The 144,179-nt window shown below is 41.3% G+C and overlaps 2 protein-coding genes across 5 annotated transcripts in view; one reads left to right on the top strand and one right to left on the bottom strand.

Annotated features, from left to right (window-relative positions):
* Positions 1 to 10,134: 10,134 nt before the first annotated feature.
* On the bottom strand, positions 10,135 to 48,465 carry ANKRD10 (ankyrin repeat domain 10). The gene is made up of 6 exons (XM_050906240.1): positions 48,194 to 48,465; positions 42,139 to 42,291; positions 33,609 to 33,700; positions 18,579 to 18,814; positions 14,733 to 14,828; positions 10,135 to 11,802 (listed from the first exon to the last, which is right to left on the bottom strand). Exons 1-6 carry the CDS (start codon positions 48,392 to 48,394, stop codon positions 11,336 to 11,338), a joined length of 1,245 nt encoding a protein of 414 aa, XP_050762197.1. The 5' UTR covers positions 48,395 to 48,465; the 3' UTR covers positions 10,135 to 11,335.
* Positions 48,466 to 87,861: 39,396 nt separating this feature from the next.
* Positions 87,862 to 144,179, top strand: part of ARHGEF7 (Rho guanine nucleotide exchange factor 7) — a 129,528-nt gene continuing 73,210 nt past the window's right edge. For 2 of the 4 annotated variants that reach the window (XM_050891308.1, XM_050891318.1), the window contains exons 1-3: positions 87,862 to 88,026; positions 103,055 to 103,141; positions 140,231 to 140,315. In XM_050891308.1, the coding sequence (XP_050747265.1) occupies positions 87,862 to 88,026; positions 103,055 to 103,141; positions 140,231 to 140,315 (337 nt within the window). The remainder of the gene's footprint in view (positions 88,027 to 103,054; positions 103,142 to 140,230; positions 140,316 to 144,179) is intronic. The other 2 variants (XM_050891336.1, XM_050891327.1) reach the window with 2 other exon arrangements.

Consider the following 144,179-nt stretch of genomic DNA (forward strand, 5'->3'; position numbering starts at 1 on the left):
TATACTGCAAAAGCTCTGGTGAGTCCTTGAGAATCTCCCTCTCAAAGAGCCACCCATACCAAGGATGCCACCTTTCTGCTCCTTTCACCTTACTGCGTGGCTAGTTCGTTGGCCGTTTTCTGAACTTCTTTCATGATGAGGCAATCATGTTCGTGTTTGCTCTCTTTAGTCTCCCACTACCCAGCTGTCGTGTGCAAGAGGTCACCTGTGCATATCTCAGTTCTTTCACTCTGCAGATTGAGTCCGAGGGATGATCTTATTCTCCTGTCTCTGGGTTCAGCAGCATTATTCCCTCAGCTGTTCTGCCTTTTACTATTGAGGTCACGGCAGGCTTAACCTCAGGCAGAGTACCAAAGACCTAATAAATAGGGCTCATTATTTTGGGCTTGGTGCCACGCTAACCTGGTTACAGAGCTTCCAGCTGGCACACGTCTGGCTGGGGGCTGTGCAGTGCTGATCTGAGCAGCATATCAACACCTTGAGGAATATGGGGCCGTTGCAGCCGATGTGCCCACCGAGACTGCATCATTCCCAGCAAGCGAGGCATGGCACCGGGGACTGGGAGGGGCTGCTGGTCCCAGGGCAGAGAGGGGACTGCTGGGGGCAATGGTGATTCTGCCACTGCCCCTTCCCTTGCATCCGATACTGAACAGTGCAGGATGTGACCTTGTATTGGGTTTGCGTGGCAAGGTTTTGGTAGTGGGGGGGCTACAGGGGTGGCTTCTGTGAGAAGCTGCTAGAAGCTTCCCCTATGTCCGATAAAGTTAATGCCAGCGGGTTCCAAGACGGACCTGCCGCTGGCCAAGGCCGAGCCAACCAGCAACAGTGGTAGCGCCTCTGGGATAACATATTTAAGAAAGGGAAAAGAAGTTACAGGGGAGTTGCAGTTGCAGCCAGAGAGAGAGGAGTGAGAAGATGTGAGAGGAACAACTCTGCAGACACCAAGGTCAGGGAAGAAGGAGGGGGAGGAGGTGCTCCAGGCGCCGGAGCAGAGATTCCCCTGCAGCCTGTGGTGAAGACCATGGTGAGGCAGGCTGTCCCCCTGCAGCCCATGGAGGTCCATGGTGGAGCAGATATCCACCTGCAGCCCGTGGAGGACCCCACGCCAGAGCAGGCGGATGCCTGAAGGAGGCTGTGACCCCGTGGGAAGCCTGTGCTGGAGCAGGCTCCTGGCAGGACCTGTGGAGGGAAAGAGGAGTCCACGCTGGAGCAGGTTTGCTGGCAGGACTTGTGACCCTGCGGGGGACCCACGCTGGAGCAGTCTGTTCCTGAAGGACTGCACCCCGTGGATGGGACCCATGCGGGAGCAGTTCGTGAAGAACTGTAGCCCGTGGGAAGGACTCACGTTGGAGAAGATCGTGAAGGACTGTCTCCCGTGGGAGGGACCCCACGCTGGAGCGGGGAAGAGTGTGAGGAGGAAGGAGTGGCAGAAACAGCATGTGATGAACTGACTGCAACCCCCATTCCCCGTCCCCCTGCACCACTGTGGGGGGAGGTAGAGAAAATCAGGAGTAAAGTTAAGCCTGGGAAGAAGGGAGGGGTGGGGGGAAGGTGTTTTAAGCTTTGGTTTTGTTTCTCATTATCCTGCTCTGATTTGACTAGTAATAAATTAAACTAATTTTTCCCCAAGTCGAGTCTGTTTTGCCCATGATGGTAATTGGTGAGTGATCTCCCTGTCCTTATCTCGACCCCCGAGCCTTTCGTTTTATTTTCTCCCCCTGTCCAGCTGAGGAGGGGGAGTGATAGAGCGGCTTTGGTGGGCACCTGGCATCCAGCCAGGGTCAACCCACCACAGTCCTTTACTCCTTTACAGTCTCCACTGAAGGAGAAGGTGAGTCAAGTCAGTTTGCCGAAGTGAAAGCCATCCAGCTAGCCCTAGAGATTGCTGAACGAGAAAAGTGGCCAGTACTCTATCTCTATACTGACTCCTGGATGGTGGCTAATGCCCTATGGGGGTGGCTGCAGCAGTGGAAGAAGACCAATTGGCAGCGCAGGGGTAAACCCATCTGGGCTGCTGCATTATGGCAGGACATTGCTGCCCGGGTAGAAAACATGGCTCTAAAGGTACGTCATGTAGATGCTCACATGCCCAAAAGCCGTGCCACTGAAGAACATCAAAACAATGAACAGGTAGACAAGGCTGCCAAAATTGAAGTATCTCAGGTGGACCTGGACTGGGAGTGTAAGGGTGAGCTATTTGTAGCTCAATGGGCCCACGAAACATCGGGACATCTAGGGAGAGATGCAACATACAGATGGGCTCGTGATCGAGGGGTGGACCTGACCATGGAGGCCATCACACAGGTCACTCATGAATGTGAAACATGTGCTGCAATCAAGCGAGCCACACCAGTAAAATCTCCCTGGAACAGAGGGCGGTGGCTGGGTTTTCAATATGGCGAGGCCTGGCAAATTGACTATATTGGACCACTGCCACGAACACGCCAAGGCAAGCGCTACATACTCACCATGGTGGAAGCAACTACTGGCTGGCTAGAAACATACCCTGTAAACCATGCCACTGCCCGAAACACCATCTTAGGCCTCGAAAGGCAAATCTTGTGGTGACATGGTACTCCAGAAAGAATTGAATCAGCTAATGGGACTCATTTCCGGAACAACCTCATAAACTCCTGGGCAAAGAAACACGGCATTGAGTGGGTGTATCACATCCCCTATCACCCACAAGCCTCTGGAAAGATTGAAAGATATAATGGACTGTTAAAGACTATGTTGAGAGCATTGGGCAATGGGGCATGGAAGCACTGGGATACAAATTTAGCAGAAGCCACTTGGCTAGTTAACACCAGAGGATCTGCTAACCGTCCTGGTCCTGCCCAAACAAAACCCTTACATACTGTGGGAGGAGATAAGGTCCCCGTAGTGCACATGGGGAAGTGGCTGGGGAAGGCGGTATGGATTGCTCCTCCCATGGGAAAAGGCAAACCCATTCGTGGGATTGTCTTTGCTCAAGGACCTGGGTGTACTTGGTGGGTAATGCAGAAGAATGGGGAGACCCGGTGTGTGCCTCAAGGGGATTTAACCTTGGGGGAAAAATAATCTGTGATGTGAGTTGTATGTTGTAGGAAGTAATGCAGCAGGAATGACCTGAACTGATGAAGAGTGAGTTTCACAAGGAACAAGACGAGTGCAATGATGACTGAAACTAAGCCAGTGTTGGTGCTCAACAATCAAACATACTGCTTCTCCTGTCCTGAACATCCATCTTGACAGACGGGGCCCAAGTCATAGCCTGTTTGTGAACATCTGGAGGAGTGCAAGAAGCCCATGGAATGGGAGAGTAATATCTCTCTGTTAAAGGACAGAAGATAGTAGTTAATGAGAATGTGTAAATCTGTATGTTGGGTATAAAGACGGTTTAAGTATGTAGTTTGTCGTAAGTGTTGGTAAGAAGGGATTTCAGTAATGAGAATTAAATACGATGGGATGGTTAGAAGATATATGTATATGTATGTGTGTATTAAATTATGTGGGACCTGAGCATGATGCAAATGGTATGGAATAAGGGGTGGAGATTGTATTGGGTCTAGCTGAGATGGAGTTAATTTTCCCCACAGCAGCCCTCGTAGTGCTGTGCTCTGTATTGGTAGCTAGAACAGTGTTGATAACACACCAGTGTTTTGGCTACTGCTGAGCAGTGCTCACACAGCATCAAGGCTGTCTCTCCAACATTGCCCCCCCACCAGTAGGCTGGGGGTGGGCAAGATCTTGGGAGGGGACAGATCCAGGACAGCTGACCCAAACTGACCAAAGGGATATTCCATACCATATGATGTCTGCTCAGTATAAAAGCTAGGGGGAGGAGGAGGAAGCGGGGGGCATTCGTTTGTTTACGTTTGTCTTCCGGAGCAACCACTACGCGTACTGAAACCCTGCTTCCCGGGAAGTGGTCGAACATGGCCTGCTGATGGGAAGTAGAGAATAAAATCTTTTGTTTTCCTTTGCTTTTGTGCGCAACATTTGCTTCTGCTTTATTAAACTGCCCTTATCTCCATCTACAAGCCTTTCGTTTTATTTTCTCCCCCTGTCCAGTTGTGGAGGGGGAGTGATAGAGTGGCTTTGGTGGACACCTGGCAGCCGGCCAGGGTCAACCCACTACAGTCCTCTAGTTCAAAATTAGTCTTTCAGAGCAAAACGCATCCTACAGTATGGCTTCCAGGAGCGTTACTTAGCTCCTTGGGCTCGGCACGTACTATGGTAGCGTCCTGACTGCAGATCACAGCGAGCAGCGCCCAGGTGCCCAGCAGTTCCCCTCGGCCCTCGCTGTCCTTGGGAAGGCAGCGCCGGTGTGCAGGCTGGACGAGAGCCACAACATGCTCCAGCAAGGCCCTGGCTAAGAGACCGGGAAACCAGGACTGCCGGTTGAAACAGAGAGCATGTGTTGAGCATGAAGTGAAAAGACCGACTCCTACATAAAGCAATGCTGTAGTAGCCATTTTGTAGATGCAGGTATACAAAATTACGTGCAGTAGTTGAAGCAATGTAAGAAGCTCGAGTAGGGCATGCTGCACACCTAAATGTGCACGGAGGTCACCCATCCTGCCCTGCAGCTGTGGCAATCTCTAGTAGACCTGTTTGACATATTGTTTTGGCAGATCACCATTATTAGGTTCCCTTAGCTCATGTCCCAAAGGCTGCTTTCCAGCCAGGGTAACAAGATCCATTTTGTTCCTAAACTTGTAAGTTCTAAAAATATTTAGCAGATAAAGCCCTTTATCAATGATTACACAAAAACTCCTCTACCCCGTTCCTCTTGCAGACTGCACGGCGGGTCTAGCATACTAACTGTGCCCTGCCGATAAGCAGGTGTTGCCTGCATTAGGGAAAGGCGGCTTTGCAGACCCCTTGAAAATATTAAGGCGGATGCTGCCACTGTAGTTCAGATCCTTGTTTCTTTTCATATCAGCATGGGTTATGGTGATTCTTTAGCTCCAATACAGCGGTTGGAGTGTTCCTGCCTCTTGTAAAACTGCCATCTACCAGAGGCCACAGGACAACTACCCCTATTGATGGATGCAGCACTGCTCATGCACACCACAAAAGAACTGTTACACATTTGTCGTAGTTTAACCCCAGCCAGCAACTAAGCACCACGCAGCCGCTCACTCGCTCCTCCCCCCCCGGTGGGATGGGGAGGAGAATTGAAAACAAGTAAAACTTGTGGGTTAAGAAAAGATTAATAATTGAAATAAAAATAATAATAATAATAATAAGATAATAATAATGATGATGATGATAATAGTAATGAAAAGGAAGATAACAAAAAGAGAGTGAAATATAACCCAAGAAAGACAAGTGATGCACAATGCGATTGCTTGCTGCCTGCTGACCAATGCTCAGCCAGTCCCTGAGCAGCGATCCACCCCTCCTGGCCAATTCCCCCTAGTTTATATACTGGGCATAACATCATATGGTATGGAATATCCCTTTGGCCAGTTTGGGTCAGCTGTCCTGGTGGTGTCCCCTCCCAGCTTCTTGTGCCCCTCCAGCCTTCTTGCTGGCTGGGCACGAGAAGCTGAAAAATCCTTGACTTAGTATAAACACTACGTAGCAACAACTAAAAACATCAGTGTGTTATCAACATTATTCTCATACTAAATCCAAAACACAACATTACACCAGCTACTAGGAAGAAAATTAACTATCTATATATAAAAAAATCCTGAGGGTTTTATACCTCCTAGAATTTACAGAATTTTCTGGTTCGACATCTTACTGTCGAGAGAGTTGCTTGATCCCAGGAACTACCATTTAAGTAAGTGCTTCTCTGCATCACGCATATACTTTTTGCTTGGTTCTTCTTACATTGTGTACCTACCTGATTTTTATAATTTGTCTTTTTGTTACTGATTTTTATAAAATACGCTGTATTATACAACATGTCAAGTATAAAATAGAATAAACTGAGATTCCAACTTATGCGCCTAATGTTAGAGACTTGATCCAACTTGCAACACGTTTTAGAAACAATGAGAATTAACATAAAAGCAAACAAACCCCAACTTCTCCTCCCCCAAACAAAACCTGGCAAAAACCGCAGACACTATTAAGTCTGTGGTCGTCACCGGAAAGCACACGTGTCTTTGGTGAGATCGAGCTGCCAGCTAGCAACAACAAATAATGCTTGACCTTTCGGTAACATCAAGAGAAGAGCTCTATTAATATGTGGTATTTCCTCTGTAGTAGGATTACATCCTGCCTTTACAGGAAGAGAAACTCAGACTAACTTATTTTTCTTCTTTGACTTACAATTCTAGCCTGGCAAGAAGAAATATAATTAATACTATGCAGCTTGGTATTTTGTTCAGCTCTAGGTATTCGGTTCTTTTCCTTGTGGAACACTGCTCAGATTAGTGATCGAGCCAGGGGACTTGACTTCAGTGTCAAACGTGTGTCTCCCCTGCTTGCACTTCAGCCAGTTGAGGCTAATTCCTCCTGATTTGGAAACAGTTACCAAGTCCTGTATGTGCAGCTGAGTCACACAGAAGCAAGAAGTTACTCATTAAAACTTGTTGTGCTTTTTGGAGGGAGAGAGGATGCCTAACTTTCATTCTCACACCACATGTAACATTCATTATGCTTTGGGGGGGACGGGACACAATTTTGAGTGTGGCAAAGCTTTTAATTTGCATATATACTCCAAGCATATGGTACCATTATGAACTATTGTAGCATATTTTTTTAAAAAGTATTACAGCCAGATATGCTTTTAAAATAAACCATCTGCTTTAAACCAGAGTTCTTTTGATCCTTGCCTGTGAACAGCCAGTCACCACTTTGAGACAGGAAACTCCGGGAACGGAAGGAGAGGTGTGAAATATCTGGGAGTCATTAAGCAGTGTAGCAGAAGTGTAGTTACCAGTTGCCAGGAAAAGTAAACCCTGCTTACACAAGACTTTTTTTTTTTTCTTTTCTTGGTTCAGCTGGGTCTCAAAGATTTGCTGCCATGGAATGGCAAGGTGGGCAGTACTGTGCTGGTGAAAGAGTGCTTTTGGGTTTTTTTTTTGTTGTGCCCCCCTCCCCAAGTGTGTAGTTTTTCACTGACTGGAAGAAACTGGTCGGACACAAAATAAGTGGAGAAGTGTGCAAGGCCGCACTTCAGAGAGTGCGCGTTACTGATAAAAGCTTGTACTGTAGGTTGGCTCTAGCATATGGGACAGCAAGGATTCCTTTTTCATCCTAGGTTTGTCTTGTGCTCAGGACTTACTCTGATGTTTTGTGAGGCAGCTCTTCGGGATATATTACATTTGTAACTGGAATGGCAGAAGCTCCTTAGTGATTTATAACTTGGCTATAAATATTAAGCTGGGGTCCAATTTCAGACTGCAGAAGGATGATAGTTTGTTAAAGAAGTTTAGTAAAGTAGACTTACAGAGAGTCTTTTGCTAGCTTATGGAATGTGAGTCTGAACACGGATCAGGATTTGATCACAGTCAGGTGCAAGACCAATGTTCAGAAAAGTTCACAGGGTCTGAAAGCATATGCAACGGGTCTTGAAGCCGAGCAGCATCTCATCTTAATCTAATATATAGCCCAAATGATAGCCTTCTTTCACAACTGTCAGAAGTTTAGACTAATATTTTATCTGGAATCCGGAGATCAACTGTTAAAAATATTAGACTGTAACCATGTATGAAGTTGTGTAACACTTCCCTTTTCCCTCTTCCAACATCGCCAAACTTCAACTACTTGGTCAGAAATATTTTGTATCAAAATACTGCCTGAATCTGTACTTACTTATATCTCTGCCAAAACTTTGCAGATAGTTTTGAAAAACAAAATAGGGAAGAAGCTACATTTGAGGGGAAATAGGGCAAAAACATCTACATAAGCCAGAAAGAAATAAACTGAAATTTCACACAAAATTGACTTTCAACCAAAGAGGTAACCAGGAGGATGATGAGAACAACTGGTTAGTGTATTCCGTATGAAATTCATGGTGGTGCTACTGAGTTAAATCTAGGCAGATGGAAAGTAAACTTTAGTTTTGGAGAACGATTCCCAGAACCAAGATAACGGTAAGACAAAGCATCACCTAAAGTAACGTTCAGTTGATAAAAGCCTTGAAAACCCTAGACTTGGACAAAAGGCCCAAGTACAAACGGTCCTACAATACTACTGCCCTTGCTAAACAAAAAACTTGTGAGAATTTAACTCCAGGTGTTTAAAACCCAGCAATCTTTTCAGGAATTGCAGAGCAGAGCATAATTAAGATGGCTCCGCACTGCTGTCTGTTAGCAGAATCTGAAACTTCGTAACTCAGGCCTGAAGAGGGCCTGTGAGCCCTACCAGGCTTCTTAAACTACGTCAGCTGGTCTAACACAGCAAAACCAGGAAAGTCCTCTGTATTTTAACAGCAAGATATTTAAAAACAGGGCCTCTGTGTCATCAGTAGTTACGTATGGAAAGACACGGCTACACCCCGTAGGACTCGTTCCACGCTTGACAACGTAAGTTCTTCACCTACTAACTCAGCACCTTCCCCACCAGAAGTGCAGTTGGATCTGTTAGGCTCATTACTTTCACAGTTTTATTGCTCACATGTATCTGAAATTACAAGACAAACTGAAAAACAGGAAATTCCAATTAAACATAAGAGAACTTTTTTCCTGTGAGGGTGGTATGGGTTCATAAAAGTACCATACACTTGGGTATGTATCCACCAACCTCAACCATGCTGTGATTCTGTGACTCCCTATTTCATATTCTATTGAAGAATTATGGAATAATTTAAAAAGAAGACTTTAGATGGCCTTTGCTGTAAGTACACAAATTGTCTCAAAAAGCACCGGTAAAAAGGCAGTCTCAGGATTCTTATAATTATTTGAGGCTTTAAATATTATACATCTCAGCTCTTGGCTGAAGCATACTCTGTCACAGACTTCTATCTTTTGCAACATTAGCCGTAAAGGAAGCTACCCAGCAAACCCACACAGCATGTCTACATCATATGGCCTTTGCTGGTCTTCTACATTTAATTAGAATTTAATAATTAGCTTCCACAGGGGCCTGACAAGAGATACAGACCTTGAAATCTGTCTCTCTGTTAGCATGTGGCTGAACACACACGCATAGAAGTGCTTTTTAAAATAAAGCAGGAAGTTCTCTCTTTGAATTTGAAATACAGTGTCTTCCAAGGTATTTTTAGGTGAAAAGATGTGAAAAGCAAGTGAATGAAAACCAAATGTACACAAATTTTAAAAACCTTGCCTTATGAACACAGTATAAATCTTGTCATGCTAAAATTATGTACCTAAAATTTTACCATCGGAACACACACATGCAAACTTAGTTGTTATCCAAAGAAAAGCCTTGAGTAATCAGTTTACAGCCATGTACATAAGATGGCAGTGCTTATTAGAACTACGAGTTGCTTTGATTTATTTGAAGAAGCACAAGAAAGCTTATGCAGCAAGCTCAGCAAACACTAAAAAGATCCCCAAACCAAATGCTACAACAAATTAAGTTAATATCTCATGTTAGTATGATGGCAATAGCACACATGCCTCTGGGGACTACATCAGCAAATTAAATTGTCTAAGAACAGGGCCCGGATGCAGTTGTTCAAGCACAAGCAAGTGGTTACATGCGTGCCAGGAACAGCTTGTCTCAGGTGAGATTCAGCTGTCATGAATGGTCTTGTTTGTCTCCAGAAGGCACTAAGGAGTTTTGCTGGTCTGGCCAACTATTTGCAAAAGGACCGGTCAATTTTCCTATCAGTCCTACTCTCAATTTAAATACACTGTTGAGTATCTTGTATGTAGATAGTGAACCATGTAGAGTGTAAAGTCTATTTAAAACACTGACTTCTCTGTAGGCCATAGCATTTTGCCTAAAAATGTTCGAAGGAGACTGTAATTTTCAGGAAAATCAGACAGTATTTTAACCCATTTTTGGAGTTCAAGGCTGATACAACCTTCATACACAGAATATCCAGTACGTATTTCTGTAATTCAATCAAGGACAATTTATTGGGCTGTTCCCATTTGCTTCCATATACTGAGAAAATCAAGACATTCCACAGTTGCACTGAGAAAGATTATTGAGAAATGTGATTTAAAAACTATTAAAGACTTGCTCGAATTGCCAATAAAATAATGTCTAAACAAAATATTCAGATACAATGTAATAGTTTGTTTATTTTTTTAAATCCAATTTGTAAAGGTCCCTTTTTAAACAAAACAAGAACAAAAAAATCAACACAATTCAGAAGGCTTATCTCATTTACCATATTCTTCCCCACTCTTCACTTATCATAACACAAAGCAGCAACTTATATTATTAGTGCTCATATAGTGCACTTATATGAATTTTGATTTGTGTATTAAGCTTTAAATACAATGTATTTTCCGTGAGCATAGCCCGAAGAGTACACAACATTACATTTTCAAAGCGTATGTTAAAAAAAAGGACAATAAATGTATATCCAAGACAGTCAAACTCAAATATTTTGACTTGGCAAATTCTATAACAAGTAACAGCAATTTTAAACTGTGTACAAAGCAGAACAGTGCCAACATGCCTCCGGTCTGTGAGCTATGGTAAAATATCAAGCGTACACATAAAAGAGAGAAGCCAAAGAAAACCGCCACAAATTCAGAGCTAACCTGAGGCACACCCAACTGCGACCGAACAAAGGCAGCCCACTTTCCCACTCTATAATGCAAAGAGCCCAACAACAACGAAAAGCACTTCTACGCTACAGAAAGTGAAACGGTAACTTCTTCCAATTTTGTCTCTGCATTTTTAGACAACTTGTTCAAAAAATGTAAAGATGAACATCTAGTTATACCAAACAAATGTACAAACTATAAAGTCAGAGAAGCTCCAGAAGATTGCCACTTTCAACCTTGCATAGTGATAGCTGGCATTGATATTGCTACCATAGCTTCAGCAGAAGATATGGAAAAGAAAAATCTTTACTTCCAAGTGATGCACATACGTAACATTTTCTTCACAAAATTCAGTTAAACATTGTTTTAATAAAAGGGAAAACAGCTCTAAAAAGGGAAAGATAGTGTTCACAAGCTTAGAAATAAAAAAATACAAAACCAGAACATTCCATAATAAAAAACTGAAAATAATAAACATTCCATCATAACAGCACCTATTTTATCACTAAATAAGCCCCATACATGCAACAAACTACAACTATTGTATAAGGCTGTCAAATTAAAGGTTTACTTTTCATATAAACAAAGTGTAAAAATAGCAATAAGTTGCAATCTTCAAATTTAATGCTATGTGAGGATTTTGTCCCCCCAGTTTCATTTGGTAGCAATTTCAATATGCGTTTGATATAAAGGTCATTCATCTAGGAACCGTGATACAAATACATTGTGCCTAGGACAGTATTGTCATATCTCTGTTCAACCTTGACAGAATTGGAATGCTCAACAACACTACTAAGTTCGGGGATGCTTTCAGCAGTATCCCCAAAACCATGATAGTGTCCATAGTGCAAAGTATCTCCAGGGTCTTCCACCCACGGGGGCCGGTTAGAAACACAGCTACTCGGGCTTCCGTTCAGATGTAGAGATCCACACATATCGGTGGAATTATTCATGGCTTTTTCTGGTTCCTCGGTGCCGTTACTGGCATGAATTCGATGCCTACTGGGAGAAGTTATTCCAGGAATTATTCCGTTAGGTGTTAATGTTAAACACTCCTCACGCCTGGCATCCATCCCACTGAGCTGTTGTGCGGCGGTGAAATCCAAATGTCCATTGATGGCACATCCATTTGTCAGTGCATTCAATATGGAGCTACTGCTATTCATATCTGCATTAAGAAATACACCTGTCACCAACAATTAAGAATAAATCGAAATACATCAAAATGTCTCCACTATACTCCACTTATTTAAAAAATGTTTCCATACACAGCTTTGAAAATAAATCTACCCTTTATTTATAACAATATAGGTAGTTCAAAGTCATGAGAGCTGACCAGTAAGCCTGTAGCATGGATTCTTATGTTGAAAATGCAACTATCTACCTACTTTCAACGTGTAAATATGCCTATATTAATCTTTGAAAAGACAATGGGAACTTCTCAGAATTTTTTTCACTTCACTGTTTGAAATAGCGTAGCAGACAACATTCTGGGCAGTGTTTTGGAAGGTGGAATAAAAGGCATCTTTCCACCTCAACTGTAGTGCCCTCTTGGGATGAAAGATTATGTACATACAAGAATGGAGTATCTGTGAGAGGGTGAAGGGTTGTTTTTTTTTATTTTTCAGCTGCAATTTATCCATGGCTCTTTTTTTTCTTTTTAGTGGTAACTCTCACAGTACAGTATACGCTGAAATAGGTCAAATAAAGAAATGTTATGTTGGGGTGCTAATATAAAACGTTTCAAAGTTCCTTTATTCAGAACGTACTTCAATTTATCTAGCAGCTTGCTAGATAACATACTAGGCAGTTTTTACGTATTTAATGGTAAGTTTATAATAACATCTGTACAATCCACATGCAAAATGCCACACAACAGCAACAGCAGAGTGCACAGAAGACTAAAAAAGATTAGTAGTAGGAAACAAAATTCTAACCATGTGCATGCAAAACCCACTGACAACTGTTTTAAAGCAATTTCTCCTTTGAATTTAGTAATTAGTACAATAGTTTTTATTTCCGTAAACAGATTTCATCAGTATGTCTGAAACCTATGTTTTTGCAGTGGTACTCAAAGTACTAGCACAAAAAATGGGTGATATATTCTGCCTTAAAAATGCCTACCGGTAAAGGACATCTAAAATTTACATCTATGTTGGTAAAGATGAGCAAGGCAAACGTAGAAACTACAGACCTATATGGTGACAGTTAAAGATTTCACATTCCATTATTACCCTTGGATACATGCACATATGTTTATGCATACATGAACGCATAAACCTATGTGCAAAATAGGATTGCATTTACTGCGTGTTTCCAATTCAAGCCAGTAAGTCTGCTGGTAACTTCCCACATTTGTAAAACACTGGGTTCCTGTTTAAGTGACACATAATGAGTACCACTGTTTGACAAGGAAGAATCTGAAGTTTTGGTTCTCTGTTAGTCCTTTGCATGGATATTATTTGAAATACGGATTATGATACTGATACTTCACATACAGCAATACATAATGCCAACAAATGTGTTCGATTTGTAACTCACTGGATGTACTAACTGGAGTTTCCTGTTTAGTCCCTACATGAGTTAAAATAACCGCATCAGCCGAACTCACTAACCACAAATTCTTATTGAAAGTAGACAAAAAACCCCACCCAAACCCATCAAGACATCAAAGCTAATATTTCAGTGATGAAAACGCACAGAAGGAATTTCATATAGTGTTTATTAACTGAAAAGTGCAAAATTTTAACTGTTTAAAAATAAATCCTTATAGGCTGGCTTTGCCAAATCAAATTTAATAGAAATGGCACTACTGCTAGTTAATATGCAAAAGTAGGTAATGAATAGTTCTAGTGATAATTATAGAATGTTATTATTTGTTAAAAATTAGCACCTATAGTAATAAGAGTGTATTTATGAAAGACAATCATTTTTCCATAAATAAGAACACTTAGTAATTATCACTGGAAAATATCATAGTCTACTTTTTAAGTACTAATTATACATATATGTATATATATTTATTCCTAATATATTAAAATATTTTTTAATTATCATTCCCTTTGGTGAATCAGATCTGTGGTACAAAGCATAAACATATTTATCACAGAACAAATTAAAGTAAGAAATTCATTTCTGAATGTAATAATGCACTATCATAGTAACTCCATGCCTGTACCTATGAAGTGCATGGAAAAAGCTGACCCAGGACAGTTTTAATCGAAACTCTATACACATCCTGGGGTTACCAAAAGCATCTTGATTAAGAAGCCCTTCAAAAAACTTAGAGTATTAATATTCACTAATACTAGTAACATTTTGATTGTTTCATGAAGATTGGCACAAACCACAAAAACTGTTTTCCAAGGTACGTTAGTTCCAAATACTAGTTTAAGACTTGCGATGTCCAGTTTTTTATTTACATAAAAAAAACCCACAGCAGGATCCTGTACTTATATCATTGTGTCTGAACAAGTTCTGAACACATGGTATACATCTAGACTATTCTTTATAGTATTTGTTGAACTATTTGGAATATAGTGTAGTTGTAATATACGTTATTTTCAAAGCTATATAAGCACTAGGATATGTTTCCCTATCAAGTCTTCTTATTAGCAATTAAATCTATTGAATGGAAATGAATTTAATAATTTAAATTATTTCTGAATTTCCTTTAACCTGAAATTATAGCAACCAAAAGCAAGGCACAACGTAATACAAGCCTCAGGTTAGAAGTGAAACAGCCATTGTGGATTTCTCTTTATCTGAAATAATAATATAAACCTTGTCTTTCACCATTACAATATATTGCATGTAACAGCTAATTTTAGATACCTACTGAAGTCCCAATATAATGCGTGTTACAGCAATACAATAGTTTTCAAGACTCTAGACAACAATGTGCAAAAATAAAGGACTAAGTTTTATACTCAAATTAAAAATAAAATGCATATTGATTCTTGCAACGACAAGGAGTTTGCATTGCAGAAACAGTGTATATTTCAATTTCTTTTGGTCCAACAGAAGTACTCTCCTGTTGTTTGGTGTCTTCAACCATTTGAATGTTGTTGTAGTTAACAGGAAACTGTCCACTCCCACCTGATACAACAGCAAACTCTCTATCAACGTGCATATTGTCAGCATCATCCTCAACTCCTCCATTCATCATTGGTATTAAGCCATCAAAGCTGTAAGCTGATAAAAAAAAAAAGTCACGTTTAGTCACTGGTCCACACTTGAAAACTCAGCCAACAAACAGATGAGTACTTTGATTATTAAAGGTTTTTACAAAGAAATGTAAATTTTTCATTTTCATCTGAAAACTTCTGACGTTTGAGATTCCAAATGCAGAATAAGTCAATGCTAAGTACTTGCACATTCATTTTAATCTCTTAAAATGGAGAATTACCAGTGTACCTGTGAGACTTTGCACCTACATATCAAACAATTATTAGTGTGATATACTAATAGATTGAATAAAGAGCAATTTAAGTTACTCATATTTAGGCTTTACAGCTAGTGTGCCCGACAGATAAAAAGCAGTCTGCACCTCACATTTGTCTACTGTCAGCCTGGACTGCTCCCTCTTTCACTCCCTAGGGCCGGTTCCCAGTAATGCATGCCCTATTCACACCAGACTGCTTCAGGGATCCCTTCAAGAGCTGAACAAACAGATCTGTCTTCCGAGAAAAGCCGGCAAGTGGTTAGACTGCTGTGGGAAATGCTTTAATAAGCAAGATGGGCTTGACTTCACTACCTCTTGTACCTGCCACCCAAAGCACTGCTCCAGTACTATCCCAGCAGACCCTGCATGCCTCTCACACTGGCATTAACACACCTTTCTATATGCACTGCACACACTCTTAACATTATGTTGTAAAGGGCTACTTTAGTAGACTGCAAGTCAGCTCTCATTACCTTGGGCACAACAGAAATTTTCGTAAACTATTCATTTAAGAACCTTAAGCAACAGCTTAAGTGTTTCAGGGCCAAAGAGATCATACAATGCTTAAAGGAGAACAGGGCCCTTGGATCAGTAGGCTTCAAATCACCCTAAACCAGGAAAGGCAAGGCATTTTTTCTATTTACCTAGAGGAATACAGAAGCGCAGTTTCAGGCTGGCCAATTCAAAGGTACACCTGCAATGCCTCCATCGCCACCTCTCAAACAACACCTAAAAGCAGCTGTGCCAAGGCTTGTGATACTGATACAGTCAGTCACCGGTTGGGTACAGCAAGTCAGTACTGTGTGTGGCATGTACAGCACAGTGCAAAAGCCAACCTGTCAAGGGCCATGAACCAGAGGGGCTAGGATTAGGACTGCTGTGAACACACCCCTGTGACCACTTGGCCTGGTGTGGATCATCCTTATCTTTGACCCTGTGCACCATCCTCCACCAACCAGCCCAGGAAGCAAGGTGAAATTTCTGGAACCGATTTCAGGAAAATGGACATAAAATCCAACTAATGTTTCTAAGTCAAAATTATCTGGTGTACACTCTGAAAGTGGCCACTGATTTACTTTTGTTAAGTTCAGCTTCAGCTTTTGGAGCTCATTTTTGTGTTACATTTGAAGAGAGTAATTAGTTTCTATCACAGTATATCGTTTATCAGTGTTGCTTAATTTTGAGGTGGAAGGTTTTTTTAATACTATGCACCCGATAGCATATCCATGTGTATGCCTATAAACAAAATTACAGGTAAGTAACCCCCACCCACTGCCCAGTTTAGCTATTCCAGGATCAAGGGTGAAGCACAGCTTAAGTATTTCCTCTTCTTCCAACTCTGCTGCTTACAGGTTCTTGTAAGGGGCATATACTGTGCCTGGTCACAACGAGCGGGTTTTTTCAAAGCACCGATTGTTCTAATTTGGGGTATGGCCATCAAAACCTGACTCTTCCTCACAAATACAAGTTGCCCGCACTCTCTCTGAACACCTGGACTCTCCTGGGCAAATAGTCTTTAAAGGACAACAGACCAGCGTGGTTTTAGTAAGGGCAAAATTACCACAAAATTGGGTTTGTTTTGTAAAAAGGCTAGCTAAGCACAAAGATGTACTCATGACTTCTCATTACTCAGCTCTATGGTTTACAAAGCGCCTCAAGAACCGTGACTCATTCTCACTCCAATAGACTTTTTACATTGATATGATAGGTTTACGGATGCTGATATCTCCGAGGGCAGACACGTCAGATTAGAAACTTCAGCTTCTGCAGTTGGGATGCATCTCTTAATTACTCTAAAAACCTTCAAGCAAACGCAGTAAAGCTTTTGGCTTTGTTTGCAAAGGTCTTAAAAAGTCATACTGGCAAGAAGTTCAAAAATAACCTACTCTGCTTCTCTAACATCTCTGTAATTGCTTAGATCTTGTCACTTAAACATACTATTTGTTTGCTCAATCTAATGTACCCAGTGGCCCAACTGTTTATGCTGAAAGGTAATGCAGATACTGCTATTTCATGGCAACATATAGAATAAAAATAGCTAGCCCAGTGCCACTCCCACAGGTCGCGGGGAAATGCTACCTATTGACTAAATTGGAGCCATTTTCTGAAACTGAGATTGCTGGTTATCAACAGTCAGAAGGAATAGCTCTTCAAAACAAAAGATACGTATCTTTGACTTCATGCAGCACCTCCCAGTAACAGAACATGAATGCACTGAAGACATCTTTCCATAGCTGTTATGGGCATCTGTACACTTAAGTTTTCTCATTCTATATAGCCCCTTAAGGACGTTATGCCTGAAAAGCAGTCTTGCACTTAATTGCATAGGCACTCTTCTCCATCATGAAATTATTTATAGTTTAGTCCAACTACATGAAGTAACATATCCCATTTATGACTGGCTATGGAGTACCCTGTGAAGGCCTCTGATTCTGGTATAGTTGAAATGGTGGCTGGATAGCAAGTACTAAAGCAAATACCAGAGTGTGTCAATATTGATGTAATTTATGTTGTCCATGTCATATTTAGAAACTTTGTTTTGGTCTCAATTCCCCTCTTGTTATCTGGAATTAAGCACTATTTGAGCCAATTTTATTTGGCTCACTGAAAGTCACACCTGTTAGAACAACATAAACTTTAACTGAAGAAAGTGTCTTCAATGAAGACCTACAAAGTCCCTTTCCTGATCCTAGACACAGGAAAAACAAACGAGGTTTGAGTGCAGAATGCCGCATTCTTTTTAATAAGAATTTAATGGGATGACCAACAAAAAGGAAGCAGAGGATATTCTCAATTGTGTTATTCAAGGTGTTCATAAGATGTAAAAAAAAGACTTCTTCATATAGCCACCAAAAAATATCTTCGAGGTTGTACTATCACATCATTGCTGGCGGAGGAAGAAGGACTATCCTCAATGCACAAGGCTGAATAGGAATCCTTAAGGTTCATTCTAGTCTTACATCCTCCTATAAAATATCAGTTCCCCTTGGAACATGATCCTGGAAACTTAAGGTATTTTAACTTAATGTCACAGACATAATCCCTCTCGATTTGAGAAACTTTTTTGCATTAAATTTCTTTCATCCATCTTACCTAGCAAACAATTTTTGAATTAATCCTGAAGTGGAAAATTACCATCAGAACATCTGGGCATCTTTGTGAATTAACGCAACATTATTTGGCTCTCCTGAAGAAGAAATTGAGGAAGGAGTAGCAGCTACTTTCAGCTCCTACTCCTCCACATACTATTCTTGGCATCATGTAACTTTAGCACTCTCTGGAAATAGAAATTTCTGAACACACCAAGATGATGACAGGGAGAACTGGGATCTCGTGGCATGGAATAACTGTGTTCATCTGCTTCTTGTATGAATATGTAATTTAGATATGTACGTGAGTTTGTCAATAATACTCAACATCCACTCTGAAAGGCTTTAAAATGTTTATTTTCCTTTCTCAGCAACAGTATCACCCCATCCCTTTTACCTCTGAGGTCTCACCTTCTGTTCTAGCCTTCTTTACTCCAGCAGACTCTGTATCTTCAAAGGATCTCTTTCGACTTGTCCCACCACTGAATGGATTGGGACCTGCATTCTGATGAACCCCATTTAAGGTGCCATTGCTATAGAAACGATTCAGGTGACAGTTCTGGAGGTTCAAGAGAAACTGGGCACATTCTTGGAAGCCCTGGGTATGTGCAAGGTCTGCTGCTGTCAGGCCACTGGCATTTCTCAAGCTGTACAATACAAAGAAACTGAATTACACTCATTCATCAAGCTAGCTTGCTGCTGCTGCTGCCCTTACTGACTATCTATCTGTTGGTGATGAGAGAAAACATACACTTAGCAAATTTCCATTAAGAAATTAGTTATCAATCTTAGTTTTATAACTAACTTAACTTTTCGCACATATATCTGGCTTCTAAGCAAAATTTGGGAGACAATACACTTTTAAATAAAATCAATATACTATGTGCCTTAAAAAAACATCTTCCTATTTAAACTTCTCAAAATGCTTTAGTCTAAAATAGTCTGAAGTATCTGATCTTTACATAAACTTCAGACTAATTTAAGCCTTGAATTTTACCATCTTCTGCAGTTTATTCTGCAATCTATTGCTTTAACTTGAGCAAAAGATCAAATACTCAAAACAAACTTAACATGACTTGGCAATTGTCCATGGCATTTTGGTTTCTAAGGTAACAACAACATCACTATTCTTCCTAACAATAAAATATATACATATATAGAAAAAGATAGATAGATAAAGATGCTATACTTAGTTATGCTTTGCTTATACTTTTTTTTCTGGTTTGTTTCTCATTTCAAAGTGTGTGACATCATAAGTGCCGGGACTTGCTTTGTTATTTGAACCAAGACTTTTCCATGCACAAGAGAATGGCACTGGATTTTGAATATTCTAATGCATCAAGGAGATTATAAATGAAATGAGGTAGGACATGTCGAGATGTAGAGGTTTAATTTGAAACAGTGCCGTATCACATGCATTTACACAAACATACAGTATGTCTGTGCTTAGAAATATAGGCTAACTTCATAAGGAAGTGCACAGAAGTGGAGACAAGAGGGCCAGAAATGACAAAACTAGACTGTGAAATAAAAGATGCCAATAAATCTTTCCTAAGTTTTTTCCGCCTTTCCAGACAGATCTAACTAGTCAGAAAATTGAATTTTTGTTTCTTGGCTTCAGTAGTTTAGACAAGTCCATTACTTAAAAATCCCGAAACAGACTAGCCAACAGAGTAAGAATTCAGAAGATTAATAGACCTGATTCTGTTGAAACTCATGTAAAGTAGAAAACAACTCACTCCAGCTCATGCGAAGAAAACAAAGAACAAAGCCCAGATTTGCTTCCTAGATCATTGCAACTTATTTGCTATAAAAATGAGACTAAAAAATCTTTAGAAACTATTACAGCAAGACTAATTCCATAAATGGATACTGCTGGATTACATAAAATTTGGAAGATTAAGTCAAAATACTAGAGAATCAGAAAAACCATGAGGCTAGATCAGGGTGAATTTCATTCCATGCTACAATATTCTAAGTCACCATTTACTTGGACTACTAGTGAAAATCCAGAGAACAGCAGCCAAGAGTGGTCTAGAAAGTAAGACTTTAGAAGACTGAAAAACCTAGTTAGTCAAAAGAAATGAAACCTCAAGGTAGAGGTATTTGTTTTGAATACCTAAAAGGTAGCTGCAAAGAGACTAATCCATTCTGTGTATCCAGTGCAGGCAGTATATGAATGGGATTAACATGAACAAAGGATATTTGAAGCTAGGCATTAGGAGAAAGTTTCAGAGTACAAAGGTTGCTGAATCTCCAGAGGGTTCTCCTCCCTCCGTTTTAAGAGTAGATTATGATTTCAGAAATTCTGCAAAATACAGTCAATCCTTTCCCATCCTGAACTAGATGGCCTGTTGAGGTCCCTGCTAACCAACATTCGATGCTCCTTCATTAGTTCTAATTTACTTGTGTAGCATACAGACGTAACACGATGCAACTACAACTTAAGAAACAGAAATTTCAACATATCCGTTTTGGTCAAAAAGAACAGCTCATTCTCCAAAATCTGTTTTAAATTTGCGAGCCCCAAAAGGACAGTAAAGGAAATTTAAACAGGAGCAAATTAAAGTTACGCAAAGATAAAAATGACCAAAACAATATGGTGTTGACTGACCACCTAATTTAATAAAACTCCAAGAAGTAATTCTATTACTTAGAAAAGTTATTGAACAATAACTCTACTTTGAAAAATGGACTGTAAGACAGACTACAGTTAAGTCACCTTTTCCCAAAGGAATGTTGATATAAGTTGCCAGAGGCATTTGGAGATGCACAAACTAAGATGCAAGTGTGTAAGGCTACAGGACCAAACTCTGGGAAAGAAAAGTTTCCCAGAAACAGAATAAATGAACTTTAAGTTAGTTTGTCAGATTTTAAAATGTAATGACCTTTGATATTTTTAGATCAGTCCCCTTCCCACCTCACTCTTAACAGGTAGACAAAGATGTACTTGTTCTACAGGAGTATTTTGGAAGCGCTGCATAGGTTTTCAAAGGACTCAAGCACATTGGATACAACATTCTTGCCTCTGAGTGTTTAGAAATGCCTCTCTTGAAAATCTGAGTCTGAATTTAGCCTATCAATTTCAAGAGAACTTCCTGTGTTCAGAAGTTAGTCATGGAAAAAAGAGGAAAAAAAAGTCCAATCAAATAAAAGGAGATTACAGGACCTAGATTACTTTAGAAACTGGTTGGCCAACTGCTACGAAAGAGAACACAACTGTTAAGTTCTCTCTGCTCCCTCTCAGTGGGAACACTAATTTGAGTATCTTTTCTATATCCAGTTGTCAATTTCCATTAATTTAATCAAAGCTTGATTATTCTGGGACGTTGAAATCCTTTCAAATTTCAGTTAAACTGGCTTGCATTCCAATATTAATGGGAAAGAGAAAAGGAGAAGTTGACAGAACTGGCAGAAACTCTTCAGTCTCACTTTCTCAAAAACAGGCTAGAAAGATAAAAAAGACCTACTACTTCAGCTGATTTTTCTAGCCTTCTCTAGGAGGAAAAATCTGTCAGTGGGAACACAAAAGGCAGCAAGAGCTAGCCATGCTATAGAAGCTCATCGTAACAAAATACAAATAATCCAAGAAAAGATGGCTAACTCAATTAGCCACATGCACAAAGTAGGAAAGAAAATACTCTTAACAGGTATCACAGGCTTTTACCAGACTGGAATAGTTTTATATATTTCCAAAATATGTAGAAATACTGCCATCACTGTGAGGATTCTGAGTGCATAAGAGAAAAAATACAGTCTTATACAGTCCTTCTAGAAACCCTGAAGTGAAGTACTTGAATGACTTAAAAAGCTGGGACATCTACTAGACCATTCTTTAAAAGCGCTTATCTGGACTTGGAGAAGAACTACCCTGTTACAGCAGCAGTTACAAGGAACTGGGAACACATCTCTTGCTAAATCTGCAGCGTATGGTCTACCTCAAATGCTGCCAATGTCTGAAAATGAAGCAGCTACCTCAGCTTAGTCCACGAGCTAAGAATATAAAAGCCACTACTGTAAACAGACTCCATTATAGGAATGAAAATAGAAATGGTATATCTAGAAAACAGAGATATCCCTTGAAAGGTACTTCTCTTCATTTCTCATAGCTGCCTACATAAAGGATTTGACTAGGTAAAGGATATTATAACTGAAAGTAACTTCAAGACCCGGGCTGTGAAAGAAAAGCAGTGAAAAAAACCATGTAAACCATTGGACAACACGGACAGAAAAGACCTCAAAATTTCACGTCTCTTGAAAAAAAATCTTCTTTTCCACCCATCCTCCATTTTTTTAATAAGTTAAAAATCCCTTCAGTACTAGTTTTGATCTTTTACCCTAAACACCTTGAAATAGTGGAAGCTCCAAAGAAGCTCAGAACACACTGTTCGAAATTAAATCTTCAGGCAAGCTGTCCTTTTGTTACTGCTAATCATACAGCAAATACGACAGCTCTATTTCTGTAACTGCATTACTTAGAATTTAAAAATGAGTAAGGAAATTACCTGCAGGTTTTGTGGGTTTGTTTGTTTGTTTGTTTTTGGGGGGTTTTGGGTTTTCTTCCCTGACAAAGATGCCCAACTTGAGGACAAGCTTACGTTTCTTTTCAGGGTTTTTCTCTAAGCTAGGCTACCTAGCTGAAACAAGACTAGGCAAATAACAAGCTACATAGACTGTATTTTTCAAAGATGATCTTACGAAGGAAGAAGCTACTAGTAAGGAAGGTGTGGAAGAATGGAAGAAAGTCATATTAAAGAAAAGAAAATCAGACTAAGCCTTGAAAAGTTACACGCATTTTATGATTAGTCAGTCTTTAATTAAATAGTATTCATTGACTTGGTGCAGTATTTTCTAAAGTTTGGCCTAGTTACTGTCAAAACAGACAGCTGTGCTCCAAAAACTTAATTCCCTCTCTCTCTCCAGTTAAAAAAAAAAAAAAAAAAAAAAAAAAAAAAAGTCAAAAACCAAAGACATCTCTGAAGGACGTCAGTCCAGCTACAGGAACAGGTGGAAAAACTGAAGAAAGGACACTGAAAACTAAAGCTCTGAAAATATAATTCCCTTTTTGGCACCTACTCCAGACAGGAACATAGAGGAAGGCTTGAACTGACAAACAGGAGAACAATTCCTTACTTAACCTTACCCAGGCCTAAATGCAGTTTTGGTAAGCGGTCAGAAAGTCAGTTCACTCTACGCTTAGAAAACACATACCTTGCATCGTTTCCAAAGCCATTCAAGTATTTGAAAAACGAATGAGTCCTGTTAAGATTCTTTCACTTGGCAGTATTTTTTTGCTTTATAGTTTATTCATTATTTCCATGTAATTCTTATTACTAGAAACAAATTAGAATCATGAAGCATGATATTTTTTTACCCTCAGCCTTCTTGTAGGCTAAAATCCAGGAGCTGGGAACGATAAAGAAATATTGTTTTCCTCAAAGTACAGAGTATGAGATGCTAACTCCAAAGCAAAAGAAGAAATACAAATGTAATTGGAAAGATACATTTTCGTATTATAAAGTTATTCTAAATAGAAAAAAATCCATGAGAAAAGTTGAGGGAAGTCTGGATATGGATCAGTAGAAGTAGGTGATCTTGAAGTTCCTTGACAGATTACATTTAACACTTGAATTGTTCTGTAGTGACAGGTGTTTTATAAATAAACTCAAAACGTGCACTGTTGTATTAAAAGTTAAAGCTCTGACTTTTGTATATACATTTATTTACACACCTTCTACAGTGCTTAAAACAACACTCTCATAACACATTTTTCTTCTTCCATCAAGTGATGTCCACAGGCAGTCTTCAAAACTGACTAATCTTGGCATGAAGAGGACTTTTTTTTTTTTTAAATCTGGTTTTCTCCCTTCGGTTGACACGATCAGAACTCCCATTTTAAAGGCCCAGTTCATCTGAGAGTCCTGGTATCAAATTAAAGCAGCTATAAAGAGGACACTGATGAAGCACATGTTTATATTTCCTTCTTCTGAAATGCTTTTAAAAATGCTGGCTGTGAGCGGAATTAAATTGTTGTTCAAAAACAAGAGAGATAAATATGTTATCTGACCAAACAGGACTGGTATACAGAAACATGAAGTTAACTTTCAGTTTAGCTTTAGTTTAGGAGGATGTTTTTATTATTTCAGTCTAACCACAATTTGTTGTTTGAGAAGTTCACTAACGGAAGGAAACAATCTGAGGCAAGCTCTCAAAAAATACGCAAGACACTTCCACTATGATTAAGTTACAGAAAGTAAAAAACCCAAAACAAATAAAACAAAACTTAGAGTTGTTTAAATATGACTACCTTGATGTAAGAAAGATTTACTTCAAGATAACTTACAAAATTTACTCTTAGAAGGATCTGTAGAAAGAAAAGATAAAGACTTGTGCTTCTCGCATTGCATTATAAGTTATACTGAATTTACTTAGAAAGAACTTCATTCTAATTTGTTTCAATTGGTCATATTTTTTATACTTACTGGAGGAAAAAAGCAAGTACATTTCTATGTGTCTTTAACACAGAAATACATTTGAAATGCACTATCTTCCACTTATAATGTCACATACCTTGAAAAACAAAACAAATGTCTGCTACAAAAAGTCAACAGTAAATCTTTTTGAAAAAAACATTCATATATGTAAAAAAAAAAATCCCCTAAATGTTTAATTTTAAATAGTGATTACATCACCTACAGCTTACTGTGTTTTTGTTAATGCCATGCGACAATCTAAGAAAATAAACCACAGTTTTCGTATATCAATGTAATATCTGTTAAAAAATACTGATCTCAACTTATCTATTGTTAGTTTACAAATAAAAATAGATAATTGTAAATTAGGGTAAGCAAAGCATGCAAATCTATAGATTCTATATCTGAATTCCTAGATTAGCATTAAAACCAATCACCGCAACAAATACCTCAACAGTATGCCTTGTGTGCAGAAAGGAAGCGATACTGAACATTCAATGCCACAACTGTAAGGTTTTCGGAGAAGCACCTGTGGCAGTTTCAGCAGTTTCTATATGGAATGCTCCCCCTTTCTAGGATTACTTGAAAAAATCAAGTCAATTCGAATTACGTAGCTGTAAAACATTGACATGTGTAGTTTTTACAGTTTCAGAATCTTCTGTTTGATTTAAACGGGCAATGGTGCATAAACAGGAAACTTATATCATAAGGGATCACATATTTGCAGGCAACATTAAGATTAAAAGTTACATTAACATACATAAAGTGCTGTAGCACATTATTCAATATGTAAGCCATTATCATGTGACCACCTTAACAACAAGATACTAAGCCTTTTATGCCTTTAAAGCATTATTACTTTCATCCTGAAACCAATTTGTCAGTTCTTCACTGAAATTTATATAGAATGGATTAAAATTACCGGTCAACTCATGGCTTCAATTACTTTAAATTTAGTAGGCTGTATCTCAAAAGAATTAGTAACTATTCCTATACAAAAATTAGCAGATACAAGGATTAAAACAAAACAAAAGAAGAAAGAGAAAAAAGATCAGAACACTAAAAAGCCCACAGTGAGAAAAAAACGTTTCCTATATAAACATCAGTATACTAGTCTAAAATTTCTAAAGCAAAATGATTTTAAAATACTAAACTTTAAGTGTTTTAACCCTTTGGTGTCCAAATACAAAAGTTGCAAAATAGTTTCAAACATTTTTTTTTTCCAGATACCAAGAGAAAAATATTCTCAACTAAACAGACGTGTGTCACTGCTGGGGACAACTATAAAAATTCATGCTAGAATTACACACTGGGCATCTACAAAAGCACAAGTTGGTGCCAAGTTTTTATTTCACAACAAAACATGTGGCAGCTGAAATTATTTTAGACTTTTAAAAACAATGGTAGAGGTTCTCAGAACATCCTCCAAAATCATAACAAGGTGAATATACTGGAAAGAAGGAAGCTCTTTTTTGTGAAGCCACTTTTTGCACATCAAAATCAAGGTTCACTATGAATTATGCAGCTATAATCAGCTCCTAGATACTTCAACTCACGACTGAGCAAATGCTGGCAGAAGAAAGAATTCATTAACCATAGTAGGCAACATTAGAATTACAAGCATGACCCTCAGGCGGTGATTTATTGCTGTATCTGTATTCCCATTTATATGCTTTAAGAAAGACCTCAAACAGTGGACTTCGATTTTCAGTCTCTCTCGTAAAAATGATTCACATTTCCAAGTAAACTTTTGCCTGAACAATATAGGCCTATCTGACTTAGCCTGGCATCAGCAATCAACAATATTTTAAAATTCATATCTGATTATGTAAGAAGTGATTCCTAAACACAACTCACAAAAGGAAGGTATGAAAGACTATGGTAACTCTTAAAAGAACAGTCTGATTGCAATACAGCGTAACAGAAAAGACCTTCTCTATTAAAATGAAAATAAGTATTTCCTAGATCACTAGCAAAAATGAATTCCAAATAAGCATCTTTTTAGTACTGCAGCCACTTTAAGTCCAAAGACAACGTAAGAGTTACTTAGCCAGCCAACTTTATGAAAATGAGAACTATCATTGCTGCTGCTATCAGGTTTCTGGAAACAGACCAGGAATTGCAGATAAAGTTACTTACAATGAGGAAAGCATTATGGAAGAATATTAAGGAAAGGTTCAGTGCAAACTCTGACTTGAAAAGATAAACAGCCTTGCAACACAGATTCTGCCAAGATGCCTCTAGTAGCAAATAAAATCATGCTATTTCTCCTCAACATACCAACTGAAAACCAATGATAGCCTAGAATTAGAAAAATTAAGAAAGAAAGCTTCTCTCAAATGTGCCAAACATGGAAGAAAGTTCAAGAGATTTAGTACAAAAAGCATGGACAGTAAGAGCTTGGGAATAAAACTAAAGAAAAGAGGTAAATGAATTTTGAAGTATTTTTGTGCCAAAAGGGGGAAGAAATCAAGAATGAGAGGACTAAAGGTATTAGATGGATTCATTATTTTCCCGTAACAGGCATGGAAAGGGAGACTATCAAACTACACAAAATTTTATTTTTTGTGACAAAAATGACTCCATGCTCTTACTCAAGCAGACAGAAGATCTTTCGGATTAAGAAACTGCTGAAGTGCATAAAACCACTTTAAATGAGCTTCACAAAAGACTTTTTTCAAATCAGATTTTCCTTCATTTGAAACAAAAATTTATCTACCATGTATGAGCAACATCAAGCAAAATACAAAGAAGGAAACAGAAGCTGAAACAGAAGAGTAGCATTTTCCCTAAGTTATAGCTGCCAAAGCTCTTCCACAGTTTGCTAAGCCTCCATGCAATAAGATACATTTTGTAACCTGTAGCACGTGACACACATTAGAAAACTTTCCTGACCAACTTGAACATGTTCTGGGCCATGCCACAACTGTTTAATGTTTTCTGTCCAGGTTCAAAGGTACTAGTTGAACTATGATCAACTTTTCAGTAAAGACACAAACTAGAATAGCAAACAAAATCCAAATCAACACAGCAGAAGTTAGAGCAAACGCGTTGCAATTAACGATTCTCTCATCACATAGCCAGTCCAAAAGCACAGCACCTGTACAGATCATCACCACCATCGATGTCTGGACTAACCATCAGAACTAATCAGACTATTGTATTTGGGAATACACTGCACCCTTGTTTCTTCCACTGTATCTCATTTGTGCTCTGGCCAAGTTCTACTTCATAACACTTTGGTTTCTCCACCTGACTTAACCGCACCCAGCTTTCTGTTGCCAGTAATAGCTTATCTTACAGAAAAAAATAACCTATCTGAAGGGAACCTGCACAGTGAACATTAGCACAGCATCACATGGGAGTGAAGGCAGATCACTCCCAACAAAAAATCCTAACATTCCTGTCAGAAATCTGAGCTACCCTCATTTAAAAGTCTTGGTAACACTTCAGTGTTCTTTATCCAGCTCTTTTGGACTGAAGAAAAGCCGAGAAACCAGTGCTATAAATCACAAAGGCTTGTCACTAATGAATAAGCTCCCCTATCAAGCTGACCCATATGCTGTGAGCTTCCTTTATGTTCCAGAAAGGTCACAAAATATCATTGTTTTAATGACGGATTTAACTTTATTCATAAAAAGTACAACCTCTCACATTCTTGTCTATTTCTGAACTGATGTCAATAACTATTGTCGTTATTCCATCCCCACTAAGAATAATCCACTCTCAAACTGAACAGGAACTCAGTGGTAAGAGTTTGCCTCAGCTTCCTGCAATTATTCAGAACAGCTGTAACTGAAAACTACCCTTTTCCATCCCAGTTTACTGTAAGACTGAGCCCCTCTCTTCCACTTTTTATCAGTTACCCATGCATGTATGTTCTGCTTCAGTATTTCCAAATCCTTCCTTGAGACTAAATCCAAATTACTGCCTTACTTCATTGTCACAACCTCCTACAAACCACATTAAGTTCTTCTACAACGATGGCAATCAAGTGTGAAACCAAACATGGAAGAAGTTAGCAAGCTTTACTTGTAATTATTTTGCAGGCGAATTAAGAGTTTCACCACTGAAATGTACAAACCACTTTGACTTTGCCTTTCCATAAGAATTTACATAAGGTGGGAAAGGAAGAATGAATTCCAGCACCTGTAGCCTCCATACTGCAGAATGGTCACTACAAGAATACTACAGTGACAGCCCTTAAAATGCTTGTTACACATATACAATGAAAGAAGAACAGCCACATTTTTCCTCAATATACTGCACTGTCTAATAATGCAACAACAGTAGTTAATCCATCAGTTTAACTGCTATCTGGAGAGCAGACAATCAGGTTTGCAAAATGAATGGTGTATGAAGTGGTCTGAGATTGAAAAGTACCAAACAGATTATATAATTATATATACTGATTAACTGGTAAGAACCGCTCTGTTGAAAAAGCACCTAAATCATATTCCTGAACAAATAACCAGTAAGAACCTGAAGCATTATTCTCAAGATGAGGTTAATGACCTTAAGAAAGTAGGATGTTGATTCATCTACACTAAATCAATGCAGCAGTACAGCTTCCAAAGTAAAAACGTGACACAGTAATGGCACTTCACAAGCATGTTAACACCAGAAATGGACTGCAGTTTAATATGAAAAGTTTGGTAGTTAAGTTAGCTAGGTAAGAAGAGCAAGCAAATGTTAAAAATCTACAAGTACCTGCTAAGATTTTAAGGAATCAGGAAGAAATCCAGAAACTAATGGAGATCATCTCTGAACCCTGAGACCCTTCAAGAGAACAGGCCATGTAAGTTTCCCCTCCAGACTGAAAAGAAACTGAGGGTTTACAATACAAAGGAATGGCTGATTTCTGCGTTATCATCATGAAATCTACACATCACTCTTCTTCTGTCTCTTCACTAAAGGTGGCTGAACTTCAGAAAGTCAAGACATCTCAAAAGTACAAATGAGAAGAACAAAAGCTGAGATATCACAGGAGTGGTCATAATTAAAACGTGAAACAGACTTCACTTCAAGAATTTCACAAAGGGCTAATCCAGCGGCACTAAAAAAATCCACATTGGACAGATTTCTGTTTTGGAGGATAGAGAGCAGTTGTGAAGAAGAAAGTAATGATGCTTTTTTTTAAACAACACAATGCAGTTCGTGACACATGAATTTGCAAAGAAGAATTAAAATTAAGCCACTGTCAAAGAATGAGAATAAAGTTTTTGCTGAAAAACTAAATACCAGAGATAGGACATTTCTGGCATTATAGAAGGGAACTGAAGGAGTGAATTTACACATTCAAATGAATGCAAGACAGCTTTAATGAGAAAGTGGCTGAAGTGTCTGCCTAAACTAGATCAACATCACGATATGAATCTGTCATCTGGTAGAAACAGATGTACTGGTATATTTATCCCAGCATGTCAGCTCTTCTCCCCAAATCTGGAGACCAGAGTATAGGAAACCAGAAAGGAAAGTATCTCTTTGGGGTCTTGTAGCATCCCATCACGGTACACAAACCAATTTTTCCAAAAACCTTATGATTTCTGGCAGGGAAATAAAAAGTTTTCCTATGCTACTGTTCAAGCATCTTGATCAACAAAACTCTGAAGCAATCAAGTACTTGTGTTTAATTGGATGGGTGCATACCAAGCCACATCCCATCCCACAAGTTACACTTCTTTTTATCCCAGGATAATACAGTGTTTCAAACTTCTCTCCTAGCTCTAAATCAAGTCACTAAGGAATACACAACTGTTCAAATGACAGTTGCAGAAGAATTTTTATTCAGAAATAAGTGGACACAATGCACAAGTGAACTGCATGAAAACAGACATGAAACAGAAGAAGTGAGTTCAAATCAGTATAATTAACAGCTGCCTCTGTGTATTATTTTTTTGATTCAACAGCATCCTGTGTTTATAGCTGAATTTTATATTTATATATATGCTGTGATGCAATCTATGCAACTATATTAATACCCAGCATTTCAAAAAATAGGGTAAAAGAGCAAAACAAAACATGGCACCAAGAAGGCTTTTCCTCCATAAAGAGCTGTGGACACTTGTTTGTCATCATGAGAAATAATACACAACCATACATAAATCGCATAATTATGCTTTTTAGTGAAAATCCAGCAGTTATTATGGATACTTTAAAAGGTACTATCCACATTAAAAAGTCAGTTACACAGCAAACCTTTTCACTCATATGAGGACATTGTGACCACCTGCTTCCCCCTCTTCAAGGGTCCATGAATACCATAGTTAGTGGAGCAACCATTTTTATGGCTGTAGGACATACTGTGCACAGAATATGCTTCAGCTAAAATGAGAAGGTAAATACCACAAAAAAAATCAAAATATTTTCACTAGGGTACAATTATTATTTTTTAATATTATTAAAAATTTACACAGGAATAGAGACCCAAATTCTCTCTCATCAATTAGGAAAACAATGCAACAACTTCATGAAATTTAGAGACTGCAACATACTGTATTTCTCTGTAAAAGCAATACACTAACAAGCCTGAAATAAAGTAAACTAGAACAATGCAAGTGAGGCAATTTTATTCAAACTAAAATTCTTCCTTTTATCCTTACTGGACTATTGTCAATATTCTTTGGCTTCCAATATAACCAAAGGAATGAATAAAGTAGAAATATGGTAAACACTGGTATCAAAGATTACACTAGTCCAAGTTACTTCATTTTAACAGCAGTATTTCAATAATCACTCATTAATAAAAAATGCATTTCTTGCAATATTACACTACTGATTACTAGTGTTCGTGTAATAATGAAATCTTAACATCCCTGTTCTACTTTCTATAAAAAACTAGGGATGGTGCAATACTTGATGTATACTACAAATATCAGGTATAAGCAGTATATTTGACTATTTGCAGTCACAAGGGATATTCTCTGCATCTTCACATAACTAGATTTTGATACCATAACTGTATGAAGAAACAAAGAAAAAAATGGATTAGAAGACCTAATCCCCGCTAAAAAAGGCCATATTCACCATCAGTACAGACCAGCACCTCAGTTCTAGTTAGTGCTTAGTTCTGTATTTAATAAAATTCTTGCCTTGGTCCTATATAGTCAATTATCATTTCTGTTAATATATACAAATTAGAATTCAAACACATGGATAAAATCCCTCTTTCTTCTAACTGAAGCCATCAAATAAAGGAGTCAAAACTTTCAAAGCATCTACGGTTTCAAGATGTTACAAAAATCAGGAAATCACCATAACCGTTAGAGATATGGGGCCAGTTTTCAAACCCAGATAACCCAAAATTAATCAATGTCAAAAGCATATACATGGATTTGGCCTAATTTAACATACTGAGCCTGTAAACTAGATTCTATGGCAAAAAATCCTCACCCCAATCAGTCAATGGCTAGCTCTCTCAGGTGACAGGGCCAAGTCCTGATCCTCCTAATGACTAAACATGGGTTGCTCTACCAGTCTGTTGCATTTGCATCCCTGATTTTACCATTTCCTGGACAGGATCTGATATTTAATTACCTATAGAACTTGTGACAAGTCTATCCTACTGAAACACAGATGGAATTCAAAGTTAGAAAACTGAGAATTCAAATTATTTCCTGTTCACTACAACTGCTATAAACCTACGCTACTTCTGCTGCAAATAGCTTTGGTCAAAGGCAGATATCACTCTCCAAGTTTTACAGAAATGTTTTGCCTATGGCTTGCAAATACGATGTTTAAAAAGCAGAATTTTAGTTCTGCAAGTTAAAGTTGCAGCCACATCTCCAACCTCAGTTACTCAGCTACTTATTTTGAAAGTCCTATGGATGTAACACATCCTCTTCTTTACACTAGACTCTTAACTCACTCATTTCACATTGTTTATGCAGTTCCACAACTTCTCTTTTGATTGGATACTTTGTAAAAATCACAAGATTACATACTAATTGATGATGATAATTAAGGTTTGCTCAATTCCACAGTAAATTTAAATCCAAGTTTATCTTAAGATATCTGAACGTGAGTGCAAAACGGGAATTTTAAGACTGATTTCATGAACTTGTCAATAACTGCCTAAGTTCTTTCAGTGTCATTTTTCTATGAAGCAATCTCTTCATATAAAGCAATTTGTTCATTACTATTAACTTAAAAGGTACTATATTTCCTGAATACTCTATGATACCGTTGAAAGAGTTAAATTTTATGGTAGATTTATCAGGGCAGCATTACAAAAACAGTAAGATGGAAACCAAAGGGTAAAACAAGGAATTAACTACATGATTCTTATTTCACTTACAACTTAGAAGTTTCATATTGCAGGTTAAAACACAGTAACTAGTTACCATTTAAGATAATAAGGCTAGTTCTAATTAAAACAAATTGCTAAAATATTTACATTATTATAAGCCATAGAGCTTATACTCAACATTTCTAGGTGGAAACTGCATCCATTTTGTCCATGCTGTAAGTTGCAAAAGTTTGTGAGATTTTCTGAATGTTTTTGCAGTACATAAACCTTTAAAGAAAAAAGTTAACAGGGCAAATACACAATATACTAACAAACAGCATTAAACTAACTGCAAAGAGTGTGTGATATGCTATTTTGCACATAATGTTGCTTTTGCATTGTTTTCTGTATTTATTCACCAGTGCAAGGTGTAAATTTGTGTAAAAAATAACTACATGCTGGATAAAGTGTATAATTTGGGGTCATCTGACAGAAGCGTGATAAATATTTTAATATATCAGATATAAATGTAGCACACTGGTATCACTTAAGTAAAATAAGCTTTATTACTAGACACGCAAAATATCTTGGGCTTCATTACAGTTGAACATGTCTAGCTGTCTTTTAATCAGGTGTCTGCTGTTTTGACTTTTCTTTCTGACATTAGTATCTATGTTTACTGGTCTAAGTTAGTTAGCTAAACACACAACAATCAACAACAAAAAAAAATACCTCACTTACTCTATTTGCGCACCATGAGCCACAAGGGCACTTATGGAATCCATACTACCAGACCGTGCTGCTTTATGAATAGGAGTTTCACCAACATAATCCTGTAAAGACAAACTACATTTTGTCAAGCATAATCTTTCTAAAAATTAAAATCTTATTTTTACATTACTCATTTTAACTAAGAAAGCAGATATATAAAAGCAGCATTTGTTAGCTAGCAAATGCATCAGGTACCTTATTACCATTTTAAAGTTTGCAGTAGGCTGTCGTGTACATTAGATATTTAGCAAGAAATAATGCTAAGGGCATCTAACTCACAAGATAAGCCTTATCCAATAACTAGGCAATCAGCAGAGTCGTATTCAGCAAAACTTGTTAAAAACCCCCACAACATACGCCACCGTAACAAGTTACTCTAACACCTTTATTTCCTAGCACTTTTGTTTCCCAATATGTTGGACTGAGCAAGCAATCCTGAATTCAGAAGCAGCATGGCCAAGTTTGTGGGACTATACTGCTTTCAGATCTTGCTGACACACTTACACAGTACTGTACTGCACCATAAATACTCACCAGGTAAGGAGTTATGTATGCATAACTCTACTGTAATAGAAGTATGTCCAAAGTTCACAGGACAGGCCAGATCTCTCCTGAGACATACACATTGACTCATGTCCTATACGCTTTTCTTTTCTATCTTTATCCATTTACATTCCATTATTGTAACCAGCACAGCCAATCATTTAATCTTTTTGTATTATGTGCAAACATACTGGGAGTAGCGTACTGCTTTTCAAGCAACTCCTCTCTACACACTACCTTCACAGGTAACAGGGAGAATCTACAGCAATTTTACAAATGCAACTGGCAAGCAGCAGGTAAATTCCATGCATCATGATCTACAGGCTGCAGATGAAATTCAGTACTTGCAATTAACCATCAGTATTAAGAACCACAGAGAAGAATCTGTAATGAAATATGGCCTTGAAGTACAAAGTAAATGTTCAGTTACTGGTTTGTTATGTGACTTAATTATCACAGTCCTCAACGCTTCCAATGCATAGCAAGGTTTTTTTTCCTTTCTTCCCCATCCTCTTTCTCTCCAAATTTTTGGCAGACTTCACTTGTCTGCTGGACTGGTATCAAACATGTTCTAACTGTATGTGCCTCATTTTTGCTTCCCCATTCCTTTTATTAAAATATCGACACTAGCTATTAAAGTAACACAGCACCTTTACTGACTCGCCAGTCTTCATACACAACAGTGTTCACACCTAACTCTATAGTATCGGTTACTCTTTAGCTCTATTCAAAAATGTGAATATATTCAAAATATAATCATACTACCATCTTGATAGATAGAAGGTAACAAGTGTTTTGAATTGTCTGCCAAGATTCTGAGAAATTAAATCACATCTTTTAGACCATGTAAATATAACTTGAAAATGAATTTTTGATTACGTGTTATATACTCTCAATTTTCTACTTGCCAATTTTATTTCATGGTAAAATATTTTTATAACAAGTTACAAATTCACTGAGGGTAAGCCAGTTTACCAGTGCTTAAGACATATATTCAGCCAAACAGTGAACCACCTAGCACCCCCAGCAGGGAACAATAATGGTACCAGACAAAGTTTGCCTTCTTATAAACTAAGGAAATTTGCTGAGGCTGACATAAAGCGTGGAGACAGAAAAGAGCAGAAAACTCCTTGGAGTCCTTAGTGATTAGAAAAGAGCCATACAGTCCTTCTTCCAAAATGGCTGTTTGCAGCTGATGAATAGAAGACTGCTTTCCAATGAAGTTTATATAATTTCTCCTATGTATAACTTTTCTTGAAGTTACAGGAAAAGAGAGATGTTTAACAGAGGGCACAATTTTATTAACCATCATACATGGAAATTCATTTGGCACTAATTTATCCAGGAATATTTTCTTCACAGTGTAATACATTTTCTTATCATGGAAGCTGTCTTTGATTCATCATTTTGTTATGGTTTCCCTTCCCCCCCCCGCCTTTTGTTAAAGAGGTAAAAGTGTAGAAAAGAAGTGATTTGCCTCTTTTGTTCAGCATCAGTATTTACAATCCCAACCTTAACTTCGAAGATAATCATTCAATATGAAGTTCAGTTTAGGGAAAGTTAGCTGAACTAGCCATGCATATGACAAAGATGACAAAAATCTCTACTAACCCCATAAACCTAGCATGTTGCCCACCATAAGATCTGAAGAACTGAATTATGAAGTATTGCTGTGGGGAAACACTAGAAGGATGACAAAAGACCTTTGCAAAAGGACTGCTCACCACTGCATTACAAGAATAAACTAAGCTTATAGCAGCTAACAATCCTGTCACCAACCACCAGAAAGAGGTTAGTATCTCAGAAGAGAATATATGTCTTGAGAAGGGCTTCTTTCAATCGCTGGCCCAGAAAAGCGTGTGTCTCTTCTCTAACACTAAGGAATTGAGAAAATACTTAGAGAATGACAGAATATATGGATTTAAATTTTTATAGCATTCGTTTTAATTACGGCACCTAAATTTCAGTCATCACTAATGTTATCTTCTTTTGAAGTTCTCCTATGGGACCAAATCTATTTGCACTGAAATAGTTTCTGAAATAGTCTAGCTCTACAAAGAAGAGATTCTCTCTGGGTTATGAGTGAGACTGAAAGGAAAAAAAAAAAATTATCTCCCACTGAAAAATGGCTTTAAAGTTTACTTATTTTTCAACACATCCAAAATCATGCATACAGAGGAAAATAAAGTACTCTATGAGCCTCAGAACAATTCTGTTTTGATTCAACAATTGGAATGGATGGCATCAAACAGAAAAAGCAATATAACAGAGGTTTTTCCAAGAAGCTTCTGAGAGCAGTTCAGGGTCTAGATTCCTAGCACATTTTCATGCATAAGACACCTCTTCCCTATCTCTTTTTTGGCTATGTGGAACAAACCAAGTAATTTATTTTGAAGGGCTCTACAAATTCCTAATTATCCTTGATAATACCTCATAATCCTTCTAATTGTCCACAGTTCCCATACATGCTTCAGTTTGATATAACCCCTTCTGTAACAATATTCCAGGAAGGGAAACATCAATAACTTGTACTGGCCTTTCCTATCTAGAGCAGAACTTTTCAGGGTCTAATTTACCTTTCTGATGTAACACTGCACCAACAGCCCAAACTCGCCTCACAATCCAGAAGTCACATTGTAAATAAATGAGCACAAAGACCAATTAAGTTTTACTAATTTAGCATTCAAGATAACACAAGTTTGTTTGCTTCTGTGGAGACGAAGTATTTTGTGTACAGTGCTCCTGAAGAGACGACAAAGAGTCATGAGGCATCACAGGCACATTTATTTTTTGCAACTCACTGCCACTGTCAAATGTCTTCATCTTTTCCCTTGGAGGAGCATGGCTATCCTTTTGCAAAGACAATGGCAGTCTTCTCTAGCTTGGGGTCATGACTAGGTTACCTTTGACTTCTGTTTCATTTTACTGAGTAAGTATCTAGCTTCCTTCCTTTTTCTCGTTTTATTTATGTGGCTGAAGAGTCTTTTGCTTTTTTGGCTTAAATTTTCTCAGTAAATCTATCTCAGCTTGATTATCAGTTTGCATTCCCTCACTATGCTGCTTAACCTCAAAAGACATTTCCTCTACTGATCAAATATTTTTCTCAAACTCTCTGCTTATTCACAGGCCTCTTTCAGATGTGGTTATTTTTTCAGTTCAGTCTAAAGCCATTTTTTACTCTATTTTCCCTCTGTCTTTTTGGGATCCAAATTTCTGTTGGCTTTAGGATCTTCCAGTTGAACTCAGAGCACATCTCCCATTTTGTTCTCCAAGTTTCAAGTCCCTGGATATGATCACTCACTGGTACCTTTATACACCTTTCATTTAAAAAAAAAAAAAGTTACTTACCTGTAAGTATTTCTTTTTAAAACAAAAAGCCCCTATGCGCACTTACACTGAAAGCTTTCAAGTGTACTGTTTTTGGCTGGGATAGAGTTAATTTTCTTCATAGTAGCTGGTATGGTGCTATGTTTTGGATGTGTGACCAATGCAGTGTTGATAATACACCACTGTTTGAGCTAGGAGTGGGCTGGGGGTGCACAAGAAGCTGGGAGGTGACACAGCTGGGACCACCGACCCAAACTGACCAGAGGAATATCCCATACCATACGACACCACGCTCAGCAAGAAAAGCTGGAGTGGGGGGTGGAGTTTGCCAGGGCTGTCATTGCTTGGGGCCTGGCTGGGCATCAGTCAGCTAGTGGTGAGCAATTGCGGGATTTTTTGGTTGTGGTGTGGGGTTTTAAGAATATATCATCACTCAATTTTCTTGGTTTTGTTTTTCTTCGTTTCCATTTTTACCTATTAAACTGTCTTTCTCTGAGCCCACAAGTTTGCTCACTTTTCCCTTCTGATTCTGTCCCTCAGCCCACTGGGGCGGGGAATGAGCAAGCAGCTGTGTGGTGCTTCGGTGCCTACCGGGGTTAAACCACAACACTATGCAAGCACTTGTAAAATACTTCCTAGTATAGAAACCTGACTAAGACACAGATGCCCTATTTTACCTGACAAGAAATATAAACTAACTCCACTCCTTAACTCAAGTGACTGAATTTCAAGTTCTATAAGCTGATCACATTTCCAAAAGCTGTTCAGATTTCTTAGACCCAGCACCCTACTCTTTCTGAAGCCAAGAAGTAGAAGGTGGAGAATACTGAGTATTTTTTCCTCATTCTTTGCTAAAAATGCTTTGAATTCATGATGGTTTCTCCTTCTGAGTTTTGAGTACAGATGAGAACCGATGGAATACTTTTATCTGGATTTAGTCCAAATTTTTGTTTAAAATACAAAACTATAACACAAATGAATGAGTGTTTTCTTCCTCCCCACCCAGGATATCAGTGTCTTTACAGTTCTTGCTAGCATGGGTAGTCTAACCCTCCTAAATCTATCTGTCATCACTGCCACATGATGGTAACTGGCTGGATGAAAATTAAGTTAGCATCACCTGTAAGGATGCAGTATTTCTTATCCCTTCTCTTTAAGACAGGCCACACAAAACTGGTTTTTTGGCCAATGAACACAGGCAACATATAATAGAAATGTTTAATAGGCTGAGGCTAGAGGGAAAATATATTTAAATGAAGTAAGGCTTTTTAATCAAAAAGTACTCATGATTATCTGATGTTAATATGTACAACAGCACAGAATCGAACTGCATTGTGACAAGGATAAAATATCAGAAAAAAAAAATCTCAGGGCAAGCAGCAGTATAATTGCTTTGCATTGTTGCAGTGAACCAGAGCAGGCAGGTAGCCAAATGCAGGTCTTGAGTCACATTATTAAGCACTATTAACAGGCACTGCCCACTGAAGGAAAAAAAAAAAAAAAATAGTAGGACTTTCTCTTGAGTCCACTGCTGGGTAGAAACAGGCAAATCATTGCTTGGCACTTCAGCTTTCTCCTGTGAATTTTTATGGTGATCCTGGGGGACAAGAACTGCCCACTGATCATAAAGAGAGATAGATGATTCTAGCCAGCACATACAGTTATGTAAGAGGGCTGGGCATCACAGGATATACTCACAGAACTTATTTGGGGAGCAAGGTACAGGTGGGACAAGCAGTTTTCAGCATCTGTCCTTCATTGCTGCTGCCTGAGAAATGTCCTGGGCAACTGTCACCAGCACTGAGATACGAATTTTCAAACTTTCCTAAACTTCAGTGAAGGTAGCATGGGCTACACAATACAATACCTCAGGACAGATATGAGAAAGCGTGCATGCAAATTCTACTGAGTACCGGAGGTTTACGTTAAGACTGAGAGACTCGAGTGGATTCCTTTTCAGGAGCTATCCTTTTCTTTTTCCAGAGGTGATGGGTTAGTCTGTAGCCAATGACCAGGAGTCAGTTTGGAAGGAAAGTTTTACTAGTTTAAATATCAAGTATTCCCAGATCTTTCTCAGCATGTGTTTTGTATCCAGTGTCCATGGAACACTTGTCCTCACACAAGCATTAGCCAGTGACTATGTCTGTTTGAAGTACAGCATCAGTCAGCGAGCTGGAAGGAATAAACAAAATACACATCAGGAAATAGTGCTCCAAAAGTGCAAAAGTGTGGGTGGAAGCCCTAGATGATCACCTGAAAGTGCTTGGAGGTTAAATAAGAAACCAAGATCATTTATTAAGCAGCTCAAATCAAACAAGAATAGTAGAATTTGACTGCAATTCAATAAACAGCTGGAAGGAACTGGGGAGAGCAAAACATGCACTATGCTTTACATAGCCATGTATGAAACATTCCAAATATCCATGGCATGAGTTTGCTGCTACAGGTATCACCAAGGTACACTGTCTAGCTTTCAGTGCTCGTGCATGTGAAACCAGTGTGACTGACCAGTTGCATCCTAACGAGGAACTTGAGACTTTGTTTCTACTACCATTTTAATTAACCAGAGCTATCTTCTTATTTTATCATCGAACCAAATCTAAAATACCTCTTCTTGTATGTTCAATTACTATTTTGTGGGGGCAAAAAAAAAGTTATTACATTCAAGTGTAACTTGAGCCTACAATTAACAACATACAAGGCTTCCACAGCGTCAACTCTCAGTACCATCTACATTAGTGTCCTTTGCCTGTCAATACCTAAATCTGCCCTTAGAAGTCTACAGGATACTATCACCACTATGTCTGAAAACTTGAGAACCACAGTACCCTTCATCCTGTGGAGGACCACAGATCTATTATTTGGATTTGCTCTGGTGAGAGGTCATCAATTTCTAAAGACTCCTGAGTCACTGGCTAGTCATGGTGACTTCTTTAAGCTGGAGTAAGTTTCCTGCCTACTTTTAACTGTGTATTATACTGCCTTCTGCTTTCCTTTACAGTCATCTGCATGTTGCCCTCAGCCCATGGAGAGCGTTCTCCTCTTCTTTTGGGGGCTAGCTGCTACCTTCTTCTTTGCTATAACCTCACTCACTAGATGTGATTTTTTCCCCCCCCATCACGTTCCAGGACAGCAAGCTTGTTCTTCAACTCCATTTCAACCTCACTGGTCAGTTCTTCTCTTTATCCTCATAGTTGGAAACTTTCATTCTTCTCATTCATTCATTTTCATTCATTCTTCTCTTCTCATTTAGCAGATATTTGTACATCTTTATTCTGTGCATGCCATGTTTCCTCTCTAATCACCGTTTCTTTACATTCTTACCTGGTCTCCAGATGCATTTATAGTTCTTGTATTTTCTCTTCTGAAGATTCTACCACTATGCAGCAATAACTTATTGCATAAGTTACTTTTGTCAGGTATCAAGGAGAAGATGCGATCTATAGCCTCTGCATCCAGTCACCTTCATTGTTTCTACAATTCTCCTGGTGTCTCACAGCTGTTCTCAATGCACCAGCCTTCTTTTCTGAAAACTCAACACAAACTTCCCCATTTCTTATTTTTGCATAGCTTAAAAAAAAAAGAACCAAACTCTAGAAATGCAAATGTTCAAGTTCTTCAGCAGACTTAGCTTAACTCTACTGCATATAAAATAAAACACAGTCTGGCCATTAAATATTTTAAGAAAAGTATGACGCAAGATTTAACAGACCAGACATTTTATGGATGCTGTGCTATACTACAGCTTTTAGTAAATGCATATGCTGTAGCATTAATTACTCTCATAGACTATAAGTAATAATTTTGAGTACTGTTAAAAAGGCACACATTATGTATGCCCAGCATACATAATAGATCCATTCAGTACTGCAAACATTTTCTCCAAAAGCATGATAGTTTTAAGCACTCGATTCTGTTACTGTACCAGAGTACAACAGTCCTTTACAGGAATTTTGCTATATTAATGCACTCTCTGCTACCAAATAAATCATTATCCATACTCACAGTAAAAGTAATGGAAAATTATTAAAAAAAATTTTTTAAAAAAAAATCACCCATTCATTCTTTGTTAGTAAAGTACATGTTTCTGATGTACTTGCAGGAAGTTACTAGAAAAGCTTTGGAAATAACCTAGTAAGGAAAACAGTGTGAAACCAGATGCACCTTAAAATAAACCATGGCAGACCTTACTAGTTAAATGTGTAACTAAATCATGAAGTACCACAAAGGTCTCATGGTTCCGTAGGTAATGGTGAATTTTTCAATTCTTAGCATATTAAATAAGATGTTCCTCACTATTCTTTCTTTCCCCTGAAGAGGCATTACAATATCAGAGTATTTGCTAATGCTGCCAACACCAGAGCAGCACACCATTGTGTTCAAGAAGTAGCAAGATGTCAATTCCTAAAACAAATGTTCTCCAAACTTTCAGTGGCTTAAAGGACATTTATTAGTGCTATCTCTACTATAATGAAAAAGGTCTCTAACTGATAATTAAGTCATTTGACTTCAGCTGATGTTAAAAATAATGTATCTGTATGTGAATGTAAGGCTCATACATGTAGTAAAAAGGGACCAAGACACTCCTTCCAGAACTATATGCAGACATGAAATACGCATGAATCCATACCTGTTTGTTTATGTTGGCCCCCACTTGAATCAACCAATTCAGGCACTGTGGATGTCCTCCAAAAGCAGCAATGTGGGCTGGTGTTTGAGCAAAACGTGTTGTACTGGCATTTACAGAAGCTCCAGCTCTTACTAACTGCATTAGGCACTCCAGCTTTAAAGACATGAGGGAATAAAACCACAAATGTTACACAGATGTGCTACGACAATTAGGATGTGCTAAATAAATACATACATAAAACCTAGAAGAGGTAAACTTCCTAGCAAGACTACCTGGATGCAAAACAAGAGAGAATATGAACATTAGGATTTTCCCCCGCCTCCTTATACTCCTCCCCTCTTTGGCCATAGGTCATACCTGAATAGTACTTAATTCTCATCCCCAAAACTGAATTCCAACATTTATTTTCGGGATGGGGGAAAAGAGGGCATAAATACCTCAGATCTGACTACAAGAGCTATTTGGTTCACTTTCGTTAAGGAGAAAAAACAACAGTTTTGATCCAGCAAAGCTGCAAACATGATACTAAACAGACATTATTAGATAACGTTTGCCAAAACAAGAGTGTTGTTAAGAGATACATAGATGTATTCTCAAGAGACTTTACAGGAAGGTAAACAAACAAAAAAAAACCCCAAAACCAAAAAACACCAAAACCCAAAACCCCACACAAGAAAGATTTTAAATTTCTTCAATGTTTTCCTAGAGTGACAGAAGCAGATTACTAATGAAAACTAATACTGTTACTACTATGCTAAATCTATAAAAGGAATAAATTCTTTTCACCATTTTCCTGTTATTACAGCTGAAGTGCTGTTAAAAACAAAATAGGTTGCATGTTTGTGGCAACACCAAAAAATAAAAGCTCTTTGTTTTAAAAAAAATCGCAGTATTTTGTCACACTATATTCTGACTTTTATTTTCCCATTATACTAAGCAGAAATGTCAGATATCCTGCTACTATTTTTAAATGTTCGTAACATCACATTTGTAGAAGCTAAGCAAACCACAGCCACGATGACCTCAACTTTCAAAAAGATTAAAAAAATGCTCCTTTCCTGTCACACAGTAACATTGTCTTTTTGTTGATAGGAAAAGGAATGCACTATGCTAAAATAAACAGTTTAGTCTAGGCTTCCATTTATCATGGTTAGAAAACAAACACCACTGCATACACATACAAGAGCAAAACAAAAAACCACCACACTGACTCAGTGCATTGGTTCATATAAAACAAAAATCTACATGTCAGTCTCTCACAGTTAAAGAGAAAGTTTGTTAGCCATACCACAGCTATGGAATAGCCTGTTCATAAAGGAGCAACTAAAAAGCATCAGAAAGTCAGCTGGCAGCCTCAGATAGAAGCATGAACACCACGATTCCAAAGTTCTTCTCTACTGCTGTATGCTGATCTTTCTTTTTTTTTTTTAACCTGTAAATTCCTGATCTTGATGAATTACATACGTGAGACAAAAGTACCAACCACTGTAGTGAAGGATTTTACATTAGTTTTGCAAATATATTGTGAACTTCAATTGTTTCCTCCCCCATATAGTTCAAAGAAACACATGAACCCCATCCTTTAGGATACACAAAAGCACTTTTCTGGACTGTAATGGACTTGACACTAGACATAGATGTACCATTAACTCATTAATTACATGAAATAAACGTGCAAGGGTGAGGGTAATTGAAATACTGCAGTATTAATGAATCTAGCTCCATAAACCTCAACATTACCAAAGACAAAGTACCTTTTCAAAAGCAAACAAGTAATTTTACTGCAAAAAAAAAATTTACATCAAAAAACTGGTGTAAGAAAACTTGTAATTCTAATGCTAGACTACCCAAATAAGTTTTGTATTTGCTAATCTTAGACTTCCCTTGGTGTTCACATGCTAACAGCCCTAATATTGCTGTTAACCCTTAATAATAATTATTAATTGTAACACTGTAATTATTAATAAGTGATGTAATGGGAAAAACTCCAGCTACACCAAGAGGTTCCTCTACTACAACTGCAAACAAAAATAAAGTTCAGCCAGTTTTTAAAACAATAGACTTTTAATAGAATTGATTTGAAAATGCTTTCAGACAAGCATTTCAACTTCAGGAAAGAATAATAATAAGTCCTGCACAGAAACAGGGCTGAAAGAATTTCCATAATTACACAGGCATTCTAGCCCTTCAATGGAAAGGGGAAAAACATTGGAATTAGTTCACTAGCATCATCTTGTACTGTTTCAATCCGCTTTATAACATGGCTACATGTCATGATTATCTATATAACTTCATGTTTAAATGTTGTTTTTTCCTGTGTGCTTTTTTTTTTTTCCATTATCTCTTACAGGGTTTTAACAATGAAGATAACATTTCATCCCATTAAAAGCTGAAGTATGGGTCTTCTGCATCATGGCTGTCAGAAAAACCTGCTTCTTCCAACATTATGGAAGCATGAGGTAAATTGCTTCCGTGGATAGGAAAAATAACAACATAACAAAAAAACAATACCTCACTTGATTATTTATGCTTGAGATCAGGATACAATGAAAGAAGTCTGCTTTCATTAAACAACCTTTTAGAAGGTATTTTCCACTGTATTGTTATAGCTAAAGCAGAGGTTAAACTGATTTAATGAAGAAGACAGGCCTCCACATAGGCCACAACACTGGCAAAATACCAAGGAAGAGACAGACATTTTTATCTGTACTACTTTTGTTCCAAAAGAAACAGAATGTACTTACTACTATTTTGCTTCCTATAATGTAAACAGGCAAGTGGCAAAAATAAAGTAGGAGAAGAGTACAAACAAATAGATGCGGTCACTGAAAATAAAAATACACATGCAAGTGGTTAAAAAGAAAAATTAAATTAAGGTTAGTGTAAGACAAAGTGAATTAACAGCAACTTTGTTTTTTATGCAAGCCCTTCATTTTCTACCTCTCTGGTAGCTTTTTAGATTGTTAATAATTTTACATTCTGACCCATCTTCTCAGAAATCTACAGAATGCCAGAGTAATTTAGAGCACTATATAATTAACTCTAATTGGAATACAGCAACTCTAATGGGAATTAATTTACATCTCAGGATATAAGCACTTCTCTGCAGTCAGGGAACATCCTGAAAACGCAAACTCCACCACAGATACTCAGCATAGCAAGTAAATTTGGACTTGCTACTATGTCTAAAAGGAGGTCCATGCTGTCATTAAAACTCCAGCTATTACAACCAGAAACAGCAGTGTTTCTGGTTGTAATATCTATCACTTTCAATTGACTTTGCTGGTATAAGATACTCTATTTTTACTGGTACTAGTATTACATCAGTATTCCCCCCAAAAAAGCTATCCTTCCTCTTTCACATATTCATTTCTAATGGAACTTGACTGTTGCTGCTACTTCCTTACTGCAGCCCATCTACAACTGCATGCAAGAACGTAGTCCTACATAGCTTTATTCTAAAATGATTTTGTACTGTCCTTTGATACAATGAAGGCTTTCTTCTATGTTCGAACTGTGCAACAGGTAAAGGGAAAGAAACACCTCTATACTGCTAAAGCTCACCAGCCCTAGACTGATGCTGTGCATGCATGCACACACGTGTGTACATGTATGAACCATTTCAGATTTCACTGCTTACAACGAGTTGTTCCACAAGGACTTCTTCCGGAGAAGAACTAAATCAGTTTTGTCATTTCAACCTCCTACAAAGCTGCAGTTAGAACCAATACATGTCTGGTGGACCATGCTGCTAAATGGCCCTCTATCAGAAGGACAGCCATGAAGTTCTGTCACCATTTATTTCTTTCAGGAAAAGAAAAACAAACAAGTGAAAATCCCACAAAATCTAGAAAAACAAAGAAGTGAAGAGGAAGAGAGTCTTGTTCAGTAACTACTAATGAACATTTCAAAAATTAATCTTTTAAAACTCTGATACTTTGAGAAACAGAACTCTCCATTTGAAGCTTTGATTAATCTGAATTTGGAAAAAAACCCCATAAATAAGAACATAAGACATGCATATGAATGTCCACTAAGAGCAGCTATTGTTTCACTACTGGCAACCGTCTATTAACTGGTGAAAGGTAAAAGTATAACTATGCCACACAGTCAGTCGAGTTGGGGATCCAATTACATTACTGTAACTTTTTCAAGTGTGTTGTATAGTCTCTGGCTCAGAGAAAGGAACACTACCTAAGAGGACTATAAAACATGCAGATAACTTCCATAAGTCGAAATTGCCTAGACTTTGTCACAAGGTTTCTAAGAAAGTACATATATGTGAAGTTGTATAAAACCCATTTATAGCCTATGTCATCTTTGCAAGTCTCATTTCGCTTGACAGATTTCTCCCCTTTATATGCAACAACAAAAACACGTATCAAATTTTGCTGATACCTAAGAATGAACGCGGCAAATACAAACACAGTATCTTGCAAACTGACTTGTTCCCTTCGTTAGCTGTTTCTGCAAGAGTCTCTCCAACAGAAAACAGAAGGTACACAAAAGGTCACATAACCTAGCATGGTTAGTAGAAAGCTGAAGATGCTTAAAGGAAAAAACAAAACACCACACACACTTCCAAGACAAAAGCAAGACTGCCACAAGCATACACCGAAGAGAAATTTTTATGAGATGGAAAAAGGAAACAGAAGACTGTAATACCAAATTAGGAGCTTCACATTTTCTATGAGCATACTTCACAATAAAATTTAAGGCACTCCACTTGTAGGAGTGCAGATTATTAGCTTCTTTCTGGAAAGATAAAAGGCTGCTTTGGGTTCTGGCTTTTTTTAAGGACTACCTAGCTATGTTTCTAAACTGTTTTTCAAACAAGCACTGCAGACAAGATCACTTAACATATAGAAAACATCTCTTAATGTACTCTCACAAACCATGACAACTGCCTAAGTACATTCATTTTCCTTCTCCAGCACACAATCAATGAACAAATAGAAATATATTGGAAATGGGAGGGAGAACAAGAACAAAAAACCCTGAAAATCCAAACCCAGACAAATCAATGAGGGGAAAAAAAACAAACCCCAACCCTCTAGGCTGGAACACTCACCGCTTAGAAACAGGAAAGGCCTACATAAAAATCAAGAAATTAAGATAACGCTCGTCTTAAGACCTGAAGTTAGCATAGCTACTTTTTATGTTTTGATCTTTTCTGCATTGCAACGATGCCAACGCAAGTTAATTCCATACTCGTATCTGCGCGTGTATAAACCACAATTCATTTTTCATACTGAAGGCAACAGAGGAGCGCCTTACAAGCACAAGCATCCTCTTCCCAAACTCCTAACGAGTCCGGTAGCCATAACACAGGCACCGCAACAAAACGGTCTCCAGGTGTGGAGCCTGCGGACGGTAAGGACCACGACCAGACTCTGCAGACAGATCATGCAGCGCGACGAGAGGGTGGGTTAGCAGGTAAGCGCGGAAGGGGTCGCCGCCCCGGCGGTCCCTCTCGCCCCGGCGGTCCTCTCGCCCCGGCTGGCGCGCGCCCGCCCGCCGGGGAGGTCCGGAGGGGGTCAGCGTGGGAGGAGCCCCCTGCCCCTCCTCCTCCCCATTGCTCCCGCCGCCCTGTGCCGGTGACCGGGGCGCCTTTTGAAAGCCCGGCTGCCAGATCCAGGGCCGCCTCGGTCAGCCAGCTTGCCCAGAAGGCAGCGAAAAAAAGAGGCCGCTCCCGCCGGCGGGGAGGGGACGAATGATCCGGGGACGGCAGGTGCCACCGGCCCCGAGATCTGCCCCACCCCCGCCGCGCTGACCGCGGGGAGAGGAAAGAAGCCAAGCGCCGCGGCTCTCCCCTCCCGCCCCATCCCCTGAGGAGCAACGAGCGGCGGAGGGGGGGAGGAAGGGGGGGGGGGGGGAGGCGGCGCGGCGGGCGCCTCCCGGCAGAGCGCGCGCAAGGGGCAAAGATGGCGCCGCGTTGCGCGCGAGCGGGACTCGCGCCCTCCTTCCCCTTCACCACCACCTCCTCCTCCTCCTCCCCCCCTCCCCCCCCCGCTCCCGCCGCCGCCCTCGCTCCGCCGGCCGGGCCGGGCCCCACCTTGCCGAAGTGCGCGGCCCAATGGATGGGCGTCCAGCCGTAGAAAGAATCCTCGGCCGCCAAGTCGGAGCGGGGCGAGCTCTGGAGCAGCGCGCACAAGGCGGGCAGGTCCCCATCGCGGCAGGCGCGGTGCAGGGGGAAGCGCAGGGTCAGCAGCTCCTCGCTGGAGAAACCCGCCTCGGGGCCGGCTCCCAGCGACATGGCGAGCGGGAGGGCAGGCAGGGCAGGGCAGGGGGGAAAGCGGCGAGAGGGGTGGCGGCGGCGGCAGGGGCGAGGGGAGGGGGAATAGGAAGGAGGGGGGGGAAGAGAAGCAGCGGGCGGGCAGAGGCGCGCTGTCCAGGCTGGAAGCGGCGACGACTGCGGCTGCCGCTAGCTGCCCGAGCACAAAGGAAGCGGGGCGGGGCCGCGCGCGCCGCTCCGCCCCCTCGCGGGCGGGGCCGGGCGCCCCTCGGGGCACCGAGGGCGGGGAGGGAGGAGGGAGCGCCGGCGGAGCAGGCGCGAGGCAGGGCGCGGCGGGAAGCGTGCCGCCGCCCCCTCCACACCGCTTCCCCCCCTCCCCCCTTTCACGGCCCGCCCGCGCTCCGTTTTTACCGTTGCTCGAGGCGGGACAGCTGTTGCCGCCGCCGCCGCGGCGGCCTGAGGAGGCTGGTTTGGCAGCAGCCTCCGGGGCAGGGCGGGAGCGGCCTCTTCGAGCCCGGCGCGCCGGCGGAGAGGGACGGCGCCTGTGGGCTCGCCGAGGAAAGCCCGGCGGCGCGGCGGTGGTTCTTGCCCTGCCTGCGCCGCGGGGCGAGAGAAGCGCGGCCCGTGCTCCCGTCTCTCTCCCCGCGCAGGTGAAATCTGCTGGCGAGAGGGCTCTGCCGCGGGGAACGGAGCGTCGCGGGCGTTCCCGAGCCTTTGCTAGGGGTAGCGGCCTCCCTCGAGGATGCGCTGCCAGCTTTCAACACGCCGAGTTGATCCGAAACGCTGTGGAATAGGGTTAGTAACTCTCCAGAGCGCCTGTGCGGTTAGCAGCAGTAGTTAGGGAGACGGGATGTTTTGTCTGTGTAAAAGCACACACGGAAGCAGATTTGATGGAAACAAACCATACCTCATCAAGCCCTCTTCCAGACATCAAGTAGTCTCGTTCACCTGAGCAGACCCCCCCCCTCAACTCCAAGGGACTGGTCATGTGTGTACTATGTTTCCTTGCTTGGGGCCCTCACCTAGTATCTGAACGTTCAGTTGCGATGTTTCCATACAGCATGTAAGTGCTTTCAAGCCCACGTCAGTACCCCTCAGCCCTCCTGAGATCACTATGGGTTTGTGCTGTGTAATGGATTGCAAACCAAAGGATAACCGTGTTAGTGTTTGATTAAAATGATAATGCCAAATTTTTAATTGCAACTAGAAGCCGCTCTGTGAGTAATGACTCCACAGAAACTTTAGGAAACTTTTGTTGGTTATCCCTAATTATTTTGTGTCAAAAGTATTTGTGAACTACTTTTCTGACAGTAGTAAAATTAAATTGATGGTAATGTGTTTGCATAAATCTAAGTACATTCATTTGCCCCCAAAATCAAGGGTTATTCCTTTTTCAGTATACACTATTAAGCAACGCAAGCCAGGAATTATGTTCAGGGGCAAAGAAGGTACAAAGTAATTTCTGTTAAAAGTACCGAGAGACTTAGGCAATTTAAAGGCTTTTCTTTAACATCAGGTTAAACTGATCATTAAGGTATTGTGAAATACCTCTTAGTTAATATAGGAGTTCTGATTTCTCAGACAGTATGTTATTTTTCTCTCTTACGGAAGCAAAATACAGTAATTAGGAAAAATAAAACATTTGTAACTTTTTTTGGATTAGATTTTGTGCATGAGAAGTGTGTATTTTGTATTGTGGTGGGTAGAAACGAGTATCTGAAATAATTTATTTGGTTTAAACTGATTTTTTAATTACTTTTCTGATTGAACTTGTAGTTAAATGTATAGAGATAATAGTTTTTTGTTTTGTTTTTTTTTTTTAAATAGCTTTTTTTATTCTTTGGAGGGGGAAACTCTGGACTCTTGGGCTAATGTGTCAATGTTTTCAGCTTTTGCTGAAACTGTCCCTGATAATGGTTTTATATACTACTCGCAGCAAGTATGTATTGTGGTTCCATAGGCGTTCCTCACATTTATTTGGCTTCTTTGGATTTTGGCATAGCTAAAACTGTGTATGTACAATATCCAGTCCTCAGAGATAAGATTCCAACACAAAGAAAAACACCTACCTGCAAGCAGAAAGAACTACACCCTGGAATACAGCCTATTATAAAACGCCCTCTTGATGTATGCTTCCCACAGCAAATAGTCTCTTTGTGCATATTTAAAATCTTAGAAAAGGAATTAGAAATATGGCATATGGGGTAATTTTTTAGTCTTCAGTGAGGTGATCAGGGAATTCATTCACTGTGGAAAGGTGCTGATACTGAGTGGGTGCTGGGCTAGATTGTACTGCTCTCATGTAGAGAAGGTGCTTTCCAGAATGCTGTTGCAACAGGAAACAGGAGATTTGGCTTAAGAGTTTCCTTAAAATACCACAGTGATGGCCTGAGCTAGAAACAGTGGATTTAGACTGTAAAAATTATAGCAAAACAAAGCACCTTTCTTACGTTTTCAAAGTTTTGTTTTGATCTGGACAGTCAAGTAATAACATACGGCTCTCTGTACTTAGGACAAGCAGCACAAGTCTGGTATCAAGAACTATCGTGTTTAACTATGAATTCATAAAAATTATTAACTTTATATGTGGTTATATTTTTATAGCAGTATCAAGACAGAAAATGTAAAGATAGAAAGCTTGCTTTCAGTAACTTCTGTTTTGACCTTAGCTGTCTTCTTCATTGTGGCCTTATTTAAACTGTAGAGGCTTATTTCATTACGTTTTTTATCTGCAAAACGGGAATAATAAAATCATGTCCTGAGTGGTGGTAAGAAGCTCAATTAATCAAAGTGCTTTCAAGTAAAAATATAACACTATGATATGAATATACAGATGAGGAATTTCAATGCTAGGAGTTACTGCAGCTAATATTTGTATCCTCTAGATATTATTTTATCTTCACCAAAATAAAATAATACTTAGGTTTCTACAAGGCTGCCAAGTTATAGATCTCAGAATAATGTGTAAAGGAGGATGAATTACAAATAAGCCCTTTTATAGATGGTGACACTGAAGCACAGGAAAGCTGAATGCTTTGGCCAGGGGAGGGAGTACTTTTAGCTACAGCAACTTTCAGTTCAGTACCTTATCCTTTGCCTTACAAAAACATTCATCTTATGTTGGATCTGGCCTTTATTTTCACAAGCTCTAAGAGTTTATCATCCTATATGCACTTCTGTTTCTGGGTTATGTGGATTTTTTTTCCCCATATATAGCTAGGCAGATGCTAACACTTTACATCAGTATGCCTCGTTTTGGGATTAACTAATGAAGGTCCCGTATGATAGAACAGTTGAAAGAAAAAAAAAAACCCCAAAACAAACAAAAAAAAACCCCACCCCAAACCCCCAAACCACAACTTATATTATAAAAATGGTCATTACCAGAATGCCTGGTATTAAAGAATACAGTTTCTTAGGTTGAAAACAGGCGAACTGTTTCTTATGGTGTTGTGTATAAGCATTGACATAGTCGTTCACATATTGTTTATAACTATCATTAAAAGCAATAAATATCAAAAACATGTGGGTTACAGTGAAGACAAACAAGAATTAAATATTCCTGAACTTGAGAAGATTCCTATTCAAGATTTGCATGTGTTTTTTCTCTCTTACTGAGATATGGAAACTGCCATACCAAGTAAAGGCAGTGGTCTATCTCATTTCCTTATAGACACTGTCTTTATTTACCTTCTACCTGCGAGACAGACAAGTGCTGTTATTCCTTTTAGAAAAGGGGAAGCAGAATGCAGACAAGGGAAGAGGCCTTAACAACGCCGTGCAGGAATTCTGCATGTGGAACTGAACCCTGGTATCTTAAGTTTCGGGACTAGATTCCTCGTTATGAGGTCAACCTTTTTTATTTCCTTGCTAGTGATCTACACCGAAAGTTCCAAAATAGACAAGCACAGTGCTTGCCATATGAGACTGATTCCTTAATCAGTCTGTAGCTGGCATAGGACTTGGGGAGTCACATCTGTGTCTCTTTATTTTTTAAATTGTGAATCATCCGGATAAATATAAAAATAAGTATGTTTTAATATTCTGCTTTTCCATTGACTTCCTTAATATATTTTGGCAATGGGCTTTATAGGTTAATTAATTTTAATAGAAATTAAATTTTAATGAAAAATGTTTTCTTTAACTGCTGTCATGTGAAACTGGGGACATGGGAATTCTGGTTTTAACTTTTTTTAACATTTCATTACAATTACTTTATAATTCATTCTTTTGTACTTCTCTATCATTATCGTGGTTAGCTTCTATACAGAACATTACAAATCTTAAAGATATTTTCGACAATCTTTCTGTCCAAAAGGTCAGATACATATAACATAAATCTGTTATGTGGTTCTAACTTCTTTCTAGATGACAGATTCAGTTTCCCTCACAACCATAGCTGCTATTATGGTCTGTTTGCACATAGTGTAAGTCAGGAAATTGACAGTCATGGGTTAAACCGTAATTTACAACCTTTTATGAAAAAAAGGAAGCAGTAATACATAACATGTCAGGTTCTTTGCATTTTCTAGTTTGTATGAAGAGAGATTTTAGCATTTAGTATGTTTTATAAACAAATTCTTTAATGGAATGCAATAAATAGTATGCTTACAGTATTGTTTACACAAAAAATAAATTCCTGATTTCTTATGACTCAGAAAAGTTCACTTACTAAATTTAGTAGCCCACATTTTTGTATATTTGAAAAAAATAGTTATTTGCAGGCCTATTTGCATTAATTTTGTCCTCGGTTCTATTCCTGGTCTTTTAAGGGAAGTGAGAGGCTTTGTTTCTGTTTCTGTCAGATCAAGGAGGTAGACTTTATGTTTTGTTGGGGCGTTTAACAGAACTAAATTTCCCCTAAGAAAGAAACAGAAAAAGACACAGAAGAGTTTATAGGCAAAGCGGAGTGGAAGAAGAGATTGATTTTATTTTAGCTAAGTTTGCTTTTATGTTCTCTTTTGGCTGAAGGCTGAGAAAGAAAATGATCTGTAAATGAGCACTTCTTGAATAGTCAATAGAGTCTAACAAGTATAAATTTAGAAAGTAAATACATTATTTTAAAACTGTTTTGTGAAAAAGAATTTGCTGGCTTACATAACTGTAATGTACTCAGCTTCTTCTCTGTGCCATTCTGATACAAATAAATTATATTTGCCCATTTTTCCTTTCAGACAGGTTGAATATGGAGCATCTTATAATAACTTGTACAGAACAAAGTAAGGTGGTTTTTTTGTTGTTAAAAAAATACTGTAGAATTTCATCGAATACATAATTAATTCCAATCCTTCCATTCTTGCTGTAGCAAGCTAGCATTGGTTAACATTTAGGGCTTTATTTAGTCGCCCATACATACATGTCTAGTGCCATTTGAGATGCCCAAGAGGATTCTTCTTCCCTGTTGCCAGCTGCTGCAGAAGGGTGTCAGTTTACGCAGGTCCTCTGCCATGCCTGCACAGAGCTAACAGGTATCTTGGGAGCCCAAAGGCTTCTTGGGCTGCATTGGGCATCTACGTTCTTGACACATGAATCCTCCATAAATGTCGTTTGCGTTGATGTGCCCAGTCACATAAGGAGTTCCTCAGATTTTGTCTGGTCCTGAATCCCATAACACCCCCTGTCTTTGGAGGAGGTTGTCACAGAGTTGCTGGCTGCCTCCTGTATTATGCCTGAATCCAGTTCTGGGTCTGTGGGGCATTATACTAGCTACTTGTGTTTCATTTTATTATCCTATCTAGAATCTTTGAGGGGGATTTTGCAAAAGGAAAAACTTATTCAAACATTATTCATCTTTTTTTTTTTTATTTTTTTTCCTGAAACTCTCAGTGAACTGTGATGAAAATACAACATTTCTTTAGATGCCATGTGTTTATTTTAGCAATGGTGGGAACTTCCCATCGTTTTCCCAGTGTAAACAGAGGCTGCCTCATCATTTTCAGGGACTAGTTCAAAGATTAGGTTTACTTCCTATTTTTGGTTAAATTGCACCACAACTGACTGGTGAACCACTTGAAGTATGTTGTGCTTATTGGATTTTTTGCTATATTCACCTTTCTTCAGTGAAGACCAAGTGTTCTGTTGCGATTACTCCTAAAACAGAGTAGGAAATAAACATGATTCTTTCAGATGGAAGTTATTGGGAGAAACAGCTGAAACATTTTCTAAAAGTTAATTTAATAAACTTAAAAGCATTAGTGCTCAAGTGCTAAAACTAAGTTTGCGTAGTATGTGAGGCCTCTGAAGGCACAAAGATCAGAGAATTAATAGCAGCAGTAGCTGCTAACATGGAAAAAAAGCCATGAGTGGAAAAACAGTAAACTGAAAGTCCTTTATCCTCCTTTCCAGTCCTCAGTTCTCAGAGTTTTGTCTGGCAAGGAAAGCAGGGAATCTGTCTGACTTTCAAATAATTACTGATGTATTACTCCATTGCAGGCTAGTAGCAAAGAGCAGCTGCGCCCTGTAGCCAGAGCCAACTTCTCCCTTTCCCATCCCCCATTTCTGACTGCCTTCCCTGGAGAAAGCTATCTCACTATTAAATAAACTAGGGTTGGGTTGCAAGACAAACCAAGATTTCATTAGAAAAATATTTACTCACGCATAAAGAAGCCCTTTTTAAAAACTTCACTACTTAGGAAATGATGTGATTTTGTGGGTAATAAATAAAAACAGATTTGTTACACTACAGTTGTAAAGCTGCCATCTTTTATGAGCCTGGGAAGAGTGACCTTATTCATCATAAGGCTTTGTCAATTCTGCCTCCGTGCAACTATTCTCTTCTTGATACATGTGAGTCATCTGGGCCATGCTTAACCAAGAGGTCTAGTGCCTAAAAAGTAAGGGAGTTAATTATAGTAGTTGGCTTTTTGACAAACTACCCTTCTTTTTCCCACATTCCTTGCCAGTTTTAACTGAAAATTAACATTTCTTGAGAGGCAAAATACCAGCATTGTGGTAAAAAACAGTTCTGTAAGAAACCAATACCAAACCATTTCCATTTTCCATTTATATTGAGCCTGAACCACAGCAATAAAAAGGTCCTTCAATGTCCTCATCTTCAAATTGTGTTCTAATCGTAAAAAAAGAAAAAGAAAAAAAAAAAGGTAGGCATTCTCGGCAGAATTGCAGGATTGCCAACAGTTCATGATATCTCCGCTTAGCTTTACATTTAAGATGAATGTAAATCCGACTTCCTGACTACTTGCATTCAGTAAATAACTTTTATCTGAAAAAGTGCACGAATGTGCGGAGGAGTCTTGCTCAAGTTCCTGTTTAAATAATTCAGACGGTGACTCCTTGAATTCCTCCTGATATTTCATTAGAGATGCTGTCTTCCTCCACTGTTACGCAGTGGTAAGTAGTTGCCACGTTGTAGCCCACTGTTCAGCGATGGGGGAAGCGACATGTTCGTGTCATTTGTGTTGTGCTCTGAGGTATTTTGAGATGTAAGGAATGCAAAGGATACCATGAAAATGTCAGTGCTCTTGCACCCCGAGGAAGGCTACCATGGGGCACTGCACATTGCGACTCCGGGAATTCATGGCTGCTGGTATGGAATCTATGTAATTGAGCATAACAAACCTTTCACAGCAAACCAGGCTTTCTTATGCTAAGAACCACATTACCCATAATTACCCTGTGCACTATTTTGTTTTGCACTTGGATGGAAGCTTGAAGCAGTACCTTTATGTAATATTTATTCAACTGTTAAATGAAACAACAACGAAATCCGTAGCTTGATTGCATCTACATGGATGTGGAGTTAATGAATCATGTAATAATTTTACAGTTCAACAATCTGGAAATCTTTCCATGGAAAAATATTTAATAAAGGGGAAAATGCCATATCCTCTTACAAAGAGAACAAAAAAAAAATCTTGAGAGACGTGAAGAGTGTGAAATGTCTGTGTCTGAGCCTGGCAAGTGTTCTTGAAACCTGCACCCTGTTCAGTGAGATTAGACGCTTGTATTTGAGGGGTTTAGTCCTTACTCGTTTAAGAAAGAGCATGCTCCTCCCCAAACCATGATTTAATAAAGCAATTGTAGCACCATCTTTTTGTCAAAGAGGATGGTGCCGGGTGTTTCAGTTGTTCGTGAAAGGGAGTGAAAAGACTAAGCAGGCTATGTTGTCAGAATAGGTTTCTATTTTAGCTAGCATCATGTGAAAGGAGCCATCTTGTGGTTGTCTCTTTTGCAAATAAAATGTTGCTGTAATATTGCCTTGAAAAGCTGAAGTTAAAGATGCGTCTATACTTCTGTGATAATTTTTCTTCTACTTATTTAGAAATGTTACCTTTTGAGTAAAACTTGACCTTATACATGTTTTCACTCAGAGAAATTTTTTCATTCTATCAGATTTCTGATTCTACCAAATCTTCAGAATTAAAATACCACATCGATCTATTCATACAGGATTAAACTTGATATGTTCAGTCTGTGTCTCCCACTAGTCAATCCACCCCAATATTTGCTAGTCCTCTGAGCTCTTGTTCAGAGCTCTAATCTGCACTCTAAATTTTGCTTTAAACTGCAATCAACAGCATATCCTCTGAAATGTGACTCTTAATAGAGCTGCTTTCTAAATGAATGCTAAATGATTTTTTTTTAAATATAATCTTCATTAAAATGTGATCCCTGGGAACTCTGTGCATTCCAGGCACGAAACTGAAGCATCCCCATCCTTTGCTCCTGGACTTCAAACTTGACTTGGAGAGACAACATTTAGATGATACATCAGTCTGATTTCTTCACCTCTTTGCTGATACACAATGGTACTTACCAGTTTTAGAATGTGATTAATCCACACAATCCTAGGTAGATGTCAGCAAATTTATTTTATATAGATTAGCTCACTGATGCTTATATCAATTTAATTAAGTATATTTAAAAAAACCCCAACCTATGTATAAACACAAGCCTCAGTCATAATTTGTAAAGTTCTATTTCCTTGGTAATACCGAGTAAGGTTATGTATGATTCAACTTGGATAGCCATCTGTCCACTGCAGTTGTTAATAACTAAATGTAACATCAAGGATCACCAGAATTTGCTGAAAGTATAGAAAAATGTTACAAATTTGATTTGATTGCTATTTGTCTAGAATATTGATTGAAGACAAAAATGTATGAAACCTATAGTTTCTGGTAAATTTGTTGACATATTACAACTAACAGGTAAGTGAAGTCTTACTTTAGAATGTGCCATTTGAGTTTTATTTTATTCCTTGGAGTTGAAGAAAAGACTGTTCTAGGAAAATGCAAATCTGTAATTGGGGTTTGAAATGAGACTAATACTTATTCTGGCTGGAATGGGAGGTAGACTTTGAGAAAAGGAGAGATAGGATTAGTAATAGTTTTTACTACAGCTGGTTTGGGAACACAATGTAAAAATTTATTTTGGGAAAGTATTTGAGCCATTGGATTAAAATTAGATAGACTGATAGAACTGATAGAATTTTCAATCAGAGAATACCAATTAACTGGGGAAAAATCCAACTTTTTGACTGAAAATGTGTGTGTGGGTTCATTCAGAATATGCTTTCTTTGCTTTAAAACTGGAAGTGTAACATTTTTGGCTGAAAATCTGATTTCTTTAAAATTATTAAAATAGTTCAAAACATCAAATTCAAAATGAAATGTTTTTAAATTGTTAAATAAGATGCTTAAGTTGCTTTTCATTTTTTAAGCTTTTACTGATATTTTTACTTTTTCTCCCCAGTTAAAGAGAAGACTTTAAAAAATGACATTTTTCCTAAGATGGAAAAATTATTTCCAGTGTAACTCTAAATAAGATCAAAAAGTCAAATGGCATCTCACTATTTGAGAAAATTACGTCATTGAACGAAGTACCATGGTTGTAGAGAACATAAGTAGGGAAATCAAAGGTATCATACCATGTAAGATTTTGACATAATCTTTCTGTAAGATTATGTTTGAACTGATGTAAGCAACAATAATTCTCAGGCATAATCATAGATCTTTACTTTCTATTTTAATTACTGTTCTCTGTCTTGCATCTAGTAAAGGAGACACAATCTCTGTAATGAAAGAAACAGGAGAGGATTCTTGCTTAGGAAATCAGTTAAAAGCAAGTGAATGAAAATATCTTCCCTCCAAACGTGATGCTGGTATGACAGTGATGATTATTCTCAGCACTGGAATAAGAGAGAAAATATATATGGGATTATTTTTGACACAAATAATCTGCTGCTATATAGGAAAGTAAGTCTTTAAATATACAGGTTTCTGAAAGATAATGGATTAAAAATAACAATTAAAATAATAGCGGTTGCATAGTTAACTTGCCTCATTTCCCTACCTGTTAGGATGCAAAAAGTCTCCTTTAAAAAATTGAGTCTCTGTGCATCTCTGAAGACAACCACCCCAGTTGTCAAGAACCACAGCCTGACCTCTGTCTACATATTTGAGTGGGACTTGAAGCAAAAGCTTATTTTTTATATGTTTCCACAAAAACATGGATTTACTTTGGTGAAACTGAAATCAGACATAGATCCCAGACTGATGTCATTGTGCAAGTTTTTGATGTTAAGAAGTGTAAAAGTCAAGAATTTTGGCAATTGTAGTATATTCTGAGGAGAATAAATATGCATTCTTAAGAAAGGTGGAATGTAGTGAAGTTCAAAGAGGATCAAATGTGAGAATGGACTGCTTGGAAGAGACTACATTTTAAAAGTATTGCATTCCCTCTAATGTCTAAACTCTACAAAAACTGTTGAAAAGTATCAGTGTATCCTCACTTAACAGAACTGAACTGAATTTATTAGAATTAACTGGATTCAACTTCCAGAAATTTCTTGTTGCTAGGTGAATTTGTAGTCATAGATATGTTTTTTTACCTAGGTCAGCACTTCCATATTAACAAACAAGAAGTAGGGTAAGATTTTCCCTAGGTATAAATCACTGCCGTCCACTGTTTATGGAAGCTTATAGTAGATCAGCCTTAAAGGTACCTTTGTACTTTGTATAGATTTTTTTGTTCCTATTAACTAGGATTACACTGAGTTTGCAATCAGAAATTGTTTTATTCAAAACAGTAAGGAAAGCATTTTTAAACTGAATTGTGAAATAGTTAAATGGCAGAATCTGGAAGAGAATGTTGTAATGCCATCATCTGGAAATTCATCCAAACAAGAAACTTTTTGTCTCCCTGCTGCTTTTTCCACTTTGGCATATTGAATGAATGCCTAATTTGCTTGATTGAAACCTTTTGCTTCAATAGTAAACTACTGGTTTGCTGAAAATAAAATCCTTTTGGTACAGAGAGACTTTTCATACATCTATGCAGGAATATGAGCTCTATTTGTACCCTGACAAGCTTTCAGATGTCATATGCATGGTACTGAATATACAGCGTGAGAGTCTGGTATAATCAGTGATACTTCCTGTGAATTCACCTCCAGATGAGCATTGTCTCTTTTTGTTTTTTACTTTGGTATTATAACAAGTGAATACTTGTTCCCTTTTCTTTTTATAAAACTTTAATCTTGAGAAGCATAGCATATTTTTTACCACGTCCAGTAGATGCTAGACATCATTTAAACCAGCTAAACACTCTGAAAGCCTATTGAACACCCTCGGTTCTTGCAGACACCAGCTTGTCCTTCACCAGTGCCATCCCTTCTGCAATATCCAAGTCCAGTTCTGGTCTAATTGGAATGAGGTGAATTTTCACTGACCTCGCCAAAATAAACAGAACAGCTTTGAACTACTAACTTTGTTAATTTGATTGGTGATTTTACTAGATAAATCTGTGCCACCAATAACTAGTTGGCTGGACTGAAGAAATGGTTACAGCCCAAATGCATCTATGTGTAGTCTGTTACCGTGAAGACCTTGCCTTATGTGCAACTTCAGTAGATTTTCCTCTGTCTGCTAGGCATATTAGAATACTTTCTGAAATAACACAGTTCTGAGCAGAACGTACCAAGAGTAAACGCTGGCCTGAAAGCAAAAGCTTTAGGCAGTGCAAACCAGCATGTTAACCTGGAAGCATCTCCATGTAGTAGTTTTTATTCTAGCAGATGGTCTCACTCCAGCTATAGTAGCGACATTCTTATATCAAAATCTAGTATCCTAACGTGCAGATATTCTTTTTATTGACCAGACTTTCTCTGACAGATACACAGACATTTTAGGGAGAAAAGAAGATGTGTTTTATTTAGTTTTGGTGCTGCCATTCTGAAGAAGTTTGTGAAATTAGACCTAGCAAGCTTTATGGAGCATCTTACAAGGAAGCTTAAACCACAGCCATTATTTGTATCAACATAAGGTAATTGTGTAACCCCAAAGGAATGGCAATGTGTTATTTTAAGCAATCAGACAGGACATGAGAGACTGTCTGATATCACACGTTGGCATGAGAGTTAACACTGAAATCTTTAGCCGTGCCAGCTTTTAAAATGACGGATAGTACCACGTCTAAAATGTGTTATCTTTTTTGAAACACACATAATTTTCTCCCTGCGTGGGGAATAATTGTCTGCTTATCACAGTAATGAAATGGATGACCAAACTTGCAAATCAGCCTTGACTTCCAAGCATTTGAGAAGCTGAAGAATATCCAAGTAGTTAGGATACCAGCCTACATTATGGTAGAACAGGTTTGGTTCTTCCGCTGTTACAGATTTCTTATGTTATCCTGGATAAGACATACTGCTCCAGATCCACAAAGGCTTCTTGCTCCTATTGACAGCAGCTGAAACCCACTTCAAATAGCAGTTACTTTCTTAAAAACTTTTGTGGGTCTGCATCTAGGTCCATATTCATTGGGAAAATAAAGTCTTGGAGAACTGCTGGGACTCCATCATTCCCCAAGGCTTGTGAGGCTAAGTATAATTTATGTGAAGTGCTCAGCTACTACAAAAGCCGGGGGCAGAGAAATACATAAACAAAAGCTTGCAAGTTTCTCTAATACATCAACCATCAAAAATCTTTGATACTAAGGCTCTAATGTATTCATATCATAAGGCATATTACCGCTGCAAAAAAAGAACAAACAAACGAACAAGTACAAGCTATAAATCTGTTGTATGTTTGGGAAATGCTTTGTTTTTTTCTGAATGAAATGCTAGGAAAATAAAGTCCTGTGTGTGGATAAGAGCCATTTGGCTGAAATAACCCCAAAATTTGGTGCTATAAGCAAATTGGTATTGAAAGAGTTCCAGGCAGTTGTGATACATACAGTTATACAAAACAATAGTTCTTTGCTTTCCACAAGTGTTAACATTATGTGAAATTTTGGCAATATGAAGTAACATTTATTAATGTGTTTTCTTAGCTTAATGCAATTTATGATTTGTGTTCAAGTTTCATAAATCGTAACCTAAACAATTACTTGTTTACCTGCATGTCAGAATCAAACAGTAATATTTTTCACTTTTAAAAATCATATTTCTGATTATTTTTTTTTATGTGTGTGACCTTGAACTTGTGGATTCCTGCTCTCTCACCAGGTAATAGCTATTTTCCAAAGAAAAAACAGCACTGTCGCGTTTTCTCCTCTTCTAAAAGTATTTCTGCTGCCTTTTGAAGGCAACAATGTAGGTGACTAATTACTAGCACTCACCTCACTGGACTTCAGATTAAGGCCCATCAGTTTCAGAGGTGTGTATGGCGTAAGATGTATGTGATGCTCTTTCCCCCAGCATCACTACTGGCTAGTTCAGGCAGTCCAAATTCAGCATACTGTCTGTTTCGAATTCCAATCTAAACAGATTTACACGGTGGCACTCTTCTGGTCTACATCCAGCTTGCTCTTCTCCAGCTGCCACTACCATGGATCAAGTGGATCCATATCCACTCTTGGGGGAGGGCAAGGAGAAAATCTGCTATTTTAAGCTGCTAGCTCTGACTTGGGTTTTCCGTCCACTCCAAGCTGCACTATATAGGAGCCAAGGCACCTATTTGGGTTTAAAAACATCCAAGGTTAGATGTTGTAGTGTTCCACCTAAATCAGTTTGTGGAATTAGTGTATAAGGTTTTTGATGGTACCAGACTGAGGAATCAAGTTCATCCCTTGTATAACAACAGAAATGGCAAAGACAGCAGCAGGAATACAGTGTTGAGAATCACTGCCCTGCCAGTCTGTCTCAGCCTTGACCAAAGACTAAATCTTTACGGTTCATTGTCAATGTCTGTTCAACCTTCAGTTTTCACTAAAAATGCTAGGAAAAAAAACTGATGCATGCCACTGTTCATGTTTTTTAAAGATTCTAGACTAAATGTGTTGAGGTGTGTGACCTCAGAAGTTAAAGTTATGCATGTACCATGTGTATTTGGAACCTTATCTGGGAATCTGCATGCTTTCAAAAATATATAGGGATTGGGATGAAAAGACAGTATATTTAAACTTTTCAGTTTTGGGAAAAAGCTGAACTAAAACAGGAATATGAATTCAGGAATTCACTGGGGAATTGTAAGGAGAATCAGGGATCAGGCCTATAGTGAACGTAGGAGCAGAGCTTCTGAAGGCAGATGTAGCTAGCAGACAGTTTTGTAATGGGTGCAGTGCTAGAGTCTCAAATGAATGGGATGTCTCCTGGAAGTGAGAATCAGGAAGGAAAATGCTAATGATTGTTTGAGCCTAACTTTGTGTTTCTCACCTCTAGCCACCTACTTGGACTGTTCTGACCAAACGCTAAAGAGGTCTGCCAGTGCAGGTCTTGTGTAATAAGTTCCATTACTCAAATTTAGTTCAGCAGTCTAGGTTTGGGACATACTTAGCTATTTCCTACAAGTGTTAGCTCCGTTTTATTCAGGATTTCCATGGTTTTACTGCCAGGCAGTTTAACTGAGAGTAACTCAGTTTTCCCCTGTGTCTTATATTATGGGAAAGAACCCATAACTGTCAAGAGTTTGTATGATGCTTTATGATTTTTTTCTTGCAATACTGATGTAATTCTTGCACAATATATGTTTTATAGTGTTACCTAGACTTTACAGTTACTATTATACAGATGACGTACTGCTGGAAATGTAAATGGGAAACCCTATTGCTCAGAACTATGTATTTATAAGAGCAGTATGTCAAGAATAGGAGCAGTGAGGGTGCTGACTCACAAGTGGTGATGCTCACCTAGTGATGGCTGTGACAATTCCTGCTCCCAGCTGTCCTTTCCATCCCATGACATGCAGTTTTCCACCCTCAGTGCAGAGATGGTACAGCTGCTCATGTAGCAGCTGCTGAATTTCTATAATTTGCAGCCAAGCACATTAAGGTAACCCCAAATAATTTTTGGCTTACCTTAAAACATTGTTCCGCCAACTGTAGTACTTCAGCAGTGGTTCTCCAACTGAGACGTGGTTGCAACAGAACCAAAAATCTCTGTGGAAAGGGAGACAGGACTTTTATCAATGGCCCAAAAGAGTCAGAATGTTGGAAGGGGAAAAAAGTTATATTGTATTCTGTGCTGAGAAGCTCAGGAGCATTTCCAGGCTCTTTGGTGTGAGTATATGCCCTAGCCTTAACCCAGCTACAGATTCGGATGAAACACACATCCAGGACAAGTCACCTCTGATCAAGAATCAGAACTCTTAGAGTGGGAGTGAGCTCCAGATTCAGAGCTAAGTTTAGATGTCTACAGTGTAGATTTCTACATGTGAGGTATGTGCTTAATGCGCAAAAGATTCAGCGGATACAGTCAACGGTGCTTTGAGACCAATTTTGTATCTTGTTGGATTATATCCTCTCCTTTCATTGACTGTTCCAGGAATAACAGTCAATGAATCATACTCATCTCTTTATTTCTGTAAGTACTAATGACTCCTCGATGATCTCTGCCTCTTTTCTTCCTTTGTCGTTGTTTCTCTTTCCCACTTGTTGGTAATACTTCCCAAGTCTGTTTGGGATGTAACTGTGAGAGACTTCATGTTCTCTTGCAGGAATCTCATGAATGTTATGGATGGAATAGTTTTTGCTCGATGTTATGGACTCAACTTCTAGATGTGCCAGTTTGGCTCAACATGCTAAGGCTACGAGCAGAAGACAGGCAACCTGCATCATTTGGTGTCCCTCCTCCCACACACAAACTGTCAAGTGTCTCACTGAATCAATAAGATTTTTTTAAGAGTAGATAATGGCTTGCTCTTTTTTCTATCTTTCATCCACGTGAAAAGGCATTACCTTATTAATCATTCAGTTGTGCCTTTCCCTCCAGTGTTCTCTTTAAGAGCACAGCTGTTGTCTTGGGCTAAGTTATAGTGAGTCCTTTGTGGTTCATTTTATCCCTTGGTGACTTCATCTGCCATGAGATTGCCTGTATAACCAGAGCACCTACAATTTTCTTCCAATATTCCTGTCATTTTAATACTAAAAGAATTCTCCATAGGTCTGTGAAATGTACCCTTATGCTGACCATCATTATGTTTCCCTTCCCTTCCAGTACTTTCCACGGTTTTTCATTAGTTTGTCTTTTAAACGCCATTCTTAACAAGTGTGGCTGAGATTAAACAGAAACATTGTTCAGAGAGAAAAGGGCTTCTGGTGAAACAGATGTCACTTGCAGGACTATATATCCCCTTCCTTTGGCAACTGACACAGATTCTGGCTAACTTATCAGTGGGCATCCTGCCCTCCCAACAGATGGTCAGAAGTGCGGAGAGCCAAAAGCCCATCTATGGACGCGGAATATGTTGAAGAGTGTCTGTCTAGACACAAACGTTGAACAAGCTTTTTAGGCTGAACTTCTGTGCCCACAGTCAATCTAGAGGAAAGGACAGCTTTTTAATAAAAGAACATTCTGCGTCAACATATGGCTGCTTCGGTGTTTAGAGCAGCTGATAGTTATGGGAGGGTTGGGGAGAGGGAGATCATGAAGTAATCAGCATATTAGAAGAGTCATTCCATTTTTGGTTTCTTTCTATTGGGAATATCTAGTAAGAGACCAAAACACAGTTGTTCTGGTTCAACTGAGTTTCACAAAATTAGTTCAGGAAGTTGGAGAAATCTGCAGTACAATTGCTCAGATAAACTTATGTAGCCTTAGAACAGAATTTCACATGTGTTTTAGTAGAAAATTGAACTTGTTTTCTTATGGCTTTGTCATATTTGCCAACAACTGTAAGAATCAGAGACGTTTTTATTGTCACAAAATCATCTCACAAAATACAGAAGTTATCACATGGATGAGTGAGAACAGTTTGTGTGGCTTCTTACAGTCATGCTTGGGAACCTGACTAGTTCTTAGTAGGTTTTTAGGGGAAAGGCAGTGACCCATGCCACTGTAGCTGGGCAAGGAAATGTGTATTGCAACAAGGAGATATATATAATTAGGTCAAGACTTTTGCCCTACATTTTCCTACAGCTAGAAATGCTCACTAATATACAGTCTGTACTTTACACATGATCTGCCTTTGCTCATATCTGTTGAACTCTTACCCATCTGAACTTAAGAAATAAGCAGGTTTAAATCAGTTGCCTGGCATGTTAGATAAAGGCATAGCAAACTGTGATAAACACAAGAAATTTACTGGATAATATTAAGAAATTGATGGAGATTTATATGAGTCAAGGCAACTCAGCTGCAGAATTTGCATAGTTTTTGCATGAGCGTAAGGAAGGAGTTGACCTTAGCTTTGAAGGAAAACAGAGTCAGGGACTAATGAACTGAGAGGGACGGAGTATTTTTGTGTGAGATGAGAAACTGAAGGAACTGGCTTGTTCGTTGCCGTGCCCTGAGAAGAATGTTACAGGTGCTTGCATGCCCTGGTGCATGAGCCAGTACAAAACAGAGGCAACAGTCAGTCCTCACTCTGTATCATCAGTGCATTCACACAGCTTCTGAAGATTGCCTTTTTTGCGGCAAAAGGGAAAGTTCATCTTTAGGTAGTTCATGCTCTGGCAGAAACAATACCAAATGCAACAAGAATTTGGTAGTGTATGCACCTTCCCATGGAGGCTTGGCTAGCGACTATTGGGATGGTTCACTTACAAGTTGTAATAAACAGCTATCAGGTAATAATTATTTTCACTCAGACTGTTCTGGTGACCGAGGGCTGAAAAGTCATCTATTGCATTGTCATTCACCTATACTTTTTGGATCCAATTCCATCCTGCTTTCACATCGATTCCCCCTTACACTTTTCACTATAATTCCTGAGTATTTTAAATTCTGTCATTTTTTAGAGTGACAAAAATCATATGCCCTGGGTTTTTTAAACTTTATTCTCGATGGATGTGTTATTTGACTGCATACATGTGTTTCTATAGTTGATGATTATAAGGTCAATCACCGAGTGAGCTCACTAGCAGTGTGCATTCAGTAGCACTCCTCATTAGTTGGTTCATAAAAGCATAGTTTTTTCAGTTCTTTGTACATTGTACTGGTGTGAAGCGCCCCGTGAACTCAATACCAGCTTTCTGGTATTTATCAGCCTGTTTTCTATTCTCTTTTAGCTCAGCTAAAAATTACTTTGACTAAATACTAGCTGATGCAGAGTCTCATGAGCAATGTGAGATTGGCTTATTAATAGTATTTTATTTAAATAATGAAATTCACAATGGTGTTGAATTATGGTGCTTGCTTCAGAAGTGTTTTCAAGCTCCTTGTCTTTCTAATGTTTAAAGCACATGCCGCGGGTGTAAGGAAGGGGAGGACATAGCCTAACTCACTGGGTAGAAAAGTACGTCTTTGTGTTAGCACTGTGAAAAAGGCCTAATCAGGGACCTAATCAAGAGACTGCAGAAGCTAAAGGCTCTCTGAGATCGACAGGCCTGGTATGGGGCTATTGTGTACTGGTTTAGAGCTGAGGCATTGTTTGCTATTCTGATGGAGCCCTGCACGGGGTATGAATGGGAAAATGGGAGCCAATGCCAGTTCCTGTTAATTTTTTTGTGTACGAGAGTCTGTTAGCGATTTGCCACGCACCCTGAAGTCCTGCGGTCATGTGGGCTTCTTTCCTGCCTGCGTCTCTGCCACAATATTTTCGCCATCCCTTGTTCATCATTCTCTCCCGGCCCCTCTGCCACACCTGTGTGCTTTTGAACTGCTTTAGGCATCTGGAACAGTTTGTCAGACTCTGGGCAGTAGTTTTTGTCCCTCGGGAAATCCTTGTTTCCATACTGTATGAAGAAATCTGGCTGCATTCCAGCCTGCTTGAAAGCGTGGCTTTGTACAGTAGAGCATGTACACACGAATACCGAAGTGAGCGCTTAAGTAAATCTCCAGAACAAATCTATGGGAGTGTTACCTGGGTGAGGGCTGGGTGTCTTATATCTTAATTCAACAATTACCTGCTGCCAGATCTGAATCTATCTGGGTTTTAAGGGGTTGTTGAATTCTTATTCTTTCGTGTTATGCAAGAAAGGAAGTTTTCGTCCTCATTTACTGACCTAAGTTAAATACTACCTTCATTAATAGGTAAATCCATAGGTTTAAGTTACAGAAAAATTAATCTGATAGCAATTTGTACTATTGCCAGGTCATTAGAAGGAATCTCCCTACACTGTTTTTTGGAAGTTACAGCACACACATCACAAGCCGCAGATGCAGGTGCACGCTGAGAAGTCAGACATACATCTACCGCCTACAAGAGTGTTTCACACGCTGGGCTGTAGGCCAAGTTGAGGGCAAAAGTATTCATCATTCTTGTTGAGGCTTAGCCACTGTGTGACATGGGAAGCTTGAGGAGAATCTGAAGTGCTATACCTTCAACCTGGGGACAGTAGAAAAAATGACCATTTTTAAAATGTGTGGGTTCAGATTTAACATGAATTCTGCATAGAAAATAAACTGGCCATCTTTGAGTCTGAATACATAAGAGCAGTACACACAGGACCCTGCCTGTTTCCCCCACTTAGAAGCTTCTAGCTTATCAAATTATCATATAGTCATTCAGTTAGCAAATGTGTCATGTCAATGAACAAATATTAATTGAATATACTTATGCATGTTACCATGGTTAATTCTACATGCTTGTCGCAGAACTGCTGGGTAAATTACGAGATTTTTGGCATGGTTAATTTGTATCCCACACCTAAAGCATAATACAGAATTTTGCTTTCTTAGTTGTAAACAGAACAGTTGGGACTCAGGGTGGACCTGAGAGAGCCAACAGCCGCTGCCGTCTCATGTCAGTTTGGTCTCGAGTTAATGCTTAGGTTAGAAGATGCAGGGTTGCTAACCTTCATGATTCTATTGCAATGTTTGGCATTTTCCTTAAAACTTCAGCCTCTCATTGGACTTCAGCAAAGCATTCAACGCTGTTTCCCTCAGCCTTCTCCTGCAGAAAGTGGCAAGATACAGATTGCATGGGTGGTCTGCGAGATGGGTAGGAAATTGGCTAATAGGTTGCACTCAGAGGGTGGTGATCAATGGTTTTTACTCAGGCTGGCAGCCAGTCACGAGTGGGATCCCCCAGGGATCAATACTGAGCCCCGCGCTGTTCAACATCTTCATAAATGATCTGGATGATGGGATTGAAAGCACCCTTACCAACTTTGCTGATGACACTGAACTGGGTGGTGAGGTGGACGTGTCAGAAGGGAGAGCCATCTTACACAGAGACCTGGACAGGCTGGAAGAGTGGGCAAGCAAGAACAGTATGAAGTTTAACGAAGTGTGGCTGGGGAGCAGTCTTGCTGAAAGGGACCTGGGGGTGCTGGTGGACAACAAGCTGAACATGAGTCAGCAGTGTGCCGCTGCAGCAACCAGGGCAAATCGGATCCTGGGCTGCATCCGCAGGGGCATTACTAGGAGAGGTAGAGACGTGATCATCCCACTCTACTCAGTGCTTTTCCGGCCGCACCTGGAGTACTGTGTCCCGTTCTGGTCCCCACAATTCAAGAAAGACACAGACAGACTGGAGAGGGTCTGAAGGAGGGCCACAAAGATGATCAAAGAGCTGGAGAACCTGCCCAGTGAAGAAAGACTGAAGGAGTCAGGTCTCTTCTCCCTGGAAAAGAGAAGGCTCGGGGGGTCCTCATCACAGTATTCCAGCCACGACTTAAAGGGTGGCTACAAAGAGGACAGAGGCTCTCTCTTCACAAGGAGCCATGTGGAGAGGACAAGGGGCAACAGGTACAAGTTGCACTGGGAGAGGTTTCATCTCAATATAAGAAAGACATTTTTTACAGTGAGACCAATCGTTCACTGTAACAACCTCCCCAGGGATGTGGTAGAGTCCCCATCACTGGAGGTTTTCAAGATGTGACTGGACAGGGTGCTAGATAATCTCATTGAGGCTCCCTTTCCCCACAAAAGGTTGGGCCAGATGATCTTTTGAGGTCATTTCCAACATGGGCTGTTCTGTGATTCTCTGATTGTTTAAAAACCTGTTTTCTTTTAAATAGAAGTAAAGTTTTTAGCCCTAGATATTGCAGGCAAGTGCCTGGAAATGTTAAAAATAATGTTGGAAGACCCTTGGAGGGCAAATAAAAGGAGCTGAGAATTAATTATTGGAAAGCAAATCTGAAACTTTTTGCAAGCCAGCCCTCTTTATGTTTGAGGAATCAGTTCAGAACTTGTGAAGGCGTAGAGCGTTCAATATCATAAAAAGTCTCTCTTTGCTGCAGTTGGTTGTTATTAATGCTTATTGAGAGGATAACTGAACTGGTACACCAAGTGGCCTGCTAAGTTGCTCCCTAAATTTTGGAGTTTATGATGTTGCTTGGCACCACAAGAAATTTTTCTTAATCTTTTCAGAAATGCTTATGCGTTTGCAGGCCTTCTGCTGTCAGTTTGGTTATTTTCTCCTCTATTACATTTCTAATATTCTACTGTATTGCTAATCATGTAATTTTAGGATTTTTTTAAAACTTCACATTTCTCTGATGGCCTCAACTTCTGAACTATTACCTTTATGAATGCATCTCAGCTTTCATTGGAAATAAAGTATTTACACATTTCAGTTTCTAAGGAAATGCTTGAAAATATGACTGGAGCACACTCTAGAGGCTCAAAATCTCAACGGCAGATAAATAACTTCAAATTTATTCTTATTTCAAATCTCATGATTTTAAAGCCAATCTCATGATTTTTTTAAGTATGTTTAATTTCTGATGAAGATTTGAAGCAATATTTGTGAATAATATGGATTTCCTTATCTGCCGTTCCTCCAGACAACTATCTTTTATTACTCTTAATCTGCTGACAGGGAGCTGGGTTTTATCCTGCTAAGTCTTATATCTAGGTCAAAGATGGATGAAACTCTGCCAGTTCATAGAGATGCTGATATTATTTCTGGAGTGTTTTGCAAACTAGCAAAATTTTTCTTGGTAGGTTTTGTAGAAGGATTGTGTCCTGAAAAGGACGAATGCTGCACTTCCTAAATTTATTTGGAGCACCAAGACATACGTATACGTAAATTAAAAAATTCTAAACAGGTCTGTGAATGTCATAAGGTTGTATAAAATTTAGTGTGCCACATAAAAAGGGTCACTACCCTATACAGGGACTATATGTTCTCTGCTATTTTACATCATGTTACATGACTGGGAAACTTGCATGGAGGAGGAAGAGCAAGCTTGATAAAAATCCCGATTTTATGTGTTGCTTCGAATCATCCGAGTTTGACCATGTGTCTATCCATCTCCACTTTGCAGATATTTTTTATCTGTATAATATTTCCAATAAAATGTGAAGCTCTTCAAGTGTAGCAGAAGGATTAGTGCATTTTTTGGACTGCTGACACTGTAGGATCATGTTTAGTAATGGGTTCACGTTACTCTCTTGAAGGATGGTGCAGATAGGGCTGGATGTCCGATTGAGTGACCTAGACAGCTGAATGTTGTCACTGTATCTGAGCAGCAATTTGTAAAATCATTCATGCTTTTTCTAAGCTGCCAAATAGGCAGCTATCAACACTGTCAAATTTTTGTTATTATTTGCAGCTATTTATTAAACATACATGTTGCCTGCTTGGACTCTGTTGATCATATATTATTTTATGCTGACACTCTAGAGCCTCAGAGATGAATCAAACTCAGGCATCCCTGTCTGGGTGTGGAGCCCACATCCAGTAATCACAAGACCTTTCTTTTTTTAAACTGCAGTTGCTGTCTCTGTTCCTACTTCTCTGGCTGGTCATCACTTCATTACGCAGAAAATCTGCCCTCCAGTCCTCTGTCCTACGTTGGCTATGCTGCCTCTTTGAACGCTTTGGGGCAGAATCAGGCATAACCTGTAGCAGCCCTCCTGGGTACAGCTTCCAGGGATGTGCAGCCCATCTGCAGAGGAGCTGGCCTGGCACGAAGCCGCTTGGCACAGTCTTGCTGTCAGGACCCTGCATGTGCTCAAGACCTGGAGATGTGGCCAAGGCAGCTGAGGGATGTGCTGGTTCAGTGTGTCCGTGCTGGGGCAGAGATTTCCAAACTGTAACCTGTGAGCTAACATTTACATTCGGAACAGGTGGGTTTTTTTTTTTTCCTTCTTTAGCTGGTAGAGAGCCTTTACATTTTGGAAATTGTTTGAATGAGTGTTTAGGCCCGTGAACTGCTGTGATTGTAGTTACGAATCCCTGGCAGAAACCACACAGCCGGAAGTCGGGGATAAAAGGACAGAAAAAATTCAAGGATAAAAAATACCGAAATTGGAGCAAAACCAGAAGCATTTACTCCCCTTACATGAGGTACAGCTGAGGACGTGCCTGAGCCAGTATATCAAAATAAAACCTCTGATAATTACTAAGGGAAGGGTAGGCCATGGCAACAAAAACCAGTGGGAACAAAAAGCCCGAGTTTCTTTTTCAAAGAAATGTTCCACCTATCTCTAGGGTAAACTGGACAATGCATCCAAGCAGATTTGTTTTCCCTAAAAGGCATGGACCACTATATAAAAATAAAACTTTTGATTGAAAAATGCCCCTGGATTCTGGCTTAAAAGTTGAGAAAGCCAAAGTATTTTCATTTAAAAAATCAAGGAAAACTTTAAAAACTTGTAGTATTTTTTGTAAAAAAGGAGATTTCAAGGGAAATTTGTACTTGGTCAATGTCACACTCCCATCAGAAGATAGTTTTACCAGTCTTACTGGTTAGTTTTCAAGAGCTGACCAAATACCAAGTTTTTCTCCCAACCAAAACATCTAATTTCTAGTGAACATCTTTTTAAAAAGTGGCCGAGGTATTCATTGGCATTTGGTCCTTGCCAGCATTCTGTATCCCTTAAAATCCTGAGCTCGGCCAAACTCTGGTTACAGAAATGGTTTTGCCAGTACTAACTACTGATTTCTACATGCATGTAGTGAAATCCCTCTGGGAAGAAAAACTTACGTTTTAACAGTAACTACCAGTAATGATGAAAGAAAAAGAGGAAAAAACCCACAAGGGTTAAGTAAAGTAAATATGAAGGAGAGAGAGAGCATCAAGCAAGAGAGAAGGAAATAACATGCCATGTGACTGGAGTCAGAGAGGGCAAGATCATACTCAGGGTTTGATCCTGAGCCTTGGGGTTTGATCCTGAGCTTTCTCTTCATTTACTGATTTTGGTGCCTAGCACTGATGCTGGGTAAGACACCTAAGATAGTTTACACATTACCTTCCAACTAAATAAAAGTAATTAATAGCTATACATAAGACAGGATATTCTTAGGGAAGACATAATTCATATTTTGCTTCTTTCAGTGAGTTTGCTACAACTTTATGGCTTTTATATTTCCAAAAATTGTTCCTGATTGTGCAAATGCAAATAAAGGCATGGAGTAATTTCTGCTTGTGCTACATATATGGCATATATATACATATATAATACATGGTATTAAAGTTCAAGTACCACTGACTGTAAGTCTTGAGAAAGATTATTCTTTTAATTAACCTTATTTTAACGATTACAAAATTAACAGGTTTAATTGTTAGTTATGTTTGAATATTTTTTAAGACCTTTATATAAACATTTTTTGGTTTCTCACTATTTATTTACTCCAGGTTAGCCTTCAAATACATTTATTTTCAACTGCTTGCACAGATGCCTTTGTCCATTGCTAAAATTCAGAAGGACAATTACACTACAACAGAATTAAGAAAATCATGCGTTGGCTATATTGTTTTGAACTACTGTTACGCACATGTATATGTAAAATCAGCCCGTGTGGACTGATAAAAATCATACTGCCTGAATAAAATTTGTATGTACACAATGGTCTGAACTCTGCAATTAAAGTTGGGGAGAGCCTTTCACCGCTGGGAACATGACAGGAAGCAGAAGCCTCTTCTGGCAAAGACACATAATGAAGTTAACTCCCATTCATCGAGCTCATCGTACTGGTAAGGGGAGGCACTGTAAAAGTAATTATTAAAAGACAGAGCTAAGAACAGCAGTGAGCTCAGCATACTATGCTTTTCAGCTTTTGTGATTTTATTAGATATATGGATGAGGTCACCTCTTGAAAAAGCTGAGGAAGAGAAAGAAGAAAAGATGCTGGTTGCCTAACATCATGCTGCCAGAGAAATCACAGAGCCTCTTGGTAACACCCGCAGGTTCATTTTGGGCTGCTGTTTTCTGTATCTTGAAGGATATGCTAACAAATTGGGATTCTTCTGTTTTGTTTTGTTTTGTTTTGTTTCCCTGAAAATTCTTGAAGAGTAAATCAGAGCCATTCTTGTGAATGCAACTTCTCGTCCTGGAAAATTGTAAGCAACCACTGTAATTGTTTCAGTCTTTCTGGTGACCAAAGAGAAATCCTGTTTTATGCCCGCATTTTAAGACCAGAAGTGAGAATGATGATTATTTAGTCTGACATTCTCCATAACGCAGGTCATGTCTTAAGTCATAGTCATGGAGGCTCCATTTGATAACTGGCTGCTGTCTCATCTGCTTATTCAGTACTGAGTAATAAAATGCCTTCAGCTTATTCCTATATAGTTTTTTTAATTTCAAGGTGATTACTATGAATTTCCATTAGCAAATACCATCACAAGGAAAGATGAGCTATTTTTCTTTAAAACTCATTGATTACTGATCCTTCATTTGTAGCTGTAATTCTAGTTCGGATTGTATTTTAGACTGTAATTTAGACTTAGTGGTATTTTTTTATTCCTATGTTTGATATATAGAAGCTTCTGTATGAAATCATTGGGCTTGAAAGGACATCGAAGTTCACCTAGTGCATCTTCCTGTTGCCAGGCAGGAACATGTGTAGATATATCACTTCTGACAGATACTTGTCTCATGTTTTCTTAAAGGTTGCTAACAATGCTAAGGTTACAGCACCTCCCCAGAAAAGCTGTAAAGACATTTCCCAGTGTCCAATCTGAATTTGCCTTGCTGCAGTTTAAACCTGGTTTTTCTCACTTCATGCACCACAGACACGGAAAACACATTATTTCCATATGGTTTGCAGTAGTCTTGTATTTGAAGATTTGCTCCATCTTTTGCATAGGTCATGTATTTTGTGTACTGTGTTTTTCCTGCCTTGCATTCTCACTTTCCCCTTGCTATTATCAGTAGCTTCGTTAGCACATGTATCTGTTGTTGTTCTTATCATTCTTTCATTTTTGCTTCAAGTACTTAAAGTTAGGCTCTTCACAGTGAATAACTTCTTGATAGTGAATCATCAAAACTTGCTTTTATATTTTAGCTGGATTATTTTATTCATACTGGTAAAGACACAAGATTTCTAAAGTCAGTACATCGAGAATTTTTGCTAAGTCATTGGAATTTAAATACTTTTTTTCAGTACTTTTTTTAATGCTGATTTCCATTTTCAGCTCCCCAGTATAAAAATGCTCTCCAGCTGAAAAGCAGGGAGGTATCCCTCGCATTTGCCTCTGGTTTCAGGATGTCCGACTGGACAATTTTGTGTAAGTGCCGTTCCTTTCAGGGAAGCAGCTTTGGGCAGCAGGGCTATATATCGTGTCCCTCAGAAAGATTTCGCTTCCAATTAGCTAGACGGCCAGTGCTACCGGCTGGCTGAGAGTTTGACTCGTCTGCCGCTCCTGTCGTGCAATGGTACTCTCCTTCCATGCCCAGCTTCCAATGGTGAAACGTCTGCGCTCCCTGCAAGGCGGACCTGGATCATTTCACCTCACATAATCCCAGAGCAGAATCATGGAATAACTTGGGTCAGAAGGGACCTCTGGAGGTCTCTAGTCCAGCCTCCGGCTCAAAGCAAGGCTTATGCAGGACTTCCTCTAGTTGGGTTTTGAATAACTACAAGTGTCTGGTCTGGTGTCCTCTACATGAGATACGTGGAGCCAGCTCTTTCCCCGGGTGAGCAAGCCCAGCTTTCTCAGCCTCTCCTTTTGTGCGGTGTGCTTCAGCCCCTGGACCATCTTCGTGGCCCTGCGCTGGCCTGGCTCCAGATTGTCAGCAAGTCTCCAGTACTCAGGTGCCCGGGACAGGATGCACTTCTCCAGATGCATCCCCTCAAACGGGAATAAGGGCCTTACAAGAAAGAGAGGAAAAATCACTTCCCTTGGCCAGCTTGCTACACTCTGAGTGCTCGAGGCAGCAGGGGGTTAATGTGGCTGAGATAAAGCTTCTGTATGGATTTAAACATGTTATTCTTTTTTTCCCTTTTGCTTCAGGCTGCTTATATGATTTTTCTTCAGAACAAGTAATATTTTTGCTTAGTCCCCATGTGTGTAACTTTTATTTAGAGTTCAGCATCAATTTGAACGCCTCTCTCAAATAGTCTTTTTCACTCCGTTGTGCTACCAGTGCCACACGCTTCCTGTGTCTTTAAGCAGATCATGGTAACTAATGACCATGCTGGACGTCGATCCATTTGCAGGCTTGCATCGTCTAAAGCCTTTAAAGGAATAGCTCTCTGCAGATCTCATTTTCTTCTAGAATATGTTTCAGTATTATTAACTGAATATTCAGATTATTTGCAGCATTCCTGCTGTCAGTGTATTAATACCTCCCTGCCTGAGTAGAAAGCTGAGGCTTAATCGCGCTGTGGTCGGCAAACTCATCTATATTTTGGGAACTCAACTGGCTGTTACAGAGGGGCAGTTTCCGTTTCATCTGAGCACATCCTGTGCTAGTGAAATACCTCAATCATGAACATATGTTACAGGAAATACAGTTGTAGCACATAGGCGTTTTTTAATTTATTCTTAGACTTATGACTAAAGGGCAGTGTCAAAGTTCATGGTCTAAAAGTGAATATTTCTTGACAGTCATCTTATTTTTAGGTCCTTTAACTTGAAACAAGATTTTTCGTGGCTTGAAATGGTGATCAAAATATATAGAGGTGTAATTTACAGTAAGCAATTAAATGCCTTTGTTGAAGCTAAATTTGCTTATGTGAGATTCTAGTGTTTACAAACCTAGTAAAAGAACAATATTTGACTACAAAAAGTTGAATTATTTCCAAGTTTGTTTGCTTAGTTTTTCTGAGTTTTCCTTTTGGAAGAGGAAGCAAAATTATATCCAGCTTTGCAGTCCTGCAGGCATGATGTGCCATCATTTCTCTTTCTCATTTCATTAGGTTATTTTGCTGTAAATTATATATATGTATATTTCAGATAGACCTATACTGTTTAATAAATACACCCCTAAAATGTACTTTAAAATAAAGCAAATAATCTGTCTTGTGCTTTGCAAATCAAAAGGTACAAACAGAGTCTTAAATAAAAATGTCTTGGGCTCAAATTTTGATCTTATTATATGGAATAGTAGCTGCTCCTCAAACAGTCCTGCTCTGTCTTTTTAAGGAGTAAAGTCCTTTTCCATGCGAATAAGACTATCCAACTTTGTCACCCAATATTTAATTATGTTTCATTACTACTACAGAAGATCTGCTCTGATAGTTGTTTAGGCAAAGATCTCAATGTATTTATCAGGGACTGAATAAAAATTGTGGGGTCACTGTAGCTGCTATTGTTTAAGTCAAGTCAAGCGCATTATGGACTGTTTTCGTGTAATGCTTAAAAAAGTATATATAGTGTCAGACTACTTGATTCATAATTCTCACCAGTTGGAGTCTTCAAAGGCTTAAGCCTTTGAAGAAACTCGGATACTAGCTGACAGAGCATAGATAAAGACCTCAAGTAATTGCAGAATTCATTACTGTATTATTTTCACTGCTTATTTTTTATGTATGCAAAATTTTTAGCTCTGGTCCAAACACAATGTTGCATTTATTAAATTAACAATTTGTTGCAAATTCTGTATAAAGACCAACCTTTATTTACATCAGTATTCAAAATCCGGAGAGATTCAGAACAATTTTCTCTGGCCATGAATTATTTCTTCATGCATTAAAATCAAGAGGAGAGGGTGAAGAAGGAAAATCCCTATAAAGTTCCCCTTGGAGTTCTCTCCATCGACTTTTAATTTGGAAAAAATGAAACTGGTATTCAACAGAATGAGGTAAGGAGCCTGGAAAATGTACAGTCTTCCTGTATCGGTGTTTCTCTCGTCATTTTGCACTTCCTCCGTACCCAGCTGAGTCTCTGGATCCAGTCTCTACACGCAGGAAAGTGCAATGGTGTATGGTGGTGTATGATCAGCCTTCTATAGCAACAGAGAAACATCCTTCCTGGAGAGATGCTCAGTGCAGATTCTGAGGGCTGCTCCCTTGCTGGAGCCAGTCCACGGTCCAGTTTCACTTTTAGGGAAATAGCCACAGTAAAGGTGTCTCTGACTTTTCATTTGCCATTTCAAAACATTATAAATGACAGGAAACACCAATGTTTGCCTTTTCTCTTAAAATATTTAATGTCTGTATGGAAGATTTTCAAAAGACTTATTTTTATGTTAGTTTGAGCAGAGGGAGTGCAGTCATACAGGCATGACAGTGGCTGATTGCATTTTTCTTCTAGCTGGTTTAGAAAACAACCCAAGCTGGAAGTTAACTTCTGAACAGCTTTAATATCAAGAACAAGAAGTTGAAACTGGCACAGGGGAACCATTTGTGAAAGATCTGCTTTCTGGTGGCTCAACCTCACCTGTGCCATACTGGTTGAGTTGTCAGAGGTTGAAATCAAAGATGGAGTAGTCCCAGTGAAAGTCTTGTGCCCTGTGTCTGTACTCATTCTGTACAGATTTCCATGATCAATTCCACAGCCTGGGAAACTGCGCCCACGAAAACAGGGTGTTACCTTTTAAATATTATTCAGCTACAAGTTTGATAGAAGGGTTTATTCTTGTCAACAGAAGTTGCAGGCAGAAGTTACCACAGATGAAATTCGTCTGCTGCAGTGATGTCTTTTGAATAAAAGATAATATGAGATTTCATACTTCATGTTTAAAATAGTACTTTTCCTTTGTTTTGTACTGAAATTTAAGATACAAAAAGAGCCAGGAGTGGGCTTTGAATTTTTTCGTCACTCCTTTCTCATGTAAAACTCCTAGTTACTTTGTGAGAATTTGCTTGAGCATGAACTTTGGTGTTTGACTTTTACATCAACTAATTAAATAATCCTATCTTCAAGAAGTACTTGACCAGTAGACACAAATGCATATACTACAATGTAATGATGTTAAACTAATCATTACTGGTCCAGACAGTCCTGTGAGTTTGGATAGGACAAAATGACAAGAAAACAATGTGGGTTTGAATCGCAAGGGCTACACTCAATTTCATCCTTTTTTGTTTTACCACCACCACCCCCCCTTTTTTTTTTTTGCAGGCTTTGTCTCATTTCCTAGTATATATTTGGAAGGTGAAATAGCTAGATCAAGTTATTTTGGTGGTGCTATTTCTTCCCAGTGCCATTAAGCCGTGACATCAATCCACAGCAGCACAGCCAAGCAGCATTTGAGGATCTCTGTGTACATTAAGTATGTTAGACATCAAAGTGGGAGGCTCACATTTCAGTCTGACGCCGCCTAAATTATTAAATTTAAAGATGATGTCGATACTGTTGTGAGTTACACATCAACTATAAATTGGTTACAAAACATATCTGAATGTTAAACTACCTCAGATTGCCTCAATTGGTGTGATTAGATGGTGAATGTAATTTACATGTTGAGCAGTGGAAAAATTCTTCCTTGTACTAACAAGGATACATTAAACAATGTCTCCAGCTAGCTTCCTTCCCTTAACGTCCTTTGCTTCTTAAGTTATTGTTTAATACACTTCCTAATCCTAAATTAGTGCAGGTAGTACTGATTTAGTACTATTTGGCACTGATGTAGCGATTGCACATGTTTTTTTCTGACCGACATACATGATAAGAAGCTTTTCATTTCTGAACTGAACAATTATAGACTTGTTTTGCTGTTGAACTGAATATGCAAATAATTATGAGGAAAATAGGCAATGCTCCCAGGAAAGCCTCTGATTTCCAAGTCTAGTCCAATTAGTAAAGAAGGAAGCTTTCTTACATAGCTTTTATCATGGTCTGTTTCACTGATCAGATAGAGATTATTAATAGAGATGGGACTGAACACTCTCCAGATTGAAAAGTAACTAGGTATAGAGTCAATCCATTATATCAATTACTGATTAATGTAATACAGGTTTATAAATATCATCACATCAAGTCATCACATGTAACATGCTGAAAATACATAGAGATCTGCAGTGCTTTGAAGGTGCCCTAGATAATCCAAGGTAAACACTGAAAAACTTATTTTGCTTAATTTAAAAAGAGATTTTATCTTACCTATGCAATGTCTTTCCTTTTTGTAGCTATATCTGATAAGGAGCTGGAATACGCCTTCCGGAAACTGGCTGAAAGATGCGGCAGCAATGACTGCAGAGCTGTCTTCAAAATATACTTTACATGAATACAGAAACTCTCCATTGGGAGCATAGCAAACATGGACAAAGAAAAAGGAGACAAAAATTTCAGACAATCTTCAGCCCAGGGTTCTTACAATGTTTTATAGTCCAGTTCCTGTGTTTAAAAGCAGGAACATCCCATTATTTTGTTGGAAACACGAGGTTTAACACAGGGCCACTGAGTAACAAAAGCCTGACGCTCTCCTTACAAGGGGCATTTTTATATGGGGTAATAACTTCAGTGGGATTACGCCTGAAATATGCCAGGAGAATATGGCATAGGAAAATATGGCATATGGCATAGGAGGGCAGACCTTATAGACAGTTTGTTTGCTAAATGATGATGTCAGCTAAGCTTGAGAACTCTAGGAAATCCAGCGTGTCAGTGACTCTCTTATTTCTCCTTTCTAATCAGCTCTGGTGTGACTCTGTGTGTGCACCTTGGCTTTTATAAAGTTGTAGATCTTCAGGATTGAAGGCCTCTGGAAGACCTTGTTTGTTAAACTGCTTGTCAAATGACTACTAATTTATCAGAGCGTACTTTGTCGTTTCATTTGGCCAAAATTAAAAGCACTGAAAGTGATAATCCCTGCAAACAGGACTATAAAAGCCAAGGAAAAATACACGAGCCTGGGGTTCTTAAACACTGGGAGCTGAAAAAGGCAGAGGGCTGAGCCAAATAACCACCACCATAATCCATCTCTGTTGGGTGGCTGCAGTTTTGATCAGCAAAAAAGAGAGCAGCCAGAGGTGCATGGAGATTCTGGGGTGAAGTACAAGATTTCGGCTGCTGCCATCTCTGTGTGTCCTGTCTGACGGGGCAGGGAGCAGCTTCCCCAGCTGGCCCTCCGCCCTCCTCTTCATTACCCAGTAACAGCCCCCGTGCAAACCCTTTAGTCTAGGGAGGTAAAGCTCCAATAAGCTAGGTAAGCCTTCAGCAGGGCTTGTGCTGGAAGAGTTTATTTAGTATTTGGTTCCTTTCAAAAGGAGCACTAGGAGAACATCTTACTGCTGACTGAGAGTGTCAGAAGTAAATCTGAAGTGAACTGGTGATGACACAAAGGTCTACAACCTAAATGGATATAAATATGGGATCATGAGGGCTGGAAGGGTGCAGATGCTAACTGTAAGGCAGATGGTGACATTTATTGACTGTAACATTTACTGACTGTAACATTTATTGACGGATCATTAAAAGCCTTCTATCGCCTTGGCACTTCAATACCTACTGCACAGGAAACAGGCATAGTCAACAAATTGTACTGTAGGACTAAAAATAAAAGCTCCATCAACTCACGTGGTCTGCTGCAAAAATAGTCCAGAGAGCACCTGAAAGCTTGATCGAGCCGATAGACGTTACGCTGAGCCTTGCTGCGTGCCAGGCTGGGGCTCTGGCCGGGTGCCAAAGGGAGCAAGTTCCCGAAACCCTCCTCTGAGCATGCCCTGCTGTCACTACCGGCGACTGCAACCCCCACACCCAAAAAATAGCAAGGGTGACCCAGCAGATGGTAATACTTGCTGTGCCACGGGGAGACAGCCATTTCCCATGTGAACGGGGACCAATCCAGTGTTATAGTTTTATCAAATGTACCCAGTATGTTGACCACTCGTACAACTGTGAGTAAGAATCCTCTTGCAAACCTCACCAACTAACCAATCCCATCAAATTCAGTCTTCTTCCTCTTTACCTGAGCAAAGTGTGGAAATGTTATCATAAATATGCTGATGGGAGAGTGGTACATTTTGTTGCTCCTGCTCAATGCATTGATCAAGAGCCTGTAGCATCTCTGTGTTCTCCTCCCCTCTCTCATCCCATGTGCTGCCCTTCCATCCTCCCGTACTTCAGAAATGTCTTGAAAACCATCTGTCTACTGCCAAGGACTTTGGAGTAAAGTGGAGGACAGGCTATTCACACCAGTAGCAGGACACTACTTCACTCTGGTAACGGCTGCATGTTTAAAAACAAGAGAGGCATAGATCTGTAGCAAACTTTTATAGGACTGAAAAATATGAATAGAAAAGGACTCTACAAAATACGTCCAAGGGTCGCTATGTGTAGCTTCCAACCCAATGGGCCTGTATCTCAGAGAAGAGGATTTTCTTCCATTAACCTAGTTTACTAAGTGAATTTTCCATGCAGCAATGAACGAGTGTCATTAGCATTCACTCTGAGTGAGAGAATGGCTTTGACACTGGTTCTGCTTATTTGACTTCTCTCACTAAACCTTATCCATCATGATGAATGCTTGGCCCACTTTGATTCTGGTAGGCATAACGCAAAGTCTGCTGAGGAACAGAGCCTGGGCGAAGTCCAGTCCCTGCTACCGCAGTCAAGTCATATAATCACTTTAACCCACTCATTATACTCCCCTCTAAAAACAGTTGGGTTATTTGCCCCACTATTTCTTGTCAGCATTGAAGATTTTTATGGCTTGAAGAATCTAGTATCTTTTTCTGATTTCCAGCATAAATTTATTCAGGACCTGTTTATATCCATTTGTTCTTGTGCTAGCATTGTCCTTAAGCTTAAATAGCTTCTTGCCTGTCTATCTGTGATATTTGCCCACTGATGTATTTATAGACAGCCCTCCTGTACCCTTTCTCAGGCTTTGTTTTGCCAGGGCAAACAAGCCAAGCTCCCATAAGATCACTGTCAGTCTTCTAATGGCTCTATTTCAGCGTGATTTAATTTTTCTGGAACACGAGTGTCCAAGTCTGTGTGCTATATTCCAAATGTGGTTTTACTAATGACTCTGTAACACTCTTTCTTACCTTTACTCTGCCCCAAATTCTTCATCAGATACATCCTAGAATCCAATTTGCCCTTTTTATGGATGGTCATGTTGGTCCTCTGTAATCAGAGCTCTTTGCAAAAGTTTTAGATCTTGCTGTTTAAAAAATGTCACAGATTCATCAACTTCAAGGGAGCTGTGACAACTTCCACCAGCTGGGGATCTGCATCTGATATTTCAGCTTGCAGGACACAGCTTTCTCTCCGGCTGGCCCGAAACGGTGGAGCTCACTGCCAACTCCCCTCCCCCAAGACCTTCCCCAGGGGAACCACTGATTTGCTTCCGCCCGGCCTGCAATGTTAAAAAAGCACTTACTCCATCTCATGCTAAGAAAATGCAGGACAAAATTTGGCAAATACTATTTGTTCAGTATGCACATGTTAAAAAAAATATGAAAATCTCAGCTCCTTTTTTTTTTTTGTTCAAATTCAAAACATTTTCAATCATTTTAGCCATTTTGATTTCTAGCCATTCAATTCTTGTCCTTCATTTCTTTCTCAGTCCTCATTAAGTGTGAATAAAACTTTCAAAATGGCAATTAAAATAGATTTCTTTCCGTGGAGAGAGCCTATGTGTGACTGCACTGGTGCCTATTGTCCTTCTTCATTTCTTCCTTTCTCAGGTCTATCCTTCATCTTCTATCATCTGTGACTTAGACTAAGCCCTTCGTGGCAAGGACCTTCGTTTTATATTCATCTCTGCCTAAAAGAGAGACACTTATTATTGGTTTCTGAAAGTATAAAGAATGTAGCGGATCAATGCCATTATCCTGAACTGCACTTAGAAGACAAAGGCAGCGTAGCTGTTGAATTGATGCTCTTGGGAGCACGGAAGCAGAGCTACTTTTTGGGCTATTGCACACTTGCCAGAGGACTCTGCGGATATTTCCATCTAAAGATCATAGCCACGGTAAAAGCTACAAAAGCACCGATGACTGCGATAAAGCTTGTAACACATAGAATTGTCTTAGTTGCCCCGTCAAATGAAGCAGACGCTAACAAAAATTTTGACTGCTAAGACTAAGATAGCTAAGGATCTGGCAGCAGCCTGGACTCTGAGCTCAATCAGAGCATGGTGTCAACAGGCTGCACTGATTTAAAATAAAGACATGGTGACAGTATTTCTGCTTTTGAATAGACCCTCAAGACACTTGCCCAGGAAGCAGTAGAGCAAGTGGGCTAGAGGCTTGAGAGATTCGAAATCCATGTCCAGGGGAAATAAATCAGGGAGTTGAGCTCTGGGGCATCTCTCTCCAGCTAAAAGCCCTAACCATGCTCAGCATCCCTGTTTTCCCTCAGACCCTGCGACACGTGCCGGCAGCCCCCATGAAAGAAAGAGGTTTAGAAGCACCTTTTCCTTTGCTTTTTTTTCTTTTTGGGGCTGGCTTGGACATTTCTGCATTCAGCACACTGCATACTGTGAACCGTGTTTGAGAGGCCCAAGTCTGCCTGGCCACCCATTGCGCTGCCCTGGAGCTGAGCACTGCAGCCCCGAGCATCGCGCTGCTGTCGCCCTTTGTCAAACACCCACTCTGAGAGTCCCGTATTTGTGTTTCTGCATCAGCACTTTAGCTGCACTCTGTATGGTACTCATTTATTTGTGCTTGATTGACAGGCTTCTCGGGACCAGAAATTTTGCATCTGCCTATTAAAATACTTTGCAACTTGGAAGATAATGAAGTAATTGGTTCTCTGTTGTGTTTTCTTCTCCATTGTCACCTGTGCCAGTACCATGCAGCTCATGGATCTGCCTTCCCGGGTTCACCAACACCATCTTTGGCGTATAGATTTTAACCGACACCTTCAGCTGACAGGTAGTCAATCAACAGCAAAGAGAATTGGTGATACTGAACTTGTGATAGCTGGTTTCAGTAACTGCAGAAGACTAGCTCCCCTACAAGCCTCAAGATACTTTTGAAAGGTAGGTTTAACTAGACATGGAAATATATCTCTGAGTATAATACAGAAGTGTTGCTTTGTTGGGGTGAGGTTTTTACTCAGAGGGATGCAAACCTTGCTAGGCTAAAACTACAGAGATAATTACGTATCGCACAGGAATCCCAGCACAACGATTGATCCAGTGTGACCCCTACATAGCTAATTACAGACTGTCAAGGCAATTTCTGTTCAGGCCGGACCGATACTTAATTAGTGTCCTCCCCATTGAAAACCTGACCTTGGTTTGGCACAGGGAAAGCAGAGAGTCGTGTATCCGGCCAAAGCATCTCATTGCTGCTCTGGGGGCCGGCAGGCGAGGTAGTAACAGCTGAAAATGAAAAAAGGCAAATGAGAGTCCAAAATGAAGCAGCAGCTTTCTCTGCCTGCCCTTTCCTTCCTCTCCTGCTCTTCCTCCTCTAAAACCTGTTGCTCAGGCTAAAAGACTAAATAAAACCCGCAGAAGTACAATTGCCTTTTGGTGACTTTCAGTTAATTTACAGCGCAGAATAGAGGAGGTATCTCTACTGGTAACTTTTTGGTCAAATTGAAAACTGGCAATTTATTCCTGCTGCTTTGTCTTTCAGCCACTTGCTAATCTGTGGCAGAAATTTACCTTCTACCTCGTGCCTACCTGGTTTCCTTAGTAACTTCTTGTAAGAATATGACAAAAGCTTAGAAAAGGCCAAATAAATTGTCAACTGCTTAATCTTTATTTACGGAAAATGATGTGCTGTTAAATCTACTAGATCTCTGCCAAAGCTGGCTGACGTATTTTGTAGAATATTTCTTTCTCTCTTGTTCAAAAAAAGGGTCCAGATATTATTAAACCGAAAAAAATACCAAAATATAAGAATCTCTTTGCTTGTGTAAAGAGATTTAAGACCTGGAAGTTACCTGAACCTACATACGTGCTCCGTATCCAAATAAAGGATAATTTATGAGAGTCAGTACCAAAATGACTTTTTCAGCTTTGCATATATTTAAAATGTTTTGCAGAAAAAGGTGGTTAAAATCATGCCTCTTGATGCCTTCAGAAAGAGTTTAGATTGCTTAAACGTTATCAAAATGGGTGCTTAAATAAAGATACCATCAGTTTATGATTTAGAAGCAAAAGTGGGACCAAGGTCAGGATAGAAGAGAATCAGAACAGCTTTAATTGTGAAACAAAGAAGAAGGAGGAATGCAGATGATTGGCAATAATTATATGTTTCATTGTTTGTGTTACTTCAAAACTCCCACCATGGCATGGGTTCCACTTGCTGGATGGTGCAGATGCAAAATATTTGTCCGTCCTACGAGCTCGTGGTATAAATGGACAGTACTGGGGCACGCAGGAGGAAAGGATAAAACAAGGGAGCAGCGCAGAGAGTTTGGGTGGTTTGCAGTAAATACCTTGTAGGGGAAAGTCTGACAAGGAAGGAAGGGATTGGCATGCTCCTAAATCTTTCGGGCACTTCCACTTTTTCCTCTAAAGATTTGGAAACGGTTCCCCCACCTGTGGCAAACTTCTTTCAACGGTCACCAGGTAGGCCATCCACATGGCTTTCCGATGGCAAAAAATAGCCCTGTTTGTGTTCTTCATAGCTAACCAGCTATCGGGTAGGAAGCTGTTGCTCAAAATATATATGGAAGGGGCAAAAGGAAAGACAAAGTTTCAGACGGTTAATGCTAACAAATTTTGGAAGAGGTATCACACCTTAGGTGTCAGAGTTTAAGAAAATCTGCTTCTGTTACGGATTAGAAGGAGATTGAACATTGGAGTTAGTTAGATTATCTCGTCTCAAATCCAAAGGCACCTCTGTCTTTCTGAGAAGCGCGTGGGCTGGCCCGCGGTTCAGGAGGGGACTCTGGACCAGGAGAAGAACCCACTGGAGCTGCTGCTCGGGGGCTGCGGTGGTGGCGGACGTGGCGAGCCAGGCTGGAAGCAGAACCAGAGGGGTGAGTTCAGGGTTGGCAACATCCCCTCTAACACTGCCTTGAAGGCTGTTTTGCCCCTCGAGGGGGTCGGGTGGGGTGCGAGGGGAAGGGGGGAGAGCGTGGGCTGTGGCGGTGTCGCCTCTGCAGTGTGTGCGCCGCATCACGGAGGCTGATGGCAACAGAGGGGCCCCGGGGAGCCCACGCCAGGTCTTAACAAAAAAATACTGATTGCACGTAGGGTCCTGTCCAAGCAAAGCCTTGGGGAATGGGGTTTGCCAGAATAAAAAGCACAGGAATGCTTTCACCGCTCTACTTCAGGTTAGCCGTCCCAGTGCTTCTGAGTATTTACACCGGCCTCCCAACCAGCGCCGTAGACCATCGGGGTGGGAGCTCACCGGAGGAGCAGCGGGGAGGCACATGGCGAGCTGCGGGCGTGGTGGCGGGGCTGGAGCACGCCGGGGCGAGCCAGCGATCCGGCCGCTGGGCCGAGGCTCCCTAACGGGCTTCCTTGCGCAAGGGAACGGCGAGCAAACGCAAAAACCGCGTTGATGGGATCAGTGGGGCCAGGAACCCGCTGCTGGGGCTCCCCGAGGCAGACGGTCTGGAATTAGTCGCCCTTCGCCTCGCACTAAAGGCCGGCGGGGGTTTGCTCCCAGCGCGACGGCGCTGTCCGAGGAGCAAACGAGTGGCCGGGGGATCCGGCAACTTTCCTCCCGCCCCACCTAAGGAGGCCGCCGGGGCCGGTGCCCGGCTGCTCCTTCCCTGCGGCGCGGCCTCCCGCCGCCGCCGCCCCGCGCCCCGCTGCGCGCCCGCGGAGGCGCCGTCCGCCCGCTAGGGGGCAGCCGCCGCCCGCCCCTCGCGGGTGCGGGTGCGGGTCGGTGCGGTGGGGTGCGGAGCGGTGGCGCGGCTCTCCGCGGGCGCGCTGCCCCCGCGCGGCGGGGCCGCCGGCCGCCGCTGCCAGTGATGTCATGGGGCGGCGGCGGCGGCGGCGGCGGCCGCGGTGGTGGTGGCGGCGGGGGGTGGGGGGGCGGGGAGGAGGCGGCACTGCAGCTGCATGTGTCTGTAGCGGCGGCGGCCGCGGCGGCGGGGCCGGGGCGTCGTCATCTGCATTCACATGGGGGCGGCGCCGGCCTCCGCCTGAAGCCCCCGCCCGGGGAGACACAAAACCCACGCGAGGCGCGGGGTGCCGCGACCCCCGCCCCGCCGCCGCCGCCGCCATGAATTCGGCGGAGCAGACCGTTACGTGGCTGATCGCCCTGGGCGTGCTGGAGTCGCCCAAAAAGACCATCTCCGACCCCGAGGGCTTCCTCCAGTCCTCCCTGAAGGACGGGGTGGTGCTCTGCCGCCTGCTCGACCGCCTGCTCCCGGGCACCATAGACAAAGTAAGTGCCCGGCTCCCCCCCCCTCCCCGCCCCGCCGCCCCCCGCCGCCCTTTGTGCAGCCGGGCCCGCCGCCCCCGGACCCGGCCTCGCCCGCCGCCGGGCCCCCCGCGCCGCCTCCGCCCGGGCGGGAGGGAGGGGGGTCTCCCCGGGCCCGGGGGGTGAGTGAAGGGCGCGGGGGGGCCGGGGCGCGGGGGGGGGGGGGGGCGGTGTCAGCCCCGGTCGGGCGTGAGCCCGGGGGAACCGGGGCGAAAGCGGGGAGCGGCAACGGGCAGCCTGGCTGAAGAGGGCTTCCCCCCTTGAGGGCCACGATTTTGCAAGTGTTTTACACAAAAAAAATGCTCCGCTCTCCAAATCGAAGTCCTGGATGTGCATGGAAGAAGCATTTTCGGGGGGGGGGGCGGTTATGGACCTTTTCTGGCATGCCACGAGCCGGCTGCAAACTTGTCTACGCAACTGCTGGAATAGTCGGTGCCTCACCTCACTTGGGAGGTGATTCAGCTCATCCCTTCCAGCCTCTGAAGGACATCTTAATGTTTGATGCTTAGTTTTCTTGAAGGGTGTTTTAGCGTTATTTGGGTCTTTTACTGCTTGGTAGCCTGTGGAAAAAAATCTCATTCTTTTCGGGTCGAAAGAACGCGTTACAGCTCTATGCTGCGTTGCGTTTGAAGAAAATGTACTCTGTCAGGTAACTTTTATGTGTTATGTGTGCGTACGTAATTCCTGTCGTAGCTCAACTGGAGGGGAGGGGTTTGATTTTTTGATACTGTGCCCCAAGACTGGGGACGATGCAGTTATCTCACCTGGCGTTCGACAACGCAGCGCACATAGCGACCCGCGTATTGGCAAAACTTTCCTTGTGAGCCAGTACGAGGTGGTGAAGAGAAGATTGATGAAGGTCATCTGCTATGCTGATGGGAAAGCTCCTTGCTTGAAAACAACACCATATTTTTCACCTTTTGCAGTTGGCAGACCACTCCACACGTTGGAGCCTGCTGACAAGGGGCTTTTGTTACTTTTTGTGGCTCTTTTTCAAGTAGTCCGCTGACCCACAAAGTTGAAAACCAGTGCTTTGAGCTCGGTAGGGCACTGGACTGGGCTATCTCCCTTCAGTTTGCCACCGACTGGGGTTGTTACTGTTTCGTGTTGTACTGTAGCGAGGTCCTGGCTCTGGACTGGAGTCCCACTCTACTGGATGCAGTAGGTCGTTCCTGCCCCCCTGAAATTCACAAGCAAATTAGGAGGCGGCATGGGGATGTGGAAACCCTGCAGGAGCCCGCGGTGCTGTCAGTGGGCAATGGAAGTGATGAGAGCCGGGGCAGCGTGTCGGCAGCGGTGTGAGCGTGGGTAACTCGGGATCCACCACAGCGACCAGTGGAGCTAGCTGGGACAGCCGAAGCCGCTGTCACCGCCAGCTTTCCCCACCACCATTTTCCCAGAAGTAGCTGTTTGTGTGATAGAGCCGAAGAGGACGCGTGTCCGCTCCTGAGGCGCTGTGGCTTTGTGGCTGTGGTACGTGAGGTGCAAGCTGCTGTCCAGTATGCTGGGCTGTAAACTACAGCTCAGGAGCAGGTAAATGTCCTGCTCCGCCATCCGGGGTGGCACGTGTGACGTGGGGCTGAGGGCAGGGACCCCCTCAGCGTGGGGATCCCCCGCCTGGCCGCCCACCCACTCGGGCAGCCTCTGCCCGTGCCTCCTTGCCCCCAGGCTCTCTTGTCTAGTGGCACCAAGCCCGAGGAGGGTCTCGGCAGCCCGTCCCACCGCACCACTCCAGGTGCTCTTTCTGAGCACCTCTCCAAAATCCTGTGGCTTTGGGTCCTGAGCTTTGGGGCAGAAAAAGTCTTTCCCCTTGTGTGGATGTCAAGCCTAGTAAAATGGGGTCCTGAACTCAACTTGGGAAACGGGCTCTACTGAACACTGAAATAAATAAAAGAGCATGACAGGAATAAGCGTTAGAACAGTGTTTCCCAACTTAACGTGCTTTTCTCTGTATGGTGTAACTAGGGACAGCTCGATTAGTGTGGATGAGAGGCTCTCTTTTTTCTTTTCACGTCAGAGGAGCGAATACCTCTGATGTTCGGGCAGGGGGTCCCTTCACGGCACCCACACCCAGAGGAGGGTTTGCAGAGGGGCACAGCTCCCCACAGCCTACCCCGCCACTCATGGACCTCGTGGTGCGGTGGCGCGGGGTTTGCAGCGGGTGGTGTGCGGGCTGGGACGGCAGCCAGGGCGGGAGGAACGCTGGCATTTCGCAGCCTCCCGCCTCCCCGAGCTCGCCCCGCGTCGAGCAGGGTGCTGGGACAGGCGGCTGCTGGAGGTCTCTGCCGACCTAGTGTGTCTCCTCCAGCTTTGGCTTAGTTGAAGTCTGGGGAGAAATAACCCTTTTTTTAATTTTTTTTTTTTTTTAGGGGCTCTTTATTTTTGTCAGGGGAACTGTACTTATTTTTGTGGGCCTTTCACATTGCACTGTCTAATTCATAGATGTGTCTGAGAGACTCGTGAACTGATTTTCTCATCCAACTTTGTGAATGTTCTTTTTCTGTAGACTTAGAGTATGTACCACATACTTCTTTCATGCTCTCAGCTACTGTTATAAGTCTGAGCTATTTACATGCTACTTTCTTCTTTTTTTTTGTTTGCTAATAAAAACATAAAAAATTTACGTCCTTCCCTGTATTATGTTATTTTTTCAATGTCTTTTTTGCTACTACTGTTCGTTATATCATGGTTTTTTATACTGAGCGCATTTTAAATATGAGTCCTTTTATTCCTTATTTGTCCTGAAAGGCTCCAGTTCAAACTGGACATTTTTGAAGTCTGAAAGATACAATGTTTGTCCCACAGATGTTGACTGATTCAGTTCTCAAAATCATTTGAGATCATAACTTTCTATAAATATCTGACATGAGCAGACACTTTGAAGACTCACAGAGCTCATTTTTCTGTAAATACAAAGTAGTAACTAAAACCAGAGAGAACATAAAAAAAAAATTACAAATTATAAATAAGAAGGAATGTTTATCAGTTTGGTGTTTTTAAAGATGTTTTCTAGAAAATGCTACAAATGCATTTCTTTCTTTCAAAAACTGTTTAGAAAGAGGATTCAATATGTGCAGGAATGCAATAATACATTTTTTGGCATTTTGTGCTTTTTAAAGCCTCTGGGTACGCTGAGAGTAATTAATAGAAGATTTTTAACAAGTAAAGGTTGTGTGACCATAAAAGGAATCAAGCACTTGAAGGTCAAAGAACAGATTTTTCTTGGGTCGATAAAACAAATTGGTGGGTTTCAAGGTTGCTTAGTATGTTCTTCCTTTTAGATTGCTGTGTATTTGTGTACCATCCTTGCACAGAATAAAGTACAGAGCTTCTTGTCAGGAAGTTTTGGCTAAATTTGTTTACATTACAGTCATCTTCTATCTCAAACAACAGCAAAGGACAGATACTAAATTCACCAGATTCTAAGAACTCTGAATGAAAATACTTTGGAAAGTAATGTTCTTACAGACTGTTTCTCTCAGTTTTGGGCTTCCATTTAACGTCATTACGATTCCTTTCCATTTTGAGAGAGACCGTGACAGGGTAAAACAAAATAGTTGGGTTAGGCAGTGTGATGGTACTGCTCAATAACCTTATCCTGAACATGGGAAAAGAACAAAAGGGAGAACAGTTAAAAAAAAACCACCAACAACACAAAACCAACAAAAACCACAACACCCTGACCAAACCTAGCCACGTCTTAGTTTTTTAAAGTGCAGAGATCTGTACTGAAACACACTGGTCAGTTGATACGCTCTAAAAGGTACGGAATTGCTGAATTCAAGTAGTTTGAATGAAAAGCCATGGTTTCGAGTTACAGGATTTCAACCCTGCGCTGTAAAATTGAGTTACTTTGATGGCAGGGGAGAGGATCCCCGTGGAAGCATTGCAGTGCAGTTGTCTGCCGCGTAGATGCTTTTCCTCGCAGAGATAATTTTCCAAACAGATTCCTCCATTGCAGACCAGTTTGACCCACTTTTGACGTTGTAAACAGAGATCAGAACTGGAGCGGGAATTTTCCTTGTCATATGAGGCTTCACGCTCCATTAAGTTTTGTTTGTACTTTCGTATTTGGTCAGCTGTTCGACAGAAAGCATCATTTTGAGGACAGCTTTGTTCCATTCAGGGAAAAGAGGGAAGACCATCGGGAGATGCGGTGCAGCAGCCATTTGGCACCTCGTGGTCCCCCCGCCTCCTGTTAGGGGCTCCTGGGGGGGATGAGAGCAGCTGGTTCAGCGCTTTGAAGCCAGGGGATGGGGAAGCGTGCTGGGTGCGCGGCTGGGTCTCGCATGCCTTGGCCCCCCTCCGTCGAACAGACCGTCCCCAGCCCTTGCGCCGAGCGCAGGATTAAACAACCCAGAGGCTGCTCTGCTGCGTGTGGGAGGCTGATCCAAAACACAGCCGCTTCCTCTCGCTGCTCCCGCATCGCCCAGGCGTGAGAGGAGCGGCGTGGGGCTGGCCCCGGGAAAATAAATACAGCGCGCTCTTGCTGGCTGAGACTTGGTGCGCGGCTGGAAGAAAACTTCGTTCTCCCTGTGGAGGATTGGGCACCGGCGTCGACATTAGTTTGATTATTAATTGCGATAGCGTCAGGACTGATGGCAGCAAAGATTAGGATCTTTTTATAAATACCTCGTGTATTAGTATGATCCTCTTTTTAGTGATGGAGGTCTTTGGCTAAATGAGGCGTTCTGAATTGTAATTTAGGAAGAAATTAACTCTTTGTGACTCAGAAGGCAAATGAATTGCTCTGTATGAGCGCAAGCACTGAAAGAGAGTCAGAGTCCCCAAAAGGAGGGTTCGGGCTGCCACGCGCGGCAGCCATCTCGCCAGCCTTGTCCTTGCGATGGGTGTGTGCACCTATGGCTCTGGCAAAGGGAGATTTATGTTCACCTGTCTCTGATTTCACACGGAGGTATCACAGCCAAGTACTTCTGTCCTGTTGTGACGAGGTGTGACCTGAATGTGGTATTTCAAGCATTGCAAAGGAAGAAGAAAGGGAAGGTGTTTGGGAGCCAGAGTTAATAACAAGTGGTGATTTTTATAGCCCAATACCTTTGCAGAGGGTGCAACGCTGGCTGTGAGCTGACTGTGGAGCCCAGGCAGAGCTCAGGAACCATGGTGAGCATCCCGCCAGTGGTGCAGAGGTTACTCCTGAGTTGGCAGTTGCCAGATGCTGGTTGCCCCTAAGCAATCTGAATTTGGGAAATTCTTCTGCAGGGTGGCTCTGCCCCTGCAGCCCCAGTGAGGCTATCGGGGTCTGCCTGGCTGAACCAAAGGACTGTCCTGCCTTTGCCCACTGAAATCTGTTGGGAAGGTATTGCAGACGCTGGTATTGCAGCAGCAGCAGGTCATCGTAGGACTAGACCTGGGAGGCAGGAAGCAAAATCTGCATTTTAATGTGCATATGCTCTCTCCCGCCCTGGCAATAGTCCTTACGTAGAGCCTCCCAAGGAGATTATTGTGCTTCTGGCAAGAATAATCCGCGCCGGGCAGCTGTGCCTGCCATGGCTGCGTGCTTGGGGAGCGCCGGCGTGCATGTGGATGCTGTTGCTCCAGGGTGGAAGCACGGCGAGGGCGAGCCAAGCACCAGGGGAAAGTTATCCCAAGCGAAGTTGTTAGAGTGCCTTTTTCCTGAACACCTGCTGTTCTCCTAAGTGTTACTGTGAGCTTCTTATGGGATCATTCGGTCCTGTTACAGAGTTGTCATTGGCCACGTTGTCATTTGTCACGTTACTCCTATTGCTTTGTGAGAGCAGGGGTGCACAGATGCACTGAAGGAGAATGCCCTTGCTTTTCCCATCCATGCACTGGCTCTGTAATTCTGGTGACTGGGGTGTTATCCAGAGAAACACGGTCTGCCTGCGTGCGCTGAGGAAGCAGAGGACTTGTATCTGTGTTTGCTGTCTTTTTCCTTGAAAATCAGACCCTGTTAATGCGTAAGGGTCTAGACTGAATTAAATAAGGGCATGCCAGACCCTGAGAAGAGGGGGCAATTAAGGAAACTGTTGGTGATTAAATTGTTTTTGTGAGAAAATACAGAAAGATAATGTAGGTTTTCTGGTCTTACTCTCGTTAATGTCCTTTCCACAGTTTCTAGATACATTCTTGCTATGTCTGCACATAATATGGACAACAGAAAAGGGAATTCCTTAGCCCTCAGGTGCCCTACTACCCAGACCATCCTCCGAATGCGGTGTCTGTGTGGGGAAAAGGAAGAGCTGTGGGGATGCCACCACCTCGCTCCCTCTGGTTACTACTGTGTGCTGGTGGCTGAGGGCGCTACATTGTTCAGCTGAAAATGTTTAAGATTGTAATTCAAGCCTTAGAAAACTGGAAGTCTGGCTTTAAAATTGAAGTTTACAAATTATATATGTATATAAGTGTATTTATACATATATGTGTACTTAAAATCTGGCTTCGAACCACTGAGGGGAATTCAAAATACATCTTTCTTAAATAACAATTTTAATTAGTCATTACTCAGTGGCTATGATTTGAAGAGCTGTGGCCTTAAAGCATTTCAAGCATGACAGGTCTTGCAAAAATACTGTGAGCTGGCAGCATGGAAGCGGTGTCAGTCTTGCACCTTGGCTGGCTGAGCTTTACTCCCTGATCCTCAGCCAGTGTGACACTCCCGTGCTCTCCCCGACTTCGCTGCGTGGAGCAAAGCCACCTTCTCTCCACATCTCTCGGTACGATGTTGTTGCCGCCATCACCCGCCACCGGCACCGCGGAGTCGAGGAGAGGTGGCCGGCCTCGTCTGCAAGAAGTTCCCATCGTGCCGCTCCTCACCACGGACCCTTGGCACCTGGTGGGCAGAGCTCCCTCTCAGCCCCCAAAATGCTGCTTGGGTCTGGGAGCATTTCGTTCACGTCTCCATTTTCCTGCTTTGCAGCATGTGCTGTTGGATGATGTTGGCAGCTTGCCCAGGAGAGGGTCTTCACTGTAGGGCTTTGGTAGTCCTATGGAATATTTTCACAGAGAGAGAGGGGGGAAAAAGCAGTAAAAATCATACACCTCCCCGCCGGTGCAGCTGCGCTGACAGAGAAGTGCTTTTGTTGGCTTCGTTAATGTCATTGGAGGAAGTGGTACCGTTAGACTGGCAGAGGAATTCCCTCTCTGGCATATGTTACATCCACACCGAGGAGCGATGCCAGCATATCTAGCAGCAGAGCTCTCCCAGTATAAACAAACCCTGAGTGATTGGACTCCTGAAGCCCGAGCTCGCGCTGCATCAAAACAGCGACGCTGCGCGGGAAGCGCTGCAGGGTTTACGTTAGAAGGGGTGCAAAATCCCTACCCACCAGCCTCCCTTCGCAGGGGAACCTCTTTAGGTAGGTTCTCGCCAAGCACTGCCCAAACACTGCCCATACCTGGAGCAGCACTTCATCGGGCTTTTTCTCCTCACTGACTTAAGGGAAGTACGCGTCTTCGTGCGGGCGCCTAATGCTGGCACCCCTGGAGCGCCGCAGCGTGAGGCTGACGATACTGCATGGGGTTGGTGACAGTTGCATGCTAGCTGATTTCCTCTTTTTCTTTAAAATAGCAAGAAAATAAGCAGAACCACAGGAATTAGGAGTATTAGTTCTCAGCATTTAGGAAACACTGGAAAGAAGATTACTCCTGCAGCTGAAACTAGACCCTCTTATGTGCATATATAAAACTCTTCGTGCACACTCCTGTGCATGTGTTTCAGTAGGACTCGTGCCTAGTTCAGTTCAGGAGGTGGGCCTGCAAGTGGATTGTAATTGCAGTTGCAAAGGCAGCTGTCAGTCTTGTATTTGCAAAGTTTTACGTGCTTGGCATTCTCAGTTTCTTAATGCTATCTTAGTGTAGTTTTTTGTGTGAAATATAAAAATATAATGGAAACTTGAGAAAACAAAAATATCGTCTGGAATGTCCCGGCGCCCATAACTTACTGTGTTTGTATCTTAGGGCTTGGTCAAACACCCACCTCCTGGGAGTCAGTTTATAGACTTTAATGGGAATTTGATCAGGGTCCAAGGGAAGTGACAAAAGTACAGTACTTCCACTGCAAAGAACGTACTATTTTCCTGAACATTGTTTAACACGTGCAAATCTGAAAGGATGAGCTCAAACAGTTGTATCAGTTTTACAGTATCATTTTCGCAGGGCAGATTAAAGAAAAAAAAGTGACTCTAGTTGTTGCGTAAGACTCAAAGAACCAGTTTATCAAGGCTGTCACAGACCCGGCTGGCATTTTAACCAAACTGTAAATTTCCTTTGCAAGCTTAGCTGAACTTAGTTTTTGCGGGCTATTTCCAATAAGGGACCGAAGCAGCTAAAGCAGAACATCAGTGTGTTTGAATGTAGGTCACTGTTAATGAAGGCTGGTCAAGCAGACGAGCATTTCTGAACGTGTGCAGGGGAAGAACTCGAAGAGCTGGAGGACTCTTCAGTCAACCAAAGTGCTCCTGGTTCCAGGTGCCATAGCAGGGTGGAAGTTGAGGGAGCAGGGAGCTGGGGCTGATGAGTTGGTGTGGCCCATTGGACAGTAAAGGAAGGATGGTGGGATAAGGTGGTATGGTAGAAGAGTAGGGCTAAATGTGGGATTAGAGTTGCTCATTTGGAAGGTGGTGGTGTGTGGTCTGAGGTGGGACAGATGGAAGGATGGAGTACAGGGACTGGTGTGATGATGTAGCATGTGCAGCAGAGGAGCGTCAGATGTGGGATTTAGCCGTGCTGATGGCTGTGGAGCAAAGCAGTGGGATCTAAGAGCTGCTGCAGTGGCTCTCACTAATAGTGGTGTCCAAGGGCAAGAGGTTTGGGAACCTCCATGCTAAGTTATTTCATAAAAAGTGGGCACCTGTCACTTCTTAGAGAGGATGCACTGTTGAGTTCTTCCAAAGGCCACTCAAAGGACTCTTGTAAGTCCAGGAGATGACTGGAGTTTGGGACGCTAAGCAGATGAAGGCTCACTGTGTTAAAGTCCTGGATGGGGTCAAGAACATAGCTGCACTCTTGCTTTTGCCTTCTGCTGTGTCTTAGCTCTTGGTTAAATTCAAGGCTGGGTATCCTCAGCATATAAGAATTTTAGGGCATATTTTAAGGCACCTGCCTTCCCCTTTGTGCTGTGTGCAGAGCCTAGGTGAATTCTTGGGTGAACCCTGGAAATTTAAAATTTTGGGCACCTTAGTGCATGGCTTGTAGGAGCTTCAGTCTTTTACTGGATCTAGCTCTTACTATCCATGCTGGCTGACTGCCTGCTGCTGCATTTTCAGAGCATGGATTTCCTCATGCCAAAATACAGGTGTCTAGCACACAGTAACTGCTGCGTGGCTTATTATTGAAAAGTTTGTGGGCAGCAGGTTTTATAGGTTGGGAGAAGTCAGTACTAAAGAGCTACAGTACTGCAGAAACAGTATCGTGGTAAGATCTGGTGCTCCTTCAAGACACCTAATTTTAAAACACAACTGCGCCTTGCTGAGAATCTTGATCTGTGTTTTTAGTTTAATTATAGCATCCTGCTAATGTCACCTAATGCCACCAGCAAGATATGCGATCCATGCAGTGGTTGGGCTCTACTGCACAGTGCTCCTCACTTACAGACGTGGAAGATGCGACCCTTTAAAGTGCAGCCGTGACTCCTGCTGTCCTGGGAGGAGTGTGGGCCTCCATCCGCAGTCCTCTGAGCCCAGCTCTGTTCACTGATTACAGAGGGAGCGCCGCATCTGCTGTCGGTTCCTAGCAATGGATGCTTCCTCAAGCAGACAATGTCCTCCCGCGTAGCTACAGAGGACGTCGCTGTGATGCCAGTCTTTCTTTTCCATCCCTGCTGGGGGCAATTTGTAAGGGCGGGTGTGCTGGGACAGAGGACAGAGCAGGAAACCTGAATGCCCCAAGGGATGGGCCCTGCTGGTCACGGGAGCAGGAGCAGGCAGGAGGTAACGCAGCTAGGAGCAGTGGGGAGGGAAGGAACCTGCAGGAGTTGCTGGACAGTGAATCACCTGCACTGTCACAGCCCAGGTTAGTGTGAGAATGGCCTGGTTTCCTCCTCGTGATTTTTCTGAATCTCATTTTTATCCCTGAACACAAACCCTGGTGACAAACCCCAGCCTGTAGCGCTTGTGCAGGAGGTGTTTGCCTCTGTGCCACTGTGCTCCATTGGAAGATCAGTTGCCCTTGATGTTGTGCCTCAGCCACTCAAAGGGGCTGGACGCAAAACACAGCTGCTGTGGGACCGAATGTGATCAATAGGACCCTTTCATTAGCTTTGCTGCATTGTTCATTTATTTACTGATTAGATTGCAGTAATGCTCTGTGTGTACAAGGCGTTCTGAAACCTGGATAGAAAACTGTTTCCTGCTGCGAGGTGGATATGGTGTAAAAGGCTCCAGGCAGGATGAACAGGGTGCGGGAAAAATGGTCCGGCATGTTGTGACAGAGGACAGTACCCTCGTCCACCCTATCCCTACAACACCTCCCTTTGGGACTCCATTCTTCTGTGATGCTCTTTACAGTGCAGAGTTCCCTCTTCATGGGATTTTCCTCTAATATTCCTACTTCAGGGCTGAGTCTTTGAATTTCAGACTTGGGCAGCCGTGCTCCTGAACAGGATGTTTTTAAGTGTCTGCTGGACATGCCTACTAGTTTGCAGCTACCTGTTATGTTCTCTGTTAGTTTCTGCTTTCTAGTAACTGAGACAGTCTTCTTACATAGTAAACCATGTTGTACGTATTATATGTCGTGCTAGATAAATGATTGTGGTGTTTTTTTGTTTTTTTTTTTAAACTTACATGTAGTAACTCTGCTATCATTCAATCTCTTCCTATTGCCCTCATGGCAGATTGCAGTTTATATTTAAAGACCTCATACACCTCTCTTCCTTTGACCCATTTTGTCAACTGGTTCATCAGGTAAATGCAAGTAAACAGCTAGTTTTCCATACATGTAGCTGAAGATGTCTCCTACTTTTTATTAATTTCTTGTGTTTACTCATTGCAATCAAAGGACTGGTTTTTTTTTTCTTTTAAACTCATTATTTTATACATTCCTTTCTTATTTTCTTCATATACTTTCCCTGTCCAAATGAACTAATGGTAGCCTTTTTCATTTTTTCTAAGGCCACCCATCATACCTTTTCTTGATGCTGCCTGTCTCTGCATTGCCATTTTTTATGCATTTGTTGTTGATTAAAATCATAGACTTAAATGTTACAACCCTTTTGTTCAGTTTGGCTAGGTACCATCTATTTGTATCGCACATTGTTCTCCATCTTTTCTGGATGGCGGAAAATATACTCCACTCCTTGATAGCTGCAGTGCATCACATAAGTGTCCTCATTGAATTTATCTGTGATTTCCAGAACTACTCCCTGAGAGATTAAATCTTAATCAGAACCTGTCCCTGAACCACGAAGAAGTGGTTTAAACTGTTGCTGCTCTTTGTATTACCTTCCACTTGTCTCTTTGGATTCTACCGTGGAGCCCCGGTCCCTAATTAAGAATCTGTCAAGTCCCTCTGGAATCCCTGTCTTTTCTAATTACTACTAGCCTTTTTTATTTGTATTGCTAGAGCACATAGAGGTTCCAGTTGGACACTGAGGCCTCTTTGTACTAGGAGTTGTATAGACATATAAGAAGACGACAGCCCCTATTAATGAACTAATGGTGTTGGTCTATGAAAGCAAGAGGATGAAGCAAATACTGTAGGGGAAAATATGTAACCTCTTTATTTCATTGGCTTTATGTACACGCAATCTACTTTTTATTAAGCTAAGTAATTTTGGAGTATGACTCTACTTTAATTTTATTTTGTTTATTCTTTCTCTCTGAATGTATTTGCCATCTTTGGTAAGATCTTTGGTAAGCATTTGTGGTCTGCTTGCATTTATGTTCTGTTACATTTTGAATCGTCTGTGAGGCTATAAATGTGATCTATGAGAGCGAGGTCACTCTCCTGACCTTCCTATAACTGTATGTAAGGGATGTCGTATACCGTAAGTGTGATTTTAACACAGGCTTGGCCCACATAGTTGCACTTCGAGATTCTGTCAGGGGGGCCAAGTTTGTCACTCAGGTCCCTCACTGTGTTTTGCAGCCATCTGTAGGAGAAGGTTGCCAGAATCACATTACGATTTCCCAGGTAAATAACGTGTGTGCTTCTTTTTATGGGATCATTAACACTTTAAATTTCTAGCAGGATACAAATGCTAAGATATTTTTAGATGCGTTACCCCTATGCTTCTGTCTCCTGTTGGATAAAAACGCCACTGTAGCCAACAGAGCTGAGAAAACATAGCTTGCTTCTCGCATCGCCCCTGAAGTCTTTTTCCTTGTTTTGTGAGAGAAGAAATGGCATTTCTAAAGATTTACTGTAACTTATTTTATACTTTTGAAGGAAGATGATTTTTAACTGGAAACATGCGTTAGAGTGCTGGTAGGGCTGAAGTCTCACAGACCTATACTTGGCATGTATTTTAAACTTCCAGTCCTGAAAGAGGACAATTTGCAGGGTCTGGGTTTTCTTTGCTTGTTGTTTCTTTCATTGGATGTTTTTGCTGTCCTCTAATCAGATGTCCCTCCTTACCCCCTTTTTTGGGCCTATTTCCAGGTATTGTGCAGTCTTATGAGGTATGTGCAGTCTCTTATGAGGTAGTAGTACCTATATCTGGGTTTCTTACAATTACTGAGTTCTGTGCTTAACGTGTGGGGACTTTGGGAATAAGGAGTCTTAATGTAGATTATGTTATGAGACAAGATGTTTGTTTCTTTTAAGAGAAATCTAGATTTAACGTGATTTCTTGTTAGAGGTTATTCTTGTTTGGGGAGTAGAAATAATTTTAAGGTTTCTCAGAATGAAAAGAGGCCTTGATGAAGTAGAAGCAACCAAGAAAATTGTGGGTGCAAGAAAGAGATGAGGAAGTCTGACCTATAAAGGGAGATCAAAACCAGTTATTATGCAAATAATTTAAGAAAAAAGTTATAAATTACAACTATATTATTATTGTGTAAGTATTTGGAATATGGAGAAGGGAGCATACTAGAAGCATCAACATGGAAATACTAATGGGATTCTCAGGAACCCTTTCTAACAAGGGATGTTGGTATGATTGACTAAGCTTGAGATTTCTTACTAGAATTAAGTAAATTAGAGTAATCAAAAAGTATAACAAGCAATGAATGTGAAACCAGCAAAAACAATGCAAGAGGGATGAAGCTCTTGACGTTTCCAGGAGGGTTCTCTCACTGCTTGTATCCTTTCCAAAATTTACTGAGATCATCTTTCGGGCTGTTGTACCCATGTAGGACTTCTTTGGCGTTTCCTTTACGTTTTTGTGTAGTAAAAGGGTTATTCTTAACTCACAGCGGTTTATCATAGTACCAAACAATTTGAGGAGTTTGGGGCATGTGTGTGCGCTTGCTTGAGGAAAGGAAAATTCTTCAACTCATATCGCTACCAAATCCCTTGTATTACAAAATAGTGGCTTTCATTTAAAAGTCACCTGAATTTTGTGTTTAGAAAATGATAGTGACTTGTGTTTTAAATGTCTTCGTACCAGGTTCACCCTGTCATGCTGTTGTATTTGTTAATTTTTGTGGTATCACAGGGTCAGAGATATCTTTGATACCATATAAACATATGGGAAGGCACTACCTTGGTTTCAGCTTCATGCAGTGTTTGGCGTGAACCCTATGTGAAGTTCCCAATGCTATGGAGATGGATTATGGTTGCGAGTTTATGTAGCCTTGACATACGTGTACATTTAACAAACCTTCCTTCCGACTGTAATGCATAATGAAAGGACACGATGCTGCGGGTTGCCACGTTAGCTTCCAGCGACTTGCAGTGCAATTCTGTGCTAGGCTTTCCCCTTCCAAAAGAACGTGTCCAGGGCTGCAGGTCTGCTTACTTGTCAGTTTGGGCAATGCGTTGTTTGCTAAACTACTTCATAGAAATCAATGAATTTATTGTGAAATGCGGCTTACGTGCACACAGAATTTGAGTTAAGCTGTGGTAAGTTAAGCTATACAGCCCTGAAGCCCATGGGGCTGGCTGCTTTTCCGTGGAAGGTCTACACTTCGCTTTCAGGGTAGAGGTTGAACTGAAGGCAGCGTCAGTGTGGCTGCAGAGAGCACATGGCTGCGTTGCCAAAAGCTCTTTTCTCTTAAGTTCAGTCAAGGTTTTCCTCTTCGTGAAGTTGCTTTTCTTCTGGGGTAGGAAGAGACCGCAGCTGTTTATTAAACTACAGATAAACAAAGCTCGTTAAGATCGGACCCTGGAATTGGTAGATGATTAACTCTGGGTACTGATATTTTTCCACTGAGCTCTTTGGAGCATTTCTGATGTATTTCCTTGTTAGAAACCCGATACTTAAGGGTGAACTGAAGTCAAAACAAGGGGGGCACTGGCAAGCCCCACAAACGACACGGCCCACCCGCGACGTGGGCGTTTTACCCTGTGCACGATCGTTTCTTACTGCGGCGCAGGGCGGGACGCCATCCCGAGGAGGGGCTGTGTCCTGGCTGCCCCTCGTACAGCCCCTCAGCCCAGGGCCCGAGGCACCGCCTCGCCTCGCCATGCAGCCCAAACCCTTAATGGCACGGGGCGGCTGTGTATTATTATTTAAAAAATAAAAATTAAGAAATACTAAGCGGCGAGGCCCGGGGGCGCTCCCACCCCGGCTGGGCCTGCGGCTGCGGGCGGGGCGGGGCGGGGGAGGGCCGGGCCGGGCCGCGCCTCCCTCCCCTCCCCTCCCCTCGCCGCCCGCCCCGCGGCGCGGCAGAGCCGCCGGGAGCCGAGCTTGGCCGGGGCACTCCTGCCCGCTCTCCTGCCCGCCGCCCCCTGCCCTCGCACGCCATTTCCTGTGCTCCGTGTTTACTTCCCGGTTCAACCCCTTCACTGGGAGCGATCGGTGCCGCCGCCGCCTGCGGAGGGAGCGGGAGGTGAGGGGAGCGGCGGGGCGGGGGACGGGGGCCGCCGTGCCGTGCCGGTCTCCGCACTGAGCCGTCCGCCTCTTCTCTTGCAGGTGTACCCGGAGCCGCGGACGGAGGGCGAGTGCCTGAGCAACATCCGCGAGTTCCTGCGGGGCTGCGGTGCCTCCCTCCGCCTGGAGGTGAGTCGGAGCGGGGGCGGGCAGCGCCGGGCGGGGTCGGGAGGGGTGGTCGGACTGGGGGTGCCCGGCTCGATCCCCGGGGGTGGGGGGGTTTCTCTGCCTCCCTCTGCAACCCCCCCCCCCCCCCTCCAGCGCCGCGGGAGGCGGCGCTGCCCTCCCTTTGTGCTCGGGGACGCGGGGGCGACCGGTGGCGGGCGGCTGACAAGATGGTGGCGGCCGCCCCTCCCCTGGCTGCGGGCCCGGGGGGTGGCGGGGGAAGCCTCCGGTGCCCGCCTGGGGCTGCCTCCGCGGCCTCTCCGCTGCCCGATGGGTCTCGGTGGCGGCTGCGGCTGCGCCCCGGCCGGGGCCTCCATCGCCGCGGGATGGCTTGCCTAACCGGCGGCGTGAGTGTAAAATGTGCTGTGCCGCGTGGAAAGGGCACGGAAGGGCCTCGCTTCTCCTTACCGAGCGCCGAGGGGAGGGTGCGCCCCGTCCCTCTGTCAGTGTAAAGCGGGGAGATGCTGCCGGGGCTCCGTGTGCCAGGGCGGGGGAAGGGGGTGGGGTGTTCGTCCGCCTCCATTGCAGGTAAAACCTTTGGTCTTCTGTTCAAGTGGATTCTTGGTAATAAACGGATAAATTGTGTCTGATTTGCTTGTGAAACCGCTTCTGATACGCCAGAATTGGCTTACAGAAATGAAGTTGGTAACAGCCAAATGAAATACTAATTAAAGAAAATGGTAGGTGGTGTTTCTTCCGTTCAAATTTACGTTACATAAAAGCCCAGCGAACTGCCATCTTTTCCAAACATGCGTTCACAGGGTTGCAAATTAGGTAGTTATATATTACCAGTATATTTAGCTGTAGCAAGTACATGCTGCTGTCGAGTTTACTTGATGTGTGTGCGTGGGAAGGAACTGATGCGATTAAAAACAGGTTGCAACTTCTCTGCGTTGGAAAGTGAGGGGTATTGTAATTTCAAATCTTAGAGGCATTTTTTGGGTGGAAGAAATGGTTTCTAGTGCTTCTGAACTTAAATTAGTGAAGTGTTGCCTTAATTAGTTCTCAGGTTCTTACAGTACCTCTGGTCCTGCCTGTAATTTTGCCAGGCAGTAACAGAATACCATTAAAAAGACTCTGATTGCTTTCCTGAGGCCTCTAAACAGTGAAGTATCATTAGTGAAATTAATGATACTTACAGGACTTGCATTTAATCTTAGGTTCTGTCATGGGGTAAGACGGAAATTAAGACAGCTTTTAGTGCTGTTCCTTGTGAAATAAGATGTTACATTCTTACCTGCCTATCTCTTCCCTGCCCCCCCCCCCCCAATAAATAGAGACTCTTCTAGGATTTGTTGGGAGACAAAAACCAAATTAAGTTCTAAAATATTCAGAAACCAGGTACTGGGGTAAACTTTGTGTTATCTCAGGCATTCTGTTTTGCCTTAAAGCAGCTGTCTTTCCATTTGTCTTTTCTAGGGCTGCAGTAAGTTTTTCATGTTTTGAACATTTATGTGCGAGAGCTGATTGAAAATTCCAGTAGTAGACATGCATGAGCTAGAGAGAGTTGGGGAGGGAGGCACTTCAAATCTCAATTCAGAAATAAATTGAGTATTGCAAATGTTAAAGCAAAAGGGGGAAAAAAAATACCATTAATACCTCCCCCCCCCCCTTTACTTCCTGCAGCAGGGCTGTCACTAAACTTGAATTTTTTTCAATTGTGACAGGCTGGGAATAGTCACAGTGTTGCAGTTTGGTCTCTCTTTTGTAGTTGCAGAAAGCTTTTGTCAGCTCTTTTCCTCAGAGTGACAAGAAAGTGAAGAAAAATGATTAAAAGAAAAGATAATTTTGGTCTTAACTCTCAGAGCCTGAATATCTTTGGGCATAGTCAAATTGTTAACCTGGCCTCAGGGGCTTCTCAGCAAGATTGCCGGAAACTCCTCTCTTACGTGGAGGTAACTGGCTGCAGTAGCTTCCAGCTCAGCATGTTGGAACAGGAATTACTCCCAAGCTACCAGAAGAGTTGAGAGGCTGGCAGGAAGGAGCACAAACGCTTGGGCTTATGGAGCCTCTTGTGTGCGTATTTACAGCTTGTACGTTGGCCGTTCCCTGTTGTTTTCTCATTAATTTTTCCAACCCCCTAGCTGCGGCCAGAAATGAGAGGAAATGCAACCTGGATTCAACCAGTGAGTAGCTGGCAGGGGCACCTCGACCGTCCGCTAATCCTGGGCTCTTTCTCCTGTCTCCTTTAACAAGGTGTGAGTCAGCCCTTGTGGATCTCTGCCTTCCTCGCTGTGGGAACTGGGGAGATGCCATAGCTCCTCTGTGCAGCGTCTATGTAATGCTTCCTTAGTTGTGATCAGGTTTAGAGATTGCATTGAGCAAAGAGTTTGAAGAGCATCTCTGGAAGCGGTGAAGGGGATATTTTCAGAGAGGGCAGATTAGCTAATAAAGAGTTAATGGTGAGTACAAATATTTGACAAAGTGGTGGATGTGTATGCGATACCTTAAATAGTAGAAATATTTGGGTAATACAGGTATCAGAGGAAGCTCTAGAGTGGTGTGGGGAGATGTGACCCTGTTCTGTGCACTAATGCGGTGCTTTTCCTAACAAGTATTCCACAATGTGGAGTTTTGCATGGCTCTACAAGGGGTGCACTTGAGCCCGACATTGAATCTGAGTTATATGTAGTTGGATCAGGTGATTTCTCTGTATGTAATTTTGTGAGTTTGGTAAAAACACAGTACTGGTTTGGTTAGCCTAGGTTTGGCATTGCACAAGCACTTTTTGCTGCCAGATCTGAACTAGTCTTGGAAGTAGTAGAATTGTATTTTTACGGAACTGTGTCAGAGCTCCTTGCCTTGCTCTGGAGGTCTGTACAGTTCCAGCTTTGGAGACTTTGTTATGGCATGTTTGAGAACTTGATAAACTGTTGTGGTTAATGGAAAGTTGCACAGCAGTAGATGGCTTCTTTGGGATGCTTTCCTCTGTGGTGTTCTTTTATTAGAGGACATGATGACTGTTGTCTTCCTACCCTAAAAGTAAGGGGTGGAGGTGAGAAACTTTGTTGGTTTGGAAATGTTCTGGTGTCTGAAAGTTGTTCTTATCTTTTTGCTCTTACTTCCCGCTAAGTTTGGGCTGTTAGAAAGATAATAGGATATTCAGAAAGGATATTTCAAATTCTAGTGAGAAGGATTGCTGTTCCTCAAAGGAAACCAGTGGCTGCCCTCCCACACCCCCCAGTATTTTTTGATGTTTAAGTGTTCCAGAGCAAAAAGAGCACTTAGTCTGGAGCTTGCAGCAATCCTTTGTAAGATGAAATCTGAGTTGGTAAAGCAGAGCAAGTTTCAAGAAATAACCAGAAGACTGTTCTGCAAGTATTGTTTTTTTAATTATTTTTTTAATACAGGTTTTTTGTGTGCAGATACAAAGAGCTGAGATCTATTAATGAAAAAATGTTGCTAAGACCTCAACCAGGGACTGAATTTGCAACTCCATATTGTTTTTCCCTTCTAGAAACTGTTAGTGTTTGCTTAGAATAATTGTAGTGTTGAATAGTTTATTCGACTTTGAAGCTTTGCTGCCCATGATGAATGTGTATGTAGGTAGAAGGGACTGTAGAACAGCTGCCTACATTGTCAGTTCACAACTTACTGTGCACTTTTTCCTTAGGCAGAGGATATTTGCTATACACTGCTGTCGTGGTTTAACCCCAGCTGGCAATGAAGCACCACACAGCCGCTCACTCGCTCCCCTCCGGCATGATGGGGGAGAGAATCAGAAGGGTAAAAGTGAGAAAACTCATGGGTTGAGATAAAGACAGTTTAATAAATAAAGCAAAAGCCATGCACGCAAGCAAAGCAAAATAAGGAATTCATTCACCACTTCCCATCAGCAGGCAGGTGTTCAGCCATCTCCAGGAAAGCAGGGCTCCATCACACGTAACGGTTACTTGGGAAGACAGATGCCATCACTCCGAACGTTCCCCCCCTTCCTTCTTTCCCCAGCTTTATATGCTGAGCGTGACATCATATGGTATGGAATATCCCTTTGGTCAGTTGGGGTCAGCTGTCCCGGCTGTGTCCCCTCCCAACTTCTTGTGCACCCCCAGCCTACTCACTGGTGGGGTGGTGTGAGAAGCAGAAAAGGCCTTGACTCTGTGTAAGCACTGCTCAGCAATAACTAAAACATCCCTGTATTATCATCAACACTGTTTTCAGCACAAATCCAAAACATAGCCCCACACTAGCTACTATGAAGAAAATTAACTCTATCCCAGCCCAAACCAGCACATTCTGCTATTGCCATTTTTGTTTTAAAGCCTGTTTTCCTCCACAATTTTATCTTTGGGTGGGAAGACATTTAACTGTACTCCCTTCTGAGAATAATGACCTACTTTTCAAAACAGGGTCCTAGACAGTTGTTGTACATAGTGGACTCTTCTTGAAGAGTATGGGTGGATATGTATAATTGAGATGGAACTCACTGCAGGTACCAGACTTCTGTGGAAGATACTGTATAAAAGAGACAAAAATGAAAAGGTGATGGTCATGGAGCATTTGTTCCTATCTGAGCCCTAGTAAGTTTTGCTGTAATGATTATCTTGTACCTGTGTCGTGTTACTCCAGTTTTGTTCTCTTTCAAAGGAATTTCAGCTTCCTGAATATAATGCAGTCTTTCCTCATTCTTTGACCAGAGCTGCTTGACAGCTTGCAGGGCCAAAAAGAGGCCCTGGAGAAATCAGTGTATAGTTCAACAGAAGAGAAGTTTGCTTGGGGAGCAGATAAATGTAGAATAATAAGCAAAAATAGGTTAATAGAAAACCGTGTTAGTGTCTGTTGTTTAAAGGGCAGAATGCTTGATATATCCTGTGAACAATACCAAGCTCTATGTGATCAAATTCCATGAGTAGTGTCTTGCAGCATTTTTCTGCTGGCTTTCATCAAATAAAAGATTAATGCCTGCTTATCTTCAAGTATCTAGTGTTAACAGGTTTCTTGAGCTCAAAAATGTTTTGTATTTCTGACTTTTATACTGATGGGAATGATGGCAGCTAGCTAATGGAAAAAGATAGACAAGCCACGGAACCTTTTCCGTACCTGCCAAGAGACCTGCTTGCCTCTGGGATTCAGGATGGTCATTTTATTACAGAGGCAGCAATGCCAAAACCAGGATTTTATTTCTGCAGTAAACTAACCAAAGAAGAAATAAAGCAAACCTGGCAGTCTTATGCAGTCTAAGAAGATCCTGTGTTTGTTTATTATTAAATGTCTTGTACAAGAAGGATTTGCCCTTAAGGTTCAGAACACTGTATGCAAATTTGGGAAATATAATTCATAGCTCTTGAGATTTAATCAAGATATACAAATGTCTATAAATGTCTATAATACAGCTCTAGCCTTGGGGAAAAGTTTGTAAGGGGTGCCAATGTCATTCTGTTAGACCAGCTAATCTTTTGGGAGCAAGCTTGCATGTCTGTCTGCTTCCCTCACACCCACCCCTGCCATAGCAGTTCATCTATTAGGTGTTGCTCCTTTTCTCTCAGCCTTGCATACTTCTTTAGATCATTATGGCTACAAGCCTACTACCATTGTGGCCTTGGAAAGGTATTCTGCAAGTTGGGTTTCAAAGACCTATTTGCATAAGGAACGTGTACAGCTAAGCTGCTAGCATGGATGGACTTAGCTGACATCTGTTAGTGAATTAGGAATGACTAGGATTCTAGTACTGAAGAGCTTTAGGCCAATCTTATGATGATGATATAGAAATTGAATCACCCACCTACTCCTTTCAGCCCTTGTTCAGACTGTCATCTTTATTTTGTCAAGAACAATATTTTCTTTAGATTTGCTCTTGGTTTTATTCCAACAGAATGTCTTTCTAACCCAGACGGTGTGCTGCCAAATGCCGTGGCCGAACGCCTTCGTGATTCTTTGTCATAAACATTTTCCAGAATTTTGACGTTTTAAAGTTGCCATTCTTTGCTTACAGACCACATGTTGGAAAGTTTTATTTGGAGGCCGAGATCTTACTGGTAGACTTTTCAAAAGGGAAAAATTGTACAAGAAAGTTAGATCTTTTGTTAAAGATATGTCTACTGTATTCCTCTCCCCCCTCTGATTTCTACTTTTTTGCAAAACTACTCTGAACAGATATATACTGGATAATATTTACAGCAAAGTGCAGTGTGTCACTGCAACTCGTCTTGTACATACTGACCTCCGAGACATGACTGCCCCCCACCCCCCTGGATTTCTGTCCTTTTTCTCGTGTGCTAATATGACAGTTCTGAAAATCAGTGTTTCATGCAGTTCGTTCTCAGGTCTTTTCTTTTTGGTCTCTTTTGCCCATCACATATAATAGAGAAGTACAGCCTGACTTGCATGATTGGAAGGCCATGTTAGCACATATTGGAACCTTTCTAAGACAGGAAGATGCAGTTACTTGAGTATTTACATTACTTTTATAGACTAGCTTCTTTTTATGATGTGAAGGATTCTTCACATCATAATACACAGGATGCACAAAGTAGTAGTCTAGGACTGTGACCATGTTTCACATGTTTACCAATTCTTTGTATTCCCATTGAGGAGAAGCCTTTGAATGCTACTTCAAGGGTGTCTTACAAATAGAATGGTGGAAAAAGTGTCTTTTTTTTTTTTTTTTTTTTTAAGGCCAAACCAGTTCCTCATCTTGTATACCATTAATGCATAGTGTCATGGTAGCTGAGGAGGTGACACAGGAGGCAGAGGCAGGAACATATGGTACTGGACAGGGAGGAATAGTAATATCAGAAGCTGTTACAGTTTTATTCAGTAAAACACAGTCTAAAACATGAATGTGCATGGTAGCATTTCAGATCCTCACACTGTTCCCTGCTCACTTAAACCTTCCTTCTCTTCCCATGAGAATTTATTTCTTGTGATTCTGCCAAGCTTGTTGCATCACCAGTAGTGTGGTATTGTTCTGTTGCTTCTTAACTAAAGTGACTCTGGTGGCTTTCATTAAATAGGGAGAATGCATCTCCTTATTGGGGTACATGTTCAAAAGCACCTGATGTTGAATAATTTTAAAAAGACTTAAAAAAAAAGCTAGCAAATAACAAGAGTGAATTACTAGTGTGTTCCTTTGTAAGGAGTACTGTAACAAATGTGGTTGGGGAATGTGCTAGTATTTTTTTGGCTACTTAAGGGCTATATTCAATATTTCCCAAGTAAAAAATAATTCAGAAATTTTGAATTGGACCATAAGTATTTTGATTCCTGCCAATTCTTTTGTATTGCATGCTAGCGTGATACTTTGAACAAAAAAATATAAGCGAGTGTGCACGTACAGAGTCTGTCTGGCATGATGCATCTGCCACGGGTGCAGATCCATTCGTCTTTGTTGCGTGGACCATACCTGAGGGTGAGTCTGGCATGTCAAAATACATCCAAAGTGTTTCAGTCATGTCTTGGAGGTCAGTATGTACAAGGCAAGTCGCAGAGATACACTGAACTTTGCTGTAAATATTATCTAGTGTAGATCTGTTCAGAGTAGTTTTGCAAATGAGTTGCTCTGTGGTTTGGGAGAGGCTTCTGTGTAACTGCTTCATTTGTGGCGTTCATTTGGATCTTAAGAATAAAATGAACCTTCATGTAGCAATTAAAATGTATTGCACTATTAATCTAGAATGCACAGAAGATTTCAGCGTTGTACTCCTATGCTCAAATATAGCAAACTGTTTTCACAAAAGGGTTTCAGTGCTTCTTTGATAGAAGAGGAGTTAATCATGTGAGGGAGGGCGTGGAAACTAGGAAAATTGGGAGAAAAGGGTGGGTAGAGAAGGCTGGAGGGGAGGAGGGTTTTGGGCAGAGCTTCTGAGTCCCTGAGGGCAAAAAAGGGAGAAGAGGCTGCTTGCTGACTTCCACTGTTCTCCTGACTTGTCAGAGGAGTTCTTGCTCTCTAATTTCTTTAGCCCTCTCCTGCCCTCCAGCTCTTTGGTGTGAAGCACAGTGAGGAAGGGCTCACCTGCCGGCTTTCTGAAGGGTGAGAGCTGCGGGAGGAGGGACTTCTGATTAGCCCTGAGCAAGGAGCAAGCTGTGCAGGGGTGATGGGGATGCCAGCTGTGAAGACAGCTCTTGGGAAGAGAGCAAGTGAGCTGCTCCATCCTTCCCAGCAAGAGAGTGACAGCAGGTACAGTAGGTTGGGTGGTGAGAGAGGGGAATGGAGATGGCATCAGGGCAGTGTTGCACCTGCTGTGAGGTGAGTGCTGAGCAGTGAAGTGTGTTTCAGAAGGCGGGTCTGTGTACACGTCAGGGTCTGCCTGCCTTTTTCCTTCACAGAGGATGGCTATGGTCTTGTTAGTTGCTGTTTTCGTTTTTATGAATGACTTATGCAGTTGGACTTCAGAAGTCTTGGACTCCCTCCCCACACACACACTTCTCTGGAATAGTTTTGAAGACTTGTAAGAGATTTTTTAGCTGGCAAACATACTGAAAATAGAAATGTAGATAAAGCTTGCAGTCTGCAACTACACTTGTGTATGCTGAACACAGTTACCTTGTTATTAGATGTCAGCTGAATTTCCCAAGCCTGTGTGTGACAGAGGGAGAACAAAAGATCTACCTCTATACAAAATGTGTTCCAGGTGGTGGTACTCTGTGTGAAGAAAACTTGAGTACCTGCAGATCTAATGACGTAGCATTGTATGTTTTTAACACATGCTTTTGAACAAATGTCCTGATTTTGGCTCGGATAGAGTTAATTTTCTTCCTAGTAGCTGGTATAGTGCTGTGTTTTGGATTTAGTAGGAAAATAATGTTGATAACACACTGATGTTTTCAGGTGTTGCTAAGTAGTGTTTGTACTAAGTCAAGGATTTTTCAGCTTCTCATGCCCAGCCAGCAAGAAGGCTGGAGGGGCACAAGAAGTTGGGAGGGGACACAGCCAGGACAGCTGACCCAAACTGGCCAAAGGGATATTCCATACCATATGATGTCATGCCCAGTCTATAAACTGGGGGGAGTTGGCCGGGAGGGGCAGATAGCTGCTCAGGAACTAACTGGGCATCGGTCGGCGAGTGGTGAGCAACTGCATTGTGCATCACTTGTTTTGTATATTCTGATTCTTTTAGTATTATTATTGTCATCATCATTATTATTATTATTTTTCCTTCCTTTCTGTCCTACTAAACTGTCTTTATCTCAACCCATGAGGATTTTTTTTTTCTGATTCTCTCTCCCATCCCACTGGGTGGGGGGAGTGAGCGAGCAGCTGTGTGGTGCTTAGTTGCCAGCTGGGGTTAAACCACAACAACTAATAAGGTCCTCATAGCTGAAGTGCATCCTGCAATACAGGAGATGGCAGTCCTTGGTCTCCGCAGGAGCCTGGAAAGATTTCTCCTCTTGTGACAATGACTATGTTGCATCTCTTTGGCAAGGGAGGAATTCTAGCAGAACGGTTGCTTTGAAGATTACCTGAGATGAGGACTACACAGAAGAGAGTCCAGCTCTGCAAAACAGGCTGCTGCTTTTGTTTACTGTGATCTTGGCAGAATCTTCTTTTGATTTTACTTGGGACTTAAGAGTCAACATAAATCACTTCAGTTTGATGCGATATCAAATCTAGGTCTTCTGTGACTTGCTCTGATTTCTTAAATGCTTCCAGCTTTGCAACTGTTCCTGACTTCTGCTTGCATGTAAATATCTTGGCATGTGTGGGAAAGTTGATATGCACTCTGCTGTGGAGAGGAGGTTTCACAGGCTTGATTTTGCAAGATTGTGTTGATGAGAGGAGAAAAGTGCCCTGCTCACTTCCTCTGATTGAAAGGAAAAGGCATATTAGAATATGGTGATCTTTCCTTAAGGGGAGTTAATCTTCTCTTACTGTGCTCAGCTGAATATCCAGGTAGCTCTAGCTCTCACATGTTTCAGCTTGAACCCTCTATTTCGCTGTAGTTAACTGTGTTTAGATGTTTCATCAGATGCTGGGCTGGTCCTGTCAGTATTACTGAGAGCTGGAGTCTGCTTGTGTGGGAAGCATCACGTTTTTTTGACACTGCTAGCTTTTTCCAGGTCTTTATGATTTTCAGGAAATACTGAAAAATTCTAGGTAACAGAGAAAATTGTAGTACTGAAAACCTCAGACTCTTGTTGCTGAAAATAAGCTGTCTTCAGCCGTGTTGCCTCAGTCCATTGCCTACTTGTCTGATGAAGCCAGCAGGATCTAGCTGGGTGGGTAACTTGAGGGCAGGTGAGGGTGGAAACTCAGCCGTGTGGGAAGATGATGTGATGTTTCAGTAGGTGGCAGTCCTTCTCTGAATCAGTCCAGGGCCAGTGGTGAGCCAGGTGTCAGAGGGAGGCGGGGAGAGAGGAAAAAAGAGGGAGCAAAGTCTTTCTGTCAGTGCCATCTTGTGGGCCAAGTGCAAATACACGGGTCTGAGCACTGGTGGCTTGGAAAGAAGAGGGGTATCCCTTCTGGTGCAGGGCGGTCTGCCTGCGTGGTGTCCTGAGGTGGCTCTGCCCCGCTGGCAGCCTTTGCTGGGGGGAGTGGGGAGAGCCTGGCTGGGCAACCCAGCAGCTGCCCGCTTTGCCTTTGGGGCCAGCAGGGAGGGGGTGAGGTGTTCTTGGAGTACCCTGTGCTGCCTGAAGGGCTGGGGCTAGAGGCTCATATTTAGCAGATGAAATCCTCATTGATCCTTCTCCCCCCTAAACTTCAGCTGAAGTCAAAAGACTTCTTCCAGTTTTTTGACTGTTGTGTATTTTGCACAGCGTAGAGTGTTGCTCTGTTTCATCATGCAGTTGGCTGCACTTTGAATGGAGTATTTAGAAACTATTAAGTAGCAGTTGCTTTTGAGTCTGATTTAGAAACAAAGCATTAAAAACTGAGCCAAGCCCCTGCTCCAATACAAATCCTCAATGCTACTTTCTTCACCAGCCCTATGAAAGTTAGAGTGTAGTAGTGTAACTGCCTTAGGTGGTGAAATAATAAAGGAAAAAATGGGGGGGGGGGGAATCCAACACCAAATATGTGCCATTACTAGCTGGTGTACTTTGTTTGTGAAGGACACCTTCACAGATCCTCTCCTGGTAGTGCTGTGTGATTTTTTTAATATATGTTTTTTTAAAAAATTTTATTCTCCTGCCCCCCACTGTCTTATTTTCTATTCTCTACCCCTGACTTGTTTTCCTTAAGGAGGAGGGCATGAGAGTGGTTATCAGAAAGAGGACTAGTGGTGGTTAGTGAGAACGTGGTGATGACATGCTTAATAGTTTTTTCCAGATATATACTTGTTAAATATCTTGTGAAATTCTTGCCTGATTAAGTCCTCCCTGGGATGTCCACTCTTGCTTCACAAGAACCCCTAGGCTGTTTTGCATGATTTGCATGATGATTTTAGGGGATTATTAGCTGCAAGTGCCCACAAAAGCAGTAGCTCTTGTCCTCTTAGGCTGGTACTGCTGAAAAACAAACCATTGCCCTAGCTTTAATTAAATTATCCTTCCCCCCCACCCCCCAGTCATCTCCCATCTCCAAAAAGGGGCCTTAACTGTTTTGATTCCTGCATGCAGATCACTCAGCAGATGAATGGAAGGGGTGTGTGTGAGGGGCACTTTTCTTTTAATGGCATTTGCAGTATTGGAACAAATTAAATAGTCCTCAATTTTTAGGGTGACTTAAGTGTGCTGAGATTTGTCTAAATAGGACTCTGGTCTCTGTGCTGAAAGCACTAATAATACTTTTTTTTTTTTTAAATCAAGTTTCCCTCTGAAAAAAATTTTAAGAATTGGGACTCTGGGTGTCCCAGGGCAGGGTTTGAGTGCTGGTTAAAATGCTTTCCCCTCACCCACCCACCTGGCAGCGACCAAGCATGGTGGAGCAGAGCTTCCAGGGGTGCTGAGCAGCTTCGTGCGTAGCTGTGCACTAGGCAGCTTCCTCTGAAGCCAGGAAAATGAAGTTGAATTGAAATAGCACAAAAATATTTGATGGTGGGATTATTGGTGGTTCAGTGTAACATTAACTGGTGGTGAATTTATGTGTAACAAAGGGAGCCAATTTAAGTGGTCACTGCTGCCAAAAGAGGAGGTCTGCTCCCACCTTGTCTCTCCTCTGCCCTCCCTGCCATGGGCATTTCATCTTGTGCTGGTTCTCACATGTGCCAGCTGGCTGAGTAAATCAACAAAAATCCAACCTCTTCCCTGCCTACCCTCTCAAAAAAAAAAAAAAAAAAAAAGGGAAGGGAAGAAAAACCACTCCACTATCAACAACAGAAAATTGTGCTTCCCCCAAGCCCACTGCCGATGGGATGGTGAGCCAGGTTGCCTCAGCGCAGCGTCTGAGTGCCAGGGTTGGTGCAAGGGAGGAGTTAGGGACACTTGTTAGGAGCAAGACTGCGTATTTCAGCAGATAATCTGGATGGAATTTGAAACTCTGCTCCAGTTTTCAAACAGAAGAAATTATTTTTGAGAATCCTATTGATGGATAATTGCTCAAGCATCTGTCTGTGTAAGGGGGCGAGTTGGTTCAGTTGGTTGGGGAGCGGGAGGGAGTGTTAGGCCGTGGCAGCACCCTGGTTTAGGTTAGTGTGAGCTGCCATGGAAACACCCCTAGCCAGGCATCCACCAAGTCAGTGTTTGACTTTCCTTACAACTCTGGCAGCAAGCATGTACTGCTTGAGTGTTATTTTTACTTCATCTAGATGAGTTTACACTGTTTCATGTTTATTTCTAATAAAATATGAGCAGAAACACCTCTTGCTGTATTTTTAGATGAACTGCCGGACTCCTGGTTAACTGTTCATTGCTTCCCTACCAGTCTCTGGTGGGTTAGATTTTTTTCTTCCAGTATAACTGACCCCCTGAACTGGATCAGAGTGGACCACTTGAGTGACTGTGGCACAAAGGACACAGGAGAAGGGAGGGGACCGGGACCTCCTCTTTTGGCAGCAGCAACCCAACCTAAAATAAATAGACCTTTACTTACTTTTCAGCTGGATCGGTCTATTCTTCAAATGTTTTGAGTTCATTCATTGAGTTCAGTACAAAGCAAAGAGACTGGGAGAGGGGGTGAAATTTATCACACCCCACACACCCCCACTTGTTCACTTAATTAATGAATAAAAATGAGGTTTAAGAAAAAGGCAGTTCGTAATTCTAATATCTGTTAGCAGAAAGTGCCTAGAAGCAGTTTAAATCAGCAGCCACAAATACTTCTTTGTTTGTTAAATTAATTGGTTTTCCATGCAAAACATGTTGAAACACTTTTTTTTTCTTGCATGTTCTGTATGTTTGTTAGCTACATGGAGTACCTTCAAAATGTGCACTTCAATTGATTACCATGTTTTGTCTAAAAGCAGCATCAGTGCAGAAATCATGACATAGTTCATAATTTTCTGTCACTTGATCAAATTCTTTGTTCTCATGTGTGTTAAAACATTTAACTGTGTGGAGATAGGATAATCTCCCACTTTTTCTTCCTAAAGATTAATACCCAATGTTTAGGAAAGTGCTTGAACTACAAATATGGAACAGGATGTTAATCTTTACTAATCTAATCATTATTCGAATAGGCCATTTAAATCCATCCACCCCACAGGCTTATGAGCAGCATAAAGTAAGTTACAAGAAAAAGCATTTTCACACCCTTTGCCTTAGGCTAGTTCTTCACCCTGGTGTCACATGAACATTTTGCAAAAGATAACTTTCATGTATAAATACAGCTAAAGTATTTTCTGTACTTGGCAGTTAAACTGAAAGAGCAATTCTTCATTGTTAAGATACAAAGTTGTTGTAATTAGCTGACTTTGATATTGTAAACTGCTAATAGTTAAATCGACCGCATCTAGGTATTATTTATGGCCTAAGTTAATTAGTTGGCTTGGAGGGCTCTGCAGTTTCGAAGATGCCTGTCAACTTGTTGATTTCTTTCCTGCCTGTACTTGCTTATTAAGATGGCTTATCTCTTAATTTTTTGTTAATATTGCTTGCTAGAAGTATTTCATTTTCAACTGTCAGTATATCATTCAGAATGAAGTGAATGATTGTAATTTTATTTATGGCTGTTGTCAGCAAATGCAGAAGAAAATGTAGATGTGCCTTTAGAGCAGTCAAAAAATCTCAGATCTCAGGGAAGTACTCTTTGAGATAAAAATGACAGAATATTGTAACTTAAAATGCTGCAGGTTTTTTTTCCTAGTTGACACACTCAAGAGCGTGTAATTTGGGCTTGTTTTGCACAGGTGTAAATAAATAAATCAGTTTTTCTATTAATTTAGCTGATAAGTGGGTAAGTGGGGTACTTATCTTTGTCTGTATTGTAAAAGCGTTTCAGGACCAGAACAACTGTAGACTTAACTTTGGTGCACCATGCTTTCTTCCAGTCCATTTTTGTTGTGGATGCTACTAAGGCTTTGACCAAAGAAAAATTTTTATGCAAAAAGCTTTATTGTGCCCCGTATGTATGTTAATTGTGATAATGGGTAGTTGTTTGGTTTTCTGTAGGAACCTTGCCTGTTTTCAGCTGGAACGCTGTTCAGTGCTCTTCCTTTGTTCATTGGATGGTCTCAGACTTTTCTTGGATACAATTTAAGTCTTAGTTTGGAGGCAGAATTAGTCACTTCTGCATGGATGTTCTGTGGTGCTTTCCACAATGGTGTCAGGTATTTACAAACTTTTTTTGGCTTGGTTTTAAGACTGTTTATGAAGCAGTGGTATTATCCCTATTTCACAGTGCTTGAGCTGCAGGCTAAAGTGTCTGTAGTTTGACACCGCTCCCGTGGACCTCAGTTGCAGCTGTGAGTGCTAAACATGCTGCAGAGCGGACTGAAGCCAGGCTGAGGTCCTAGGGTAGCTTAAACCCATTGCAGCGGTGCAGCAGCAGCGACTCATGCTATTGCTTGCATGTTTCTTGCCCTTCCCTCTTTTAGCGTAGGTGCTTGGCAGACTGAGGTGAGGTGGTGCAGGGAGATGGACTGGTAGAAGTAACCCTACTAATCTGCCCTCTTTCCCACTGAATTGGCTCACTGTGGGGGTCAGGAGGGAGCTGGGGCTGGCACAAAGTGGGGGGAAAGTTGCAGTGCTCCCTCAAATTCATTTAAACTCTGGTTTAACTCAAAGCCTTGGTTTCTGAGCAGCTGAGGAGACAAGCAACAGATCAACTCAAATGAAATGAGATGACTTTTTTGTAGTGATGTAGCAATGTTGTAGCAGATAGAGGGAATTAATTTCTCTGCTGTAGCTGTCAGCTGGCTTCACCGTGAGACACACAGTTTGCTGGCTTTTTACCATGCCTTCCGATTTCTGCAGTAAATGACATGGGCATCTAAAGGAGTAGGTTTTGTGAGCTTCTGGCTCAGTGGCAATACTAGTTTAGCACTGCCCACCACTGCACCAGCCTCCTTGTTCTGTAAACTCAATTCATTTTGGAGCTAAATTGCAAACTGGGACCCATTTTCTGAAGTTGCTTTTAATCCAGGTAAGTGAAGTGATTTGCCCGAGTAATGTACAGAATGTGGTGGGTAGGAGGACATCTCCTATATGGGAGAGATTTGGGGCTTGGGAAAATGCACTTACAGGCAAATCCTTTTTTAAGGCTTCCTGATTGATCCTTTGACCAGCCTTGCCCTACGTACTGAATGGGGACACAGAGATCTTTAGGGAAATGGTAATAGTTGATTATTGTACAGTGAATATACAGATCATCTTTAGGTGATCCTAGATTTAAAAAAAAAGGAGGGGGGTGGGGAAAAAGCTCCCTGTGGCAGCATGCTGATGTGTGGGAGCAGAACTACTGTCTCTCCTGCTCAGCCTCTGCACGTGAACTGTCAGTGTATCTGCTAGTGGTGGTAAGCTCACGTTTCTTCTTTGTGCCAAGCTGGGAAGAGATGGGCACGTTCTCAAATGCTGCATTTTCTAAGTATTTGTTGATAGCAGAGGGATGACATGACTTGGCTTCTACACCAAGCTCTTGACAACTGTTTCTGTTTCTCCTCTCCCATTCTCCCTTTCTTGTTAGCTTTGTTTTCCCACTTGGGTTTTGAGTCCTGATCTTCCTTTCTGCACGTTTTCACAAGCGATCTGCCTCGCTGTTTCCTCTCTCCTGTCATTCCTAGCCTGGCATCAGCTGTCTAGCCCTGATTTCTGAGGTCTCCGAGACAAGTGAGTCAGTGCCATTTCTGCTCAAAGAGAAAGGTGTTTTTCCATGTGTTCCTGCTACTTACTGTAGACCAGCTCTGGTGCTGGTCAGGCTTCTGAAGCAGCAGAGAACTACCCCAGCAAAAAAATGGATTGCCTTAGTCTTTAGCAGATTCAGTTTGTTATAGTGAAGGGGGTGATGGGCTCAAAAACTGGTGGGAAAAGGAGGGTGCAACTTTGTAGCTGAGAGCATGGTTAAGGAGGAGTGGGATTTCCAAAGGCTGCAGTTCTCTGTAACACTATCCTTCCCTTCCCTTGCTTTCAGCTCTGTCTCCTGGACTGCAGCTAAAGTTAGTTATGGAGGCTTCCTTTTATAGTCAACAACAGAAGCCTCTCCAGAGGATGACCTGTGGTGGATGGGATGCATGTCCCTCTGGGGATACAAAAGGAGACAGCAGTTTCCTAAAATTAGGTGAAAGTTAGCCTTGGCGATGTCATTTTCCACCCCCAGCTCCTCAGTTCTGGATCTAGCTTTTGTTTCGCAGCATTGGAATTGGGCATTTGCTTTCTCTTGGAGGCTCCCTCTTTTGGCGTTAGCATCCGAACTGTGTTGAGACCTCCAGGAAGCTTTCTGCTCCATGCTTTGCAAGTGGACTCCTCTGTGAATCTGTGACACGCTCTGTCTGTCCTAAGCATATGCATAGACTAGTTTAAAGAAGAAATGAACAAAACAAAGCCAAAGGGTCCTAAGCTGGTCAAAATTGGGTGGATTTTTTTTCTAGGGAACAATTTCTGGTGCATTTTGGAAGGCAATTTTGATAGGGTAGAGAGCCTTTAGAAATTCTGCTCCAAAGCGAAGGGAGCTAATTGTTTCAAGGTTTGGATTACCCAAAGTTGAATTCTGGCAAACATTGTTTTCTCAGTGTCATTTCTGGTAATGACAGGATAGGGAAGTTCTGTACAAAATATTGATAATGATAAAGTGAAGCATGAGGCACATGCACTACATGAAAAATACTAGTCCAAATGCTTGAAGTTTAGGAAAGCTTAAGAGAAAATAAAAGATCTGATAATGGAAAGTGTTAGCATTGACAGGGCTACCAGGTCCTGGTCCTGCAGACTGCTGATCTGCAGTAAAGCCTGTCAGACATCTGCTAGTGTCTCTTGAAGAGACCTGAACTGTTGGGGTGATGTTGTACTGCAGCGCTTAGCCCTTCAAATAGGGTCTTGGTGGTTTTGCTTTGCTACTGAAAGTCCTAAAGCTGGATTGAATTCCACCCAATTGCTACCTGTAATTGCTCTGAAGTTTGAGTCTGTTCTTGGTAGTTAAGGCAGGTCACATCAAGGAGTGTCCTCACTGCCTACTGGATACTATAATTTCACTAGATAAACTACCTAAGTGAAATAATTATATTTTCCTGGCAGTGTCTACCCTCAGTTGTGGTGATGCTTGAAGTGAGGTACGTTGAGGTTTGTTTGAAATAATCCTGATTTTAATATTAAGACAACTTTTTCATCTTTGTACATTTCTTCTGCTTCTGTAGAATATGGAGGCTTTGTAGTCCTAAAGAGGAAGCCGCAGGTGCCCTTCTTGCGAGTTAATGAAGGACATGAAATTCCCCTCACAACATGAAACTCTCTCCTCCTTTGTTTTCCTGCCTTTTTAAAACAGTCTCTCCAAGGGAATTTATGCAAACAGACGCAGCCTGTCTTTTGAGGCAGTGAGCTGTGGCTTGTTTGACAGTCGGAGAACTTCTTGCTCGAGCAGCTTGCAGAGAGCACAGCTGCTCACCTGCTCCCTTGGCTTGAAAGAGATTTGGACAGAATACCATGGCCAATAGTTGGGGCAGCAGGGTGGCACTGGGAAGACGACAGTCTTGTGTTGGAAGCCAAAATGGCTTTACGTAGGACTGTGTAGGTTAAATTGTTCGGAAAGCACTAGGATCATGGAGTTTAGGGTGGTGAGCTGCCATGAAGCAGAACTTGCGTTGCTTTGGTATAATCCAGACGTTAAGTTGTGGCTTTATCTGAAGCATGTTGTAGTAACTCCATTTTAAAAGATGTCATGAAGTTAGAGGTTCTGATATGAATGTCTATCTGGAAGCAACTGCATTTATAGCTGGTAAAAGATATCGTGGAAGCTACTGCTGCATGCTGTAAGAGCAGTCTTCATAGCTGGATTTATTGTCTGGGTACCCTAAAACTAATTATGTTGCAGGGCACTAAATACGAGGAGTATGTACTGTACATGTATTGCTTTATCAGGTGTGTGGTATTGGGCAACATGCCAGTCTTTGTACAAAATAAGGCAGGCTATTCTAGAAGCCTTGCAAAGGGTTGTGTAAAACAAATTTGGCTTGACAGACTGATTGTACAAAATAAGCATATTCAGTCTGTTCTTAAAAACAAATGAGAAGTGCTTTTTAATAGTTATTTTAGTGGTCAGATTTGTCTAAAAACTGCATGTTTGCTTTCAGAGCTATTGTTATGTCTCAAAGGTTAAAAATTGTATTCACTTGGAATTGTTTGCTAGGAGCTGTGACCTGTTGGAAAACTCCAATGTTGTCCTAACTTGTTTGTTAGCTTTGCGTTATGTTTCTTGCAATGTATCCGAAAGGGTTTCTCACCTGTAGAAGAACTTAAATTTTTTTTTTTTTTTTTTGGAACACAAGTCACCTTCTTGATGTTGTCTTCCATAAAGATAACACACTTGCGGCACCAGCTTTTTGAGAGAACATTGCTGGAGATTTTTAAGCAACTCCGCTTTGTTGGAACCACGTCTTTGTTTTCTAAATGCTTCTGGAGCATCCTATTGGAAAGATTTGGCTTAACTTCTCAACCTGCTTCTAGAACAGCGCATTTTACTCCATTATATTTTCTTCTAATTTCACTTCCTTCCTGCTTGTGGCATCTGGTATCGCTTGTTTTTCATATGAGAGGAAACAGCAGGACTTTGGAAAGCAGTCAGAGTTTGCAAACATTTGTTGATTGGGAAAGAGGATACACCTTCCAGGAGAGGTTTGGATTAGCCAGAGATGCATAAGATACAGTACAGAAAATAAGCGTTATCATCACTGTTCCAGATACAGGCAACAAACCTGGTATTGCAGATGGAAGCTCTTGTGCTCCTGAACAGGTATCGATAGCTTTTTAGCTATTGTATTTCCTAAGAACAAAGTCTTGCTGTAATTGCTTTCTGTGCCACGTTGCTCTGCATTGTTGCAGTCCTAGTCTGGATTAAAAACTGCGGCAGTTGACCCCTGCTCGGAGAGCAGTCCCACAGTGTACAAACAGCTCTGTGACAGCTTGGTGGCTTCAGAGCACTTTCACTGTTTCCCATTCACATGCAAGGGAAAAGCCTTTGCTTTTATTTGGTCAGTTTAGGACACTATCTGCACTAGGTTTTTAAATGCACGATAGAGCACTGTACCTGGTAACCTCTTATCTTTAGGTCATAGGCTGTATTTTTGAGTGTGGTTAGACACACAGGAAAGCTCTCGTCTCTTCTGCAGCTAAGTTAGGTGTAAGTAGCCATTATGTGCCTTTGCTTTAAGAAGCAAGGGAAATGAGAGGGCATCATCTTGGGCATTGCTTGATGTGGTGCCTGCTTTTGCCATGTGCAGAGCACCTTGGTGGGTTTTTTGTCTGTATTAAACTCCTCTGAGGATGGATCTTTACGATCACTGCCCTAGTTACTGCTTTTAATGCAAGACCTCATATTTTTCTATTTCTTTTATTCAATTGGGAACTTTACCCTGCATTGGAATTTTCTATGCTGATACAGCAGTATATTTTGCAGACTTCCTCTCTTGTAGAAGTTATGTTTCCAGTGCAGTATCACTCTGTTAATAACAGGATATCTACTCTGATCTCACAGCTAAAAAGCTGAGGTCTTAAGACTGGTGTCAGTCACATCAGTGACCTCAGCAGGAATTTCACATGTGATTTTTTTGGGGGGGGTGTTGTAATGGAGACCACAATCTGAAAAGGGTTTATACGTGCTCTGACTTTGGCTTGTTCTGAGACTTGCGCTTAATGCCAGAGTGTCACAGCCATTTATGCCTTTACAGTGATGTCTATGATGAATTGTGTTTCCGAGGATGCTGTAGTACCATGTGATTCGCTTGGTATCTATCTTCCTAAAGTGTTATGTAAATGACAGTTTCAGTTTTAAGTGCTTCCCTGTAGGGGTTTCAGTTACACTTCAAGTTACACTCATCCTTAACTCCGCATACTAACTTTCACGCGTCTGAGAAAATCGTGAGCCTCCAGCAGAAGTCCCATTAGTATCAGCTGTGAAGACAGGTCAGTATAATAATCCATAACTTGTTCTTCTAGACTGAGGCTGATTTTTGTGGTATTTGAATAGCAAAGATTAAGTGGGGGGAAAAAAACCCCACGTTAATATACCACATGAAATTTTTATAACAAAATGTTACTGCTGTTCTGTGCCATAACTTTAACATATTGGTATAGTGATATATGGAGCTGTTTCTTCTTGCTTATCTCCTTGCTATCATTTAAACCTAGACATAATTACTAGCTAATTTTGAAGTGGTACAAAGTTCATGTCAGTGTTTAAGCGGTACATTTAGTGATACTAGCATTACAGTGTTTGCATCTCTTAATGGTGAATACAGTTTGTTGCACATCTTCTGCTGTAGCTGTGGGCTACCCTTGTGAAGGGAAATCCCGATAGTCCACAGTCTTAGACACAGTCCTGCCACTTCCCCAGTGTCAGACCTACAGACTGTGCAGTTGCAGAGTGAGTTGTTTCAGTGAGCTGATGTTATGGAAAACTAAGGCTGAATAGCTTTCTGTAGCTGAACTGACTCACCCCTTGATTACCCCGTGGCCAGATCCCACACTGAGGAGGTGTGTGGGGTACATCTGTGGGAGGCGTTGAGTCAGCATTGCCCCTTCGGGTAACAGGGTGCAGTTGCACTGACCTAGGTAAAATGTTTTCTCAAATTTCTGGCAGGTAATTTCTGTCATGATAATATTTCTGCATCTTCCAATTTGACTATGCAATTGCTTAACTTAGCTTTTAAATCCTGTATTAGTTGTAAAACAAAGTCTGATGCATAGTTTTGAGAATTTGGGGGAATAAAGGCTAATTATTGTTGCTCAAGCGGTGTTTTACTGAGGGGTTTTCTGTAGTGACTAAGTTAGCATAACAAACTTTTTTTGCCTGACTTGGCTTTGGAGGTTAAAAATGTAGGAATAGTTTTATGGTCTTTAACGACCTAAGGATGACTATGCCAGTTCAGGTCAAAGGTCCATTTACCTTGTTATCCTGTGAGATGAGGGTCTGTAATAGATGCCTGGGAGAAAAGCTGTTAAAAAAAAAAAAAAAAAAGTGCAAGTACAGCACCTCTTAAATCTGTTAAATCTTGCCAGCTTCTGACAGTCCATACTTGAAGAGCTTCTTGAGGAGTCAGGAATGGTATCTGTATCACTGTGTATTTAACAGCTCAATGGACCTCCTTCTATGGCTTTTTTTTTTACATAGCTTTCCAAAGCTATTTTGAGCTTTTTTACCTTCACAACGTCCTATGGCAATAAGTTCCAAGGTTAAAGTATGCATTTTATAAAAACTTCCTTTTGTTTGTTCAGCTGCTGCAGCTGGTGGCAGTGGGTGACTTTGTTCTTATGTTATGGATCATCTCTGTGCTATACATGACTTCGTATGGCACTAGTATACTTTGCTATGTCCCATATTCTCTTTCCAAGATGAACACTTTTAGTTTATTTACTCTTTCCCTGTATGAAATCCATTGCATTAATTTAGTTGGTTTCAACAGCATATATGTCTGTACCCTTTCTTGTTTTATAGTACTGTGGTGGACCAGAGATGTATTTAAGTTACAGAGATACTATGGAAATAATAAAAGCCATCTGTTTGCTGCCTCTGTCTTTTCTAATTTTCCAGTATTGTTTGTCTTGGACTTCATGACTTGGCTGATCCTTGATCTGAAGTTGTTATCTGACTGTCATCTTTTACTTGTCAGTGGGAATAGCCAATTTAGGACTCCATTTTTATGCAAGTATAATGATGAGGTTTGCAGGTTTTATTATTTTGACGGAGGGTAGTTTTTGCATTTGTTAGCGCTGGATTTCACCTGCCACTTTAACATTTGGTCATCCACAAGGTTGTATGGTAGCTGTTTGCTATGAGTTCAAGTTTTGACTGCCTTGAATAATTTTGTATCGTCAACAAAGTTCACTCTTCATGCCTTTTGTGAAATCGTGTGTACATTGTGTTGAGTAGTGTGCGTCCGAAGTCAGATCCCTATGGGATGCTTTTGATACTCCCTTCATAGTGAAAACCAATCGTTTGTATACAGCTGTTGTTTCTTACTTCTTGAGCGCATCTGAATCTTCAAGAGGAGTCTCCTAGCTCCTGCTACCTTTGTTTAAAACAAAACCAACCCTTGATAGGTGTCTTTTCAAAGGATCTTCAGATACGGTGTGTTAACTGGACTACCCTATGTTTATGGCTAATTGCTTCAAGGAGTGTAGATGCATTTTGGAAAGATTACTTCCTTCTGCCAAAGCAATGTTAATTCTTTTCTATTTCCATATTTATGCAAACCCCACCAATTCTGTTCTTTATTGTAGCTTTTATCAATTTACCAAGCTTAGGCATTTGCTTTACTAGTCTGTAGTTCTCTGGATCTCTTCCCTTCTTTCCTTCCTTGATCTTTAGAGGCTTGGTTTGTGTTTGTTGCCTTCCATTTCTCCACTACTGAGGCTGTGACGAGTACTATGTTGCACACTATACTTAAAATTTCAATTTAGTATCTGAGTTCTTTGAACTGACAGGTATCACGTAGTCCTGGCAAATCACAAAGATATTGTGCTTGGTCACTCTCTCTGACTATTCTGCAAGTTGTAACATTGAGATAAATTATATTTATAGCAATGCCCAGGAGAAATGCTGTATTTAAAGGAAATGGAATAGTGTGCCATTTCAAGACTTAACAGAAGCTGTTACAGGAAAAGGAAGGAATGGAGTCCATGTGAGTTGCAGATAAATGTATTGACTCTTCTGTCGACAGAGATGAGTATCTGAGGTCGTTAGGGTCTCAGTAACGGGTGGCATGGAGAAGGTGGGAAGGTTGTTTTCTGTTTCTCTTTGCAGGGGAGCTAAGGGCTACTCAGAAAAAGCAAGCAATTGGCAAGGTCATAACAAATGAAAGGAGATGATTCTTCACACTATAACTGAGCTGTGCAAATAATTTCTCTGGGTTTTTGTAGAAGTTGAAATTAGAAGGATTACAGAAGTGACTAGAGAAGTCTAAAAAATCCATTTAAGGCTTTTAAATGCACATAGTCCCTGAGACACGAACTGTTGGAAGAACATCTTGGTTAAGTATTATTATGTAATGTTTGCCTTTCTGTATTCTTCTTTATTGGCAACTCTTAGATGTAGGTTTTGGGGCTGGATAGGCTATCATCGATTTTTCTTAAGTGCTTGTCCTGATTCCACAGATGGCATCCCTGGATGCTGCTTGGAGGAGTGTATGGAACTCTGCTAGAAACTCTTAACTGTCAAGAGGAGCAGCTTTAACTCCTGGGTTGTGCTGCATGAGCAGCAATTATATTAGGAAAAGAGCTCACACTGAAACAATCTTTGCCAGTCACTGAACTGTTATAACTTGTAAAAGCAAATGCTAGCATACCCAAGTCTTCATCAGAAGGTCCCAAGCTCTGGTGCCTGTGGACAGACCCATTCCTGACCTTACAGGGCATCACCTACCACAGGCATGGACTCCTCGTTATTGGCCGGCTGCATGGAGGTGATAGGAATAGGATATCTCTGTATGGGTACCATTGATCAGGTGGTGGCCGAAGCTTGCTCTGTTCGCTGTCTGCTGTGGAAACCCAGGACCTGCCTTCTGGATCAGGATGCCAGATCAGGGCCCAGGCAGCGCTGGTGAGGTAGTATGTGTTGCAAGTGAGAGGCTGGATTTAGGACTGTGTTTTGTGAAGGTCGGAGTGTGAGCGGTTGTGTTTTGGAGAAGGCACTGAAGTTAGGGCATCTGCAATGGAGAAGGTGATGACATGAGGCTAGAAGAATCCTGGACTGTGGAGATGAGAATATTTAGGAGAAAAGGAGGAACTGAGATAGACTGTTGGGCCTGGCTGCTCATAGTAACAGCTCTAGCTGCCCTTGCCAGCTTGGCTACCCAAGCCCATCATAGAGCCTATCAGCTGATGAGTCAGAACTATAAAATTCTTGCAATAGCTAGTTTCTTGGAAAAGTTATCTTTATTTCTTTCAGATTGTGTCCCCAGGCGTTTCTATGAATAAGCAGAATTGGCATGGATTTCATTTTTGTTGTTGCTTGTAACCTGCTAGAGGCCATCTTTTATTAATATCTGGAATGTGGAAATTTTTATAGGTATTCCCGTAAACCGTAAGTTTGAATTTCTTACAGAAACTTATTACTGAACATCAGCATGATGCTGGATGATTGGACTGGGGGTGGATTGCAGCTAAGTTGTGTGGATTTTTTTTTCTTGGTTTTTTTTTTTTTCTTTTTTCGCTGTTGGAAAATATCTGAACAACTGTGATGTTTCCCAGCACCTCAAGTGAATCTTTCTCCCTTGACAGACAACGTGTTTCTCTCCCACGTGTTGGCTCAGGTGCTAATCTTGTCTGGTACTGAAGTGGTTTAGCTCGTGAAACTTGCAGCAGATTTCTTGCTGGATTGATTTTTCTGCCAGTTCAGCTGCTAGAACTGAATTGCTGTGGGGGTTTAATGACCCCCTGTCATGGTTCAACCCCAGCCAGCAGCTAAGCACCACGCAGCTGCTCCCTCACTTCCATGCTGCTGTGAGATGGGGAGGAGAATCGGGGAAAAAAGGTAAAACTTGTGGGTTGAGATAAGAACTGTTTAATAACTAAAGTAAAATATAATACTAACAATAATAATGAAATATTATAAAAATAATAATTGTAATGAAAAGGACTATAACAAAAGAAAGGGGGGGGGGAAGACATGACCCCCAGTGATGCACAATGCAGTTGCTCACCACCCGCTGACCGATGCCCCAGCAGCAATCCGTCCGGCCAGCTCCCCCCAGTTTATATACTGGGCGTGACGTTCTATGGTATGGAATATCCCTTTGGCTAGTTTGGGTCAGCTGCCCCGGCTATGCTCCCTCCCAGCTTCTTGCACACCTGCTTGCTGGCAGAGCATGGGAAACTGAAAAGTCCTTGGCTTAAGATAAGCGCTACTTAGCACCAACTAAAACATCAGTGTGTTACCAACATTATTCTCACACTAAATCCGAAAAACAGCACTGTACCGGCTACTAAGAAGAAAACTAACTCTATCCCAGCTGAAACCAGGACACCCCCTGAGTGAAAGGAGTGTGAGGTGGTGTGGGAGAAGGGAGCGTGGGAGATTTCCCTCCTGAAAGTTTGCCCTGATTTGTGGGCTTGTGAATCCTGAGCAGGAATGGTTTACCTAGACCAGTGCCGTGTGTCTTGCCCCTAGGTGTCTGCCTCAGCCTTCATAGGGATGACTTGGCTGCTGGCCTGGCAGCTGCTGAATGCCCTCAGGTTACAGGCTGTTGCATTAAATTGGCTTCAGTTTTCTGTCTTCCTTGCCCGGAGGTGCTGGGCCCTCCGGCTGCCCCGCTGCTCTTAGGCAGCTCCACCAGCCCTGCAACAGGAGGAGTGGTCGATCACCAGACCAGGTGGTGGTGAGGCTTGTCCCTGCTTCCTGGATAAAGTCCTGTGCCTGCTCTTTCAAAACGGGTTTTATAAATGGTGGAGGATCCTGGATCACATCATTGCAGGTGCCTGGGAGAGAGGGAGAGATCCAGCCCTAGGCTCCTTTTTAACAGTATTTGTACTGGCTGAAATCAAAATGGTAAGCTGTGAATTGAAAAGGGTTTGCTTGGGAGGAGCTGTAGCTCAGGGGGCGTGCATGCAGTTTTGTGCTCTTCAGTGAATTTTTAAAATGGAAGTATTGAAATGAATTCACTCTGATCTAATTGAAACCTGAAATCTTGGTTTTGGGGGCTTGTTCATTTCTGCTAACTATTTTGGAATTACTTTTTTCCCGTTGGTGATTCTAAATGAAAGCTTCAGCAGGCTATACGGAAATTCGCTAAGCCTTTATTCTTAATTTTTGGCACTTTCCACAATATATTCAGGAAGCAATTGAGATTTCTGAGTAAATCCCTTCTTACCAGAAGGGTGTAACACTCCTTTTTTTTTTTTTCTCCTTTCTTGCATTTCTAAGTTATCTTTTTCCCGCTCCCACTTTTTTCCCATCCATCTAATCATGCTTAGTCAAATTCTGACCCATACTAGAAATCTCAAAATACCAGTTCCCCTGCAATCTTTCTCCTCCAGCTACTATATGTATTTAATGCTACAAGCATTTTCCTGTCTTCTGTTAATATGTTTATTTAAAAAAGTGTGTGTGCAGACAACAAAATGAGACTCCTAAGCATGCTGATAAGCAGTAGGTGAAATAGTGTGTTTGAGGTCAGTGGAGCTGTTTTTGTGGCTTGTGCTTTGTCTGTAGTTTGTTCTCCATTGATGCTGAATCTGTTCATCATCTGATCACTTGGCTGTATGCATTTGTTCCAGATGAAACGTGAGCATGTGAGAGCATTTAAGTTGTGGTTAGAGCATGTGGTAGTGTAGTAAAACAGCCAGCAGGCTATTTTAAGAAGGCAGATAACCTCATGTAGTACAAAATCTTTTGCAGTGAGATGACTCCTTCCCCCCCCCCCCAGCTCTTACTCTCTGACATGCTCTGGGTGTGTCTGTGTCTATGAATACTGCTGTTTTAAAACAAAAAGTCTGTCTCAGCAATCTTACTATGTATCTGTGATACTTTGATTTGATCAAGTGACTTAAACTGGTATTTAGCTACTGTTTTCCCTGTTTTGCAAATGGAGAGCTGAATTGCAGGTAACACTACCTATTTTGGACCCAGAGAAGTTGGTTTTCCTACTTTTTTTTTTCCAAATTTTTCGTGATATAAATTAAGCTTTTTGCTTCATTATGTAGGCCTCTTGTCGCTCCATACAGCATGGCTTTTGAAACTAAGCTGATACTTCAGAAATTAGTTGAGAAATGTTGGCAGAACATGTATCTAGACAGAAGGCATCTGAAATCAGTTATGGCAAGCTATCCTTCCTATGTTTTTAGGTAAGAGTATGGAGATGTTCACAGTTTAGCTGATGTGTACTTCTTTATTTTAGAAAATAAATCTAAAATTCAAGTATTCCAAACGGAGACATCTCCCTTCCCAGTGTCTGAAACCTAGCTGCAAGTTTCCTGAATATATCAACTCTCTTTTCCTGAGGAACTGGTTTATTCTGAGCCTTAAAAAATTCAGTGTGTCACTACTGAGTTCAGCCATTGGCAAACAGCAGTTTGTAAAACCTTTCAAGGAGATGATTTGGTTCTGAATGTTTATGTTCAAGATCTGCTTTCAGACCCTGGCCAGGCCAGGTGGGCGGCCTGTTTTGGTAGTGTTACGCGACTGTCATTGTTGCTGTCCTGTCATTTTGATTTCTGCTGTGACTTTGTGTGATCTGTTTGAGGTCAGTCTTCATTTTCAGTGCTCTCGATAATTTCAGTTAGCGTGAAGTGTTGGTCCTGTGTTTGTGCAGAGTCATTTTTTGCATTGTTCTTTCATTAAGGCTTTTTCCTGACCTGTTTCTTTCTAAATTATTATTGGGGAAAAAAGAAAAGTCAGGAGGAAATTGCAGATGTATGAAAATGATGGAGCCGTAATGTATGTTTATACTTTAAGATGGGAAACAGTTTGCAGATTCCATTACAGTAACTTTGCTTGCAAGTACGACCTTTATCTGTAAATTATGGAGGAGAAGGTGGATATCTGCCTGTGAATTGTAGCTAGTACTTCAGGGCATGATAGACATCCTCTAAACTGGAACTCAAGAAGGCTTGTGTTCTCCATGCTGCTCCATTGTGGCAGTGTTGAATGGGGTTGATGGAAGGGTAGGTGCTCAACAGGGTCTGAAGTAGCAGAAGCTGTGAGATGAAGGAGTAGCTTCCCAAAACCATGACCTACTACTGTGATTTAAAAAAAGAAAAAAAGTGTGGCCACTCAAGTGACCAGCCACTCCAATGACTTGTAGTTGTTCATATCTAACGTAGTCTTGCGAACATGACCAGTTGATACTGTTACAGACATCATGTGCTTTTGAAAGACGAAAATCTGCCATTTCTTTTTTTTTTGTGATTGCAAGTTATTGACAAACTAATTCAAACTAATTATCAACATCTGTCTCAGGTCTAAAGACCGACTTCACAGGCTTTCTCCTGCTACATTGATCTTTAACGAACTATTCATACAAGCAGAAACTGGTTTCATTAAGTATAAGCATCTACTCTCAGAATCAGATGCACAGTCCTGGAGTAGATGTTAGCGCTGTTCTTGGGGGGAAAAAGTGGGACCTAGAAGCTGCTTTCCTTCTCTGCAACCTGTTTCTTTTGGGGAAATCTCCTGTTAGTTCTGTGGGTTTTGCTGTTGCTTGCTTTTGTTTCTAAAATTTGGGCCAGTCTTTTTATTAGCTGTAGCACTGTATCTGATCCCCATGGCAGTTTTGGCTTCTAGTCCACTCACACCCTTTAGTGCTGAGTAAGTTTGTCATCTGTGGTGTCCAAAAGAAACATTATGAAAGCAGGCACCTTCTTTTTAGCAAAAGGCTACTGACACATTGCAATTTTTCTGTAGTGTCTATGCTGATAAGCAGCACAGAAGTGTATGTGTTTTTTCATTGCAGGGTCAGATGACACAACCACTTTGAGGAAGAAAAATACTTGGTGACACTCTTGAGAAACTTTTTGATGGTTTCTTGTGAGGCAGTTCTGTCTGCGGAGACTTGAGCTTTGACCTCTGGGGCACTGCTAGGGTACATGGCTGGCTTAGTAGAGCACAGAAGATTAAGTAGAACCCATCAGCAAATTTAGGACGTTAATGTAACTTGTAGTTAGGAAGTTAATGTAACTTGTAGTTAACTGAGCACCTAGTCTTGGTCATCCGAATGTGTAATTGTTATTCTGTATAGCACGCCTTCATCTAAGCAGGTGGACGTTGTACTTCAAGCAGAGTGAAGTGCTTGGGTCTAATTTTTACTCCTCATTCAAATGCCTTTGGTTCTTTCATTCTTAGGAATGGGACTGTTGGGCGAAGGATAAGGTGGAGTTTTCAGTTCTTATTTTTAGAAAGAAAAGCTAGTTATAGTTCAGTAGGATATCCTTCACCTTTCTCTTGTGATTTTCCCCAGAACGCATGACTATTTAACCATGTCCTTGTTTATCAGATGTGCTGGCAGTCTGATGGCTTGTGCACTTATTAGCCAAAAACCAATTTTTACCGTTTTTATTGCTGAGTGCTTACTCTGCTTCATAGCAGAGCTGTCTGTGTGTACTTTGTGGGTTTTTTCTTGGTCCTGTGTGTCTTCTTACTTATACACAGTATTCCCCATGTATTTTGGCCTGGATTTCCACAGCTGTGTTTCTGGATTTATTTTAGGAGAGTAGTTTACATAGTTCTTGTCTCTGTATATCAGAAAGAGAGCTGAGTTTTACTGGGCTGAATCTTCCTTGGGGTATGTTTCTGGCCAAGTTTCCCTGTTGAGGTGCCTCTCTTCATTGGCACTGGAAGGTGCTTATGCAATTGCTTTGTTTCAGCTAAGCAAGTAGGTGTAACCTGTTGCGCTGGCAAGTACCGAGGCATCTCAACTTCAGCGTCCGATCAAATTTTATCGTTGGTGGTTTCATTCCAACAACTTTTATTTTTGCCTGTAGTTCCAGGAGTGTGAGCTTCCTTAAGCCTTAGTACTCAATCATGTATTAATACTGTATGCCACTGAATGTCTCTCTCTCAGTGGCAGCTGAGATTATCACTGTGTAGTATCATCTATAAGATTCAAAACCTACAAAGCAATTTGAAAGTGATTTAGGATGAAGGTGTGATAGATGTAGTTCTTGTTTTGCTGTGCAGGTAGAAATTTGGAACAGGCTCATGTTTTCTTATGTGCTTATACAAATGTAAGCAGTGCTAACCTTTCTATTTTTTTAAATTACATCTTTGTTAGCTACTACTAGAAGTTTATGGTTAAAAATATCAAATTCTACGACTCTCTTACTAAAGAATTCATTTGAGGATACTAACTTGCTGTGTCACATTCTACAACCAGACATATTTGGAAAGCTTCAGAAATTGTACAGTTCATCTCCAAAAAGGAACTTAGTATTTTTTTGTGTAGATTTTTTTTTCATGCCATTTTTGCTGGGGTTGTTGAAAACCAAGTTGTATATGTTTAGTTTTGGCAATGTTTAGATGTTGACTTTGAAGCAGTGGCTTAGGTAAAATGTTATGTAGTATTTGAAATTAATGCTCTGCAGAATCATTAGTGCTTTGACGCATGTGGTTTGGGCAAAAAAATTCTTGGAGCTGGAAAATTTTAGTACATCTTCAGGGACTCTAAAACAAGTTTGTTTTTTTTAACCTTTGTCCTCTTTGGATTTGTGTCATAAATACATATTTGGATACATGCACACAGATGTGCACACAGACACAACAAACTTCCATATATATTTTTATTGCTGGTTGTGCCTGCTTTTGTAGATAACATGTTAGGTCTTAAAAGTATTACTAGTTGTAGGAATTAAATAAAGCTTTCTAGGTGATGTGGTGTTTTTAGTGCAATTAAGTTTTTACTTTGGAGGAACAGGTGTATATGAGCAGTAAAATTTATTCCAGATCTCCTCTTAAAACTCAGTGGTAAAGAACATGCAAAACTTAATTTGTCTTGTGAACTGTTACCAAATCACAGAGAAATCCTGCACTGCAGGTCTGTTCTCCCGGTTATTTTCAAACGTTTCCTCTTGTCTTACTCTTGATTTTTGAAACAGAACTTAATTTTTTTAGCTCTCTCTTGTGCTGTGCATTACTACATTTGGGCAACAGTATGCTTCATAGAGACTTCCAGAAGATTTGTAATCATCTCTTCTTCTCTCCGCCTTCCCTTCCTCTCTCAGTTGTCATAGTTCCCTGCTTTTCTTATCTCTCCTTTTAGTGCTGCAGCTTTCAGATGATAATGCACGGCTCGAGGAACAGCTGCTGCATAATAGCTGAAAGAGACTCAGCACCACTTACAGCTGACCTAATGTGAGAATAAATGAAGACATTTGTGCTTTGCATGTAGGCTTACCTATGGGATCTTTTTTCTGGCTTGGGCGTATTAAGTGTCATCATGGGAAGGTGGACTGTGGATGGCCTCCGTGGTTTCCCCTTGCCAGCTGCTCTAGGGGTAGAAATACACTGGGGGTGGTGGTGCGACCAAGCAAGGTGTTGGAGATTCTTAGTGTTTTTCAAGAAGGTCACCCATTTCTAACCATGAGTTGCTTTTTTTCCCTGCCACTTGTTTATTCATGCTCCTGTGGCCAAAAACGCTGCAGCCTGTGCACTAGGAACAGGTGGAGCGACACGTTGTCTGTGGTCATGCTGCGCTTTGCCAAGCTGCCCTGCTCATTTCCTTTCATTTCCTCCGGGTGAGCGAGCCAATGTTCTCGTAATCTTTTGCACTAGGGGCTCGAGGCCACCAAACTGAGCTGGGAAGTGTCCTGGCAGTTTCGTACACACAGCCTAGGGGTTACAGCTTATTTTGGGGCTGGCTGGTGAGGTTGGCAGTGGCAGCCCTATCTGTGCTGCACAGATGCCTGGGCTGCTCGTAAGTCAGCTCCTCAGCTGCTGCAGTTTATGGTGCAGTGCTGTAAAGAAAGCTGTCATCTGTTTTTGTCAGACAGACGCTTAAAGTGTTAATATCCACTGGGAATACTGTACCTGTGTATATTCAAGGCACTAGTCTAGCAAGGAAATATTTATTGAGAAAAACCTTTCTATTTTACTCTTAACCAGTATATGAACTTTTCTTACTATGACTGTTAGATACAGCCTTACTGATGCTCTGGTGGTTTAAGGATACAAGCAAGTTAAGATTGGTAGAAGACATATTTGAAGAAAAAGTATGTGTCTGGAAGCTTGGCTGAACCACCCCCTATCTTTTCCTGTCTTCAGTTGTAGACCTTGCTTTATCAGGAGAAATACTGTAATTTAAAAATACTTCCTCCGTAACTGGCTTCTGACTTAATGGGCTAGAAGAGGGGAATAAAATAGTATAAAGGATACCTGAGGCCTTGAAACTGACTGATTTGAAGAAAAGAATGCTGCTGCAGGCTTACTGTATGCCTTAGTCTGCTCTCACCAGGTGTATTCTCAACCTTATTTTCTAATTTCCTTTTCCTTTCACTAATTCCTCAGTTAATGTTTTTCCAATTTCAGTAGGTGCTGGTTGTTGCAGGGATATGAGGGACGAGCATTGTTATGTTAGTTTTATTTCCTTACTGCTATTAGATTGTAAATGCCGTTTGAACAGAAGTCTCCATCCACTGAGGATTAGTGGTTTAGATGACTCAAAATTACCTGAATGTGTTACCATGGCCATTTTGAATGTGATGGAGTTTAAACAGATGCGTGCAGAGGTCAGTCTTGTTTTAAAATGAGAGGATGGATTTGATAGTTGAACAACTGGTATGTGGATGAAATGGATCTCTAAGGCATTTCGTTTTGTGTTTGAGAAATGTCAATGATGGCAAAATCAATATGGCTCATATGAAATGAATTTAAAAACTGGCTTATTAATAGGCTTTAATACAATTACAAATGTGGAATGGCCATCCAATGTATACCTTGCTATAGGGGATTTGCTGCCATTGGTACTCAGCCATGTTATTTAACATTTCATTAATGACCTGGAAGAGGTCATAAAATTGTTATCAATAAAGTTCGCAGCTAATTTAAATCCTAGGGGCAAAAAAAGCAGGTATAGTTATGGAGAGCCAGGCTTGTACATTTGGAATTGATGGGGGGTGTAGAAAGGGAAGCCAGAATTTGTGGGTCAGGGTAGGCAATGAGCAGGCTTTGGCAGTCAGTGTCCTGTGACCGAAAGGGCCAGCATGCTCTTGAGTGTATGCATAGTGTTATAGATCACAAAAGACCTCTTGTTATTAGGCAGTTTGGTCTGCTTCTAGAATACAGTATCTGCCTGGGATATTGATAAGTCAAATATTGAAATACAGAAGAGAACAGAAGAATGTGAGAGAGATGTTAAAAAAAACAGAAAACAGTCAGATAATAAGAGGCACATGGGGATGAGCCTGCTAAGCTTGAAGTTCATTGATTCCCAGCTAACTATTTATAAATTGCAAAATGTTTACAGTGTAAGGCTCCTAATATAGTCCTGGTCTGTCTTTATTTAATAGGTGTGCTTCATGTTAATGCTTATATAAGGCATATCTGCATGTGGTCAAATCTGTGGAATTTAAAAACAAAGGTATGTTATTTAAATAGTTTGTTCAAAAGATTTGGCTTGGGTGGGTCCTCATCTGATGTGATTTATGATGGTTTTATACTTGTATCCTGACTAATGTTTTCTCTGACTCTCTTGGTGGAAGATGAGGATTGGATGAACAAGAGGGTAAACTTCATCACAGATGGAGTCTCTGCAGAGTTAAAAATGTTGTTTGCCTGCAAAGCAAGGGCGTATTGGAAATATTTTTCCATAAAGCCTTGTTTAATGTCTATATATACCTGTCACATAATGTTTTAAAGACAAATCTCAATGTTTCCAAGGTAATATCTTTCTAAATGTTTGCATTTTTAGGTTTTAAGAGCTGTAAGCATGTGCAAGTTTGATTTCACGTTGTGCTTCTGACATGATTTGAAAAGTGGGTTATGCTAGTATTATAGAAGATAATTTAGCGTGCAGACCTTGTTATTTGGTAATAGTTTGCAATATAGAAATAACTTTGCTTGATACTTGGATCTCAAAATTCAGCTTTGATTCTTGCAGTCGCAGAATTGAGTGTGTTGTACGGGGGGGATGTTTGTCATCCAGTGACACTGAATACGAAAGATACTGAATGACTCTTTCTCACATCAAGATATAATGTTTTAAAGAGTCAGTTTTCACAGCTGATCTGTCCGTAAATACCAGAATGAAGATTGTAGTCCACATGCAAGTCGAACTTCTCTTGAAAACCTGGAGCGGACTGTTTTCTCTGGCAATCCCATGGAAGCTCCTCTTAAAATGTCTTGATGCTTTCACTCATATCAGAGTTTTCAAATAGATTGTGAAATTAGGAAACCTCCACTAGGATAGAAGGATGTGAGTGTTCGGTGGTTTTGTTTGTTGTGTGGGTTTATGGTTTTTTGTTTTGGTTTGGTTTTTTGAAACAAGGTTTTTATAATCAAGTAGTTGAGTTCATAATGAATGAGCCTCAAAACTTTAGAGCACCTAAGCTTTTTTTCCTCACTTTTTATCTCTCTAGGTTATTTTATTGTTAAACATTTGTTATGTTAGGAGAAAATATCTCTGGAGGGTGTCAGGTCCCCCTCCCCCTTTATCAAATGGTGCTAGTGAACGTGCTGGCCATGAGCATGCTGAGGGTGGCTTCCTGTCAGAATCACTTCATGTAAAATCTCAAGGAAGCAAATGTTTCTCATATCCTCCCATTGTGTTGTTTCCTGTGAAGAAGCAGACTGGATGTGTGTCCTGGATACAGGCTTTTTTATGGCCCTATACGTGTTGTGATGATCCAATCAAATCATTCTTGGTATCCCCTATAGTCTCAGCATAGCAGGAAAGGAGGCTTCCTCGCATTCTATTGTTCTCCAGTTAGCCTGACTTTGGAGAGCTCTTGGCTCTATCAGAATCCAGAATGAAGGTGAGCTTAAAATGGATTTAGGATTTTTTTAAGTTTTTGTAAGTTTAAGCTATAGTTTATAACCTTTTCCTTAAACATTCTTTTTTTTAATAGTGTTCTCTCTCCCCTGTAGTACCTTTCTGATCCAGTTCTGGTGTCTGCACAAGCGCCTGTGTCTCATGTATTTCCTCTTTTTAGGGTCGGAGCCATTGTTTCATGATTCTGTTCATACTTTTAGTTTGCTTGTTTAAAAACTACCACAGTAAGCATGTAGCTAACCATGAAAATTTTACACTCCTGATGCTTTCTTGTTCCATAACAGCTTAAATTTTTTCCCCAATTTGAGCAGCGGTTAGGCTGATCTCCAGTCTGGTTTTGCATTTAAGCCAGGTTTTATCTATTCTGCTGTCACCTTATTCGTGTCTTTTCTCATCTCTATTTATTATAAATTATGCTATTAACAAAACTTAACATATCTTTCTTATTTTTGTAAAATTGGATTATTTCTTATTTGCTTAATGTCTTTTGTGTGTACGTAGTCATTAAATACTTCCCCGTGTTTCAGGAAAAAACCTACAAAATACACATCTAGGCAACTCCTTGGTTCCTCTCCTTACTCCTTGCAGCTTCAAATAAATAAGAGTAGTCCTTAAATTATCTGTAGCCCAGTGAAACTTGATGAAATACTTACTTCACTTATTTTATGTGAGTGATAACTGCTTGGAGTATATTAGTGTTTGCCTCTGACTGCTTGATTCTGTGTCTGTTTTGTGGCATTGCTCTTCTAAGTTGTATACACACTACCTGAGCTTGAGAGATATCAGCACCTGTACAGCCGAGGTAGAACTGCTGCTCGCTGGGACCAGAGATGATCCTCAGTCTGAGGGGAAAAAATGTGCATATTAACATATGCAAGTACCTCAAATACTGTGAATGCTTTGGGAGATTTTTTTTTTCTTACTGAATATTACTGTCATTAAATGTTTCCTAAATCTGCTCTACTTTTGTCAGTACATCACATAACCAGTCACAACTGGTCTGGCAGCCCCTTCTGTTGTTTACTGTTATGCTTTCATGAAAATTTTCACTTCTCTTGGGTTCAACTAGCCTTCCTTTGTCCCTTTCTCTCTTCTCCCCTGAGAATATGCGTTTCTCCTCTCCTGCCTCTGAAGGCTGCTTTCTGGGGTACAGACTTTCTGATAGTGCCTGTGGGATGGGTCTGTTATCAGGAGAATAAACAGGTTTTTGTTGACTCTTTAGATAAAAACTGCTACGCTGCGGGAAACGAAACCTCTTTCTGTTTCTTAAATCAGTTGGAACAACTGGAATAGCTGTCTTTTATTGTCCTCTCTCTAGTCTTGCACAAGGGAATACTGTGACTCCTTTCAACCTATGCAGAATCTATTGCGAGAGCTATTTTCATGAGACTTTGGATGAGTGTTTCCATTACCTCAGGCAAATATTATGGGTCTCTTTTTTAATCTCTTTGCCCCCTGAAAATCCAGATGTTTAATGTCATCACCCTGTGCTTGAAAGTTACTGGAGTGTTTTCTACGAGATAGTTTGAGGTTTGGATCTCTTTCCCACAGTTAAAAAAATAAAATAACCCTCAGCTTTCATCCCTACCCTTCCTTAACCTCATTCTCCATCTAGCTTCACTCTTTGTAAAATTCATTAATTTTCAGGAATGCTGCTATTCTGTGTCTTGTAGAATAAAGAGATAGCGTGTATGTTGTTGTAGTACTTTTCAAAGTATTTGTAGTCATTTTAAAAGTACTTTATGAATAATCAGGTATAGCGCCTGTGAGCTGCTACAGAAGAGTATGTCAAGAGTAATGGTACCCAGTAACTTTTTTGGCCAAAATGTCTGAGGAAAGCTTCTCTCTCCTGATAATTTCATTTTATTCAACTTTCCTGTAATTTAAATGACACTTGATATTTTTAGCTTATATGTTCTTCAGGTTTTTCTCAAATGCAGCTGTTTCTATATTCTCTTTCTATTTAAAAATAGGTTGTGGTGGTTTGGTTTGGGTTGTTTTGTTTTGTTTTTTAAAAAAAACACAGGGGAGAAAACCCCATAGTTTTACTGATCCGTAACAGCTGCTGAAAGACTGATGCCTTGATCAGGCAATAGCTTCTACAGTCATGGTTTGCATGACAGCATAAAAATGCTTAGTTTAAAGGCTTGTTTCTATGACTTATTGCATGTTCTTTTGTTCTCAGACTTTTGATGCAAATGACCTGTATCAGGGACAGAATTTCAGCAAAGTTCTCAGCTCTCTCGTGGCTTTAAATAAGGTGACTGCAGGTAAGTAGACTGCTCGGTCTTGGTGCTTGCTTACAATTACCTTCAACTCGTATAAATGTATATTTATACCTGTTGCTATATGCATGATAAAATGAACATGCGCAGCATTTTAGAAGAGTTTTTGTTGCAGTTCATATCATTAAGACTTTGGCAGTGGTCTCTCTGGGTTGTCTAGTCTCCTCTTCTGCAGAAGGAAGCTTTGCAATGGAGCTAAGGCTGAGCCTTTTAGCTGGCAAGAATTCTTAGAAGAGCCTGGGTGGTTTTGGTTGTTTTATTTTTTCCCTGGTTTGGAATACTAACATTGACTTTTGCTCCACTCTGTCATTCCCATGTTTGAACAACATTGTCAAGGTTTTTGTTGTTCCCTCCCCACTCTCCATTCCCCAGCACCATCCTTTCTTGACAGTAACAAAAGGATAGCCAACATCTTTGATCCCTTAAGCCACGCACGTTTCATTTAGGTAGCAGCTAAAAGTCACGAACCACCCACCTCAAGTTCTTTGGTGGGAGGGAGAGAGCTGTAGAAATAGCACACAGGTGAGAGATGTCCATGCTTCATTGTAGGGTGAGGCTGTGCTAAATGATGCCGGCTGGACCCGTGGACGATCAAGAGGTGTTAACGTTGGTGGCCCTTTTTGGCTTCTTGCTGCTCCGTGCTGAGGCTTTACACTGTCAGCAGCAAGTTCCAGTAATGGTCATCAGCTTGGAGTCTGGTGAGAGAGAGATTATTTAAAAATGGACCATACTTGTCAATTCCTATGTGAGGAGGAAAAGGAAGCTGATAGAAAAGTCAGTGGTGGATTAGTGTTATTTCATTTAATAGTAATATGATGAGCATCTCATCACTCTCATAATACTCCTTTGGTCCGTTACAACAAAGATTTTTTTTTTTGTGGCTTTTTTTTTTCCTTGCATCAGAAAACACCCCCTAGGAGTGAGTTTTACAACCAAATTCTTAGTTCTAATGAATGTAATACCATTGACTTCTTTGAAGCTACTTACACCAGTTGAAGGTACAGCCTTTCATCTTAACTGCAAGTGCAAACGTAGACCATTTCAGTGCATCTTTAAAGCTGCTGTACACTGACCATAGCTGTCTTTAAAGGGTAGGAAAAGTGCAGCTGTTTGGTCCAGACATCAATAGATTAATACATCAAAAAGCCACAATTGTAGCTGGCTTAGGTAGGACCCAGGCCGATCCCTTACACTGGGGAGGCGGGTGGTGGTGGTATGGAAACCAAAAATCAAAACCACATGCAAACTGTGGTGTTGCCTCATTCCTAGGAGCAAGCAGAGCTGCGTAAATCTTCCCGACCAACTGTTCTTCCAAACAATTTTCTTTAATTGGGTGACTGTGTAGAAGGCATTTCAGACTCTGTCTCCCTACTCTAGTATTGGAAGATGGCTTTCAGATCCCCATCTGGGTCTGCAAGAATTTCACGTATACACAGGTTTTTCTGAGATCAGCCTTTCTGCAGTGGAAGGAGTGTGAGTAATAAGCATGAAGCCTGATGAAAGGCTGCTATGGATATACGCTCCATCAAATTCTTAACTTCAGGAGGAGTGGGATCAAGGTACCAGTTGCTGTTTGTAGACAGATAAGGGGAGAGGAACTGGTATAGGGAAGTTGAGATAGTGGTAGAGAAGAAGAAAGGGTATTGCAAACCCTGGAAATCTTTGGATGGATGGAAGAGTGAAGCTTCTGAGAAAATTACCAAATTAATATTTGTCAAACATGCACATTCTGTTGCCATTCAAGATTCTTGAGTTTTTAGCAGCAGAGTTGAATTTTTTCTGACAGTAATCCCATTGAGAAATTCATTGAATGTGTTTATTTGGTATTTTAATGGAAACTTTAATGGATACATGGGGTCTGGAAGCCTTTTAAATCTATCAAAAGTTCAAATTGATGTGAAAATATTCAGATATTATTGGTAAAAATACTTGCAATTGGCATGTGGTTTATTTGTAATATTTTCCTTCTCTTCAGGTCAAACACATGCAGTTTCTAATTCAAGCCTCAAAAGGTGCTCTTGTGTTGGTGTATTAGCTCTGCTGTTGCAAAATAGAGAATTTTGGGAATCAGGCCACACTTAAAACAAATTCGAGGTAGTATGTTTTAGGGTTGCCCAGAGGCTGGAACACACTACCATGAGTAAACCTGATCCTGTTTTCCTAGGTGAACTGTGTCAAGGTATAATGCTGGATTTGGTGACGTGTCTGTTCTACTTGACTGCAGTTAGGAAACATAACAAACTGGACATGGAGATGTTTCAGGTTACTTTTAATCCTTAAGTTCTGTTAGTTACTGATGGTTACAGCAACTTTAAAGTTTTTGGGAGCATTAGAATTAGCCATAAAGTTATGATCTACAAATGAAGCCCATGATCTAGTCCCATTTCTCTCCCAGCAGTCTGTGAAAACAAAGATGTATGTCCTTTCTGTAATGGAATATAATCACTATTTATATTAACATAAACTATGTGTTTATATTAATACAGTGGCCTTTAAGTGCTTTTAGGAAAGCACGTTCACAAAGTGTGAGGTCTTTTTGTGACTTCAATGATACTATCCATACAAAATATGCGACTTAGTGCAATATTAGAACTATTCATATTATTTGACTAGGAAGTGTATATTTATAGGGTGGTTTTTTTGAAGGATAATGATTTTTGAAGGATAACAATGACTCATTTAAAAAGATGTGCCTGAGGAAGGTGTTTTCCAGTCAGTCACTGTGGACTTGGAGCATCCTCTGTGAACACTTCTGTGCTTGTTGTCAATCTCAAACCCTTTCCCTCCTCCTGCACCTCGGCTGCTGTTGGATGCTGTGCTGAAGTTGAAAGGCTTTCCAGTTCAGATGAATTGAGTTGTCCCTTCAGGTTTGATGTGGACCAGCAGATACGCCTTGTTCACCCGTCTCCTCATGAAACTGAGCCTGTATGTGTCTCTTCCCTTGGACCAAAAATAACTTGGATTTGCATAATCATGGTCTGCTTTAGTCTGAAAGTGACTAATAGGAGACTGTAGTTGCTTGTGTGTGCCTCTGATATGGAGGTCAGGTGTTGGAAGCAAAGCAAACTACTAGGAAAGAGAGTAACAGGGGCATAAAAACCAGGAGAGCAGTTGGAAGGCTTGCATAGTCTAGTGAAAATATCTACGTTTGGGACACAAAATACTGCATTGCTTTCAGAGCTCCTTGAAGCTCAGATGCTCACTGAATGGTTTCCTTGTATGTAGGAAAACATGAGGAAAAGGAATGACTTGCCATACTTGTGCAAAGGAGCAATGTTTGTCTGCTGTAACATGTCACCTGTGCAAGGGCCCTGGGAGCATCCCCCCTCTTGGGGGTTTGGCTGTGAGGACTGGGGGAGCTGGTGCAGCCAGGAGCAACCCTCATCCCACCGTAACGCTCGGGAGAGGCTCCCAGCAGCACTGCGGGAGGCCGTGGCCAGCACTGACTCCAGCCCTTAGGAGCCACTTTCGGTGCAGCCTGGCCCCTGTCTGGCCATGGCCTGCTAATCCCCAGGAGGACACCCCACCCGTGGGTAGGCCGACATGCCGTCCCCAGGGAGGTGCCCGATGTCCAGGGCTGGGGCTGCCCTGGTGCCCCAGCTGCCCTGCTTCTGGCTGGGGTGGTGGGATGAGCCCTGCCCTCCCACTCCCTTGATGCCTCCCAGCCCACAGGGACCCCAGTGGCACCTGTAACGCTGCCCTTTGGATGAACATCTCAAATGGGTGTGCTTCTCGGAGTAGAGACAAATGAAAGAGGGGAGAGGTTTGGGGAGGGTGTTGGTTTTTTTGAGCAAGTAGCTTTTTTCCTTTCTACTCCTCCTATCCCTCCCCCTCCCTCCAAAGAAGAAG

The sequence above is a fragment of the Gymnogyps californianus genome, chromosome 1 (genome assembly GCF_018139145.2).
Source record: "Gymnogyps californianus isolate 813 chromosome 1, ASM1813914v2, whole genome shotgun sequence".
Classification (NCBI taxonomy): Eukaryota; Metazoa; Chordata; class Aves; order Accipitriformes; family Cathartidae; genus Gymnogyps; species Gymnogyps californianus.

Coding starts and splice junctions, on each gene's coding strand:
- ANKRD10 (XM_050906240.1), bottom strand. CDS start 48,394: ATGTCGCTGGGAGCCGGCCCCGAGGCGGGTTTCTCCAGCGAGGAGCTG. Junction 33,701..42,138: donor GGGCCAACATAAACAAACAG/GTATGGATTCAT, acceptor TTGTCTTTACAG/GATTATGTTGGTGAAACTCC. Junction 14,829..18,578: donor AAAGAAGGCTAGAACAGAAG/GTGAGACCTCAG, acceptor TTTTTTTATCAG/CTTACAGCTTTGATGGCTTA.